Source organism: Pinus tabuliformis, chromosome J (genome assembly GCF_031772625.1).
Source record: "Pinus tabuliformis cultivar Carrire ecotype Pingquan chromosome J, CPIR1, whole genome shotgun sequence".
NCBI classification, from domain to species: domain Eukaryota; kingdom Viridiplantae; phylum Streptophyta; class Pinopsida; order Pinales; family Pinaceae; genus Pinus; species Pinus tabuliformis.
In genome coordinates, this window is record NC_142295.1 from 542,586,214 (window position 1) to 542,730,392 (window position 144,179).

The following is a 144,179-nucleotide window of genomic DNA, read 5'->3' on the forward strand; positions in this document are numbered from 1 at the left end:
AATATGAATTTAACACAAGGTTTGAGACCCATGGGTGATTCTTGTAAATTTGGTTGCACGAATGTGGTTTACATGGCTTGATTAACAAAATTTAGAAGCATAAATTATTGCCACATCTTTTTCAATATCATGACTAATCACTTCTAAACAAAATTCACATGATTGGATAACTCTTAACAAATTGTTTTCCACCATGTATAATTAAATCTCAACACTTCAAAGTTAAATAGATACTACAAATGGATCATCCAAGATATATGTATCTCCATTTTTTTTCATTTTTTTTGTTTCATTAAAATCTTTATTCATCCAATTAAAAGAGCACTACATTGTATATTACAAAAATGTCTACAAACAAGTGCATAAACAATTTCCATTATGTTTAATCTTAAACTTTATATTTTAATGCTATTTCCCTTATCAATAATAAAATTTACATGGTGAATTCCTCTTTCCAAGCTGCTATTCTTTAAGTAGCTTTTCTTCACACATAGTAAAGTTGCATAGTGCTAATGGGCTAAATAAACTCCGCTGTTATGCTTTATGAATTCAATTCTAACAATAATATGATTGTTAGGACTGAATTTCGTTTGCAAAGTTTTAAAATTAATTTTTCACTTAAATTATAAAAATGTATTGATTTTATAAAAGTGTTACTTGTTAAAATTTGGGTACCAAAAGGATAAGTGATTCCCTCACACTTTAATATTTGATTTAGGAAAAAGTGTCTAAATTTATTTGTACTTTTCTCCTAAAGCGATTTTATAAGTGGTAAAGTCAATTTAATTTAAAAGTGATTTTATAAGTGGTAAAGTTACATTCTAATTTAAAAGTGACTTTATAAGTGGCAAAGTTACATTTTAATTTAAAGGTGACTTTGTTAAAGTCAATGAAAAATTAAAAAGTGAAAAAGGGACTATGGGAATAAAAGGTTAAGTGAGTCTTTATTTAAATGGGTGAGTCAAAAAATAGAAAGTGAGAATTAAATGCACATTTATTTTCATCCATAGATCTAAATGAATCTCAGCGATTAAATCTTAAGGTAACCCAAAAGGTCATTTAGAGAGTAAAAAAAGAAGAGGAGAAAAAAATCAATCCATTCTTTCATGAGCATTTGAGAGAAAGAGAAGAGAAAACAAGGAGAAAATTTATTAGCAGTGAGAAAGTGAAGGAGAGCAGCAAGAAGACATTTTAGCAAATCTAGGCAGCAGCATTTATTGGCACACATCCCAAAGCAAAACCGTACAGTAGGATAAAGGCATCGAAATCAAGGAAGAAGGACAACAGCAAAGGCACAAATTTCGAGGCAGATTTGGGCATGATTTTTGAGGCGTCCATATTGTCGAAATTTGCACGGTCCGTACAGTTCGTACAAGTTATGGGCATGTTTTTCGAGGCATGTCATACAATATTTAATGTTGTTTTATTGCTGGAAAATTTATGTTTCGGCTGTTTTCCGATTGGCACGATTTTCGAGGTGGAGTTCAAGCACGGAAATCGAGATAAGTTGTAATTTGTGGTTGCTGGGATTTTCACTGTGTATTTCAGTTTCTGTGTAAAAGCATTTTCATAAATAAATAAGAGCTCTCAAACTGGTTTTCCCCAAGAATTGTAGGGGTTTTTCCAAGGTCACATTGACCAAAAATCACTGTGTTATTTTTTTGTGTGACTGTCATAATTTTGTTGTGTTTTATTTCTGTAATTCAACAGTTGTGAAATCTCTAAATTTTTGTTTTCAGACAATATTGTCATTTCCAGATTTTAGAATTTTTTATCATACTTGGATTTAAAACTAAATGCATGGAGTGATAAGGAAAACTGATAACTGGAGTGGGGGTTGAAATTTATTCATGGTATCAGAGCTTGGTTGGCTGAAAATTGCAATTTGGGACAACAAAGTGAAAATTACAGCAAGCTGATTTTTACACAGAAAACAGAAACCTTTACCACAAATTTGAAAATTTCAGTTTGGTAGGGTAGTGAAACATGTCTTTGGGTTTGAGAGTGGAAGACAGGTTGGATGGGAAGAACAACTACAAGGTATGGAATGAGAGAATCCAGAGCATCTTTGAGGAAGCAGAAGTCTAGGGCATTATGGTAAATACCACACAGAACCCAGTAGTAGTACCAGTTGACCCTGTACAGTTGGTAAAGTTTAACAAAAAGAATGTTAAGGCAAAAAAATTGATTCTGAAAGGAATCAAAGATCATGTCATTCCTCATGTAAAAGGAAAGACTTATGCACATGAAATGTGGACAACCTTGACCAGTGTTTACCAAAGCTCAAATGAAAATAGAAAAATGGTCTTAAAGAAGAAACTGAAGGCCATTAAAATGGCTAAGACTGATAGTGCTACAGCGTACCTCACAAAGATCACTTCAGTGAGAGATGAGTTGGCAGTCGTAGGTGAGATCATTGCACCCACTGAGTTGGTGAGGATTGCTTTGAATGGTCTTCCCAAGACTTGGGAGAATTTTGTGGATGGCATTGTTGCACGGGAAAACCTTCCCGATTGGGAGAGGTTGTGGGATGATTGCATTCAGAATGAGATCAGAAAGAACCATCTTGGGGCAGCCAAACAGGTGGAGGAGGATGACAATGTGGCATTGTTAGCAAGAGGCATCAAGAGGTGGTGTTCGTGTTGTAATATTTGTTCCTTTCTGAATTTGTATCTCAGTTTGTGATGTTTCAGGTGATTCTCCTTGTTCGGTTGGTTCAGAACAAAGAAGCAAGCTTCCAATAGTGGAGGCAAAGGCAAAGGTAAAGGCAAGCAACAAAACAAGGAGAAGGAACATTCCAAAGTCAAATGTTGGAATTGCCAAAAGTTGGGACACCATGTTGTTGTGTGTCCGGAGAAGAAGAATAAGAAAGGGAGAGACAAACCCATGGCAGCTTTTGTAGATATAGAAAGCTTTGATCGGTAGTTTGGGTTCATAGCTTGTGAAGCCACTAGTGTAGGATCACCTGCCATACAGGTTCAGAGGGAGTGTGCATTCCCCACTACTAGCAGAGCATCTTCTAGCATTTGGTATGTTGACAGTGGTGCTTCTCGCCACATGACAGGAGTCAGAGAGTACTTCTCAGAGCTTTCAGAGGATGACACTGATATGCAGATAGTACTTGGTGATGACAGCATAGTTAGAGCAGTCGGTGTGGTGACATTTACATTTGATAGGGGACCCAAACCTCCCTTGAAAGTGTCAGATGTTCTATATGTTCTGAAAAATGAAAAAGAACCTGATATCCGTCTCAACACTTAAGGACAGAGGGTGTGATGTGTTTTTCAGCAAAAGGCAAGTGCTTATATATCCTTGCGGAACTCCAACTTCTTCAACTAGAGTGATTGGTGTACGCCACGCCAAGGTGTACAAGTTCTCATTCCAGCCCCTGATGGCATTGAGTAGCAGCACCCGAGACAGGGCCGACAGTGGATCTAGCAGTTCAGAGTTGTGTGAGATTTGGCACCGCAGGATGGGGCACATGTATCATGGAGCCTTGAGTACATTGCGAGAGATCGCCACTGGTGTGCCAGATTTCAGTTCTGATCACCTTGATGTATGCAAAGGATGTGCTATGTGGAAGTTTGTCAAATCCCCTTTTCCCAACAGTGACAGCAGAGCCATTGAGATCCTTGACTTGATTCCTACCGATGTGAGTGGTTGGATGTCTCATGTATCCTTGAGTAGCTATGAGTACTATGTTTTATTCATTGATGACCACTCCAAGAAGCCCTAGATTTATTTCTTGAAGACCAAGAGTGAGGTCTTCAAGCAGTTTTAAGAGTTCAAATCTCTTGTGGAGACCCAGACAGGTAGGAAGATCAAGGTCCTCAGGCCTGACAATGGAGGGGAGTATACTCTTGGTGTGTTTGTTGATTTTTGTGTTGAGGCAGGCATTAGGAGGGAGTTCACAGTTCCTTACAACCCCCAGCAGAATGGGGTTGCGGAAAGGAAGAACAGATCCATTGTAGGGGCTACCAATGCCATGCTTCATGATCAAGGGATACCTTTATTTTTGTGGGCAGAGGCTTGCAACACTGATGTGTACTTGCAGAACAGGAGTCCACATCTTGCCTTGGGGAATGTGACTCCGAAGGAGGCTTTTTCTAGGAAGAACCCTGATGTTGGACACTTTCGCATCTTTGGATGCCTTACATATTCCTATGTCCCCAAGGAGAACAAGGCCAAGCTAGAGCCCACTGCAGATAAGGGCATCTTTGTGGGTTATAACGAAACCTCGAAAGCTTATCGGATTTATATTCCTACGCAGAGGAAGGTGGTTGTCAGGCGGGACGTGAAGTTCGAGGAGGTCACAGGAGTTAGAGTATCCAGAGTCACCAGACCCTCAAGAGCAGCTGAGTCAGTCACAGGGATCCAGTGGTCGGGGATCAGGAGGTACATCGATTACAATGTCAGGTCCATCAGTGAGCAATGGCTCTCAGAGTCAGGGGGGCGATTCTTCGGGCCGCGTGCAGGGCAGTCCACAGAGAAGTTCACAGGGTAGTCCACTAATGGACAGTTCACACGATACTTCACCATCTATAGGAACAGATTCAGGCATGAGGTCAGTTGGCAAGCCTTCAGGACTTCAGGCTTTTGATGATGATGAGGAAAATTTCACTCCAGTGGGAGAAGTATGCTCAGGGAAGAGGAAGCCCAAGTGGCTTCAAGATACCTTGCGCGAGGCCACATCAGTTACTGGGCCAAAGAGACAGGTTAGAGAGAGTAAACCACCTAAGCGATTTTGTAGTTACATGGCATTGGTAACAAGCATTGTTGACCCGAGCCTTATTGTTATGAAAAGGCAGCCAGCCAGCGCGTCTGGATAGAGGCCATGATGGAGGAGTATTCTTCTATTATGAAGAATGATGTTTGGGAGGTAGTGCCAAGGCCTGAAGGTAAATCAGTTGTTATTTCCAAATGGTTGTACAAGATAAAGCATGCTGCAGATGGCAGCGTCGAGAAGTTCAAGGTTCGATTTGTGGCGAGAGGGTTCTGATGCAGGAGCATTTATCTCAAGAAAAATCATTGTATTTTAGTAGACATAGGGGGTCTTATGTTTTAAGGAAGTTTGTTTCCTGGGTGTTAAATTAATGTAATTATTTAGGTTTTTGAGTGATTTTAATGAGAATAGGAATTCATTAAGTATTGTGATGCATATTTGTAAATGTTCTCGAATGTTGGAGAACATGAGAAATTTAGGATAGTTGAAAGGTTGGGAATCAGTTGTAAATCTTAGATTAGGAATTGGTTTCATGACTTGTGGATTAAAGAGGATCCTTAGGGATAAAGATGAGATTTTAGGATTTTGTTGAGAAATTTATGGATCTAAACCAAGAATTGGTTATAGAATCCTTTTGTATAAATGTAAGCCAAAAAGGCAGAGAAAAAGGGAGTGAAGTTAGATAGTTAGCTAGTTATCTAGTTAGAGATTGTGAGTTAGAGGTTTGATTGTAAGCCTACGGGCAGTTAGGAAAACAAACGCCACTTATACAAAAGATCAAGCCAAGGAGAGAGTTCATGTGTAAATACTTGTTTATTAATACAAACAACTCGATTCTGAATTTAGGTGTGTGTATAGAGTAATTTAGTTATAATCTGTGTGAATTAGAGTAGGTTGTGTAACAGAGGTTGCAGGTGGAGTTCGAGCAAAACACAGAGAAGAAGTGATATGAAGGATTGTGTTGGATCGTTTGAATCCAGTCAAAGGATCACAGTCGAGATTCAGGAGTGACTGTATTAAGAGCATGCGGAGTTGAATCAAGAGGGAGTTGTATTGCAAAGAAACTAAATACTGAAACCCTAAAAAAACCCGAAACCACAGAAACACTAAGAAATGGCATAAAACCGAAATAGAGGGGAGTGTTGGAAATAATACTGAGAGGGGGGGATGAATCAGTATTATCAAGTTCTTTTAATAAATCTTCCTTAGTTATACTTCGAATTATTTTTGCATGTCAGTACCATAAAATTAATGAGCATGAACAAGAAAAAAACAGATAGTCACACCAAAGAACACCAGATATAAGGTGGAAACCCAATGTGGGTGAAAACCACCTGCTGCAATATGTCTCTATCTTCTTTCAAATTAGAAACTCCTTTTACAATGGTTTTGTACTGGTGCAGTCCTTTACTAGTACGCAGGCTGCAACCTGCAGAGAGCTACAACTCTCTCTCGTTTTCCAGTGTCTCCTGGAGGGGAGCTACAACCCCCTACTTCTTTTCTTTCAAGGACCACTTTTCATAAATTTTCAAACTGGATCCATAAGCATCAAGAGATCATCAAGTACAAGTAAATTACCCAGTGAACTGCAGTAACCAGATCAACAATAACAGTAAACTAAACCCAGAACACCTTATCAACAGAAAAAGTCAGCTAACAAAAGGTCTTAAGACAGATCCGCAGTTTTCCTTTATCTGGCCTGCGTGGCTCCGCACTTCTCCTTCTGCTCCCCTGCGTATACCCGCAGAGAGCCTTCTGCTGCCCCGCGTACCCACGCACTGTTTCTTCAATCACGCCGCGTACTGTTACTATAGGCACGCACCCACAGATGCTATCGCGCCGCGTACTGCTACTGTAGCCACGCACCCACAGATGTTATCGCGTTGCGTACCTACGCACCTGAACCTCTGTCGCGGTGCGTGGGTACCCACGCACCGCGCCTTCTTCTGTCTGCGTACCCACGCACTGCTCCTTCTTCTGCTCTGCGTACCCACGCACTTGCACCGTTAATCACTTGCGTACCTCTGATTAGGGCCGAATTGGCAGTCCCCCAGCGTGCCCCAGATAGTCAGATGCCCAGATCTGATCATGCGCCCGAGAGATCACACTTCATAGATTCACTTTCAACTTTACTTTTATATAGATCAAGCTTTTTAAGTCGATAACCCAATATTCAGATCTTAAGATATTCAATTTGCAAAAGATGCCTTAGCCAAGTGATCTCCTTCCCTATTTATAGTTAAGCCCTTATTCACACCATGGGACAAAACCATCAATAACCAATACAAGAGATCCAAACCGGGGCTAAAATAGATCCTATACCACGGGCCAAAACCATAGAATCAAGAACGGCGGGCTAAATACCACGGGCCAAACATAAGAAACCCCACGTGAGCGCGCTTCTCTGCCTTGAAGTGAGTGCACTGGGGGTACGCACCTCATGAACGGGTAACCTGCGGGTATGAACGCACTTCCTGGCCGGCGTACCTGCGGGTACGCACCTTTTGAACTATTCTCCTGCGTACCTCTCAATTTCCAACATTTTGAGAGCCTGATCAGAGCATTGCCCCCTGTATGAGTTGCCATCAAGTACAACACATGAATCATAGAGCCATACCAGAAACATAATGCCAACAGGGAGGACGAAGAACTGAGGTGACGATGCACAAGGGCCATTGGATTTAAGAGATCAACGAACGAGGTTGAAGGCGATGGGAAACCAAGATTAAGTCGTGCAACGTATAGTGAATGAGAAATGAACGACAGAGATTAAACCTAAGAGTTAACGGAGGAGGAGAGCGTTTTCCTTAGGCGGAAATGGTTTTCGCAAGGCCTCAAAACCATACGTGGTTTCCAAAAAACAGACCCGATGAGTTTCACAAACCATATCTTAATTGAGTTGAAATCCGAATGAAATCGGACCATCCATTGAACCCAAGATCGAACGAATATCGCGTGCTAAGCAAGTACAGAGGAATCTTTGAGAAAACAGACCCGATAAGAATTTATATAGCAGGGTTAAGGTTTCGTTGAGATCGAGTGACCAAGACCATCTGTTGGTGGACTGATCGGACGGATATCGCACGGAGAAGGTGTGCGCAAGTTAATTCGTTAAGCGGACCCGATATGGTTATGGACACAAGTTAAAGTTATTTTAGTTCCGGCGAATGAATGAGTTAACATTGTGATACGATGCGACAGCCATTGATCTGATGGAGTGAAATCGACGGTGGAGAGTGAACGCGAAAAGGTGAGCCTTGGAAAATGTGTCAAGGTTGTGGAAACACAGAAAGGTAAAGCTTACATGTGTTTTATGTGTATTTCTATTATACTAGAGTTATAATAGAAATAAAGTAATTAAATGTACTTTGGGTTAAGTTGGGCGTAACCAAAGGCAATTGACCATGGTATGAGGTTTGGTCAATATGTATTGGGTATTAAGATTAACTAAAAGTTTTATGAAGATGTATAACATTCCGCTGGAAGACTTTATTAAAGTTTAAACCTTTGGATAGTCCAAATGAAACGTTTCTGCATAAAACTTAATTAAGAAACCTTAAACCTTATTTGTGAAGGTTTCACCATGGATCAGGTGATTAAGGCTTGGGACCAGTGACAGAGTATTTCATTTGCATAATTTGGGTATTGTGGGCTTAGGCTAGCATCATTTGGTATCAGAGCAAAATTGTGGTTGAAACAATTGATATCAAAACAAAATAAGGAAATTTTGTGTTATGTTTTAAAGATATATATGAAAGAAAGGGAAGATCAGGTTATTTGGATTTGATAAGTATAAGGTATGACATAAGATGAGAGTAAGTGATACTCTTAAGAAGAGGTTGCATAAAGAAAGCACATTGATGTTTGTTTTATTTAGGAAAATGGAGATTCACTCAATGTGAAGAGTGGAGGGAGAATGCTTGTGAAGTCATACAGGTATTGTTTTATCTAACTCTGGTTTGAGTATTGCAGAGTAAAGACAGAGTAAAGATTGATAGAAGCAGACAGTTAAGGAAAGTTGTATATGTTTTAAAGAACAAAGTGAATGAAACACTGGAAAAACAGGGCGCAGTGAACCTAAAGAATCCGACTAAAGGTTGGACATAGAGGACAAGAGTGTTCTCAGAAGGAAGCTGAACAAAAAGCTTTTGAAAGTTGGAAATGATCTTTGATTTAATTATCATTGATATGCAGGTAACAGTAATTAATGAAGCATCTCAAAAAGAAGATCACAGCCTGAAGAGTAGTGATGAAGGAAGCCAGTGAAGGTTTCTGAGAGAGTGGCAGAACCTAGTATTTCATTTGTGTTTGAAATACAAGAGGACAGTTGTGTTCTCAAAAGTGAAGATGAGTTAAAGTCTATAGAATGGGGTGCTCACATGGTTCCAGAGGAGAGAATCAGAGGGATACCAAAAGACTGAGCTCAAAGGGAGAAGCTTAGTGATGTATCATGCAGCAGGGAGAACTTGTTGTTGCAGAGACTTGTGCAGCTCATAGTGAGTGAGTGAAGAACTCATAGAGATGGAGAAGAAGATGACTACCGATAGTCATAGCGGAGGCTCTGAGAAAAGCCACAAAGTGAAGAAGGGGAATGCCGAGGCAAATGGCAAGAGAACAAGTCAAGAGGAAATTGACAAGGAGATTGTCGAGATGAAAGAACAACTCAATGTATTAAGGATTATATTTGAGGAAAACCAAAAACTAGGTTGGGTCTTGAAAAAAAACCAGTGAAGTGGTCTAAATTACAGAGAAGGTTACAACATAGGCAAGTGAAGTCGCTGATGGGAAAACTTAGAGAAGCTGAGTTGGAAATGGAAGTGTCCATTTGTGAACCAGAACAGAGTGAAGTTCTAAGTGAAGATGAAGACTTGAAGACTAAAACTTCAAGTGAAACCAAAAGGCCACATTATTTTAAATTTGATGATTTATGTATGTTTGTGGGTAAAACATGTAAAGAAGGACAATTTGCTAATATTATCATAAAGGAGGGAGAAGACATGCAGAATCTAAATTATGTTCTGAAAGAAGAAGTGGAGAAGGATATCAAGCAATCAAGTGGAGGGCTTGAAGAGGTTGAAGAGCAGACCATCGAAATATTTCTGAGTCATGTAGAAGACTTGGAATCGCATAAAGACTTTAGTAAAACCTTGGTATTTGATGTTGTTACAAGCCCAGAACAATTTCTTATGAAAGGAGTTGAAATTCAGTCTGAAGAGCTGATATATGAAGCAACAGTTAAGACTGTTGAACTCTGTAATTTTCAAATTTGATAATTTGAGTATAAATGCAGGAGTCATAAATAATGATGTACTTATGAAGTGTAACAGCGAACTTGAATCGCTGCAGTATTTGCTGAAAAATTCAAAGTATGACATTGTGATTGTAGAGGAAAGAGTTCACTACAGTGGACAAGAGCAGAAAGACATCATTGGAGCAAATGGTGTGGAGGAGAGACTAGCTGACAGTCTCATAAATTCTTTTGAGAATTTAAATCAGCATACTGAGTTGCTGATAGAGGAGGACAAATCAGAGCAGCATACTGATGTGTTGCCAAAGGAAGAAGAGGCACTAAGGCCTTATGATTTTTATTTTAACAATTGTTTTGTGAGTGCAGGTTTAATTGCAGATGTTGAAGAAACTTTGGCACAGATGAGCAGCCAAGTAAAAATGAAAGAGGAGGATTATGTGGAAAAGTTTAATCCATGGAACAGAGATGTTCAATCGCTGGAAAGTCAGGATTCAATGCAGAAAAAGATAATGATGAAAGAGGGTAAGGATGAAAGGGAGGCAAAAAAAAATAAGAATAAGCAAAAAAATAGTAAAAGTAAGAATTCGACAACTTTAAAGAGAAGAACAACAATTTGAAGAGTTAGTAAATAGCAACAACAAACTGAAACAAAGAGAACGAAGAAGCAGTAAGTGGCAAAGTATGTACCAGCCCAAGGATGTGCTGGAAATGGAGATTGAAGAACTATGGGAGTTGATGATGAAACAATCCATATGGAGGAGATTGACAGCAGCAGGAAACATGATCAATCAGAGTTTGAACCTGATTGACAAGAAGAGGAAGATGAAACAAAAGACAGTATACATACAACAACAGCAAAGGTGTAGAGCTTTTAGACAACTACAAACTAAAGTTTGGAACCCTGGAGGTTTTCTATCAACACATGAAGACACATGATCGGGGGATCATGAATGTTTTCTAACTTGGGAGTCTGATGCAGGAGCATTCAACTCAAGAAAAATCATTGTATTTTAATAGACATAGGGGGTCTTGTGTTTTAATGAAGTTTGTTTCCTAAGTGTTAAATTAATGTAATTATTTAGGCTTTTGAGTGATTTTAATGAGAATAGATATTAATTAAGTATTGTGAGGCATATTTGTAAATGTTCTCGAATGTTGGAGAACATGAGAGATTTAGGATAGTTGAAAGGTTGGGAATCAGTTGTAAATCTTAGATTAGGAGTTGGTTTCATGATTTGTGGATTAAAGAGAATCCTCAGGGATAAAGATGAGATTTTAGGATTTTGTTGAGAAGTTTATGGATCTAAACCAGGAATTGGTTATAGAATCCTTTTGTATAAATGTAAGCCAAAAAGGCAGAGAAAAAGGGAGTGAAGTTAGATAGTTAGATGGTTAGCTAGTTAGAAATTGTGAGTTAGAGGTTTGATTGTAAGCCTACAAGCATTTAGGAAAACAGAGGCCACTTATACAAAAGATCAAGGCAAGGAGAGAGTTCCTTTGTGAATACTTGTTTATTAATACAAACAACTCGATTCTGAGTTTAGGTGTGTGTATGGGGTAATTTAGTTATAATTTGTGTGTGAACTAGAGTAAGTTCTGTGTAATAGAGGTTGCAGGTGGAGTTTGAGCAGAACACAGAGAAGAAGTGATATGAAGGATCGTATTGGATCGTTTGAATCCAGTGGAAGGCTCACAGTCGAGATTCAGGAGTGACTGTATTAAGAGCATGCGGAGTTGAATCAAGAGGCAGTTGTATAGCAGGGCAACTAAATACTGAAACCCTGAAGAAACCTGAAACCACAGAAACACTGAGAAATGGCATAAAACCGAAATAGAGGGAAGGACGAAGAACTGAGGTGACGATGCATAGGGGTCGTTGGATTTAAGAGATCAACAAACGAGGTTGAAGGTGATGGGCGACCAAGATTAAGTCGCGCAACATATAGTGAATGAGAAATGAACGGCAGAGATTAAACCTAAGAGTTAGCGGAGGAGGAGAGCTGTTTCCTTAGGCGGAAGTGGTTTTCGCACGGCCTCAAAACCATACGTGGTTTCCAGAAAACGGACCCGATGAGGTTCACAAACCATATCTTAATTGAGTTGAAATCCGGATGAGATCAGACTGTCCATTGAACCCGAGATCGGACAGATATCGCATGTTAAGCAAGTATGGAAGAATCTTTGAGAAAACGAACCCGATAAGAATTTATACAGCAGGGTTAAGGTTTCATTGAGATCAGGTGATTAGGACCATCCGTTGGTGGTCTGATCGGATGGATATCGCGCGGAGAAGGTGTGCGCAGGTTAATTCATTGAATGGACCCGATATGGTTATGGACACCAGTTAAAGTTATTTGAATTCCGGCGGATGAATGAGTTAATGTTGTGATATGACGCGACGGTCGTTGATCTAATGGAGTGAAATCGACGGCGGAGAGTGAACGCGAAAAGGTGAGCCTCAGAAAATGTGTCAAGGCTGTGGAAACGTGGAAAGGTAAAGCTTACGTGTGTTTTATGTGTATTTCTAGTATACTAGAGTTATAATAGAAATAAAGAAATTAAATGTACTTTAAGTTAAGTTGTGTGTAACCAAAGGCAATTGACCATGGTATGTGGTTTGGTCAATATGTGCTAGGTATAAAGATTAACTAAAAGTTTTATGAGGATGTATAACATTCCGTTGGAAGGCTTTATTAAAGTTTAAACCTTTGGATAGTCCAAATGAAACGTTTCCGCATAAAACTTAATTAAGAAACCTTAAACCTTATTTGTAAAGGTTTCGCCATGAATCAGGTGATTAAGACCTGGGACCAATGACATAGTATTTCATTTGCATAATGTGGGTATTGTCGGCTTAGGTTGGCATCAAGTTCTCACAGGTAGAGGGAGTTGACTATGAGGAGACCTTCGCTCCCTTAGCTTGGTATACATCTATTCGCTCCATTATAAAGATTGCAGTAGAGATGGGTTGGAAGATCTGCCAAATGGATGTGAAGACCGCATTTTTTAATGGCTTCAATCAGGAGGAGGTTTATATTGAGCAGTCGCAGGGCTTTGAGGTGCATGGGAAGGAGTCCCATGTATGCAGATTGAAAAAGGCACTCTATGGCCTAAAGCAAGCTCCTACAGTTTGGTACTCTAGGATTGATACATACTTGCAGCAGTTGGGTTTCACAAAGAGTGACGCTGATCCGAACCTATACTTCATTGTGGTGGGTGAGGAGCCTCTCAATTTGGTGTTGTATGTTGATAAGTTGATCATCACTAGTGCAGAGAGACTCATTGAGGGCTGCAAGAGAGATCTTGCTTTAGAGTTTGAGATGAAGAATATCAACTCAATGCATTATTTTCTAGGATTGGAGGTGTGGCAAGAGGAGGGGCATTTCTTCCTAGGACAAGAGAAGTACATTGTGGATATTCTTAACAGATTTCACATGGAGGACTGGAAGAAGCTTCACGCTTCTGATTCCGAGTTGGTGGATCCTACTCTATACAGACAGCGGATTGGTAAATTGATGTATTTAGTCAACACTCAACCAGATATATGTTTTGCAGTTAACACTATGATTCAGTTCATGTGTGAGCCCAGGAGAGTGCACTGGGTGGCTGCAAAACACATTCTTCGTTACTTGCAAGGAACTGTGGGTTTTGGTCTGGATTATAGATAGGGTGATGGAGTGAGACTGGCAGGGTACACGGATTCAGATTGGGCAGGTTGTGCTTCAGATAGGTAGAATACTTCCAAGTGTTGTTTTGGGTTGGGTTCGACAGTTGTGTCGTGGATCAGAGAGAAACAACAGTCAGTTGCATTGAGCTCAGCTGAGACAATATATGGTTGTTAGTTTGGCTAGTTGTGAGGCCAATGGCTTCGCAAGATGTTGTTTGGTCTTTGGTCAGGCATTGAGACCTTCAGTAATTTACTGTGATAATCAAAGTTGCATAAAACTCACGGAGAATCCAGTTTTTCATGACAGGTCGAAGCATATTGAGATCAAGTATCACTTCATTAGAGACTATGTCCAAAGGGAGTTGTCAAGCGTGAGTACATTTCCATAAATGAGCAGGTAGCAGACATTTTCACCAAAGTCTTACCACAGGGCAAGCATGTCTACTTCAGAGACAAGATGGGAGTGGTGAGGAACATTTTCCTCGGTAAGAGTGAGTGTTAAAATTTGGGGACCAAAGGACAAGTGGTTCTCTAAAGCTTTGATCTTTTGGCATAGGGAAAAGTGTCAAAATTTATTTGTTTTTTTCTCCTAAAATGACTTTATAAGTGGTAAAGTCAATTTAATTTAAAAGTGACTTTATAAGTGGTAAAGTTACATTCTAATTTAAAAGTGATTTTATAAGTGGTAAAGTTACATTCTAATTTAAAAGTGATTTTATTGTCCATGAAGAATTAGAAAGTGAAAAAGTGACTATGGAAATAAAAAGCGAAGTGTATCTTTATTTAAGTGGGTGAGTTGAAAAATAGAAAGTGAAAATTAAATGCATATTTATTCTCATCCCTAGATCTAAATGAATCTCAGTCACTAAATCTTAGAATAACCCAAAAAGTCATTTAGAGAGTAAAAGGAAAAGAGGAGAGAAAGATCAATTCATTATTTCATGAGCATTTGAGAGAAAGAGAAGAGAGAGCAAGGAGAAAATTTCTGAGCAGTGAGGAAGTGAAAGAGAACAGCGATAAGACATTTCAGCAAATCTGGGCAACAGCATTTATTGGCACACATCCCAAGGCAAAATCGTACAACAGGAAAAAAAAGGCACAAAAATCGAAAAAGAGGGACAACGGCGAGAGCATGAATTTCAAGGCAGATTTAGGCATGATTTTCGAGGCAATTGTACTGCTGAAATCGTACGGTCCGTACAATCTGTACAACAAATTTTGGGCACATTTTTCGAGACAAGTTGTACAGCGTTTAATGTTGTTTTATTGCTAAAAATTTTATGTTTTGGTTGTTCGCTGATTGGCATGATTTTCGAGGTGGAGTTCAAGCATGGTAATCAAAAAAAGTTGTAATTTGTGGTTGCTGAAATTTTTATTGTATATTTCAGTTTCTCTATAAAAGCATTTTCAGAAATAAAGAAGAGCTCTCACACTGGTTTTCCCCAAAAGTTGTAGAGAGTTTTTCCAAGGTCACATTGAATAAAAATCACTGTATTATTTTGTGTGTGGCTGCCATAATTTTGGTGTGTCTTATTTCTGCAATTTCAGCAGTTGTGGAATCTCTAAAATTGTGTTTTCAGAAAATATTGTCATTTCCAAATTTTAGAATTTTTTATCATAGTTGAATTTAAAACTAAATAAATAGAGTGATAAGTAAAACTGATAACCGGAATGGGGGGTTGAAACTTCTTCATTCCCTGAAGCGTTCTTATGAAAATTGATTATGGAAAAGAAGTAGCATAGCTTTTGTATTCCCAAAACCTGATAAAGTGTATAATTTTTTAGAAACTTGGATGGCATAACAGCATTACCTTCTTAAATTTCCACTTTTGAGTTCTTGTACCAATACAAGTGAGATCATTTTACAATACAGTATGAGGAAGATCTGTAACATCTATCCCAAACACTGACACGACAAGTGGTTAAAAAATTAATTTAAAAAGATAATGTGAAACATTAATACGTACACCCTCATTTAAATTCAGGATCTTTTAAATATAAATTTAAAAAGATAATGTGAAACATTAATACATACACCCTCATTTAAATTCAGGATATTTTAAATATAGAGACATTTGCATTTCAATTTTTTTTTTATCTCTTAATATATCAAGAAGCACGTGAAGAATATATATATATCTCGTACTTTTTATTTAATCAAATGATTAAAAAAATTAAACAATGATTAAAGCATAAATGGCAATTTAATAAATTAACTCCTATATAATATTAAGATACGTATTAGTGAATGGATGATGCCTTTGCAAGATAAATTTAAGGAGTCGTCTAACGACGCAGAGGAATTGTGCAGACGGACAAAAGTGGCCGGAATTTGGGCAAAAAAATTTCAAAAATATCTTGTAGAGACTGTTTGAATCGTGTTTTTGATGTTGGAAATGGATTCAACGCCATCAAAAACTTCTAAGATGCCTAAAATTTTGAAGTTTAACAACTATAACTTGGATTTATAAAAATCCTTGCCGGAATTTTTCTAAATATGACCGGATTTTCCATAACTTTCCGGGCAATTCCTCCGGCTAGTTAGACTACAGCTAAATTTAGATGTGACATGTTGATTAGTTGGTTAAAGGTTTGTGTTTAGTTTTTATCGGATCTCAGGTTCAAACCTCATGGGAAGGTGTTGAAGGTGGAAGCCACCTATCGAAGACATAAACCATCCCATGACTATCTCATGGGGCATCTAGGCTCGACTAAGTCTTGCATAATCCTGATGATAGCATCACACTAAGTCTACATAATCCAATCTTGGTGATAGCATAATACTAGTGGGCAGATCATTCTTCCCTTCAATATTATCAATGGTCTCAACCTAGACTCAACTTAACTGGAGAGAAAAATAAAAGTAAATAAATTTGATGCAGTGAAACAGATAACCCAGTTTTGTTTTTCCAATTCATTTGAAAAGAAGAAGAGAAATTTCTAAATCTGTCTAACAAATAGCAGTCGTCCCAGTTTTGTTTTTCCAATTCATTTAAAAAAAAAGAGAGAAATTTATAAATCTTTGTCTAACAAATAGCAGTCGTTTATTTTTAATGAGTGGTTTTTTGTTTTTAGGTGTTATGTGAGTGTCAAGCGGTTGGGGAAACGCCCCATGTACACCTGAAATGCATAAAAAATGGCTCCACAATCGTTTCCAATAAAGGGAATGGCTCCAAACATTTCGGCCGATGTCCAACATGTTTCAATGGCCAAAAGATTCTGGATGTTTAAACCACAATGGGGTAACCTCCAATTTAGCTTACACCGATTTGATTCTATTACCCACTTGGTCATGCAACAGCAAATGTACAACTCTATTACATCCATATCTATGTTTTTTTTCAGCATGAAAAAAAGCTATATATTTGCATTATATTCATCAAATAAGACTATACAGCCAATGCTTATATAATGAGATGAGAGGAAAACAAAACCAGCAGCTATGTCAAAGGTGAGGTATAATGCCACAACAATGTGGTAAGAACATACATAGATAACCTGTTCAGCTTCATATGGAACATGTGAAGGAAAAAGTATATAAGAACAACGAAAGTGAGAAAACTGTTCCCTGTGACAAATATATGAGAATTCCTTCACAATGGAAAGCAAAAAGTGGGAGAAAGATACATACCAGATATTCATCATTAGAAAGAAAATTATGTACCCGGTAAGCAAAAGTCCTGGATCTGGTAGGAGATATTGTCCACCGTGATTTGCATCCTCCAAAAACCTTGGGGAGAAGATAGACCCATTTTGGATAAAGCATCTGCCTTTTTGTTTTTTTCCCTGTCAATATGTGTAATTGTGTAGTCCCTCCTGCTACTCCATAAAGCCTCTATTCTGTTCAGCCATCCAGAAAGATTGATATTTTTTATAATGTGTTTTGACTGAACGTGGTCGATGATGACTTTCGAATCTCCATAAATTTGTAGATTCGGAAGGTCAAGAAAGTTACAAAGGGATAAAAGACCAGCGAGGGCCATCGCCTCAGCTCTATTGTTGGACCCTGGTCCACCATTCCAATGTATTTCAAAGGCTTGACCAGCTTCTGGAATAATGTATACTCCACATGCACACGAACCATGTTGTGCAGCTCCGTCAAAATAGGCACGTGGAATTGCCGTGGGCTCCCATGTTGAAAACCTTCTTCCATTGCAAACCGTGGTTTGACCTGGCAAATCGAGTGCGTTGTATAGACAAAGGATGGATTCAACAACAGAAGAAGGAGATTCCATTTTTGAATTGAAAATCATCCCATTACGCCATTTCCAAATGGCCCAAATAGCCAATAAAGGAATGGGCCGCCACTCTTTGTTCATAATACTCCACCCTTTGAAAGCCTCAGGAATGGAAGGGAAAGAGCTGTGGTTGTAACCAAAGTGAGCAGCAAGTTTCCGCCAAATTGTCTGAGCTTGTGGACAAAGGAGAAAAAGGTGTAAGTTGTTCTCAGAGTCAGATCTACAAAGGGGGCATATAGCAGGCCCGCACCAATTTCGCTTTTGTAAGTTATCCCATGTGAGATTCCTGTTATGAAACACCAACCAGGCAAAAATTATGATCTTTAAGGGGCAACCTGTTTTCCAAAAGGATGTAGGGAAGGTGTTCTCAGCGTGTTCTGATTCTGAGATTAGAAGTTGTTGATATATATGTTTGACATATACAGTCGAGGAGCCACCATGTCCCTTCCAAATGAGGAAGTCCTTATCCGCAGAGCGATATATGCCATGAGCCCTCAGCAATGTTATGATAGAATTCCATTGCATTGCCAGATCATCACTGAGGCGCAGATCTGTCGCTGATTTCCAAATTGGAATTGCTCCATCCCATTTTCGGATGGCACTGACCCAGAAAAAAATACCCCTGTTGTGCAACGATCTTAGTAACTGAGAGGATATTTGGATCTTTCCAGCCGCTCCCGCAAATTCATCCCAACCAATAATAATTTTAGAACCGGTCTGAAATTTCCAGATCAGATTTTGTCTGAAGAAAGGCTCCAATTTCCTGAATCCTCTCCAAATTGCAGAGCCGAGATAGGATCCAATGCTGTCTTCCCTAACCCAGTAGGACATATCTTTATTTTCCATGTACTTAGCACGAATGGCCTTGCTCCAAATAGACATACCCATGATTGCTTTCCACATAGTTTTGCATAGCAGAGCCTTTCGAAAAATATTTAGCAAACTCTAACATGGCACTTCTACTCTTTTCTTTTGTTCATTTGGCATTTGGTTTCAAGTTATACTCAGTTTTGCTATCATTATTTAGTAATTTTAACTACCGATGGGGAACACCTATGGTTTGACCGCAGAGAACAGCCACATATTTAAACAGTGGAAACACCACTTCGTGTGACAAAAAGGTTGTAACTAGCCATAGGCTTCTATTTAATAAATCAGAAACAAGAGTCTTTAATGCCTGTTTTTACAAAATGTAGAGAAAGAACTTCGTAAGCCTATTTCTTTTGGAGTACATTAACTTCAGGATTCCCAGTTTCCATCCAATTTTATCATCATAAAATGCATAGTTGCTCGTATTAAACACGGTAACTGAAAAAGTAGAACTACTAAACTTTGGTATAGCATATTGATATCCAGTGTCCTCTCTATTATTTGAAACACATCTAAGCTGGGTTGTTAGCACAATGGCACGTTAAACATGGAACTTATGTTTCAGCTTTGCTAGATTAAAACATTTCGAAAAATTTCAATTGTTTCAGATACACATCGGTAAAAGAATCTACTGATGGTTTCATACAAGAAATCAAAATAGCTAGCATGCAGTTTAAGGAATATGGATAGTTTTCAAGTTTCAACTGTCGAAAGTTATACATCCCCAAGTATAGGCAATGCCAATTGGAATTAACAATACCCTGCCATTACATTTATTGTTGTTGCCACAAAAACCTTCAATCTGCATCAACAATTATAGATAAAATCCAAGGCTAAGTTCAGTTCCGCAGTCATTCACTACTAGCTTGCCGCTGTTCCCGTTCCACTTTCTTCATCATTGTCTTATAGTAGATCTCATAGCAGCATCCTGAAAAATAGTTTCCAACAGAAACATTAATAAGCTGTAGTATCTCACTTTATAATATATATTTTGATTTTACAAAGAACACTACAGCTCAGTTTTTTAAGTAAATTACAAGGCTCAAATAATATACCTCTGAAACATAAATACCATGCTTTCTCACACCAGTGCAGAAAAGAGAACGACGTTGACTAAACAAAAATTTTCTTTGGGGTTTTAAATTTTATGTCTGGATAAAAGGCGTTGATTATAATAGTTATGATTTATCCCTTTATTGACATATAGATTCGATGGATTAGCGCTGGTAATTGATTTTCTGAAATGTTCAATGAAAATGCAACTGTTAGCATTTGGGTGGTCCTCTATGGGAAACAAAAGCAGCTTAAGGGGTGCAGAATCTCCATATTTTAGAGTTTCTTATATCAGAATTCGATGGATTGGTTCTTGTAACTATTTTTACTAAATAAAATAATGAACATTGGGCTCTGGGTAGTTCTCTATAGGACATGAGACGGCCCATTAATAAAAGGGTGTTCCCATTCCTATAATGGGGGAATCCCCCGAATGTCTTGCTGTAGGACCCATGTCTACCAGTGACCAGCCTCAGAAATCACTATACAAAGCATGTAATTCACTTATAATCAGCATATATGTTATTTGCATGTTCTCGTCTATAAAATCACTTGATTTTCCGGTTACTTTGAATCAAATGTTGATAGTACAAAAATCAGGAATTGTACAACATCTAATGTGATGTGCATATGCATAAAGGCCAGTGTACAAATACTAACACACACAGCAGAAAGAGTTAAAAAAAATTGGGCCATACTCAATTATATCCCTTGCGAATGCATTATTAGCAGCAACATCTGTTATAACTTGACCATATTTCTAGTCGATGAGATTAGCTCAAGCAGTTGTCATCAACATTGTTGGGCATTTGGTTAGCCTGTGGCAGCAGGTGCCCAGTTCACATCCCCCTAGGTTAGGAACATTATTCTACACTGATGAGTCCATCAAGGATGCCAGCTATGAATGTGGGGAAGCATCTTTTGCATTGCCCTGCAAGTTTTTCCTTGGAAGAATAAACTTGACCACATTTTCCTTGCCCACCTCCTCAATGCACATCTTCATCCTGCACCACCCATCCTCCTGAGGCTCATGAAAAATGCACCATTCTCAACCTTCCTCAAGTCTTATGGCATTTTAAAACCTTCAACCCCTGGGGAGACTAATATGTTTTTGAAAGAATGATGTTTAATATCCATCTATAACCGTTTGACATACAATGGAAGCCCCAGAATCCATTCAACCAGATGTTAAGTCTTCCTAACTAGGAACTGATATCATGATATAGAACTCATGACCCAATGGATAATAAGTACATCATCAGATTATAATATATTTCCAAGATTCCATTGACCCCATCACTTATTTCTTGGAGACTATATGACAATTACAAAATATAACTTTATGACTAACATTGGGCTAAAATGTTCTACTAGGACGGGCATATTTGGGCTCACAACCTCCAAATATGCAAAGTCCGTTTATTTACAATGCAAGGGTGCAAATAGCAAAATTACATCAAGATATAAACTTCGACATGCATAAAATTAAAACTCTAAGAGAAGATATATAAATATTGAGGTTCTAAATGTTGAAAAGTAGCGAGTGAAGGTCTTTTTTGACTTGCGCCTTAGTTAAAGAAACCACAAGCAGTCTTGTTCTTAGCATGCACAAGTTCCTATATGTTAGGACAAATTCCTAAAAGTTAGGACGAGTGCATGAAGCAGTTTAGCTCATGCAGTTAGTGCAAGGCTCAGTTTGTTGTCTTCTAGTGCGAGTTATAATTGAGAAAAAGACAAGTGAAGACTGAAGAGTCTCAAGTTCTAAATTGAGACTAGATGAGTTACATGGGTTAGTTTTAGCTAATTCAAAAAGCTTGTAAGGAGGACGAAGGCACAGAATTGATTCATTGTTTTGTGAGCATGAGTTTTGTGTGTGAGCTAGCAGAGCTAGGAAGAGCGTGAAGGAGAGGCCTATACACAGTGTTTGGCAAAGAAAATTCTTGCTGGTATGCGCTAGGAAATAGGAGGAATTTCCAGGGCCAGCGCAAGGATTTAGGAGCTATGTACAGGGTTGTTGCAAGCAGGTTCAGCTAAGTGTCAGGCTGTCAGCAGAGAGAACAGCCTTGTTCTCTAAGTGAAACAATTTGCCTTGCAATTAATTCTATTTGCTCAACTTTGTCAATAAAAATTTTACAGCTAGCAGAGGGTTTTCCCAGTTGGGTTCCCTAGAAAAATATTGTGTTTTTGCTATCGTGTGACCACTTATTTCTGTTTTGATTTCACTGCAAATTAAGTAGAGAAAATTCTGTGTCTTGGATTACAAGTTAGTTTCAGATTTGTTCATTCAAGCAGTAGCAGGATTTTCGTGGATTTTCTACATGGTATCAGAGCCAGGAACAGAATAAAGACCAGCATAAGGTGATTCATTCATCACAAGATCAATTCATCATTGGAGAAACACCTGTGGTAGCCGCAGCGTTGAAGAGGAGCAGATCTGGGCTGCTTCGGTGCATAGTTTTTTTATTGTTATTTCTCTGTACAGCAGGCCGAGCATCTCTGTAATATTACAGGTATGGCCGAGCCCTAGGTTGAGGCTGGTCTAAGGTCTCTAAGTGCTGGAACAGCAGTATAAAGGTGGCCGAGTGATAGCGCAGAAAGGAAGGCCTAGTGGAGAAGGTATAGCGCAGTTTTCTGAGGAGTTTTGGGGCCAGAATTGGAGGGCTGACATGGACTGTCATCAAGCCCTAACCAGGGCCTAAATTCATAGGAGTTTATGCACAGGGCCGAGAAGGAGAAGGCAGAAAGAAGTCATCTTTCTGAGGTATGTATGTGTCTTCCATGTTGATGTAATTGCTAAGTGGTGGTGTCCAGATTGGATAGATTTGGTGGGCAGCTTGAGTGCAGGTTGGAGGGCTGTTAGAAGCAATGTTTTACGAAACGGCCGAACCGAAACGGAAACGGCCGTTTCAATGCCCAGTTTATTGACCCAGCCCATGACCCGGTTCGGCTGACCAAGTCAGCTATGACTCGGCCGAGTCAGCCAATGACTCGGCCGAGTCATAGCTGACTCGGTCAACCCGGCCGGGTCCCGTATTGACTCGGCCGAGTCATAGAAAGGACGGCTGGGCAGCGTTTTTAATAAAAAAAAAATCAATTTTTTGCTGATTTTTGGTAAAGTTAGTTAGGGTTTGTGGATTCTAAAGGGTTATTGTGATTTGTTTAATGCTTTTGGGGTCCATTTCCCCCTCCCAAACTCTATTTAAGACAGCCAAATGCTCTCATTTCACTCACAGCAGTCTTATGCATTTGAGTGAGAGTCTTCTTTGAGAGTTAGTGAGCAGTTCTTGAGCTTGTTTTGGAGCAGCAGTGAGGAGTCTTGGAGGAGCATTGTAGCTGGAGTGAGGAGCTTCTTGGGCAGCCATTTGGAGCAGCATTGAGGAGCTGATTTTTGGAGCAAGCTTGAGGAGGCAGTTTGTGCCTGGAGGTATTTTTTTCCACCCTTACAAATCTGTTTTTACTTAGTAAATTTTAGTTGCATATCAAGAAAGCTTAGAGAGTGTTTTTTGTCAAATAAATGAACATTGAATCAATTTTTTTTTTTTTTTCATTTTCAGATTGTTTTCCTAGTCAAAAAATGGCACCTAGAGCAAAAGATCCTGCTTGGGCATATGTTGAAATGGTTGATAATCAGATGTGTTGCAAGTTTTGCCATAGGAAAATTAAGGAAGGTCCTGGGGGGATTAATAGGCTGAAACAACACTTGGCAGGGATTAAAGGCAATATTACTGCATGTCAATCTGATCAAATTGGGGAGATTAGAAAGAATTTGTTGGAAAGCTTTGAAAAATTTAAAGAAGAAAAGACTAGGCAAAAAGAGATACAGGCTGAAATTGGGAGGAAGAGGGAGATACAAAGAATGATGGCTGCCAACCCCCACTATGAGTTTGAGGGTTCTTCCTCTATCCCTCAAACTGATGCATCAAACCCTTTCCGTTATGTTCCTCCCTCTTTTGCTTCTGTTCAAGATAAGGGAAAGGGTAGAATGAAGGGTGATGGGACTATCAAAAGTTTTTTCACTCACTCAGGCTCCTCTCCATCAGATGCACATGGTCCTGAAGTTAGTATTAGTAAAGGTCTTGCTCAGCCCACTTTAGATGACCATTGAAAGAAAGAATTGAGGGAGACTGCTTGTGACTACATAGCTAGATGGTGGTATGATGCTGATATCCCCTTTAATGCTGCTCGTTCACCATATTATGAGCCTATGTTTGAGGCCATACATGCTGCTGGAAAAGGCTTCAAAGGCCCTACTATGCAAGAGCTAAGGGGGTTTCGTTTGCAGAAAGAAATTCAATCAATTAATGAGTATTTGCAAGATTTCAAGGAATCATGGGCAAGAACAGGGTGTACCATCATGTCAGATGGATGGACTGATCAAAGAAACCGTACCATCATAAACTTTCTTGCCTTCTGCCCACAGGGAACCATGTTTTTAAAATCAGTTGATGCATCTGATAAGGTAAAAGATGGCCACTTGTTGTTTCAGCTATTGGATGAGGTTATTGAGGGTGTGGGGGTGGCTAATGTTGTTCAAATCATCACAGACAATGCCTCTAACTATGTTCTTGCTGGTAGACTGTTAGAGGAAAAACATAAGACCATCTTTTGGACCCCATGCGCTGCACATTGCATAGACCTCATGCTTGAGGATATTGGAAAATTAGATTGGGTCAGAAACACTGTAGATAATGCCAAAAGCATAACAAAATTTATCTACAATCATACACTGGTTTTGAGTCTCATGAGGAAACACACTGGAGGCAAGGATATCATTAGGCCTGCCATCACTAGATTTGCTACACATTTTTTGACATTGCAATCTATGCTTTCCCAACATAGAAACTTGCAAAAGATGTTTTCTAGTGATGAATGGAATCAAAGCAGTTGGTCTAACAAACCAGAAGGCAGAGAATTGAAAAGGAAAGTCCATGATGAAACTTTTTGGAGAAAGGCAGCAGAGATTGTGAAGCTTGTTGAGCCACTAGTTAAGGTGTTGCGGTTGGTGGATGGGGAAAGGTTGGCTATGGGCTTCATTTATGAGGCTATGGATCAAGCAAAGGAGCAAATAAAGACAGCATACAAGGATAGAGTGGCAAAGTATGGGCCCATTTGGGCAATCATTGATGAAAGATGGAACAATCAACTCCATCGCCCTATACATGCAGCTGGGTATTTTTTGAACCCACGGTATCATTATAAAGCTAAGGAGTCAGGAGCTTTGAGGGGGGAGGTCAGAGATGGACTGGTTGATTGCATTGAGCGCATGGTCCCATCGGAGTCTGATCAGCTGCTGATACATCAGCAGGTCACATCCTTCAGCAATGCAACAGGTACCTTTGGGAAGAACCTAGCAAAGATTGCAAGAGAAGCAGATGAGCCAGGTAAACAAAAATTTCAATTTTCAATTTCTTAATGGTTTTACTTTTTTTATTAAAGTTTGTTAAATCATTTATAATTTGAAAGTTAGATATAATTTGTAATTTTGTTGAGCTTCAGCCTTCATCTAACTCATAATTCATTACACTCCTATGTTTTTTGCAGCACAATGGTGGGAGGCCTTTGGTGGCCAGTGCCCTGAATTGCAAAGGTTTGCAATTCGTATTTTGAGTCAAACTTGCAGTGCATCTGGGTGTGAGCGCAATTGGTCTGTCTTTGAGAGGATTCACACAAAGAAGAGAAACCGTTTGGAGCAAAAACGGTTGAATGATCTAGTTTTTGTCCAATACAACCTTCGGCTCAGACGGAACCAATTGCTGAACAAAAGACCTGATTCAGATCCCATTGTGTTGGAAGACATTGATCCAACATCAGATTGGGTAGTGGAGAGTCGTCTACCAGAGTTTGATCCTGATGAGGATCTTGATGAAATTGATGTTGGAGATCCACTGCAGCGTGTTCAGTTGAATGCAGATCCCAATCCACCAGCCTCAGTCTCACAGCCAGCTAGTAGGACTCCAGTTGTAGGTGCTTCCTCTGCTCAGCCACGACAGAAGCGCAGCCGCATTTGTACTCTATCTCAGCTTGCATCTGCTGCACAGCCTAGTGGTACTGGCACCACTTCTACAGTTGCAGTTGGAGACGATGATGATGAGGAGGAGCCATGGGCCCCTTGTCTGACTCTGATGATGATGATCCAGAGATTGGTCGAGATGATCTTGGCTCCTCTGGCAGTAGCTACTAGCCTCCTTGGTTATTTGTATTTTGTTTTGACTCTTGAGTCTTTGATCATGTATGACAGACTACAGTTGACTATGTATTTACTATTGCCATTGGGTACACCGTACCATTTTGATATAATGGATTGGTTCATGAGCCTACTTTGATCATATGTTGTCTTCCATGTATATTATAATGTTGTGTGTTTGGAAACTTGAATGAAAATCTTTAAAATTATGTTTAAAATATTTAAAATTATGTTTTTTTATAAAAAAAATAAATATTTAATGTATTTTTTACAACGACCGAGTCATTGAAATCGAGCCGGCCGAGTCATTACCGAGTCCGAGTCCGAGTCCGAGTCGATCCTCGGCAGAGTCCGAGTCCGAGTCCGAGTTGTAAAACATTGGTTAGAAGTTCCCTTATTTGAGCCCTAAGTACAGCTTCTTGTGAAGGACAAAAAGGCCGTTAGTGGGCAAGTGTTGGAGAGCTCTCTAGGGAAGCAAGATGGTATACCAAGGATTGCGAGCAGATCACTGTTTAGAGGAAGCATCAAACTTCGTTCCATGGAAAGGGAGGATCATGATAGTTTTTGAGGATAATGGATGGGAGAATTTGTGAAGCAAGCTATGCCACCACCACAAGATCCCTAACAGTTAACCCAATGTACTAAGAATGATATCAAGGCATCGAGGATTATTCTAAAAGGGGTTAGAGATCATATAGTTCCTCATATCCATGAGAAGAAGACATTTTTTGAGAAGTTTAGAACTATTTTAGAATTATATCAGAGTACTAGTGATACCAAGAAGCTTGCTCTTAAGGATAAGTTGAGGAGCATCTGTATGAGCAAGGATGAGCCCATCGTCACATATTTGTCAAGGTTCACTCGAGTACGAGATGAACTGGGTGGTGTGGGCGTGATTGTGTCTGATCATGACCTTGTGAGTTTGGCCTCACTGGTACTTCACAAGTCTTTGTATGGTTTCTAAGATGTTTTCAATGGTAGAGAAAATTTTCCCAATTGAGAAAGGTTTTGGACTGACTGCATTCCGAAAGAGATCCAGAGAAGGACTAGAGATGGTAGATCAGTTACAACAGTGGACGAAGAGAACCTTGCCCTGGAAGGCAAGGCCAAGGGCAAGAAGGGCCAAGAAGAGGCTGAGTCCAGTCAAAGGAGCAAGAAGAAGAATCTAAGCAAGATCAAGTGCTTCCATTGCCATGAGTTTGGACACTCTACCACTAAGTGTCCTAAGCGAAAGGAGGAGTCTGGTAAGGATAATGTAGCTGCATCAATGGAGGTAGATGCATTTTTTGCCCAATTTGAGAAAGATTTTTCATTGATAGCTTGCATGGCAAGCTCAACAGACAACAATGTATGGTATATTGATTCAAGAGCATCATTCCACATGATCGAGAACAAGAAGAGTTTAAGCCACCTGAAGGAGAAGGACATGCAATTTGAGATCGAACTAGGAGATGATGGCATGTATGTAGCTAGAGGAGTTGGTATTGTCAGCTTTCAAAGGGAGTCAGGGAATCCTCTTCATCTCAGAGATGTCCTCTATGTTCTAGGATTAAAGCAAAATCTTGTATGATGTCATCTTCAGCAGAGGTAAGGCTTACCTCCAACGCTTAGCTTATGGATGTAAGAAGCAAATAGGTGTAAGGAAGAAGAATCTCTACAAGTTCCAGATAGAGACAGGTGCAGCCTTGAGCAGCAAGGCAGGGAGAGCTCAGAGTAGAAAAGTGGTGATTGAGCGAGAGCAAGATAGAGCTCTCAAGACAGAGCCTCAGCCAGTATCTCAGTTTGAGTCTACGTTAGTTGGCAGATGGGCTGACCAACAGGATGATGAGGAGCATAACCCAGGGCGAGTGGAGGCAGCCACTTATTCAGTGCCTCCCAATATAGGAAGAGTTCGAGCCAAGAGGGTAAAGGATTTGTTTAATGGAGATCAAGATAGAGTTGGATCTTCCAGTATCACCTTCAGCTGGAGTAAGCAGCCATGGATATACACAAGGTACATGGCACTTATGACTGAAGTGATAGACTCGCAGAGCATGGTGGGAAAGAACAGGTCTTCAGATCAGAATCCGCAAAAGAAAGCAAGAAGTCTTCTAGTTCAAAGGGAGCAGGTAGTAGTATTGGAGACAAATCCTAGTGGACGAGGTTCTTTCAGAAGCACCTTCCTCGAAAGGAGTGTTGAAAAGTAGCAAGTGAAGGTCTTCTTTGACTTGCACCTTAGTCAAAGAGACCACAAGCAGTGTTGTCCTTAGCATGCACAAGTTCCTATAAATTAGTACAAATTCCTAAAAGTTAGGACAAGTTCCTAAAAATTAGGATGAGTGCATGAAGTAGTTTAACTCATGCGATTAGTGGGAGGCTCAGTTTGTTGTCTTCTAGTGCGAGTTATAATTGGGAAAAAGACAGGTAAAGAGTCTCAAGTTCTAAATTGAGACTAATTGAGTTACATGAGTCAGTTAACTCATCAATCACAAGTTCGATTTCTAAAAATAAAACTTGCCAATTTTAGCTAATTCAAAAAGCTTATAAGGAGGACAAAGACACAGAATTGATTTGTTGTTTTGTGAGCACGAGTTGGTGAGACAAGACAATAGAGAGCACGAGTTTTGTGTGTGAGCTAGCAGAGCTAGGAAGAGCGTGAAGGAGAGGCCTATACACAGTGTTTGGCAAAGAAAATTCTTGCTGGTATGCGCTAGGAAATAGGAGGAATTTCCAGGGCCAGCGCAAGGATTTAGGAGCTAAGGACAGGGTTGTTGCAAGCAGGTTTCAGCTAAGTGTCAGCAGAGAGAACAGCCTTGTTCTCTAAGTGAAACAATTTGCCTTGTAATTAATTCTATTTGCTCAACTTTGTCAATAAAATTTCTACAGCTAGCAGAGGGTTTTCCCAGTTGGGTTCCCTAGAAAAATATTGTGTTTTTGCTATCGTGTGACTGTGTTTATTTCTGTTCTGATTTCGCTGCAAATTAAGTAGAGAAAATTCTGTGTCTTGGGTTACAAGTTAGTTTCAGATTTGTTCACTCAAGCAGAAGCAGAATTTTCGTGGATTTTCTACACTGAATGGCCTTTAGATTCCAAAAATCATCATACTATAATCAAATGAGTACGTAACTCATCTGAAGTCTAGCTCATTTGACCAACTTATGGGGTCCAAGAATCTGAAGTTAGCTTCTTACCGTTGAATGGCTTCAACAGTAGCTGTAATTTGATGTTTCAAATAAGTTGGTGCCATTAGATAGCATATAGATTTCAATTCATTGGCACCATTGAGTAGCCTATACGTTTCAGTCAATGGGCATCATTGAGCAGCATATTCCCCTTCTAGGTTTCAATCTTATAATTCCACAATTCCCGGCTCAGGGCATGCAAGAGAAAGGGGTACACAGGGTTCGGTTTTGCATATATGTTGATGTTGAAAATGTTGTTCAACGTGATGAAAGCTAAGAAACACCCCAATTTCTATTTTCTTTTTGTGAAATTCAATATCTCTAGTCCCATACCAAACATCCTGAAATGAGGATCCCACTTTTAACTTTTAAAGTCAAAAGTTAACTTCAATGAAAGTAAAATGTAAAGGGAAAGCAAATGTCAACATTAAATACAATTCCTAAAAGGAAACTGGTTGTGGAAAACATTACTAGGCCAATTGGACAAACGAGATTGGGATTTTTTAGGGTTTTTTCTTTTTCTTTTTTTGACTTTTAAGGTTGAATGAACCACAAGTGGACAGTGGACGCACAATTTACCTATCAAGATCAGTTGATTCAAACCTTAAACCAGTGAGTTGACCCATTTGAGGCTGAACTAGCTTACCCCAAAAACAGATTAAAACCAGGTGGTTTTGACTACATTGATAACTGTGTTTGTGTGTGAGTGTGTGTGTGCGTGAGAGAGAGAGAAAGAGGCAGAGGACCTGTGCTAGGAGGACCCATGACAACTGCATGAGAGGCTCGCTGACTTGCTTGTACTGGTATAAAGCAATATTTCATATAACTAATCTGCTTTGTCTAATTATCTTGGCATTGATATGTGTCCAGCAATTATTATTGTTTATTTTTATATTTTTTCCATGAAAAATTTGCTCAGGGAAATCCACTGGGCATCTCACATTCTGTGAATGATGCTCAGATTAAACGCTGTCAATGGACAACATGCACACCTAACCCTGATGGACCCACATGAATTCAAACTCGTGATCTCCTTGGCCAACATGCCTTCCACATGACAATTATTATTATAATCATTATTACCCTCTTTATATCCTATTTAAGTATGTCATCTGTCTCCTCTTACCATCAACATAATACATTACATCTAGGAATGAATCTTTCATGTCATTTACCTTGGCAATAGAATTTTACACTAAAATTTAATAATGTGCCAAATATAGTAAATTTGTAATACTGCCATTTTGTCTTTAAGAATTCCCTTTTTTAGCATTCACAGGGTATTTCCCACAATAAGCAAGAAATCGCCACCTAGCAGAGTTCCCATATTTATAAATGTTAACATAATAAGATCTTGATATATCTTGGGTTCATATTTATCGGTAAGTACTCAAGTCTCTCCTAGCGGAGTATCCCATAATAATGAGGGTTATATACATAGTTGCACGGGTACCGCTCCCAGCCCTTGGAGAGGAGGTACCCCACGCTCCGGCGCTCCTGGGAGCTTGGGAGCTGGTACGAAATGCTCCAAAACAGTCGGGAGCTCCTACAGGAACGTTGGAGCTTTACGGGAGCTTTGCGGTCTAGAATGAGGGGTTTCCGGTGTTTGTTTCGCCTGGGAACGTTGATCGGGAACCTGTGGGGGCTCCCATTCATCGAGGAGCATCCCTGTGGGGGCTCCCATTCATCACCATTTCACGCCCAATCATATGCCAAGTGAAGCCATGGAATACACTTTCCCTACTTTCTATAACTTGCCTGCCATGGCTGAAGCTCCCAATGCAGTCTATGTCAATAGTAATCCATCAGTAATCAGCGACGATCCCAGCTATATCAATACCTCATGGAATCGAGTTAACAGAAAAACAATAATACTCATCGTTAGTCATCAACGAGGCTCTAAGCGAACTCTCTCATTATTTCAATATACCAATAACTCAAGCCGCAAAGGAGTTGAAAGTTGGTCTTACAGTGCTAAAGAAAAGATGCAGGGAATTCAGCATCCCACGTTGGCCTCATTGCAAGATGAAAAGTCTGGAAAGCCTCATTCACAATATCCAGGTAACATGCATACTCTAACAACAATGGCTCTGGTAATTTTGTAATAAAAGTTTTAATGTTAAACCCTAAGAATTTGATTGAAATTTTCTGGTAATTTTGTAATAAAAGTATTAATGTTAAACCCTAAGAATTTGATTGAAATTTTAACATGATATTGAAACCAATATTGCTTTTGTAGGAGCTAGGAAAGAACAATGGAGGCCGCAAGGGTTGAGCAACGCACAGTTGAGAAACACTGTGCAAATATTGGAGGAACAGAAGAGACTCATGGAAGAAATGCCTGGCATTGAACTTGCAGAAAGAACCAAACGTCTTCGACAAGCCTGCTTCAAAGCAAGCTACAAGAAAAGAAGGCAGATGGCCATGGAGTCTGCCAACCTTGGTGGGTATGAGGGCAGTACCTCTTCAGCGTCAGCCTCCCTTCCGTTTTAGATTGACAATATTATATATGTATATATATTCAATTATGTACAGTCATGGGCATATTGTATACAGAACATTATAGGATCATTCTAAGACTACAACTATTGTATATAAAATAATGTATAAACATATATGGTTAAAAGAATATTCTCTGAACTGAAATTAGTTTTTCGTTTTGCAATATAGTATTTTTACGAGCTGAGTGAATGTATAAATACTTTTGCATGTGGCGCTGACTTTCCTTCTTCAATTACTCTTATCAAATTTGAACCTAGGTATTAAGCTTTTCTACGAATTTTAATTATATTAAATTTTAATTTTTAATATATTATATTATTTATTATTGTCGCTCCCAACTTGACGTTTCTGGTAAATTTGGACAAAGCTTCTAGCCATACCGGATAATCATTCCCACGTACCCAAAGTACCCACATACCAGAAACCCGTGCAACATAGGTTATATATAACAAGGTTTTCACCAAGCGCTCTTTGCTTTGTATTACACAAACCTCTATTTTAGAAATAACAAGATCTGTTTCTCATGTTTTTTATTCTACCATGATCTGCTTCTTCCTTTGACAACAACTAATTATTTTTCACTTCATATTCTTCACTCCTCCCAAGACTTTTTCACATATTAAGGTGAATGATTTCTTTAAATGTCACTGGTTCTAGGGAGCATTTCAATTTTGCCATGTTCATTTCTTGAGCCTTCTAGATCTTCGTCTTGATTTGTTAATATATGATCCTCTTTTTTTAACATAGATTTTATCCTAGGTTGTTTGGTTCCTTTGGCAATTTTATACCTTAAATAATTTATTTTATTGTTATTCATGCAATTTTTTGATAATTTAATTATATTTCGTCATACAAGAGTTTGATAAGGCAAAACCACACAAGTTGAACACCTTAAGGAAAACGCTCACAGCCACAGATCAAAGATCAATACATCAATATTTTATCTGGTTGAAATGTTGGTTGTGGAGCATGATCATCTTTCTAATTCAGAGGTCTTGTTCCAGCCGCGCTTGGATCTCAATTCCTGACTGGGGGGTGGGGGGCCTTTTCCCCCCACTAGTGTCGCCAAGGTATCTAGGCAGCCCAGGTGGGGGGTGCGACAGCAGATTTTGGAGCACTCCCCCCCCCTCCACCCCCCTCCCCTCACCCTAGCAGGGATTTTGAGGCAGCATCCCCAAAGAGGATTTTTTGGGAAAAATGCCTTGTAGAATATTGTGATTTCATAGTCAATTTGAATCGTTCACTGTTAGGTCATAGATCTGACAATAGAAATTATGTTGGTGCTTTTTTCTCCCTAGAAGCCAACCCTCTTTCTATGAGGTCATTGTATTGCATTTGTGCATTGTGAGAGAGCATTGTAACTAAGAGAGGATATTGTGAGAGAGTGAACAGGAGGTTGTAGTGGATGTGATGTGCTGCAAGTTTCATTTTGATAGATGGAATAAAGGACTCATTTCTCCATGGACATAAGCCATATCAAGTGAACCATGTGTATATGTGTCTCTCTTGTATTGTGTTATGTTTTCTATTTCCACATTCATTTTGATTTCTTTTTATCGCCCCACAAGTCTATTCATAACATAAAACGCTAAATGAGGAAAACAATTCATGGCCATAGCCAACATGACCACCTAAGGCAATTAATTATGCAAAAAGAATAGATTGGATAAACATCTCTCAAAAGTAATAATCATCAAATGACCCTCCATGCTCTTAAAATTGATCATGGGCCACTCGAGCATTAAGCCACAGATCATGTCATTAACCACAAGTAGATGTTTGAACCATCCAATCGCCTTATGTGTAGAGCATGATTGTGACTCGATGAATTAGTAAAGTATAAAAGCACACTAAAGAAACACACTAAATGCACACTTTAACCTAACATTACATTAGACGAAGTTGACCTTAACTAGCTCCTAGTGTCAAATAACTTAACATCCCCCCCCCAAGTAAAAGGGGGGATAGGACCAAAGGATTTAGTATTTACACAGTGACAAGAGGAGAAAGGAGGCATTAAAATCTATCCCCTTCAGTGACAACTTCCTCAACACTTCACATAGACCGAAGCTTTAAACTTTGCTTCTATGAGGGACTTCGTGAAGAAATCAGCAAACTTGATCATTTGTACAACAATGGAGCACTTCAAAGATGTAGTCTTGAAGAAGTAAAAGTACTTGTTGAGTTGATGTTGAACAAGCTCTTTTGCAAGTTAAATGGCACTATGCTATCACACAACAGAGTGGTCAAATGCTACTACTAGAATCCAAACTCTAAAAGGATCTGATGAAGCCTATGAACTTCTCGACTTGCACAAATTGTTGCTAAATACTCTACCTCTACAAAAGAAAGAGAAGGGGCCTTCTGTTTCTTGCAAGCCCAAGTGACATGCCCAAATCCAAAAGATGGAAGACACAGCCTGTAGTAAGCTTCTAATCATCAAGGTCATCAACCTATTTGAAATTTGTAAATCCATCCAACATGGGAGATTCCCCTGCACTGCATTGTATACCAAATTGAACTATAGCCCTAATGTACTAAAGTATCCTCTTTGTTGTTTTTAATGGCTTCTTTGGGGTTCTTTCATGTACCAGGCAATCAGAACAACAGCAAAGGAGCTGTCAGAGTCAGTATGAGTTAAACACAAAAGGGTGCCAACTAACTATAAGTACAAGGTAGTATCCACATTGGGTAAGGTGCAGGTTGCAGAAAGTTTAACCAGAAAGTAAGAGAGATGGAGCTGATTTACAATCGCCCATGGGAAAGCTACTTAGATATTTTCTTCTACGTAATGTAATAGGCAATTCAATTGCATCAACCATTTTGAATTTCAAATCATTTGTGTAATTGTTAACTGGAGCTTTCGGACTATCACACTATCTTCAATTGTCCAATCCAATATAATAATCAAGTTAAATACTACAATCTCTTCCCAAAATGAGAAAACCAAAAACTCCTTCTCCTTGAACAATACTCAAAAACTTTTGTAACCCTAATTCAAAAGAAGCATTTCTCTATACGACTTTGGACTATCAACATGTTACATTTTTCATCTAACAAAATTGTTGTTTCAGCCCTAATGATACTCAGTCTTGAAGGTGTTGCCTATTAGTAAACAATAAATCATGATGCTTAAGTGAGTATTAAAACAACATGCTCTGTAATTCTTTATCAAGGCTTCATTACTATACTTTTCACGCCCCCAGTAACTGAATTCACCATGGGCAATTGAACACCTCAAGTTTCAATTCCTTAAGATATATCTATAGAATCTAGATTATTGCCTAAATATTTGATTACGCCATATAGCATCAAAGTTCTTATTTATTGACCATGGCAAGTCTCTCTGCTGTCTATATCTATGTTTATTGTCGTATAGTTATACATCATAGTATTTTTTTATTTTCCTTTGATGTGCTACCTCGCGGTATTACACATAAATTTTCAATCATATTGACTATTTTTTATCATTTATCCAATTTTTCCTTTCAAAAATTACACATCAGCTTTTGGGCAGCGTTGCCACACAATCTAGCAAGGGTCCTAGGAGGGGTACTTAATGGACAACTACTAGACCAAAAGACAACAATGGGACAAAAAACCACTATCACCCTAGGAAACCGGATTCGTCCTAAACCCCCTGCGAATCCCGAATCCGGCGAATCCGACACGATTCGGTCCGGATTCGTGTCCAAATCACAGGACACGTCGTGTCCGAGGGCGTGTCGCGATTTTAGGACACGTGTCCGGTTTCCAGGACTCGCTAAGCTCAGCGCGGGTATGAAAAGGGCGTGTTTGCTCATTAATATTTTCATTTGGTAAGTGATTTGTGCTGTTGCAGCAAGGAGTAGAGCATTTTGGCAGCTTCATAATCAAGTCTAGGCCCTAGTATTGATATGCTATTCATGGTAATGTTAAATTCTTAAAGTAAAAGTGACATTCTCCTTAATCTTCATTTTCATCCTTTTACTTAAATTTTTAACATTGCCATGAAATGACTCAGGATGTTTGAGAGTGGTTCCGGCCTCATTGGATTTCATATGGAGAAAGTAGAATTTTAGATTTCATTCAAAATCCAGCAGACTTATCAGTTTTTCAGGATTTTAGGATTGGGGGATTGCAATGTTTCCATTGAATTTTGTCATGTATTAGGGTATGGAACTTGTATTTAATCAAGAGCACCAAACCAAGAGCTTCTGAATATGTCGCTCCCGCTCCCGTTTTCGCTCCCGCTCCCCGCTTTCGCTCCCGCTCCCAAGTAACACTGTTCCTGATGATATGGGTCTGGACACCATTGTTGAGTTGGCATTGGCCAACATGGATCTTAATGATCCAGTGCTAGAGCCTGTTAGATTTGATGACTTAGAGGGGTCAGCCTCCATACCAGCAGATGCAAAGGAGACTATGGATACAGGGGAGGAGGAGGATGTAGAGGAGAGCAGTGGGGACCATGATGATGGGGACAGTGATGCTGATTGATGTCTTGAGGCTTGTATACCTGTAGTTGTTTTATATTTTCTATTTCTATTTGCCATTGGCATTGCACCAACACTACCTATGTAACACATTTTGATTTGATGACTTAATGAGAAAACTACAGTTGTCAGTGTGTTTATCTTACTATCTTGTAGTTGTAAGTTGTCTTTCAGTTATGAATTATGAATCATGATTTAAATTTTTAATAGATTTATCATTTATGTGACCAGTACCACTGACATTTATTTGAATTTTGTATTTACTATGCATGCTAATAGCTATAGATGAAGATCTATGTTTGAAATCAATAAATTTGTATCATTAATTAAAATTTGTGTAAGAAATATGATAATATCTAATTTTTAATATCTATATATATATATATATATATATATATATATATATATATTTTAAATATATTATATATATATATATTTTTTAATAAAATAATATATAACGTGTCCTGTTCCGGGGGGTCAGCGTGTCCCGAATCCGACACCACGAATCCCGAATCCTACGTGTCCCGAATCCCCGTGTCAGGTGACTTAGCTATCACCTTAGTCAATGTCCCCTACTCTTTACGGACTTTCACCGATGGGAGGAGTCCCGGTATAATGGAAATCACTAGGATGATAGCATCAATGGCTAGGTATGGCGTAATTTCCAAGACCCATTCGAAGGAGAGGCTCAACATGAGGATCTCTTGCTTCAACGAAGCTTAATGGCTCTCCAAGAAAGACCTAAAATGTAGGAATCAAGATCTAGGAATTCATGATGTTACAATAAGGGTAGGTATACCTAGAGTCAAGATACCCGAAGTGGAAATAGGAACTCTCAATAAGCTCTCTTAAATGAACAATTGCCTCCAAGAATGTGTTTCTAAAATTGAAATACCTAGGTCGGGTCCACACGAGACATAAGGGTTTAGTATTTATCATGAAAGGGAAACCTCCAAGGAGAACCCTAGATCAAGTTAGGCCAAATAAAGGGGTAGAAGATGATCAAGATTTAATAAAAGACAACCCTCAAGAAACCTTTCACTATGACATCCAACATTGGCTTCCAATGTCCGAGCTAAGGGTGGATTTATCTCAAAAAAGAACCGTTGAAATCACGTGAAACTTTGAGGATCTCTAGGAGAGACAACAGCGCAGAAGTTGGTCAGAGCATAATTTCAAGGTCAGCTCCCTAAGAGATTACGCATGATGCCCTAGCAAGGTCTTCCAAGTGAAAGGCCAAAATTTTTGGGAGGAAAAGATAAAGGAAGAGGGTGATCACCAAAATTTTCTTAGACTAGTGCCTTCCCCTTGGGCTATGGAGTCTTTATGATTCGAAATTTGGACTAATTCGTTCCTCAAGGAGGTTGAAAAATGATGCCCTATCACCAATCTTTCAACAATTACCCATCCAAGATCAATGGAGTTTCATGGAAGAAAAGAGATTTCAATCCACTAGGAACATTCTTCTACTTGTTATCAATGAGTAACATGCACAAATTTGCAATCTAACAATCTTCAACAATGATATTCAATAATTAGGGCATAAAAAAAATAACTAGTTACATAATTTCCACACATTAGACATTATTCATAAGCAAATTCACTGGCAAGCTAACAAGAGGTGTATCCAATCCAATGACAAGACAATGGCTCCAAGAAGAAAATCGAACTAGCCTCCAAAGATATTGAAATGCATGAAAGAGTCTCCAATAACCATCCAAGAAGAAATGTGAATTACTCAAGAAGAGTTAATCCAAGAATGTGATGATGATCCAATACAAATGAGGCTCTCTTTTATTTATATCAGCCTTTGAAGTTCAATTTAGCCTAATTGGGCTAATTTAGCCCCTAATAATATTCTAATGTGCAAAATAACAATAACTTTGGTGACAAACCCACCAAATAGTTCAAAAAGCATAAAATAAGCCTTCCTAATGAGGCCAAAATGATAAAATAATGGTGCAAAGGGTCGTTGGAAGGCCAAGATAAGTCTTCCATGTGCCATGATGAAGAGGAGGGCTCTCCAAATGATGACCAAGAGGGTGGCCCCTTGGTTTTCAAGCAAAACATTTGTGGTGCTCCCAAGTGGCTGTGGGGCACAATCAATGGTCTCATGGGTCCCCAACTGGGTCAAGCATGTCGATGCTCCATCAACAAGGGCTAGAATGATGACACATGCCCTCCCATGTCTCTTCGGATGAGACAACACCCCATCTAGGCCCTGGATCAGTTGCCAAGTGTCAAGTACAAGTGTGTCGCCGGCTAGGCAACGTGGTCCAAGTGCATCATCATCTTTGTATGGTTGGGGCATGAACAAGCAATATATGGTGTTGAAGAAGCCCATGGCATGGCAATCAATGCTCTGCTGCAGGGGGGCCCATGGCTCTCTATGTTCACCCTACAAGTGCCATTACGAATCTCTAGAGGGCTAAGACCTCGTATAGGAAGACCAAGTCCAAATGGAGACCCACTTGCAATCTTGTATAAGATCCAATGTGTCTCCACACCTTCTAGTACAACAATTCATTAGCGCAATAGAGTAAATAAGCTTGCAAACCAGGGGCAAAAGTGGACACTTCATAGTGGCATGCCCTTCCAAATGCATTTTATAAGGTATAGGTGTTTCCTTACTCAACAAGAGAGGTTATTAAAGGACCCTATTAGGTGGTTTCAAACTCTAAGGGAGCAACAGGTGCGTGGTACATCCGTCAAATGGCAGGTGTCATGTGAAATGATGGTGGAATGGAGCGGGGCAACAGGGAAGGCTCCAAGCCACATGCCATGGTACAAGGGTAGCTATAATGAGGGAAGCCCACATAGTGGGTGTATAAATGTAGGAGGGAGCAATCGTGGTACATTTGTTACCCTGGCATTTGTTTTTCCACCCTTCTTCGTATGCCTTTTTGCCTTTTATTGATTTTTCTTTCTTTGAACTGCTTGGGACTCCAAGGGATGAGAGCATAATGTGTATGATAAAGCAGTGATTACCCCCTTAAGATTGGGCAGTTCATCGCCCACCAGGGGATGTGGCAATCATGGGTTCCTTAATTATGCAAGTCGCACACATAGAGACCCTAGGAACCAGGGTGATGGCCATAACGATAAGGGGGTAGAGCTCATGTTTGGCTTTAGCCCATGCGCTAAATTCTTATTTCCCAACCATCTTTTGCATTTTGTGGTACATTTACTTTTGTAAGTGGCCAAATTATGCATTTAACTTTCTTTTTAGCTACATCAACCTCTGAGGCATCATTCCAGGCCCTACCCAAAGTGTGGACAAGGGGAGGGGGACGCTAACTCCTTGTGGGCCCAATGGACAAATGTGGACCTGGACGGGAAAAGTGTGAAAAAGGGTTATAATGAGCAGAGGAGAGTGATATATATGGTGTCAAGAAGCGAGACCACACAACCAAAATCAAGGTTTCCCATGTAGTGCCACTCCTAAAGCTAGTAACCAATAGAGGAGATCCCACGGGACTAGGATACAAGATTAACCACCAAGTTGGGACAAAAGAACAAGAGTATACAACCAAGCCCATTCTTTTCATCGAATTCCCCCACCAATCCATGTCCAAATGTGTCCAAGAAAAGCGAGAATAAACACCCAATTACATAATGAAGAGCCATACCTTCGAGGTTGGAAGGCCCACCTTCAAACATACTATCATAATAGATGTGCGAGAGCACATAATGGTTGGCTCAGGTGGTGAAGAATGGCGAACATTGAGCTATCTTGTGGCTACAAGGGGTTGTTGGCTATCGGTTGAAGACAAATCTAGGAGGAAAAATCTCCTATAGGGGTCACCCACTGGTGGTGGGTAACATTTGGCTCCAACTGGAACATGAGCTCTCAGTAGAGTGCATGAACCATGTGTTGGCATTATGATACAAGTGTTGTCCTTGATGGCAACTCACTCACAGGTCAATTCAGTTTTGATAAAAGGCAACTCACAGTGTAACAGAAGAATAGGAAGATGGAACTAAGGTCTACTGATCAGAATGAAGAAGTTGAAGGAAAAGGATGGTGTAAAGCAGTTTAAGATGTATACACAAGTCCCCTTAGTCAAAACAACGTATACACGCTGGTTCACAGAACAAAAGTAGTGTATACGTATACACGCACTTTCACAAGAGGAAAACGCGTACATGTTGGAAAATCAAGGAAATTCAAGAGTAAAGAATACCAAGGGTCAATACCATGGTATTAGCCCACAATATTGAGTAGAGTAACGACTATTTGATCCCATCCAAGAATACCACGGGTCCTAAGTGGTTTTGGTCTAAGGTATTGAGAAAGGCCAAAAACTATATAAGGAGGAGAAGATCAAAAGGCCAAGGTGTGCAAGTGAAAGGGTTTCTCAAGAATACTTCTATCTGAAGTATATTTTATGTTGCAGGGGCTATGTTTGTGATTTGATCTGAAATATTTTGTGCACCTTGAATTCAATGTTGGATCAGGATCATGAGACCTGAAATGACTTATCATTGAATGATCTGATATTGGTTGGGCTAGATCTAATTGCGTACACCTGTTTTATTCTTTAAATGTCATGATCTGGGTTTGTCTAAAGTCTAAAATAGCAGCAAAGTTGTGAGTTAATATTTGCAGATCTATACGCTGGTTCACCTCGGTAAAAGCGCGTATACACGCAGGTTCTACTCTTCCAAGTAGCATATACAAAGGAAAAGCCTATTCTTCAGAAATGACTAATCTATCTGATCAATTCTACTATTTTATTGTTGTCTGTCAATGAAGTCTTCTTAGATCTGAATGTAAAACTGAATGCATAAGGAGTTTGGTGTCTGATTGATTGATTGTCTAAGTGAGAAGGGTTATCTCTGCTACTTCCTGTGTAAAGCTCTGTAAATTGACAGTAAATGTTCAGTATATTGCTGATTGGTTCATACTTGATTTACAAGTTTTATGCTTCAGTAATTTTGAAGGTATACGCAGGTTTGGTTAAAGGAAGTAGCGTATATTTGCAGGTTGGGTTCAGTAAAGTAGTGTATACATTTTGCTGCATGATTTTTAAGGTTACAGCCGGTTCTGAATGATGATGCAAGTTTCTAGGTTCAGCACAATGTTCTGGTGACAACAATCTGACTATTCAGATTAACTGATTATTGGTTGATGCAGTTTGAAAGTTCTGATGGGTCCAATAAGAAAATTTGATGAAACGAAACCCTCATTTGTATTGTTGTGTACCAGGAGCATCCAGTGTGAAAATTTATGAAACGTGGTCCTTGGAGGAAGAGAGAAGGTCATAGCCTTCTGTAGGTCGGCGCCTACATACTAGTAAACACATTGGCTAGTGCAAGAGCTAGGGGGTTGTAGCTACCTTCCAATAGAAGCTGGAAAACAAGAGAAGGTTGTAGCCTTCTATAGGTGGGTGCCTGCGTACTGGTATGAGTCTGCACCAATACAAGATTGTAAACAGATTTTCTTAATATTAAAAGAAAACAGAGACAACAGCAGCAGGTGGTTTTTCTCCCACATTGGGTTTCCACCTTAAATCTTGGTGTTCATGTGTGTTGCTTATGTGTGATGGTTTATTATGTTTTTACTGCACTGTTTAACAAGTTATTGATGCACTGATTAAGGTTCAACACATGATAAATTGACTAAATCATAAGTTCTCTGGGTATACGTTGGTTTCTCTAATCACAGTAGTGTGTACACGCAAGTTCACTTCACAGAAGTAGCGTATATAAATCTGTTTGGGAAATGAAAAATTATTGAACTATAAATATTGATTCACCCCCCCTCTCAGTATTATTTCCAACACCATGTACTCGAATGAGGAGGTCATGAGAACACCAGCAATCTCTTGGGACTATAAAACTATTACTTGCACATCAAAGATTAAGCACGCAGGGCAACATATTTTTATGGCATCCTTTAATCACCCATGCTTTTGTTAGTCCGTAAAATCAACAGGAAATAAAATATAATTCTAAATGCACCAACTCTAGCATGATAACATAATATGATGTTAGTTCTAATACAAAAAACCAATATGCTATGCATCCTACCCTAACATGCATATTACGTCAAGAAAATGCTAAGTGTAATCATAAAGCTAATGCAACCAACATATCATTAGATGAATGTAAGAATACTTGCTTATATGATTACTCATAGAACAAACCCAAAAGCCAACCTACAAACAATCATATCGATGATGATGTCGGAGGGAGATGGGAGAAAATGATATCCATATGGCGTAGAAAAAAGTCCTAGATGAGGGGAAGGATACCAATTTAGAGCCTCGGAGCCTTTCCCGCAAGCATAAAATGGATGATTGAATGACCAAGCTCAATAACTCCCTATCACAATCATTTTTCATAACGCCATGCCTCGTGGTTGCCCCAAGGTCATGATGGGAAGGAAAAGGGGTTGGGGACATGGAAAGACAACAAACGGATTGCTCGATATGATGATGACATTGAAAAGGGGCAACGATTGTGTGTTCGCAACCGTGAGGGTATGACTGGGAAGAAGGGATACATCTAAAGAGTGGCTTTTCCTCAACATCATACTCAGGAGGGGGAAACGGTTCATCAATATCAGTGATGGTCTGAGAAGATAAGAGGCAATGGCCTATGGATAACTCAACTATACCCCTAGGGTCCTGGAGAAGGTAAGGTTGGGCAAGGCCCCTATCAATGTCATCATCAGTATCATAGATGGGGATTTTATTGAAATGACAACCAACTACTTCCAACAAATCTTCTTCCTGCAAGGGAAAACAATGATCCTCCCTTTCAAGGGTATGAAAAGGCATATCGTTATGAGTAGTGCCTTGAAGAAAGGAAACACCAACCTCAACCTCATCTTCCTTGTCGGTATTATAAATAGGGTCACTATCGAAATGATGGTTGTTGATACTCCACTTCCCCTTATTGATGTGGAAGAAGCCACAGATGTCAATCTCAAAAGAAGCAATAATGTCCACATCTTTTCGATCTTCATGGAGTAACCCCTTTTGAATGAGGCCCAACTTTATCAGATTCATCCTTATGGACTCGGGCTTCTATGGAGCTCTCATTCTTACTATAATCATACGCAATTCCCCAATCAGTGGCCCCAAACTCATCCATAGATTCATCACCTGCTTGACTATTATAATCATCCTCAGAATCATTCCATTCTTCTTTATCTATTTCATGTTGGCTACGCTACAAATCTTTTTCTTCCTAGTCCTTCCTTCGAACAATATCATGCAAGGTTTCTACCACATAGTTTTGGAAATAAAGTTCAGGGAGAAGGGTGACCATAGGATTTTCTTTATATTCGCATCTCATCTCATAGAGCCTCTCTCCTTGCTTATATAAATGGGAGGAGAGATCCTTGGCATTATATTTTTCTATAAGATGCTTGCAAGATTCTCCATATTCCATCATCCTTTCTTGCAACACATGGAGGCTCTCGGGGTCCATATCTTCTTCATCATCCTTGAAGGACATGCTTTCCAATTCACGAGTCTCCTTTTCAGCACAATTCTTGATGTCTGCATCAATAACTTGATCTTGATGATTTGGCGAAGAATCTAGACACTCTTTCTCAAGCATATAGCCATATTCAATAACCTCCTCCTCCCGAAGGGCCACGTCCAACATTTGGCATATGTCTTCATCAGTTTGCAAACCTAGTCCTTTATGCAAAAGTGCACAACCAATGTTGAGAGATAAGAAATGTTTTTAGGTTCACATAATTCAAGCCAATCAGTATCTGTGACAATGGATAGGACAAACAATTCCATTTGTGTTAAGTTATGGTATGTTCTATGCTTATAACAGTTTACTTCTTTTTCTTATTATATTCCACCGATTAGCAATCACATGTACATAAAGTAAAGTGCAGATAGAACATTAAACGATCGACAGAAAACAAGCCAAGACAAGAGACACAAGATGTGGCGGCTAGCCAGGGACAATCCCCACAATGTGTGGGGAAACCCTTTGATCAAATCTTCTTTTATCTTCAATAATTCAGCAGAGAGAAATAGTACAATAAATCTAATTCATATCAGCAGTAGCAAACCCTAGATCAGTAGCATCAGCATTAGCGGCTTCATTATCAAACTAGGGCAGACCATATCTCACAAACCAACAGTCGGATTGACTTCATTTTACCACCAAAAGTTTCGGCTTCCACAGGAGGTTCAGATGAACCTACAGCGCAGTTCCAAAGAGGAGATCTTCTAGGCCACGCAAGTCAATCTTTACTTCTGCAGTTGCAGCTTCAGTTTCAGCAGTTTCCGGCTTCAAACTAGGGCAGTCGATATCTTGCAAACCGTTCGTCGGATTGACTTCATTCCACCACCAAAAGTTGCGGCTTTCAAAGGAGATTCAGATGAACCTACAGCACAGTTCCAAAGAGGAGATCTTCTAGGCCACGCAAGTCAATCTTTACTTCTGCAGTTGCAGCTTCAAATTCAACAGCTTCCGGCTTCACATGTGTGAGAGAGAAAGACCCATTTCAGCGCAGTAGAGAAGAGACTCATATCTGCGCAGTAGAGAGAGAGAGATGTGATGAGATGAGTGAGTCTAAATGAGGAAAAGTCCTCTTATATTTATACACAACGTTGGTGGGTGAATAGATGCGATTGTTGGGCTTCTGAGCCTACATGAGTTGTAGGTCGGCTTGATAATAATTCCATAATCAAAATAAATTCATATCTCCATGAATACTTATCGGAATTGGATGATCTTTATATCAATCCTACACCTCTCGACGAGAGGAATCTAATAAAAATATTATTAGCCATGAATAAGATGACCCACATGAAGTTTTGCCCTGGTTGCCAATTTTAGCAATTTGTCACAAGGTTGAGTTATATTTTGCCTTGAAACATACCTTATGAACCTTACAACATGATTGGCTACAGAATGTGGATCCCCATCGAACATTGGCATATTCTTCATGCATTCTGATGTGGGACACTGCAGGGCCCCTGCCATATCTAGGGTGAGAATATATGCGGTCAACAAGTTGTTGGGCTCTTAATGACATGGGAGTCACCAGGGTGAATGAAGTTGCCTTGACAAATGCTTGCCTCACCCTACAAGCATTGAATTCAAATTTTAGTGAAGAACTAGGGCTTCGCTCTTCCAATGGAGTCGCCAAAAGATATATCAACGCTGTTGTAAAGGAACAAGACACACATCTCGTGTCCTCGACAACAGCACCAAAAATGTTGACACACAATCTAGCAGGGGTCCTAGGAGGGGTACCTAAGGGACAACTACTAGACCAAATGACAACAATGTGACAAGGACCCACTATCACCCCAATCAATGTCCCCTGCTCTTTATGGAATTTCACCGATGGTAGGAGTCCGGATATAATGGAAATCACTTGGATGATAGGATCAATGGCTAGGTATGGTGTGATTTCCAAGGCTCATTAGAAAGAGAGGCTTAATATAAGGATATCTTGCTTTAATAAAGCTTAACATCTCTCCAAGAAAGATCAAAAGGTAGAAATCAAGATCTAGGGATTTATGATGTTAAAATAAGGGTAGGTATACCTAGAGTCAAAATACCGGGTGGAAATAAGAACTCTCAATAAGCTCTCTTAAATGAGCAATTGCATCCAAGAATGTGTTGCTAAAATTGAAAGAACTAAAGTCAAGATACCTGAAGTGGAAATAGGAACTCTCAATAAGCTCTCTTAAATGAGCAATTGCCTCCAAGAATGTGTTGCTAAAATTGAAAGACCTAGGTCCACACAAGACCTAAGGCTTTAGTATTTATCTTGAAAGGGAAACCTCCAAGCAAAACCCTAGATCAAGTTAGGACAAAGAAAAGGGTTGAAGATGATCAAGCTTTAATAAGAGACAACCCTCAAGAAACCTTTCACTATGACATCCAAGATTGGCTTCCAGTGTCCGAGCTAGGGATGGCTTCATCTCACAAATGAACTGTTGAAATCACATGAAACTTTGAGGATCTTTAGGACAGACAACAGCGCAGAAGTTGGTCCAAGCGAAATTGCAAGATCAACTCCCTAATATATTTCCAATGATGCCCTAGCAATGTCGTCCAAGTGAAACGCCGAAATTTTTGGGAGGAAAAGATAAAGGAAGAAGGGTGATCACCAAAATTTTCTCAAACTATTGCCTTCCCCTTGGGCTATGGAGTCTTTATGATTCGAAATTTGCACTAATTCGTTCCTCAAGGAGGTTGAAAATGATGCCCTAAAACCAATCATTCAACAATTACCCATCCAAGATCAATGGACTTTCATGGAAGAAAAGAGATTGCAATCCACTAGGAACATCCTTCTACTTGTTATCAATGAGTAACATGCACAAATTTGCAATCTAACAATCTTCAACAATGATATTTAATAATTAAGGCATAAAAATAAGATATAGTTGCATAATTTCCACACATTATTCATAAGCAAAATTCAACAAAATTCACTTAAAAGATAACAAGAGGTATATCCAATCCAATGACAAGACAATGGCTCCAAGCATAAAATTGAACTAGCCTGAAAAGATATCGAAATGCATGAAAGAGTCTCCAATAAACATCCAAGGAGAAAAGTGAATTACTCAAGAAGACCTAATCCAAGAATGTGATGAATGATCCAATACAAATGAGGCTCTCTTTTATTTATATGAGCCTTTAGAAATTCGATTTAGCCTAATTAGGCTAATTGAGCCCCTAATAATATTCTAATGAGCAAAATAACAATAACTTTGGTGACAAGCCCACCAAATAGCTCAAAAAACATAAAATAAGCCTTCCTAATGAGGCCAAAATGATAAAATAATGGTGCAGAGGGCCATTGGAAGGCCAAGATAAGTCCTCCATGTGCCATGATGAAGAGGAGGGCTCTCCAAATGATGACCAAGGGGGTGGCCCGTTGGTTTTCAAGCAAAACATTTGTGGTGCTCCCAAGTGGTTGTGGGGCACAATCAATGGTCTCAAGGGTCTCCAACTGGGTCAAGCATGTTGATGCTCCATCAACAAGGGCTAGAATGGTGACACATGCCCTCCCATGTCTCTCAAGATGAGACAACACCCCATCTAGGTCCTGGATCAGTTGTCAAGAGTTAGGCACAAGTGTGCGGCTAAATAGGCAACGTGGTCCAAGTGCATCATCATCTTTGTATGGTTGGGGCATGAACAAGCAATATATGGTGTTGAAGAAGCCCATGGCATGGCAATCAATGCTCTGCTGCAGGGGGGCCCATGGCTCTCTATGTTCACCCTACAAGTGCCATTACGAATCTCTAGAGGGCTAAGACCTCGTATAGGAAGACCAAGTCCAAATGGAGACCCACTTGCAATCTTGTATAAGATCCAATGTGTCTCCTCACCTTCTAGTACAACAATTCATTAGCGCAATTAAGTAAATAAGCTTGCAAACCAAGGGCAAAAGTGGACACTTCATAGTGGCATGCCCTTCCAAATGGGCTTTAGAAGGTACAGGTGTTTCCTTACTCAACAAGAGAGGTTAATAAAGGACCCTATTAGGTGGTTTCAACCTCTAAGGGAGCAACAGGTCCATGGTACATCCGTCAAATGGCAGGTGTCATGTGAAATGATGGTGGAATGGAGTGGGGCAACAGGGAAGGCTCCAAGCCACATGCCATGGTACAAGGGTAGCTATAATGAGGGAAGCCCACACATTGGGTGTATAAATGTAGGAGGGAGCAATCGTGGTACATTTGTTACCCTGGCGTTTGTTTTTCCACCCTTCTTCATATGCCTTTTTGCCTTTTATTGATTTTTCTTTCTTTGAACTGCTTGGGGCTCCAAGGGATGAGATCATAATGTGTATGATAAAGCAGTGATTACCCCCTTAAGATTGGGCAGTTCATTGCCCACCAGGGGATGGGACAATCATGGGTTCCTTAATTATGCAAGTCGCACACATAGAGACCCTAGGAACCAGGGTGATGGCCATAATGATAAGGGGGTAGAGCTCATGTTTGGCTTTAGCCCATGCGCTAAATTCTTATTTCCCAACCATCTTTTGCATTTTGTGGTACATTTCCTGTTGTAAGTGGTCAAATTATGCTTTTAACTTTCTTTTTAGCTGCATCAACCTCTGAGGCATCGTTCCAGACCCAACCCAGAGTTTGGACAAGGGGAGGGGGACGCTAACTCCTTTTGTACCCAATGGAAAAATGTGGCCCCGGTTGGGAAAAGTGTGAAAAGGGGTTATAATGAGCGAAGGGGAGTGATATATATATGGTTTGTACACTTGTTCCCATGTAGTGCCACTCCTAAAGCTAGTAGCCAATAAAGGAGATCCCACGGGACTAGGATAAAAGACTAACCACCAAGTTGGGACATGGGAACAAGAGTAAAGACCAAGCCCATTCTTTCTGTTGAATTCCCCCCACTAATCCATGTCTAAATGTGTCCAAGGAAAGCAAGCATGAACACCCAATTACATAATGAAGAGTCATACCTTTGGGGTTTGAAGGCCCACCTTCAAACATATGATCGTAACAGATGGGCAAGAGCACATAATAGCTAGCTCAGGTGGCAGAGAATGGTGGCACATTGAGTTATCTTGTGGCTGCAAAGGGTTGTTGGCTATCGGCTGAAGACAAATCTAGGAGAAAAATTCTCCTATAGGGGTCACCCACTGGTAGTGGGTAACATCTAACTCTAATTGGGACATGAACTCTCAGTAGAGTGCACGAACCATGTACTCGAATGGGGAGGTCATGAGAACACCAGCAATCTCTTGGGACCGTAAACTTGTTACCTGCACATCAAAGATTAAGCACACAGGGCAGCATGTTTTTATGGCGTCCTTTGATCGCCCATGCTTTTGTTAGTCCGTAAAATCAACAAGAAATAAAATTTAATTCTAAATGCACCTACTCTAGCATGATAACATAATATGATGTTAGTTCTAATGCAAAAAACCAATATGCAATGCATCCTACTCTAACATGCATATTACATCAAGCAAATGCTAAGTGTAATCATAAAGCCAACGCAACCAACATATCATTAGTTGAATCTGAGAATACTTGCTTATATTATTACTCATAGAACAAACCCAAAAGCCAACATACAAACAATCATATGGATGATGATGCGAGTGGGAGGCGGGAAAAAATGATATCCATATGGTGTAGAAAGAGGTCTTGGATGAGGGGAAGGATACCAATTTAGAGGCTCGAAGACTTTCCTACAAGCATAAATTTGATGATTGAATGACCAAGCTCAAGGACTCCCTATCACGATCATTCTTCATAACATCATGCTTCTTGGTTGCCCCAAGCCTCAAGGTCATGATGGGAAGGAAAAAGGGGGCAAGGACATTGAGAGACAACAAATAGATTGCTCGATATGGTGATGTCATTCAAAAGGGGAAATGATTATGTGCTCGCAACCCTAAGGGTATGACTGGGAAGAAGGGATACATCTAATGAGTGGCTTTTCCTCAACATCATACTCAAGAGGGGAAAAGGGTTCACCAATATTAGTGATGATATGAGAAGAGATGAAGCAATGGCCTATGGATAACTCAATTATACCCCTGGGGTCCTGGAGAAGGTAAGGGGGCGCAATGCCCCTATCAATGTCACCATCTGTATCATAGATGGGGCCTTTGTCGAAATGACAGCCAATTGCTTCCAACAGATATTCTTCGTGCAAGGGAAAACAATGATCCTCCCTTTCAAAGGTATGAATACGCATATCGTTATAAGTGGTGCCTTGAAGAAAGGAAACACCAATCTCAACCTCATCTTCCTTGTCAGAATCATAAATAAGGTCATCGTCATAATGATGGTTGTTGATACTCCACTTCCCCTTATTGATGTGGAAGAAGACACAGACGTCAATCTCAAGAGAAGAAATAGTGTCCACATCCTTCGATTTTCATGGAGTACCCCCTTTTGAATGAGAGGCCCAACTTAATCAGATTCATCCTTATGGACCCAAGCTTCTATGGAGCTCTCATTCTTACTATAATCATATCTAATTCCCCAATTAGCAGCCCAAAACTCATCCATAAATTCATCACTTGCCTGATTATTACAATCATCCTCAGAATCATTCCATTCTTCATTATCTATTTCATGTCAGCTAGGCTGCAAATCCTTTTCTTCCTTGTCCGTCCTTCTAACAATATCATGCAAGGCTTCTACCACATAGTTTTGGAAATAAAGTTCAGGGAGAAGGGTGACAGTAGGATTTTCTTTAAATTCACATCTCATCTCATAGAGCCTCTCTCCTTGCTTATTTAAATGGGAGAAGAGATCCTTGGCATTATATTTTTCTATAAGATGCTTGCAAGATTCTCCATATTCCATCATCCTTTCTTGCAGCACCTGGAGGCTCTCAGGGTCCAGATCTTCTTCATCACCCTCGGTGGACATGCTTTCCAATTCATGAGTCTCCTTTTCAACGCAATTCTTGATGTCTACATCAAGAACATGATCTTGATGATTTGGAGAAGAATCAGGACACTCTTTCTCAAGCATATAGCCATATTCAATAACCTCCTCCTCCTGGACGGCCACGTCCAACATTTGGCATATGTCTTCATCAATTTGCAAACATGGTCCCTTATGCAAAAGGAAGTGCACAGCGAATATTGAGAGATAAGAAATGCTTTTAGGTTCTCATATTTCAAGACAGTCGGTATCCGGGGCAATGGATAGGACAAACAATTCCAGTTAATCACAAGATCGAGTTATTTCACCGTGAAACGTACCTTATGAACCTTACAACATGATTGGTTGCGGGGCTGCAGACTGTGGATCCCCATCGAACATTGGCATATTCTTCATGCATTCTGATGTGGAATATTGTGGGGTCACTGTCATTACACGATTGGTTGTCACATATGCGCATATATGTGGTCAACATGTTGTTGGTTGTGTCACCACATTCGACGAATTTTAAGGTCAAAATTTGAAATTTGCCGAATTTTAAGGAGAGTAATTAATTTGACACAAATTCGCCGAACTCAAAATTAAATTCATTTTGAATTCAAACGTGATTTCATGGCAAATAAATTTGGTGAATTTCGAGTCAGCGGTGATGAAATTTTGCAGTGGCATTGAAATTCGATAAAGTCAGTAATCCCATGATTTTCTGTAATGCATGTGATTCTATTAAGGGGCCCACGGTTTTCATTACACTCGAGGATGCAACTAGGAGTGTAATTTTTCCTTTCCCTTTTGTAGACTCTATTGTCCATGAGTCACGACTCGATGTCGACTCTTGAATTATGCAGGCTTGGATGAAGGTTATAGCATTTAGGAATAGTAGCAAATCACTCCATTGTTATCGCAATTTTGCTTCATCCCTACAAAAACAAATGAAATGAAATTCAAAACTTTCAAAGAGATTGCAACTTTAATGGAAGTCGTATTTGGACTTGCAATTTTCCAAGGATTACACGAACTCGACAATTAGCTTTATGGATTCGTTTAGCACAATAAATAAATTATACATCTTTTCCATAAAGTGATTTGATTTATATCTCCCTTGAAGTACAAAGGATATCACATTTTTTCAAAAAAAATTGTAAAGAAAAACATTTTAGAATATTTGACTTTTTCTCATATATAATAAATTCAAATTCAAATGGATAGTTAAAAATTCAAATACAACAATGAATATTTTTATCCATATTCTTATATATATATATATAAGATGTGATGCAAATAAGAGGAAGCGGTTGGGAAATAATGTAATGGAAATGCAAAGTGTTTTAGCTTCTCTTTAAATTTTTCCTTACTATAAAATATATAATATGTTTTCTATTTTGATTTTGATTTCAATGAGAGGGAATGCTTAGGGAAATAATGTAACGAAAAAGCGAAGTGCTTTTAGCTTCTTTTTTAACTTTTTCCTTAAAGTGAAATATTTAATATATGTTATTTTTTATTTATTCATTTTTAAATTTAAATTTGAATTAGAATTAAAAATGTATCAATTTACAAATATTAGTGATGTTGTTGATGATAATTAATATCCATTAAGATTTGAAAATTGATTTCATAATATTTAGAAAAAAAATTATTATATATTTTTAACATGTCGAATTTAATGTTGAATTTTATTCCAAAAATTTTTGTTGTCGAATTGTTATAGAACTTCAAGGTTGTCGAACTCAAATTCGAATTCAATCCAGGTGACATAGGCTGTTGGGATCTTAATGACATGAGAGTCACCAGGGTGAATGAAATTGCCTTGACAAATGCTTGTGTCACCCTACAAGCATTTACTTTGAATTTCAATCATGAACTAGGGCTTCGTTCTTCTAATGGAGTCACCAAAAGATATATCAATGATGTTGTAAGGGAACAAGGAACATGTCTATTGTCCTCGGAAACAGCGCCAAAAATGTTGCCACACAATCTAGCAAGGGTCCTAGGAGGGGTACCTAAGGGACAACTACTAGAACAAATGACAACAGTGGGACAAAGACCCATTGTCACCTCAGTGAATGTCCCCTGCTCTTTACGGACTTTCACCAATGGGAGGAGTCTCAGTATAATGGAAATCACTAGGATCATAGGATCAATGGGCAGGTATGGTGTGATTTCCAAGGCCCATTAGAAGGAGAGGCTCAATATAAGGATCTCTTGCTTCAATGAAGCTTAATGGCTCTCCAAGAAAGACCTAAAAGGTAGGAATCAAGATCTAGGGATTTATGATGTTACAATAAGGGTAGGTATACATAAAGTCAAGATACCCGGAGTGGAAATAGGAACTCTCAATAAGCTCTCGTAAATGAGCAATTGCCTCCAAGAATGTTTTGCTAAAATTGAAAGACCTAGGTTGGGTCCACACAAGACCTAAGGCTTTAGTATTTATCATGAAAGGGAAACCTCCAAGGAGAACCCTAGATCAAGTTAGGACAAAGAAAAGGGTTGAAGATGATCACGCTTTAATAAGAGACAACCCTCAAGAAACCTTTCACTATGACGTCCAAGATTGGCTTCCAATGTTCGAGCTAGGGCTGGCTTTATCTCACAAATTACTATTGAAATCACGTGAAAATTTGAGGATCTCTAGGAGAGACAACAGCGTAGAAGTTGGTCCAAGCGGAATTGAAAGATCAACTCCCTAAGGAATTTCGCATGATGCCCTAGCATGGTCGTCCAAGTGAAAGGCCAAAATTTTGGGAGGAGGAAGAGATAAAGGAAGAAGGGTGGTCACGAAATTTTCTCAGACTAGTGCCTTCCACTTGGGATATGGAATCTTTATGATTCAAAATTTGGACTAATTTGTTCCTCAAGGAGGTTGAAAAATGATGCCCTAACACCAATCTTTCAACAATAACCCATCCAAGATCAATGGACTTTCATGGAAGAAAAGAGATTACAATCCACTAGGAACATTCTTCTACTTGTTATCAATGAGTAACATGCACAAATTTGCAATCTAACAATCTTCAACAATGATATTCAATAATTAGGTCATAAAGACAATAGCTAGTTGCATAATTTCCACAGGTTAGACATTATTCAAAAGCAAAATTCACTTGCAAGATAACAAGAGGTGTATCCAATCCAATGAGAAGACAATGGCTCCAAGAAGAAAATCGAACTAGCCTCCAAAGATATCAAAATGCATAAAGAGTCTCCAATAACCATCTAAGAAGAAATGTGAATTACTCAAGAGGACCTAATCCAAGAATGTGATGATGATCCAATACAAATGAGGCTCTCTTTTATTTATATCAGCCTTTAGAAGTTCGATTTAGCCTAACTGGGCAAATTGATCCCCTAATAATATTCTAATGTGCAAAATAACAATTGCCTCCAAGAATGTGTTGCTAAAATTGAAGACCTAGGTTGGGTCCACACAAGACCTAAGGCTTTAGTATTTATCATGAAAGGGAAACCTCCAAGGAGAACCCTAGATCAAGTTAGGACAAAGAAAGGGTTGAAGTCTGAAGATGATCAGGCTTTAATAAGAGACAACCCTCAAGAAACCTTTCACTATGACGTCCAAGATTGGCTTCCTATGTTCGAGCTGGGGCTGGCTTTATCTCACAAACGAACTAATGAAATCACGTGAAACTTTGAGGATCTCTAGGAGAGACAACAGCACATAAGTTGGTCCAAACGGAATTGCAAGATCAGCTCCCTAAGAGATTTTGTGTGACGCCCTAGCATGGTCGTCCAAGTGAAAGGCCAAAATTTTGGGAGGAGGAAGAGATAAAGGAAGAAGGGCAGTCACCGAAATTTTCTCAGACTAGTGCCTTCCCCTTGAGCTATGGAGTCTTTATGATTCGAAATTTGGACTAATTCGTTCCTCAAGGAGATTGAAAAATGATGCCCTAACACCAATCTTTCAACAATTACACATCCAAGATCAATGGACTTTCATGGAAGAAAAGAGATTTAAATCCACTAGGAACATTCTTCTACTTGTTATCAATGAGTAACATGCACAAATTTGCAATCTAACAATCTTCAACAATGATATTCAATAATTAGGGCAGAAAGACAATAGCTCGTTGCATAATTTCCACAGGTTAGACATTATTCACAAGCAAAATTCACTTGCAAAATAATAAGAGGTGTATCCAATCCAATGACAAGACAATGGCTCCAAGAAGAAAATCGAACTAGCCTCCAAAGATATTGAAATGCGTAAAGAGTCTCCAATAACCATCCAAGAAGAAATGTGAATTACTCAAGAAGACCTAATCCAAGAATGTGATGATCAAATACAAATGAGGCTCTCTTTTATTTATATCAGCATTTAGAAGTTCGATTTAGCTTAACTGGGCTAATTGAGCCCCTAATAATATTCTAATGTGCAAAATAACAATTGCCTCCAAGAATGTGTTGCTAAAATTGAAAGACCTAGGTTGGGTCCACACAAGACCTAAGGCTTTAGTATTTATCATGAAAGGGAAACCTCCAAGGAGAACCCTAGATCAAGTTAGGACAAAGAAAAGGATTGAAGATGATCAGACTTTAATAAGAGGCAACGCTCAAGAAACCTTTCACTATGACGTCCAAGATTGACTTCCAATGTTCGAGCTAGGGTTGGATTTATCTCACAAACGAACTATTGATATCACATGAAACTTTGAGGATCTCTAGGAGAGACAACAACGCAAAAGTTGGTCCAAGCGGAATTGCAAGATCAACTCCCTAAGAGATTTCGCATGATGCCCTAGCATGGTCGTCCAAGTGAAAGGCCAAAACTTTGGGAGGAGGAAGAGATAAAGGAAGAAGGGTGGTCACCGAAATTTTCTCAGACTAGTGCCTTCCACTTAGGCTATGGAGTCTTTATGATTCGAAATTTGGACTAATTCATTCCTAAAAAATGATGCCCTAACACCAATCTTTCAACAATTACCCATCCAAGGTCAATGGACTTTCATGGAAGAAAAGGGATTTCAATCCACTACGAACATTCTTCTACTTGTTATTAATGAGTAACATGCACAAATTTCCAATCTAACAATCTTCAACAATGATATTCGATAATTAGGGCATAAAGACAATAGCTAGTCGCATAATTTCCACAAGTTAGACATTATTCATAAGCAAAATTCACTTGCAAGATAACAAGAGGTGTATCCAATCCAATGACAAGACAATGGCTCCAAGAAGAAAATTGAACTAGCCTTCAAAGATATCGAATTGCGTAAAGAGACTCCAATAACCATCCAAGAAGAAATGTGAATTACTCAAGAAGACCTAATCCAAGAATGTGATGATGATCCAATACAAATGAGGCTCTCTTTTATTTATATCAGCCTTTAGAAGTTTGATTTAGCCTAACTGTGCTAATTGAGCCCCTAATAATATTCTAATGAGCAAAATAACAATAACTTTGGTGACAAACCCACCAAATAGCTCAAAAATCATAAAATAAGCCTTCCTAATGAGGCCAAAATGATAAAATAATGGTGCAAAGGATCGTTGGAATGCCACGATAAGTCCTCCATGTGCCATGATGAAGAGGAGGGCTCTCCAAATGATAACCAAGGGGGTGGACCTTTGGTTTTCAAGCAAAACATCTATGGTGCTCCCAAGTGGCTGTGGGGCACAATCAATGGTCTCATGGGTCTCCAACTGGGTCAAGCATGTCGATGCTCCATCAACAAGGTCTAGAATGATGACACATGCCCTCCCATGTCTCTCTGAATGAGACAACACCCCATTTGGGCCCTGGATCAGTATCCAATTGTCAGGTACAAGTGTGTGGCCGGCTAGGCAACGTGGTCCAAGTGCATCATCATCTTTGTATGGTTGGGGCATGAACAAGCAATATATGTTGTTGAAGAAGCCCATGGCATGGCAATCAATGCTCTGTAGCGGAGGAGGCCCATGGCTCTCAACACTCACCCTACAAGTCCCATTATGAACCTCTAGAGGGCTCAAACCCCGTATAGGAATACCAAGTCCAAATGGAGACCCACCTACAATCTTGTATAAGATCCAATGCATCTCCTCACCTTCCAGTAAAACAATTCATTAGTGCAATAGAGTAAATAGGCTTGTAAACTAGGGGCAAAAGTGGACACTTCATAGTGGCAGTGTTTCCTTGCTCAACAAGACGAGTTAATAAAGGACCCTATTAAGTGGTTTCAACCTCTAAGTGAGCAACCGGTGCATAGTACATCTGTCAAATGGTAGGTGTCATGTGAAATGATGGTGGAACAGAGCGGGGCAACAGGGAAGGCTCCAAGCCACATGACATGGTACAAGGGTAGCTATAATGATGGAAGCGCACACAGTGGGTGTATAGATGTAGGAGGGGGCAATCATGGTACATAAGTTACCTCGGCCTTTATTTTTTTCACCCTCCTTCATATGCCTTTTTGCCTTTTATTGATTTATCTTCCTTTAATAGCTCGGGGCTCTAAAGGATGAGAGCATGATGTGTATGATAAAGTAGTAATTACCCCCTTAAGGTTGGGTAGTTCATCGCCCACCAGGGGTTGGGACAATCATGGGTTCCTTACTGATGTACGGGGCACACATAGGGGCCCTAAGAACCAGGGTGATGGCCATAATGATAAGGGGGTAGAGCTCATGTTTAGCTTTTTCCCATGCGCTAAATTCTTATGTACCAGCCATCTTTTGCATTTTGTGGTACATTTCATGTTGTAAGTGACCAGATTATGCTTTTAACTTCCTTTTTAGTTGCATCAACCTCCGGGGCGTCGTTCTAGGCCGAACCCAAAGTGTGGAGAAGGGGAGGGGGAGGCTAATTCCTTGTGGACCCGATGGGCAAATGTGGACCCAAATGGGGAAAAAATGGGACAAGGTAACAAGAGTACAGACGAAGCCCATTCTTACCGCCAAATCCCCCCACTAATCCATGTCGAAATGTGTCCAAGAAAACCAAGCATAAACACCCAATTACATAATGAAGGGCCATACCTTCGGGATTGGAAGGCCCACCTTCAAATAGACGATCATAACAGATGGGCAAGAGCACATCATGGTTGGCTCAGGTGGTGGAGAATGGTGGCACATCGAGCTATTTGGTGGCTGCAAGGAGCTGCTAGCTGTTGGTTGAAGACAAATCTAGGAGAAAAATTCTCCTATAGGAGTCACCTACTGGTGGTGGGTAACAGGCAGGCAATAACAAAAACCTCCTCGTAAAAAGAATATACAAGGAGAATAACAATTTTGTTTTTTTTAATGTTATGCATGATAACCGTTTGGAAAATATTATCTTACCCTCGTAACAAGAAAAATAATATACAAATTCGATAAATGACACTTTCAAGTTGAGAATCACCCATTACATTATTTAGAAGAAAATATTTAAGTAGCAACAGAAGCAGTAACTAAACAAACAACTTTTTAGAGCTTCTACTAAAGTTGTCACAGGTGTGCAATTTTTTGCCAAAAATAACTAAGACATCAACTTTTTCAAATCTAACACCAAATTTTGAAAGTCACACATAGCAAGAATTATTCATGCAAACCCCAGTTACTATTCCCAAATATGCATGTTTACATCATTACTTCCACTATGTTACCTTATCTAGGAGCATTCTTTAATCCCAATTATAAGTCGTTCAAAATAAATGCCAACAAAACCCAACATAAACATTGAAATATCAAATCAATGTGGAAAATTTTGATCTTGGAAATAAATTAGCAAGGGTCTGAAAATTGAAAAAGTCGTTAAAGTCGGGATATTTTTGAAAAAATCCGCAAAATTTAAAAAGTACAAAAGTATTCATTTTTTTTATAAATTAGCACCTAAAGTATCCACAACATCAAATAAATGCATTGCCACATAAATATGAAAAGAAAGCTAACATACAAGATGTACAAGAAGTCTAGTGCTACATCACAATAAACAGTGAATCAAGTCTTGAATCCCGAGTCCTGACTAAGTCTCAAGGGTCAAAATATCAACAAAAAATATAATAATGTATATCATCATCATGAGTCATTTACATGTCACAAACTAGTCAATCATTGAGTTCCTCTGCCCCTTTTCCGAGAATAGGGAATGGCTTTGCTTTTCTATGTTTTGCACGAAACTTATAGGAACTCAGCGTTTCGGGCCATACCCGTACCCGAAACTTGACCATCATGTAATCATTTATGAGAGTTAATATAGACTTGGTTTTCCTTCTAAATTGTCATGTATGGGTCTTATTCCCTTTTTACTTGCAAGCTAATGTGTTACTCACTTATATATATATATATATATATATATAGGACGTTTCAGCCAGCGTTTCAGCTGACGTTCCCATTTCTGGGATGTGATGTTTCTAAATGTACCCGTTTCGGAAACTCCAAAACGTTTCGGCGTTTCGGCTGACGTTTCTAAACGTACCCATTTAGGAAACTCCGAAACGTTTCAGCATTTCGTGCAACTTATCCTTTTCTTCTAGCGGAAGAAGGCCTTGCCCCTGGGGCTACAAATGGACTCTGTCGTTCTTGAGAAGCAAAAATAGGAGGTCACCTTTGTCCTCTGTTGTTGCCCATCCTAGATTGTGTCACCTTCTCCTCCTCCTCTACCTCTCTCTCCCGTGCAGCTACTCCACCTCACAAAACTGGTCAATATCCTCCTCTTAGGCAGTGACAAACACCTCTCTCCACAGGCATGAATCACAAGGTTGTGCAAAATGAGTGGAAAATCGGCCTTTTCCTAACTTATACATGGCCCTGCACCTCACTCACGAGTTTTTGTATCGACTCCCAATTTTATTCCGAGTTTTACGATTAAATCCCGAGTATTTCTTTTTTGAAAAAAAAACATGAAAAACACTGCCAATAACATCGGCAAGTTGAAAAAATCGCAAGTTCCCGATGATATTGCAATTTTATCGAGACTTTTTCCACTATGTATCACATACATACACATGTTCAAAAATAATATTAGAAAAAACGTAACAAACTAAAGTAAATAAGACAAACCAAACAACAAATATGTATTAAATACGCACAAACACATCAGACCAAAAAGACTAAACCTACAGTGAATTCGGTACAAAAGATGCTTGCTTTCCACCTCTAAACATGTTCCTAACAAGCTATCTTGTCCCAACAAAACATAAATTTTGAGAATGCACTTCAATCCCACTTTTGCAATGAGATGTTTTGTTTTATATTTTGATTGGAGGCCAAGTACAAAAAAGGATAAAAACAACTATTATCATAATGCAAACAGAATAGGCAAAAGAATAACAAGACCACTGATAGGCAAAGTGCTGTCATGAGATCTTTCACATAGAGGGAACTAGGAGATGTTGGGAAAAAAATCTTATAATTTTAATGAACCAATAAGATGAGATGAGATCCATTAAAATTTACTATCTCCAAATCTCATTTCCAATGCTGACAGACATTGACAAATAGAAGGTTAATAGTTAAGCATGACTTCAAAAGGTATTATCATAACAAAGTTGAGCAAAAGTAAATAAATGGGTGCATACCACTGATAACAACTATTGTGAGAATGTCTCTAGCTCTCTGCATTCGCCGAATACTATTCTTGTGCGACTTGAATTTCTTCAATGCAGGATCTTCCTCCAACAACTATTTATAAACAAGACCCAGAAAATTTTCTTATTAAGCATATATCAGAACAAGCACTTTCAACATGAATTACAAGGCTATCTTTGTACCATTAAGCATATATTGAAAAGAAAACTATAGCCGTTTGGTCCCTTTTTCCTGCATGATCAAAAGGTTTTCTTTGACAAAGAAATAAGTTATTCTAAAGCAATCAGTCTAATCTCAAGCATACTTTCTACTGTACTACTAAAAGAAAAAAACTATATTAAAAACAATTAAAATTTCCATTTCCTCACAAGGCTTACAAAAATGATGATAAGCATAAAATATGTTAGAAACTACCATTATAAGAAGCATGCCGCTAGAAATGTTTGTGCTTGTTATTTATCTCAAGCGATAACAATACTAGTAATCGATGGGACTCCAGAACACTCAATAACTACTTTAGCTGCCAGCTTACCATAAAGAACAACAACAACTAAAAACTTGCTTGTGGATGATTGGAACCACTTCCTTTTACAAAGTCATTATATCAACCTACGTCTAGTATATCCAAAGATGTAAGAAAATATTACAATTTATTTCACCAAACTTCCAACTTACCGCAAAGAACAACAACAACCAAGAACTTGCTTTTAGATGATTGGAACCACTTCCTTTTACAAAGTCATCATATCAACCTACGTCTAGTATATCCAAAGATGTAAGAAAATATTACGATTTATTTCACCAAACTATAAATTGTGGCAAGTGAACTAAAAAATCAAGTCTGAGTTTCACATATTTTCCTTCATAATTGTATTAATAATAAGTTACTTAAAGACCATATAGACATTAGTTTTAGCTTTAGCAACTATTTAAGATATATTTCTTCATATTGGATTGGCACCCTCTCATTCTAAAAGGATGCAATCTATGGAGAGGTGTTTCCAAACCCCCCTACAGGGCGAAGCATGCCCCAGACTACATGATTTCTATCCCCGGCTAAATTCATGGATACTCAAAGATGCCATCCATGCATGAGGTGCATGGACAGTGTTCTCCTAGATGAACCAAGACACACCTTCCATTTAAAGATGCATTCCAGGGAACACTCTTAAGATCATCAAAGGTTTTACAGAATGGCACTCCCTCTCAGAAAGAAAGATCTAAAAACCCAACCCCACTCTAAACTAAATTGATTTCATTTGACCTCAAAAACAGCACAGAATTTTAACAAGGACGCTTATGCAGCTTTTGAAGCAACATTCCTATCGTGCACTATCCATGCATATACAATATATAGTTAGCATACTTTTTCCATTTCAACAATATAAATTATATCATTAGATAATATCACATATAGTACTAATTGTATATACCAATTATATAATATCCGCATATATATAATGTTCTTGTCATATCATTAGATAATAACACACATAATCCTAATTGTGTATGCCAATTATATAATATCTGCATATATTTAATGTTCTTGACTAAGTAATATATAAAATATGCTTTATAGCCCATTGGGCTAGCTCAAGAGGTTGAGTACTTCGAGTTTCATGTAGGAGGTGTTGGGGTTGATTCCTCCAGGCTGGCTGTCTATTGCATGCCTCACTCAATGTTCCTACAATGTCAAGTGTCGTAATCAGTGGTAACAGGTTTACATTGGGCACCATCTGTAAAATGCAGGGAAATAACTGGGGGTTTCCCCACAAGGTTTTCCTTGGAAGAAAAAATGTGTGTGTCTATTGCACCCCTGGAAACCCCGTGAATCCTAATTTGGAAATGACATCCACAAACCCTGACAACCTTGATTGTGGGTGTTGACTTTTAGAAACTAGGCAAGATTTTTTTCATAAATAGGCATATTTTGCCATGAGTGACATCAGTAGCATCGTTTGAGTTACTTTCAAGCTCATACATAGTCATCTAGTTGTTAATTTCCTTAATCCTAGCGCCTAATTAATTACTTCTAGCAAATTATGCAAATCTACTAAATAATAACATGGCTAGAGTTTCAACCAATGTTGCAAAAGTTGGAATTGAGAATAAATCGGCAAGGGTCCAAAAATTGAAAAAGTCATAAAAGTTGGGAGAAAATCAAAAAAATTGGCAAAAACTCGGCAAAATTAAAAAGATAGGTTGAAAAAATCATCTAGTTGAAAAACTCGCAATATGGGGATTTTATCGGGATTTCATAACACTGGTTTTAACATCAACAAAATAATCAGGAGAACCAAATTAAATATCAACCTCACAATCACATGCACACAGACTTTTGCCCTTCAAAATCAATTTTTCATTTAAATAACTCAAAACATACAATGGCTCCCTTCCTAGGACGATGGCCCACCGAGGAAAACATGCAACAAGAACCTGTATCTAATCCAGCTGATCAAATCCTAGATTTGTCCTTCGATCTGTTTGGCTGATCTGGATCTCCCTTGCTGCCCATTGCACCTTCCTCAAACACGGCACACTTGAATGGAAGTCCTTCTCCACCCAAACACTGAGGTTCCGTTCTCTTAATGTCTTGTGCTCACTCAATGTGTCTTCTACATTGGCCTAGCCTTCCTTTTATAACCTTGAGTTGTTTACCAATTCCACAACCATAATCTCCAAAGTGATTGACAGCTGAGATTAGATCTCACCTCACTTGAGATCAACGACTGAGATTCATCTAATTCACCAATGCAAATTAGATTAAGTCAATTTATCTTATAAAAATAAATTCTTTTAATCACTAAAACAATTGCTAAGGTTAAGGGTCTATTAGGCAACTTCTGCACACTTAGATACTTAGGCCTGTGCAGAAGCACTTGAGTCTTGCACGAACTACAAACATCAACATCAATTTGTCATAAAATTTGAATCCCTCAACAGCTTCCTCTTTGTGACTACATTTAACAAATTCTGAAGTCGGGACTGTTCAAATAACATCACAGGAATATAATAATTGTCTATATTGTTAGAAATAACCATTTCCTGGGTTTATAGTAAACAGTTTTCAGTCTAGGCCTTAGGACACTTGTTATGTAATAAAATTGCCCACAAAAGTGGCATATTTAGTTAGAGATGTGTCACTAGGAGTTAGGTAGGTAACACCTAGTTGAATCAGCTAGAAATGTGCCATTAGGTGGCAGTTTTAAAAATTGAGTTTCAATAGGAATCCAGTACCATTTTTAGTGAACCTGTTCTATGAAATTCAGCCATGTAAATTGTTTTTTCATAGTGACTGCGAATAAAGTGTTTCCAATCCATGAAATTTGTCTGCATTCTAGGAAAGTCAAGTTTTCACCCATAAAATCAAAAAATGAATTAAAAAAACCCAATTCTACCCTCTCCAACCCCTAAACCCTAAAATCTAGTTATATAAACCATCCACCCACCCCTGCCCCCCAAAACCAAAAGAAAACGCCCTATTTGCCTCAAACCATGCATGGCAGACAGTAGCCATGCTACTACTGCAGATATCTCTGAGTAGTCCAGGCCAGAAGATGGTCCTGTAGTTCATGCCAAGGGTCACAGTTCCAACCAGTGTTGAAAAAGTCGACATCAGCAAAAATCGACGAGGATCCTGGAAACAAATTTTCGGCTACATCGGTGAAAAATTTGACAAAAATCAGCAAACCGCGACAATCATTAAAAAATGCAAAAGATATTCATTTTTTTCAAATTTTTAAACATATAAAGCAACAACAACATGAAATAAACACATTGGCACATAAATATGAGAAAAGCCCTGATATATATGATGTAGTGGATGTCAAATAAAAGTGATACATCAAAGGCAATACCAAGTCCTACTGATCCATGCTAATTGTCCAATCAAGGACTCGAATGTGGAGAACGAATACAAAATAATATCACATATATAAATGCATCTCATCATCATGAGTTATATGTAGCAAAACAAACAAAACTAGCAGCTAGCTATCTGAGATCAGTGCCCTCTCCCCCTTTTACAGGAAAAGATAATGGGCAATTTTCCAGGCCTGCCCCTAGTAGTAGAAGGCCCTGGCCCTACACCTAACATCGAATGATGACAACTGGTTACGAAACTATGCTCTCCAATATTTGTAGAAGATGGTGTTGATGCTCCCACATTGCCGTCCTCCTCATCCTCCTATTGTTGCTCCTCCCTCAAGTCCTGCCCCCCTTACTACCCCTGTACTAATGGTTCCTCCTCTAACCATGCAAGTGACTCCTCCATGATGGGCACTTCAATCTCCACCCTCCATTTAGACAATACATCAATATTGTCTAAAGAAATGGCATCCACATCCAGTGGTTTCTCTATTTGCTTCACCCGTAGTCAGAGATTGTAATTGACATAGACCAAGTCATCAAGGTGAGAACTCCGACCTGTAAGAGTGTCAAAAAATTTAATGAATCTTGACACTTGAGGATCATAAATTACAACAAATGTAATTGCTTAGTTGAAGTTCAAAGTTATAACTTGTTGCGCTTCTTTGAGTGTATTTTCTCAAATACACTCCAATTGCGCTCACACTCCGAAGCGCTACAAGTCTTACTTGGGATTCTGATGGCCAATTTCTGCAAATTTGGTGCCCTTGCACCATAGCTTTGCCACCAAACATCTACAACAAAATAAATAGAAGTTAAAACATAATTGAACTTTCAGATAAAACATAATTGAATTTTAAAAATCTAGAATTTTAAATTATTAAATTCTAATGAGTCGTGACTTGTCACTTAATGGCATGAAGATGGTTCTTTCACGAATAGCATCATCAAAGCCAAAAAGTCCAACACTGTCCTAATACATCTCTATCTCGCGATTGATTTTGCTGCAAAGCTTGGGATCATGTACCATCCTATGAATATAGATATGGAGCCCTTCCATCACCTCACATTCAAAATCAAAGTTGCATTTGTAGGAAAATGTGAGGTTGAGGAAAATTGTTGTTGCATGAACGGGTCAATGAAGCATCTCTGTCCACCGACTATCAATCACATCCCATAACACCATCTATCTATTAAACCCAGCAGAACCCGTGTCTGCATAATAAGCACGAATGGTCTCTTTGGCCCTATCCATGGTCTCATACAAATAAGCCACTGCAGGCTTATCCCAATCTACCAATCTCAGAACCTTTACTATAGGTTCACTAACTGAGCACACTTCTACTCCTTGCCAAAGTTTGTCAGTGTACACCAATTTTGCAATGGCTCTCCTATCCTTTCTCCTGCTGTATCTACAATCACGCCACTCATCAGAAACAAACATTTGCTTCTACTCAAATTAACATTGAAGCAAAGATTGAATAGTAATGAAGTTGGTGACAAGACGTGTGATTGCAGGACGTCGCAACTACCTGTTTCTGGTGCATCTTCTCATGAGGCTAAGAACAAAAGCATGGTTATATATGAACTTGGGGACGCTCGTAGCCATATCAATCACCTCCTTGATAAAGGAGAGTTTCCCCATATCCTCAAGCCTCAAATCGATACAATGTGTTGCACATGGAGTCCAGAACAATGAACGGTGACTGTCCATAAGCATCGTGCTAGCAACCACATAATTAGTTGCATTATCTATTATGATTTGCACCACATTTTGCACACCAATATCCTAAACGAACCCATCTAACAACTCACATATCAATGTTGCATCTTTTATATTTGTTGATGCATTCACCGATTTAATAAACATGGTACCTTTAGGACAATGTACCAAGAAATTTAGAAGGGTCCTACCCTTCCTATCTATCCAACCATTAGACATCACTTTTCATCCAGAGACCTTCCATGACTATTTCAACTCCACCAATCTAGAGTTGATATCCTTCTTTTCTGCATGAAGGATTGTTAAAATTGGCAACTAGGGCCAAACTCCATGTGGGTCATCTTATTTATGGCAGCTGATATTTTTATTGGATACCTCTCATCGAGAGGTGTAGGATTGATTTAAAGATCATCCGATTCTGACATGTATTCATGGAGATAATGAATTTATTTGTGTTATGTGACAATTCGTCAAGGTCGGCTAGCAACCAAATTACCCCCACTTGTCCTCAACGTTTTATTATAAATAGAAGAGGTCTTCAAGTCATTTTACACTTACTTCACTCATGATCTCTCTCCACTTGTTTTGGGTTTTGGTGGCAAGAGAGGTCAAGATGATGAAGCCCTAGACGCAGATCAAAGAAGGCCTAATTCTTTATCCTAGAGGGAGACCTAGCCACAGTAAAGGAGGCCTATACACAGCTAAGGGAAAAGCTCTTATACGCTGACCTAAAGAGCCCTAATTACAGTCATAAAGGAGACTTATACGCTGCCCAAGTAATGTTGCCCTAGCCACAGTCCTATAAGGAGTAATCTGGCCGCAGAGAAAGGAGGGTCAAGCCATGCCCTAATCTGCTGCCAAAGTAGGACTAATGCTGCCCTAGCCACAGTGCTAAAGAAGGTGATTTGAGCCGCAGTTGAAGAGGCCCTAACCAGCAGCTTGTGAAAGACTAAATCTATAGTCTATTAAGCCCTCATACACAGCTAGTGAGTGACTCCAACTTCGCAGTAATTAGACCCTTATATGCAGCTCAAAGAGACCTTGTTACAATCACCTAGCCGGTGTCATAATGCTACATTGTTGTAGGTGACAGCGTGGCCATTTCAAGACTTGTTTGGGTATGTTCAAGTTGTTCTTGAACTCGGTATGCTAGACAGGAGAATCCGCTCAAAGAAGCTAGGGGCTACTGCTTAAGGGTTGTTTGGATCATTGTTCGAGGGACTATAGCTATAGTCCACTATTGGGCTAGGCCGCAGACCATAGCCAGCGGTTGAAGGTCTCTAGGTGTTGTGTCAAAAAGATAGTAGCCTTATAAGGCACCGTGTGGTTGGGTGGATTGTATGAAGGTTAGCCACTGTATATAGGTGGACTGTGGAGGTGTTTAGGGTGTTGTAGCACACTGAGTTTGTGTCCTAACCAGTAATCAAGTTTTCCAAGATATGCATCAGTCCTTACAACATATACAAGTTGCCAGATGAGCAGCCTTGACATGATCAGTGAAGCAGCAAAGAAAGGAGAGTCTTATGAAAGGAAAGATTCAGTATTTTGGGGTAATTGGTTGAGTTGTTCTAGGCCTATCATCTGTTGCATATCTTCAATCCTCATCATCAGATTTACAACCTCATTGTGTCATCTTCATGGTGAAGATCTCTGATGTCTGATCTCCTATTTTGGCAAGTCAAGTATTGACTTCAAATGTATTTGTACTATCTCTCTCTTTGCTGAACTATTGAAGAATATAAGAAGAATTGATCAAGGGTTTCTCACATTATAGTTTGTCCCTGGTTGGTGCCACATCTTGTGTCCTCTTGTCTTGGCTTGTCTTCTGTTGTTTATATATATGTTCTATCTGCTCTTTACTATCATGCTGATGTGATTGCTAATCTGAATATTGTCATTGGGCTAATATGAAAAATTGAAGTAAATTGCTCTAAGCATAGAACATAACTAAAATTAACATGGTATTGGAGTTGAGGTGAAGACAAAGCCCAAGCAAGAGTGAAAGAGCAACCACTAAAGACAGTTGGACAAGGTCAAAGGCTCAATGGGTTCCTCATCCCACTTTCCGGCTAAAGACAAACTCCGTGAAAAGTCTGACTATCACGAATGGAAGATGTCTCTAGATCTGACATTGGAAGAGCAAGAAGTGTTGGATTACGTGAAGGGTAAAATCCATGAGCCTCGATCAAATGCTCCGGCTGCTACAAAGAATAAGTACGCCAAGCGTGAAGTCAAAAAGAAGATTATCAGAGATTCCATCGACAGGCATCTGGTGGCTTATATCTCTAATCTAAACACCTCCAAGGAGATCTATGACAGATTGGTAAGCATGTTCAAGGTTAGTGATGCAAATCAAATTTTGTTCCTCAAAAATAAGTTGAAGGACATTAAGAAGGGCAAAGACAAGGATATTCACTCCTACTTCTTAAGGATCACTAAGATCAAGAATGATCTTCTATCCATTGGAGAATTCATTCCTGACAGGAAACTAACTACCACTACCCTTGGAGGACTCCCTCCCGAGTGGTATATATTTAGAACCACCATTCTTAATATTGATCGAATTCCAGGGTTTGAAGAATTGATGTCCAAATGCATTCAAGAAGAAACCAGGATGGTGGAGCAAGAAATGCCTTCTAATAGAGGCAACCCTACTACTTTCTCCACTCAAGCCAAAAGGAGAAATAATGCAGGGTCTAAAGGTCATTTCAATGGAAAGCCCGGATCTAAGGGTGGAAGGAAAGGCAGATGCTTTGCTTGCAATAATTTTGGCCACTATGCAAGGGAGTGTCCAAATAGAAGGGACACATCACATGATGATGATCACAATCATTCCAAGGGCAACTTCAATCAAAGGAATGAAAGGTACAATGGCAAAGGAAAAAGGAATGCAAGACATCAAGGAAATGGTTGACCCTCCAAGAAAGCAAGGAACTCTAGGTATGAAGAATCAAATGTTGTTTATGATAAGCAAAAGGAATATTATCTTATATTGGCCCTCTCCTCTACCTCAGCTCCGGACTCTTTGGGAAATTGGCTTATTGATAGTGATGCTTCAAGGCACTTCACCGGATTCAAGGAAGCGCTCTCTAATCTGATAGAGAAGGAAACAAACTTGAAGATTATTCTTGGAGACGATGCCACCTATCCCGTAAAGGGTGTAGGGAATGTTACTCTTCAATTGGATCAGGGTAACTCGATTCATTTACAAGAAGTTATTTATGTACCTGATCTCAAGAAGAACCTGGTGTCCATTTCGGCAATGGAAGACAAAGGTTACAAGGTGGCATTCATCGATGGAAAGGTACATGTTTGAAAAAGGAATTTTAAAGATGCTTTTACTCTTGGGTTCAAGGTTGGCACTTTGTATCAAGTTGCAGGAAGTCCATTGGGGACCATGTCGTGTGACACATCTCTTCAATGGCACCGGAGGTCTGCCCATCTTCATTGTAAGGCCCTACCCAATGTGAGACAGATGGTGACAGGGATGCTTGAATTCAAAGAAGAGCATGAAGGTACATGTCCAAGATGTACCGAAGGAAATCTTACAAGGGGACCATTCCCCTCATATAATAGCAAGACCACGGATGTGAAACAACCCGAGGAGTTTGAGATCCAGGATGAGGAATCTCATGTATGCAGGTTGAAGAAAGCTCTCTATGGCTTGAAGCAAGCACCCCGGGCTTGGTATGAAAGGATTGATAGCTATCTGATGGTGTTGAGATTCACTAGGAGTGAAGCCAATCCAAACCATTGCTTTAAGGTTGTGGATGATAGATCTCTCATACTGGTACTTTATATGGATAACCTCGATATGGCAGATTCAAACCTTCTCATTTGCAAAAGTAAGAGGGAGTTGGATTTCGAATTTGGAATGATGGAATGCAAGCCCGTGACTACCCCGATAAGCTTAACTTTAAGAAGTTATGCGGTAGTGTTGCTGGACCTGATTTGGGAAATGCCTCTGAGTTTCATCTACTCATAGTAGCATTAACGTTCTTGGTGAACTCCCGTCCGAATATATGTTTTGCAGTTAGCATGTTGAGCCAACATATGGCTGAGCCTCTTCACTCACATTGGATTGGTGCCAAGAATCTTCTGAGATATCTTCGGGGCACAATCACTCATGGACTGAGATACACTGCTGGAGTTGTGAGGCTGCATTATTATTCTGATGTTGATTGGGCAAGCAGTGTGGAGGATCGCAAAAGCACTTCTGAGTGTTGGTTCTCCTTGGGTTCTACTTCGATATCCTGGATGAGCAGGAAGCAGAATTTGGTTGTTTTGAGCACCGCTGAGGCCGAATACATAGCTAAGAGTATGGCCTCCTGTGACGTTGTCTAGTTGTGGAAGCTCTTCAATGAGTTGTTTGGACACGTGCTGAATACCATCGTGATGTTCTGTGACAACCAGAGTGGGATTTGATTGTTGAGGAATCCCATGTTCTATGATCGCTCCAAGCATATAGACATCAGGTACCACTTTATCCGAGATATGGTACAGCGAGGAGTAATAAGGCTCCATCACATTGGGACTAATATGCAGGTCGCCAATATTCAGATGAAGCCCCTGGGAAAGATCAAATTCTTGACTTTCCGAGAATGACTAGGAGTCATGGAGAGACCCTCTCCTGAGGGTCCTCTATGATATATTACGCTTTGGGAACTCCAGGGGGCATGGGGTACTTCTTGGAGCGATGAGCAACCATAGGGTGAGTGGTTCAACCTTCCCCTAGTGGTTTGCTATGTAAGCAGGTTGAGTGGTTCATCCTTCTCCTGTTGAGAGAAAATCATAGGGTGAGTGGTTCAGCCTTCCCCTAGTGATTTGTTGTGTACAGGGTGAGTGGTTCAACCTTCCCCTAGGATACCCCATGGCAACATGTAGGCAGGATGAGTGGTTCATCCTTCTCCTGCTGAGTCATCCTACCCATGCAGACTAGGACTCATGGGAAGTGCCTCTCATCTGGCCAATAAGTAGGGAAATGAGGATAGGGACCATAGTACTACCGATGGACGCATTATGTACTACCGTACTCCCTATGCTAGGATGATATTGATCTGGGATCAATTGGAACTAACTTCAGGTCAGTAAGAGTGGTATGAGACGCTCTCTTTATTTGGAACTGATTTCGGATCAATAAGAGTGGTATGAGACACTCTCTATTTGGGACTCACTTCGGGTCAGTAGAGAATGGTATGACACATTCTCGATCACTTCTTCTTCTTCATAGTTCAGCAAAGCAAGGCAGAGCTTAGGAGTGCAGGGCACTGCATTGATGGCAGAGATAGTACAGACTAGCAGATGGAGTTCTCCCTAGTTGAGAGGAAGTGTTAAAATTGGCAACTAGGGCCAAACTCCATGCAAGTCATCTTATTTATGGCAGCTGATATTTTTCTTGGATACCTCTTATCGAGAGGTGTAGGATTGATCTAAAGATCATCCAATTCCGACATGTATTCATGGAGATATGTATTTATTTGTGTTATGTGACAATTCGTCAAGGTCGGCGAGCAACCAAATTACCCCCACTTGTCCTCAACATTTTATTATAAATAGAAGAGGTCTTCAAGTCATTTTACACTCCACTCATGATCTCTCTCCACTTGTTTTGGGTTTTGGTGGCAAGAGAGGTCAAGATGATGAAGCCCTAGACGCAGATCAAAGAAGGCCCTAACTTTCTATCCTAGAAGGAGATCTAGCTGCAGTAAAGGAGGCCTATACACAGCTGAGGGAAAAATTCTTATATGTTGCCCTAAAGAGCCCTAATCACAGTCATAAAGGAGACTTATATGCTACCCAAGTAATGTTGCCCTAGTCGCAGTCCTATAAGGAGTAATTTGGCCGCAGAGAAAGGAGGGTCAAGCCATGCCCTAATCCACCATCAAAGTAGGATTAATGCTGCCCTAGCCGCAGTCCTAAAGAAGGTGATCTAAACTGCAGTTGAAGAGGCCCTAACCAGCAGCTTGTGAAGGACTAAATCTGCAATATATTGAGCCCTCATACACAGCTAGTGAGTGACTCTAACTTCGCAGTAATTAGACCCTTATACGCAGCTCAAAGAGACCTCGTTACAATCACCTAGCTAGTGTCATAATGCTACATTGTTGTAGGTGACAGCATGGCCATTTCAGGACTTGTTTGGGTATGTTCAAGCTGTTCTTGAACTGGGTATGTTGGGCAGGAGAATCCGCTCAAAGGAGAAGCTAGGGGTTGTTGCTTAAGGGTTGTTTGGATCATTGTTTGGAGGGACTATAGTTACAGTGCACTATTGGGTTAGGCAGCAGGCCATAGCCAGCAGTTGAAGGTCTCTAAGTGTTGCATTCAGAAAGATAGCAACCTTATAAGGCAACGTGTGGTTGGGTGGATTGTATGAAGGTTAGCCACTATATATAGGTGGATTGTGGAGGTGTTTAGGGTGTTGTAGCACACTAAGTTTGTGCCCTAACCAGTAATCAGGTTTGCCAAGATATGCGTCAGTCCTGACTCCTTACAACATATACAAGTTTCCAGATGAGCAGCCTTGACATGATCAGTGAAGCAGCAAAGGAAGGAGAGTCTTATGAAAGGAAAGCTTCAATTTTTTGGGGTAATTGGTTGAGTTGTTCTAGGCCTATCACCTGCTGCATATCTTCAGTCCTCGTCATCAGATCTACAACCTCATTATGTCATCTTCATGGTGAAGACCATTGTTGTCTAATCTCCTATTTTGGCAAGTCAAGTATTGACTTCAAATGTATTTGTACTATCTCTCTCTCTACTGAACTATTGAAGAATATAAGAAGAATTGATCAAGGGTTTCCCCACATTGGGGTTTGTCCCTGGCTGGTGCCACATCTTGTGTCCTCTTGTCTTGGCTTGTCTTCTGTTGTTTATATATATGTTTTATCTGCGCTTTACTATCATGTTGATGTGATTGCTAATCTGAATATTGTCATTGGGCTAATATGAAAAATTGAAGTAAATTTCTCTAAGCATAGAACATACCTAAAATTAACAAGTATTGGCCCCTGCAACTCCAAATATGTAGCACTTGTGTACCCTAGGCGCACAACATCAATAGCATCATGCATTGCCTGCCAAAATAGATTGTTTTTGTTGACGTTGAGGGGTAAGTCACTTTAGCAAAGACAACTCCCCATAACTTTGTTTGCTTCTTGCTTCTCCTTTTTTTTATTACTGACTTTATTGAAGGTTGTGTTCCATGTCCGATTCATGGAACAAAAAATGATGACCTCCCAGTAACATCAACAGGTGAAGCTATGGAGCCCCTCCCACTACCCTTAGGCTCAGTCTCAGAAGCAAATAGCCCTGAAGATTTGCCTGCACGTTCCGCCTTGTTTGCAGCTGCTTATTTATTTCCGTGTTTTTCCTCAATTGCTTCATATGCAACTCTTATAAGCTTCGGGCTAGATTTATTGCAAATCCCAACATCATGTACTTGGATTCTATCTATATGGTATTTCAATTGGGATACCCTCTTGTCATCTTGGCCCCACACAATTTGCAACTTAGTATTTACCGATTTGTCGCACCACCAGCTTCCTCATACTACCAAAATGGATCCAAGGGCTTTGGCATATTGGTGGTGGAAGTGTATGTCGTTGATCTGTAGGATCACCTGCAAGAGCACTTGTTGCATCCCGAGTAGCACGGACCCATTTTGGAAGCTGAGGACCTGAAAGAGGACCCTGAGAAGGTGGGGGAGGATTGCCATCCTCGCTATCATCATCTGAAGAAGAAATGTTTTCAGAAGTAGAAGGGATAGAGAGAGGTGGCACATCCGCCGAACTAGGCTCGTAGGTCGATATAATTTCAGCAAACTCTACATCTCCTCTAATGATAACATTTTTGGACTTAAGTAAAAGAAGTCTATATCCTTTGACATCTTCAGAATATCCAACAACAATACATTTTTCACGCTAAGGTTCTAAGGCTTTATATTTCTCATCGGGAATATGGGCCCATGCTTCACTTCCAAAAACACGAAAGTGACTTACATCTGGTTTAATTGAGCTCCATGCTTCTTCTAGAGTGATATTCTTTAAAACCTTAGTAGGAGTGCGATTTACTATGTAATTTGCACAGTTAATTGCTTCTGCCCAAAAATTAAGACTAAGTCCTTTAGATTGAAGCATACAATTAGCCATTTCCTTTAAGGTGTGATTCTTCCTTTCAGCTACACCATTTTGTTGTGGAGTATATGGAACAGTATGTTGCATTTGAATTCCATGCTCAGTGCAAAAGTTGATGAATTTGTTGTTAACATATTCTCCACCATTATCAAATCTTAGCTTAAGAATTTGATGTCCAGATTGTTTCTCAACAAAGGCCTTAAAGCCAAGAACATGTTAAATACTTCACTCTTGAGTTTTAAGAAGTATACATAACCAAGTGCGTCTGGAGAAATCATCAATGGAAGTTAAGAAATACTTGTAGCTAGAGAATGAAACAATTGGAAGTGGACCACATAAATCACTATGCACACGCTGTAAAGGGGCTGAGGCGTGCCAAGAGGCACATTTTTCAAAACTATCCCGATGATGTTTTCCGAGTACACGTCTGGAACAAACACCATCTCTGCAAGGTACCATAGGAAGACCTGTCACCATATTTTCTTTACATAGATTTTGAAGGGAGCGATAGTTTAAGTGACCAAATCGCTCATGCCAAAGTTTGTTCACTTCATCATTATAAGCAACAAATATCGAGGGAAGAATTGATGACCCAAAGTTGTTAAACTTATACAACCTTGTAGAATCATCAACAATGCCAATAGCTAAAATCTGTCTAGGATCTCTTAGGTTCTTAATTACAACATCATGAGGTGAAAATTCAACGATTTTACCTTTCACCTGAATGAGTTATCTGATATACAGATAGAAGGTTGCAGGATAAGGTTGGAACACATAATACATCATTAAATTGACCATTGTCTAGATGAATAGTTCCAGTCCCTACAACACTAAGAGATCTATCATCACCAACATATATATTTTTGGTGTTACAATCATTTAAAGAAGAAAACATGGCTTTGATTTTGGCCATGTGATAGGAAGCTCCAGAATCAATGAGCCACTCATGAGAATGAGAAAAAGAAGATACATTTAGTGCATAACCAGACCGAGATGCTTGACAACCACATGTAGAAAGTGTTATTCCTGAAAATGAAGTTAAAGTTGAAGAATGATCCAAATGGATGTTATGCTTCTTCATTGTTGCTTCCAAGGCTTCCATCTTCTTAAAGCATTTGGATTCTAAGTGGCCATCTCGATTACAAAAGTTGCAATGTCTATCAATCTTCTTCCCTTTGTTTTTATTCGCCTTATCATTTTGTTGAATTGATTTTTCATTTTCAGATTGAAATTGCTTAGGACCCTTGTTTGGTTTAGGACCACTCTTTTTAGGACATTGCTTCTTAGAATTCTTTGAATTTGGTTGTTGTTGGGCGGCTAAGGCTTTCTTAGAAGAGTTTCCAAGATTAAGAAGACCAAGATGTAAGAGTTTTTCTTGTTCTCTTATTAAAGAATCACAAAAGGCATCAAAAGAGGGGGACTTGTAGTCTTGTCCTTGGGAAATGAAGACTTTTCTAGTAGAATGGAAGGTGGAAACAAGCACAGAGTAGGCTGGTCCCAACTTAGTAAGAATGGAATAGATAAGGCTACCATCTTCTTTCTTAACCTTAACACCTTCCAAGAGAAGTCTAAGGGTCTTGAACTTGGACAAAAAATCTTCAATGAAAGAAAAATTATTGGAATCCAACGTAAGCAACTCATTTTCGAGTTGATGGGCTCTAATTTCATTTTTAATCCCAAAAACTTTAGTGAGATGTTTCATTGCTTCATTTGGGGTACCAAGTTCTACGATATGGAATCTAAGGTCTGGAGAAATAGACATCCCTATTAACCCATGTGCTTGATCTTGCCTATTTTCCCATTTGGCTGCCTTATCTTCATCTTTAGGTTTAGTTTCTTGGCCTAAGGCTATTCTGTAAAGACCTTTACTTTTAAGTAAATCCACAATGTAGGATCACCATTGGAAGTAGTTGGTTTTGTCAAGAATAACTTGGCATGGACTTTCCATTTTAACAGAAACTGAAGCTGTAGATGTTGAAACTAAGTGTTCCAATGGAAATATCTTGAAAAATTAGGCTGATTCAAAAAAACGGCTTCCGAATGAAGAAGTTATGGCTTTTTGAAGAAAAGTTGTTGAAGATGCCAACGAAGTGCGTCAATGTGCGGAAGTGAATGATAATGTTATATTTAAAATAACCCCCCCCCCCCCCTTCCAAATTTAATCTAATTAGCTCACTTTAAAAAAAAAAATATGTGACCCACTTTTATAAATAAGTGAAAGTCACTTTTACAATGGTTACTTTCTGAGCTAGTCACTAAATTGTAACTTAAATAAAATATAAAGAGACTTTAGAATTATAAGTGACTCACTTTTTATAATGGGGAGAACACTTTTACATAAAGTAACTTTAAAACATAAGTTACATGTACTTTTTGTAAAAGTAACTCAACAAAAAGAAAGACTTGAACCCAAGACCTCTATTCTCATAAAGTAACTTTCAACTAAGTGAGCTAGTTTAAAAGGTTAGTAATTTTTGGAAAAGAGGAAGGGGTTTTTTTTAAGTCACTGAAGCTTTGGGGTGCGTGCTTGCTTGAAAAAACTCTTTTTGCCTACAAAACAAAAAACCACACAACCCAACCCAGACATGCAAAAAAAAACCAAACCTTATGGCTTGAAATTAGCTTTCACCAAAACCTAAATATTTTCCTCAATGTTTCTGATTTTTTGAGATCACACTTAGTTGCGGCAGAAAAGAGCATACGCATGAGAAAAATACTCCCTTTCTGTTTCTGATTTGCCCAAATCGCATACGTAGAAATGAAAGGTATAGATCCGGTAATAAAAAAAACAGAGAGCTAAATAAACCGAAATAAATAGAGAAATGAATAAGTAGAACTACAAATAAAGACTACATACCTCCAGATCTTAAAAATGACATAGTTAGGGCTACCGGAAACCTTTTCGCGTGAAACGAAAGGGGTTCCTCATTGGAACAGATGCTCCTAACACAATAGAGCAGTCCTCTCGACCTGAAAGCGGTCAAAAACAATAGATCTAGGACACGACAGTCGGATGCAATTGTACTGGCTTCAGATTTGGATCACCAACGGATGCAGCCCTCAAATAGCTCTGATACCATGTAGGAATTTACAAGGTAAGTTCCTCAGATAGAACACCAAAGGACACCACTCACAAACAGATCACAGATCAATACACCAATATTCTTGACATGGTTAAAAACCTCAAAGAGGGAAACAGTCCACGGCTTGAGCCAACGCGGCCACTTCAGACAATTTATTAATAAAAGAAAGAAAAAATTTACATAAGCTTCTCTCATGAATGGTCACCCTACAAATCACCCTCCATGCTCTTTAAATAGAGATCATGAACCAATCGGGTGTTAAGCCACAGATCAAGTGTTGGTAATACCGAGGAGAGAATGAACCGTCGGATCACTTCATGTCTAGAACATATCATGACCGTCAAATTGTAAGTTACAAAAGTACATAGTAAAAAAACACACTTTACCTAACTCTACACTAGACCAAGTTATACTTAAGTATTTCCTATGTATCGGAATATCCTAACACATAGATCCACTCAAACCAGGTTAGAAAAGTAATCAACCTGCTCCCCAAAATCGCAATGCAAAAAAGCGTACTCAAGTCAAAATTTCCATTAACCTTTCAATGGCCAACCCTCTAACACAAGGCAAGCCTTTCTTTTTTTAAACTTTCCCAAGTCTAACAACACTTCCTAAGATTGGCTCTTCGCTTTCCTCTCCCTCCCGCCCCACCTGCTCATGCAAAGGAAAGATTAGGCTTATGAGAGAAATTACAAGTGTCATGAAGTGGGTAAAGAAATTCAAAGTTCATTCCCCTTGCCTTCACATCACTTCCCCTTCCCGAGGCTTCTTAAGCACTGGGACTAGGTGGTCACCTCATTGAACATCAACACTTCCCTTAAATGTGATTCCCCTACCTATTCCTCGATATCTCAACCTGTGGCAGATTATGCATTTCCCAATAATACTAATATATGCAACATCATCCTTAACAATAAGGAGTATCATGATAAGAAAGCATATCAATTGTAATTCATGTGCATGTCATAACCACTGAAGTAATCAACAGTAATTTAAGTATTCAACCATAAGCCATCATCAATAATACCAACGCTACAAAACCATCAATAAGGAATATCAATGTTTAATAACCAACATCAAGGATTATAGATGCTCATTAACCGCATCAAAGAATATCCAAGCAACCACATAGGTCCCCTATGTCTATCATAACCAATGATCAACAAAAGAAAGCAACAAGGAGATGATCAGTCCAAAACACCATCTCCTAAAGACCATCAAGACTAGAAAGGACAAGGTGATCGATACCAATCCTCTAGTTCATAAGCATCAACAATAGTCATCGAGGATATCATCATTCATCCATTAATAGTCATTAAGTCATAATCAAAAATCATCAAGGAGGTGATCAGCCATAATCATCACCAACAACATTCTCACTAACAGATTCATCAAATCCAAAATTTACAAGGTAACCACCACACAATGGGGTTGTTACACAAAGATACCCTAGCATCCACTTGAATCCCGAGGGTGGGTGTTGTTAACCTTGGTTTGAGAAGCATTTGAAAACTCTGTATCATCTCATGCATTGTAGTTTGTTGTTGTAAGTTATATTCAAAATGTTGCTTGTCTGATGGTGCGGTCTTGCTTGGCCACTCTAGGAGGTGATCTCATTTGGCGACCATGGAGACTAGTTCGTTAGCAAAAGTGAGAAACTTCTAGATGAGCCAACAGGGGTAGAAAGCTGCTAGCAACTGTAAAAGGAGACCTTCAATATAGGCTAGCAAAATTGTGAGAAGCAAGCAAGGATAATGGAAACACTCAATGAGAGCTAGTTTGTTCAGATATTGTATCAGATCTACCGAGAACATGATGAAGTTCCCAAAAGAGAGTAGATCTCCCACACTGATACCACTGATATCAGCAATGCACCATGTAGCTTCCCTAAGTAGAGTAAATAGTTCAAATGACAGAACGATATACAAGGTTTGAGGTGCAAATAAATACGAACCAGAATCTTCAATCTTGCCTTATTTATAAAAAAACCAAAATTAGAAGACTAGGATCAAAATTGACCATGCCCTACATAGGCACTAGCAACCATTATTTCAGCATTACATAAAAGAACTAAGTCACCATAATGTATTAATTAACTAGGTGAGTCAATCAATGACAGAAAGTTCATCAATGTTTCTTCTCTAGAGAGTTACTTTGTCATAAAGAACATAGTAACTCGTACCTCTCCTGAAAGCAATGCCATCCTTGATCCTTGCCTCCATTGCCTGTTTCTTTGAAATAGAGATTTTCCGACTCCCTGGTAATCCTCCAACAAAAACAGTATCTGATGCCCCTTCTCCTATAATTTATTTCTGTGTTCTCCAATCTAGAGTTTATAAATCATTATACTTATTTTGTGTATGATCTAGTTATATTTAGCATAAATTTCCTTTTCTTGCCAATTCCCTGTGGATGTTCTCCAGTCTGGAGCTTAGAATCTGTGTTTGCTTACTTGCTGATTTCTAATTCTTTTCACCTAAATTTGTAAGTTTACTCTGATTTTCTTCAATTTCCTTTCTAGTATACAATTAAAGCCCTGTGAAATCTCTCTTCCCCCATGTTTTGATTTTTTTCCACGTGATCCTGGTTCTCCATTCAAGTTGGACTAAATTTGACAGGTGCATGTTCCATTTTTCTCTTCTCCCAATTTCCTTCTAAATTAGCCAATGATTGTATCTAAAGCAAGATATCGGACTCGAGGTGATCAGATTCTTTTCCAAGTAAATTTCTTGATCCATAAATCTATCAAGGCCCTCAGCTATATAAGGCATTCCTTTTCTTTTAATGCTCCATGTATACAATGTACAGAAATGCAATGCTTCCATGGGTCTGATATCAATCAAATTGCTGTTTTCCATCAAGAATTTCATGTTTTCCCTATATGTGTTTCTTCCCTAATTGTCTGCTTTCATTTCAGCTTCGACAATATGACATTAACTTCTCCTACTATTATTCAATCTAAAGGTTTGCTTTGATGATCATCTGATTCTGAAGAGCTCTACAACTCATTCCTTCCCATAGACGAAAATCGGGCATAAATATTTGTAATCCTTACTTCCTAGACCTGGTCTTTTCTAAAGAGTAATCCTCATCCAAGAATTACCACTCACTATTTCACTAAAATCAAGAAAGTTGTATTTCCAAAATATTGTTAATCCCCCTTATCGCACTACTCATCCATTGCCGTACATTTGCAATCAATCAGTATTTTAACACCTAACATATACGTACTCTTTAATTATAAAGTTTGGTTTCATGTCTTAATACTATATACAGGTTTCATTCCCTAGAATTCCTTTCTAAAGTCCTAACTTTTAAACTTAGGCCGAGGACCTTAGCATTCCAAATAAGAATCTTCACTTAGAGATACCTTGGCTGGCTCTACTGGTACCTTGACCTGGCTTAAGCAATTCTTGAAAGACAGGATGATAGCCATCACTTTCCTTTAGTGCCTCTCTTTCTCTTGCTTTGCTGATGATTTTCTTCCCCTTTTGATCCCTTATTCTCAACTAGAAATTGAGGTATAGATTCCTGCCCCAGAACTCTATGAAGGCTTCCTCAATCTCCTCGAGGTAGATAGGGTCTTCCTTGTCCCTACTTTATAACAATAGGTTTTCTTTATGTATTCCTATTTATTCTGCTTTCTGAACTGCTACCATTGTTTTCTAGAGTACGGATTTCCTCCCTGATTTGTTTCAATTATTCAATCTCTCTTCTTGAATTCCTTTGATCCATAAGGTTTTCATATTATTTTATAGCACAGTATCTAGCCGATCTCCCTAAAAAAATTTGGCACAAATTTGCTCTTTACTTTTCTTAAAGGTAAAGTGTCCATATTTGTGTAGCATGTGCATTGAATGAAACTTGCTAATAGTCCAACCTCCCAGAGTGCTCTGAATCCATTATCTTAATTGCTAATGCATCTGATAAGCCCTTTTCTACATCCATTTCCATTCAAATCTTAGTAAATATTTTTTGATGTGGCAAATATTATCTAACGGTAGAAAGTATCTGATATTTATGTTAGTCCTAAAAGAAAGTGATATAATGCAGTTATTGTTAAGGAACGTGCCCCTCTTCTATAGAAAATTGGACAGTTAAAACGATAGAGACTTTATTGCACATCTGTAGTCAAAAGTTATAGACCATTTCTGGGGACAAAGAGAGAGAAGTAAACTATAATAAAAATGCCTCTCCAAACAAGGAAGCGTAGATAAATTTGGCAGTGAAGAAAGAACAGTCAATGTGCTACTGCCAACGTAAAGCTTTCGTATCATATTATTTAGCAGTGCTTTGATGCGATCGTAGGGTTTTTCTACAATGATAAAATAGAATATGTCATCGACGGGATTATCTTTCAGGGAGTGAAGGGGAGGAAAAATAACCCCAATTTAGAAGTGAAGATAAAAGGAATGGCAGGAATCACATACCGCTTTCTCCCGAGCTCCTGGTTCGATGTGGATTCCACGAACTTGTGAATGATCCACGATCGAACCCTGCCGAGGCGTGAAGTGTTGACCTCCGAGAAGATGAACCGCATGTCTGGTTAGGCTCTGCATCTTTAGAATCTCCTCCTGATACTTGTTCAGATAATAATGGCGAGGCTGTCCTCCAGGAACACCGAAATCTGCTACATGGTTGGGTATATATATTTTCGTGATCTCACCAATTGGACATCAACATTATTCCAATTCAACTTAATCGTGGTCTGGAACCTTTTAAACAAAATTCCTAGAGATACAATTTTTAAATGTCAATATCATGGGAAAGTCCATCTTTGTGCTCCATGGGCCTTCACAATTAGACGATTAATGCTCCATATATTTATTTCACATATTAAGTTAGGGTTTCCAATTTCTTAATTCCCATTTTAATTTAATGTTGAGATGATGTTAGTATGGCCACAATCCAATTTTTAATTTAATGTTGAGATGTTGTTAGTAGGTCGACAAGCTAATTTTTTATTAATTAAATTTATAATATAAATAATAAAAATAATGATAAAATTGATTTGTCAAGTTTTACTAGCACCACTGATTAAGGATGGGTTTCGTCAGCGAGGTGACCCATGATCAAATTTCATGAGGGGTGGTTGTGCGTGTGTTAGGGGAGGAGACATGCTAAAAAAGCTAGTCAGTTAAGGGTTGGTGTGGCCCGAGCCGGGTGCGATCCCCAGGTGACTTTAACAGCTTAGATGCCCGTGGGTCACAGTTCCTCAAGCCATAGGTCAAGCCTAGAGAATCACATACAACTTAACAAACAAACAAAAAATAATAATAAAATTGATTTGTTTGAGCATTTTGTTTGTATAATTAAAAAGATTATATAAAATAAAAGTAGGGTAGTATTTGCTTTTATCGTATAGGAATAAAGTTAAATGTAATTAATGAGATATGATTTTATTAAAGGTAGTCTTAATCATCATAAGAGATATTGGTTTTTTAAAATATTATTTAGGCTAAAATTATCTTCTGGCCTTAAATTAAGATCTTAAACTCCATCTAATTGCCTAAGAGCTCGTTTTCTTCGAATGCAATGAAACAAGTTAATGGCCCAAAGTGAAAAGGCATCCAATAGGGGTGAAAGTCTACCCCTTTACAGACCACCAACAAGGTATTTCAGTTAGTGTGATTTTCATTATTCAGGTATTTCAGTTAGTGTGATTTTCATTTGAATAATGGCCATGAATCAACCCACATTCATAGATAATAGCTAATGATAGTTGTCCTCATTGTTTATTGCAACTAAATTATGATAGGTTTTGCCACCATCAAAGAAGAAGAGAGAGAGAAATAAAGATAGAAAACATTGGAGAAAGGTTTGGTAAGTCTTTATAATTTTGAAGAGCTAATAAGTTATAAATATAGTTAATATAATAAATATTTTAAATTATAGAGCCAATGTGGGCATAGATAGGTAGTATAAGAAAAAGTGTTTTTCATCCTCCACCTTCTTAGTATCATAAAGATGACAAATTCTTTCATCCTAAGACGTTTTAGGATTTGTCAACTCCCTATTTCACTCTAGAGCTCATGGGAGTTTGTTCTTGTTTTAGCAATGTTGATTTTTCTTTTTAAGCTAACTATAATAGAAATGAGAATAGCCTACCTATTTTACTTTTTGGATTTATTTTGGTTGTATATCCATTGATTTTGGTTGTTATTTGACTAATTTTGGTTGCATATGGGTCCAAAAAGTAGAACAGATAGACTACTCCATGGGAATATACTTCTAATTGTTTAGATTGGTGATAATGATGTCTTTATATTATATTGTTTTTCTCATATCCTTTATTTCTTCATTGCACTGCAATTTCTTCTTAAATTTGTATGTAATAGTGTATTTAACAGTGTTAGCATTATGTGCCCATGGAAGCTCAAATGGTGATCATCGTGTTATGAAGTATTATGTAAACCATGAGATCCAAGGTTCAAATCCCCTTCGTTCATGCCAACCAAAAAAATTAGTATTAATATTATGTAAAATGATATCATTTTCTCTTTTTCAATGGTTTGGCCAAGAATTAGCATCTTTATGTCCTCCCCTCTTCATTTACAAGTGATTTTGGCTATACTTTGAAGCAACACTATGAAGCCCCTTGCCTTTCATGTTAGTTATCTTATGCTTGTACATTGTATACCTTGTCATAGTCACACTCTCAATGGGTCAAAAGACCAACTTCTAAATATCTACATATTGGTTACAAATATTAAAAGTTATTGAACATTTTAAAGAGCATAGATTTAAAGGTATGAATTATTTACTTAACTATATTTTTTATGTGTCAACTAGGTCTAGCCTATTGGTTGTGAGTAATGATATTTTTTTACCATGGTGAATTAGTAACTCATTGGAGTAATCTAATAGTCATACTCTCATTAGGTTAAAAGACCAATGCTAAGTATCTACATATTGATTTCAAATACTATAAGTTCTTCAACATTTTAAAGAGCGTAGATTTAAAGGTACGAATTATTTACTTAATTATATATTTTATGTGTCAAGTAGGTCTACCCTCGGTGGTTGTGAGTAATGATTTTTTTTAAACCATGATGAATGGGTAACTTATTGGAGTAATTTGGGGGAGGCTTGAGATTAAACCTAGTGTTTGCCCCTATGACACCAAGAGTATATCCAATGGTTAGTAAGTTAGATATACCAAGGATTTATGACTTAGCAAGAGCCAAGACTCCACAAGGGTGGGGAGCCTACTCCTTGAGCCTTATCACAATGGGCCAAATATGTCCCCCCCATGAGATTTGAAACCAAGTGGACGGGATAACATCCCATTTTACCAACCAATCGATCGTCCCATGAGAAGACAATTGTGAATAGTGATTGTTAACCTCCCTACCCAGGTTTAATCATGGGATTAGCATGGTCCCAACAACCTCACTATTCACTTCTTTCCCTTAATGTCACCAATGCCCACAAATTTTACTTTGGAGTTATATCTTTTGTGTATCCTAATGGTTTTGCTCAGTCATTCAATGTCAATGTTATTGAGCAATTGGTTAGTTTCACAATGGCAAGTACCCAATTTGAATCTCCTTAGGCGAGGTGTATTAGTCCACACCATTAAATGTGGGGAAGCACCCCTTAGGTTTAATTTCCTTGGAAAAACTCTATCTTGCGTGACAACATTATGTATATTAAATTATTGTGCACATAAGGAGATAATAATTGTATAGCACTTAAATAAAATGAAGATTTAAAGTCTAAAAATATTTAAAAGAATAAAAAAGACCATTAAGTGCATTTTTTTTATTTAGTTGTGTCAACTAAAAGAGGTATATAACACAACATAATTGTTATGGTAGCCTAGATCCATCTTAATCTCAGTTCGGATCTATTAACCGTCAAGAGGGATCAAATCTCGAGGTGCAAAGCGAACATTGCAACATATTCTTAGTTAAATGAAGTCTTTATAGTGGGTGATTTCAATATTAGGACTACAAGTGAGCAATCTAACATTCTTTGTTGTAAAGAAGATTGTGACCTTGTCTCGCTTACATAAGAGAGTAATCATTAGTGGGAAACAATTTCAGAGGACAAGGGTTGCAATCTCTTTGGTGAACAATTGGTTACTCTATATGGGGCTTCTGATTTAGTCATTTGTAATGGTTTTACTAGATGGGCAAAGTTTGGTAATTTCAATTGCAATACTTATAATGGAGCAAGTGTAGTAGATTATGTAATTTGATCGCATGGTTTGTGTGAGAAAACGGAGGAAGTTTTGATTGGAGAACAACTTTGGGATTTAAAATCGAATCACAAGCCAATTTATTTAAGTTTCTCTTGGACTGGAAAGAAGCAGGTAGGGTCAAAAGCTAAGTGTGTTCGACAAAAATTCCCAAATGACAGAATTCTTTTGACTCCAAAAAATTGCAATGATATGACCGGGGTAAACATGTGACAAAGAGTTACTATGATATGATTCAACTCCCTAAGTGCAATTAAGGAAGTGGAACTGACGAATCAACACTTTACAAACCTCCCTCAAGTGCCACAAGACACCTAGGAGCTAATCCACCACTCGAGGTGCCCAAGCCCTGAGTCAAATTGCTTTTTCACTGGAAAAACCCCAGTCGCTCCCATGACATGGGCATGCATGTGACTGGGACCCTCTAGTCGCTCCCACAATGCCTGCAAGAGAGAGATTGTTGTCCTTTTTAGCCAGTTCTGTGTCAAAGACTGCGAGATTTAAGCCACTTTTCAGGGCTAGTCTCCATACCACTGACCATAACTTGATGAGACCTTCCAAGACAATAGATGACACTAATACAAATCCTTTAATACAAAACTTGATCAAGTACTTGATCTAACCAAGCCTAACCATGACAAACATTTTGTCGAACACATTGTGCACATGTAATATACAGGTCATAACAATAGATTTGAGCATAGGGGTCTCATACTTATCTGAGATTTGTAAGGAAGCATTGATGCCTCATCACATTAGATGCATTATCATCTATTAGGTCATATATTCATTATTCATTCATTTATCAACCAAAACATGAGATACATATATTATCATAATCATAAAACATGCTCATAACCAAGATATAGCCAACATAAATAACAAGGATACAACATGCATAAATACCAAATATGAACCAGTACATTCACACATGAAACACCAAGGAGAAGGAACTCTTATTAATGAATGCATAAGCCAACCAAGTTTGGGACTTCCACATTCCACTCGACCATAGATTAGCTGAGTCAAATCTCTCTTCGGCCAATCACCCCCATGCCATATTTCAAGCATGAACGTGGTACTCAAACCAAAAGAACCAGCTAGGTCTTCCTGAGGCTAAACTACATCACCCTCATCAATAGAATTAGGCTTTACTGTAATCCTCACCGGATCACTAGGCCAAAACAAGCATGGATTCCATCGGATTTCTCCACCTACACCGTGAGGAATTTTCTTGTATCCTATTCTCTAGGCTTTACCACAACCCACAGTCTAATTCAGGGATCACTAGGCCATGAGTGAGACACCACCTTCCAAACTTTACTGTATATCTCGTCATTCACAGATAAGGATTCCTAGGCCTGATCAAGGGCAACTACCTCTAGTCTTTACCGTATATCTCGTCATTCACCGATCGAGGATTCCTATGCCCACCGAGGCGCACAATACCTGGCTTTACCACAACCCATAGCCTGGTTCAAGGGTTACTAGGCCAGTGGCTTTACCGCAATCCATAATCCAGTTCAGGGATCACTAGGCCATGTGTTTTTCCTTTCAGAGATCCATATCACTTAGCTTTGAATCCATCTGGCAATCTAGCTCCACCAAAACATGAGAACCCATCACCTCAAGGTTATCCGGAAATGGAAAGGCAAGGCTAAAGAACACTACCACACTTGGAAAAACCCATGCCAATGACATCAAGAGAACCAAGAACACACATGCATAACCATGCATGCCACATCTTGCAAGGAAATCACACATGCAAATTGATACCTACAAGTGAACCCACTGCAGTTGCTTGATCCTGCTCTTCCTTGCTTGATCTTTGCTTCCTTTTTGCCTTTTTTACTTTTCTTGATCTAATGTTGAAGTGGTCCAAGAAAAATCTAAGTGTCCAAGAGTGCGAGAGAGAAAGAATAGAGATAGAGCTCCAAAACTGAACAAGTATGAGCAAAATCTTGACAACTGATGCTCATAAGCCTTTTTATCAATGTGGCCTCTATTTTCTTCATTTTCCCCCTCACATGCAACCAGTGACCTTTCACCTTCCTTTTCTCCTAATTTCCATTCTTTTCATAAATAATTTTCCAAAAAATGTCATTTTTCCTTTCCAAAGCCTTTGCTAATTTCCTTAGCCATAATAACTGAAATGAACACCCACACTAGGATGATTTTCCCAACATTCAACTTGGAATAAGTGTCCCACGACCTTGGTCTTATTTTTATATTTACATGGATGTTTAACCAAGGTTATTACAAAATCCTCCCCCTTGGGGGAACACCATCATCGGTGTTCAATGACACCTACAAACCAACAAATCATTGAAAACAAAACATATTGCCCATGGAGGTTTATAACACAATTCATTACAGTATTTACAATGACCACTACTTAAACATGACAACATACCGCTAACTGGAGCTTTATAACATAACTCATTACGGTATTTACACTAACAACCACACATACTTATACACATTTGCTTCGACCATCAAATAACCATATTGTCTATGGAGCTTTATAAATCCAGCTCGATACAGTATTTACAATGATATACACATACGCACATATGCACATTTGCTCAACCAACAAATTAAAGGATACGATGCATGCATTCACAACAAGGGAATCCAAAGGCTTACACCTCCACCCTCAAAAGTAATACCAAGATTCACCTCCTTTCCAGGAAGTCCAGAATTCACTCCCACAGTCAAAGTTGCATCCAATGTACAATGCTACAATCCTACACCACTTGTCCGCTCAGTGAACAGTTACCAGCTCATTGTTCCAGGGCACCTCCTAATGTACATATGATTCCATCTGGCAATGCTAATGACCAAAACAAATCCATCCCCAGCCTTCCCTTCTTTGCTACATAGTGCCTCGAGCAATCCGGTCATCCCCATCCGTGTAGTCACTCACCTTCCAAGTTCCCTGACATCCCCTATCATGGGTGATCCATCCCTTGGCAAGGCTTACTCGCATTGGAAGATCAACAACCAAGGCATACACCTACCTCAAAACGATCATACCGGTCATAGCATGCTCATGGCAATCAATGGACACGATTGGCCACCAGTATCCCACAATGGCCTTGCTCCTGAAGTACTTTACCAACACATTGCTACCTGTTTGAATTCCTTTTGCTGCTGCTGCTCATCCTTATAGTCAATTTCAACCACCCAACCGGGAATTTCCGTGCTTCCTGTACCAAGCACATAACTTCCATTAGATTAAAAAGAAAAATACATCATACCTCATTGGTAGCTTGTCAATAAGGTACACTTGCAATCTTGTTTACTTCTCGTTACAACGAGTCAAACCAGCATCTTTGATCAAATCATCATGTATAAACATATCACATATGGTTAGCTCCAGATGCAACCATCATAAATCAAGAATCATGAATCACATACAATGATCATAAACCATAATCATAGATCAAATGTATAATTGAAACTGAAATAAAATACTAATATTTATCCTTTGATCAGTCCTTTGCTTCTACTATTATGCTTGTCCTTTCCGTACGCACACCAGATCAGTTGCCACACCAAGCAATCACCCAGTGCCTTTTCTTCGACCACGTACACATACACAATGTACATCACAACACATACATCCACACATAGCATATGACACCACACAATGCACCCATCTACACCCGATGTACACCACAGCACATACATCCATACTCGATGTACAACACCACACAATACATGTACCTACACTTGGCATACAACACAACACAGTACATGTACTATACAAAGTACAACACAACAAATACACATGTCACGATACCACAACTACACAATGCACATACATAATATTGCGTGCCTGCAACACAATATGTACGACATTCACACAGTACCATATGTACAACGTGTACATAACACCACATGCACATAACACCACATTTACAATCATGCGCACAACACCATATGTACATAGCACCACATGTACAATATGCACACAACACCATATGTACATAACATTGCACATACAAGATGTACATAACATTGCATAAACAACACGTACACTCACTACATACACACAATGCACACAACATCACAAATACAACATATACAACCTATGCACAACAATAGTACCACGCATCCAAAGACCACATTGTCTCTACTAGGCAACCTTGTTTTAAGTGTCTTTCCACCATCCATTCTTATCCCAACATGCCGCAGATCACACTACTTTCATTCCGCTAATGTACCCCTCAACATTAGCTACCATAACATCAACATAATATAATCACATAATATGAATTCATATCCACATGATACTGGCCTCTTAGATTTGTCAGGGCCAATCTTCCCAATTTATTCCTCGTAAGACCAAGAACCCCTTCATGTCATTCACCTGCATAATCAATCATTCCTCCACAAGAATGATCCCTGACAACCCGGTCAGACATATATATATATATATAAACATTAGCATAATACAATCATGATCCATGATGACCCCGTCAAACATGACATACATACATCCATACATGTATACATATATAGACATTAGCACAATCATGATCACAACATAGTTACCAGATAACATAAGGTTAAAGTTTAAGAGAACTCCCTTTATCCATCCACAACATTGAGAACTACAGTTCCTAACATAGGCAAGGCATCTGACACCTTAAATCCACTTACTCTACGTTTCATGTTACCTTTCTCATGACTGTCTTGCCACCATCCATTACACCATTGGACCCAATCAATCCAACCGACTGTCATACTCTTACCTCCAGCTGCCCTTATACATGCACCAGGTTTCATTTGAGTCATACATAACTTGTTGGATTTCATTCAACTCTACTCGAGCTCCATCAACTTTCCTCTTTCCCAAACCAATTCCCAACACTCTTAAAACATAAAAGGAAAGACTAAGAAACAAACTAAGAGAAAACCATGAAAACCAATAACAATACGACACCACAAACAAAGTGGCATGATCATGCACTAGACGCATTCAAGACCACAGATCAAGTACAACAAATTACAAAATACCAAAAGCACAAGACTAACAACAAGCACCATGACTCAACCCCATGGATTTCCAATGCCTCCAGGGGAAATTCAACATAAGCCTTCTTCAATATTTCATGGCAGTCTCTTTTTCCATGCAATCCCCTGCATCATACTGCCATACACACATAATTGTCAATGTATAAACAAATATAACAATATACTAGCTATCTTACCTTGTTGTGCCAAGCATGTTGCCTTGTAGTTGAACACATATGTGCCATCTCTCAAGGGACTCTAATTCCCTTGACAGATCTAGCTATAACTAGACACCAATTGTTATACCTGTCAAATACATGTCCATGAATATAGCACATGTCCACATAATTTTAGACAAGATTAGGATTAAGAGGACTTCATGTATTCAAAGCATTTATTCGTTTGGAATTGCGGTTTCCAAACATAGCCAAAGGAATTCTCACCCAATTCCTTTCTTTTACCTTTCCCTTGTTGCAATCGATTCTTACTATGTACTGTCACATCACCCATTTGTTAGTTATATAAACAGATCAACTATTGCCTTGTCACATTAATACCAAGCATGTCACTCTGCAATTGCTCACACATGTCGATCACATGTTCCAAAGCTCAAGGCAACATATTTATTAATCTAAAAGTAGCCTTTACCAAGTCTAACAACCATGTCATAATCAAGAATCAACTCACATTCATGAGTCATAATACATAATACTACAATTATAACCTACTTACACTCAAGTACATATCAATTTTCTCAACAGGTATGTATTAGTACAACCATCTTAAAACAAGATCATTTCTTCAAGAAATCTTATAGACACATACTCATGTCATGCAATTAATCAAATGATTCAAACAACAAATAAAAGTCATAATCAAACATTCAAGCACTGAGTAGACAACATAAGTAAACTCATACCTTAATGTATCTTAGGGGAGGTTATCTCGTCTACACAATAAATCTAGATTAGCATGTTATAACTTCACAACATATCAATTCAAACATAAATAAGGTCATGATGTCCATAACAATAACTAGCTAACATGTTCACATCATAAACTCATAAGCAATTGTGACTCATGAATAACAATCACATATGCACAATCAGTCTAGATTAGTACAACACCATATCACAAATATGTCGGCTCATACCTGGATATTGTAACATAACCATCTGCGTAGGCCAATCCAAGTTAACACAATACATATAACAACAAAATATTAAATGAAATAACCTTAATCATCAAGATAACTAACATATAACAACAACAATTTAACATATATCATACTCATCATCAATTTAACTAACATAAACCAACAACAAGTTACTACCATGCATGATTATCCAACACATGTACATATGATCACACTGATTAACTAACATTCTATCATGTATGTAACCATAGCATCAATAGAATGAAAGGCATACACATAATCGTCATGCATATAACAATCCATTAACTAACATACCTGCATGTCAAACATACAATACCTATATGAAAATCTGCTCTTACACCGAAGTCTAGTGCCACAACCTCACTCTGATGATCTGCATCTCCTGCTCTATCTTAGTCAACACATTAGCATCATAACATTCCAATAGCATCATGATGACCTAATTGCAGACAATGACCTCATGATGCATGTCTCACCTACTATACATGCATAACCATAACCATGACAATGCATGCATAACAACACAAACGCATATATAACTGACATGCATTCATGACAAACACATCCCAACAATAACATCATCAACTCCTACATGGCAACACAACTGTGAGAATGATCACCACCATGCACACATAACAGGTACATACACCATAAGCATAAGGACATATATGCAACCGACATGTATGCAAGATAAACACATTTTGCCCATCCAGTCCAAGTGTTGAACCATGCTTTGATATCACTCTGTAACACCGTCCTCCCACAATTACCCAAGCTAACCAATCCACTAGGGTAAACATGTGACGAAAAGTTACTATGATATAATTCAACTCCCTAAGTGCAGTTAATGAAATGGAATCGGTGAACCAACACTTTACAGACCTCCCTTAGGTGCCATAGGACCCCCAGGAGCTAATCCACCACTCCAGGCGCCCAAGCTCTAAGTCAAATTTATTTTTCACTGAAAAACCCCCAATCGCTCCCATGATATGTGCATGCATGCGATTGGGACACTCTAGTCGCTCCCATGATGCCTGCAAGGGAAAGACTACAGTCTTTTTCAACCAATTATGTGCCAGAGACTGCAAGATATAAGCCACTTTTTCAGGGCTAGTCCCCATACCACTACCCAGAAGTTGATGAGACATTCCAAGACAATAAATGACACCAAGACAAATGCTCTAACATAAAAATTGATCAATGATTTGACCTAACCAAGCCTTACCATGACAGACATTTTGTCGAACACATTGTGCACATGTAATCTACATGTCATAACAACAAACCTGAGCATAGGGGTCTCATATTTATATGAGATTCGTAAGGAAGCATTGACACCTTATCACATTAGTTGCATTATCATCTATTAGGTGACATATTCATTGTTCATTCATTTATCAACCAAAACATGATGAGAGCCATACATTATCATTGCCATAAAACATGCTCATAACCAACATATAGCCAACAAAAATAACAAGGATACAACAACCATAAATACCACATATGAACCAATACATTTACACATGAAATACAAAGGAGAAGGAACTTGTATACATGAATGCATAAGCCAACCAGGTTTAGGAATTCCACGTTCCACCCGACCATAGATTGCTTGAGCCAAATCTCTCTTCAGCCAATCACCCTCATGCCATATTCCAAGCATGAATGTGGGATTCAAACCAAAAGAACCAATCGGGGCTTCCCGAGGCTAAACCACATCACCCTCATCGATACAATCAAGCTTTACAATAATCCTCTCCGGATCACTAGGCCAAAACAAGCATGGATGCCACCAAATTTCTCCACCTGCACCGTGAGGAATTTTTCTGTCTCCTAGTCTCTAGGATTTACCGCAACCCACAGTCTGATTCAAGGGTCACTAGGCCATGATCGAGACACCACCCTCTAGGCTTTACCGTATATCCCACCATTCACCAGCAAGGATTCCTAGGCCTGATCAAGGGCAACCACCTTTAGGATTTACAGTGTATCTCGCCATTCACTGGTCGAGGATTCCTTGGCCCACTGAGGTGCACAGTACCTGGCTTTACCGCAACCCACAGTCTGGTTCAGGGGTTACTAGGCCAGTGGCTTTACCGTAATCCACAGTCTGGTTCAGGGATCACTAGGCCATGTGTTTTTCCTTTCAAAGATCCACCTCACTTAGCTTCGAATCCATCCGACACTCCAACTCCACCATAACATGAGAACCCATCACCTCAAGGCTCTCTAGAAATGGCAAGGTAAGGCTAAAGAACACTGCCACACCTGGAAAAACCCATGCCAATGACATTAAGAGAACCAAGGACACACATGCATAATCATGCATGCCACATCTAGTAAGGAAATCACACATGCAAATTGATACCTGCAAGTGAACACATTGTAGTTGCTTGATCCTGCTCTTCCTTGCTTGATCTTTGCTTCCTTTTTTCCTTATTTGCCTTTCTTGATCCAATGCTGAAGTGCTCCAAAAAAACTCTAAGTGTCTAGGAGTGAGAGAGAGAAAGCTCCAAAACTGAACTGACAAAAGTTTGAGTAAAATATTGCCAACTGATCCTCATAAGCCATTTTATCAATATGACCTCTATTTTCTTCATCTTCCATTGTTTTCCTCCTCACATGCAACCTGTGACCTTTCACCTTCCTTTTCTCCTAATTTCTCTTGTTTTCATAAATAATTTGCCCAAAAACGCAATTTTTCTTTCCCAAAACCTTTGCCAATTTCCTTAGCCATAATAACAAAATGAACACCCACACTAGGACGTTTTTGCCCAACATTCAACTTTGAATAAGTGTCCCATAACCTTGGTATTATTTTTATATTTACATGGATTGGTTGTTGCACATATGTTATACTTTGTAGGCAGCACTCTGGAAGAAGTTGTGGATTACAAATATCTCGGAATTGACTTCAACAAAAATATAAGTTGGGATAGTTGTAGAAAGAAAAGAACTTTGGTGGGTTGGAAAGCATTTTATGTTTTTCAAAATAAGTGTAGAGAGGCAGAGTTATGCGCTGGAAAACCACCCAAACTCTTTTTGGGATTTTAATGATTATGGTGATTCTCTACGGTTGTGAATTGTGGGCCAACAGTACATTTGACATGCAGTGGAAACAAATTGAGAAAATTCAAAAGCGCTTGATTACAAACAAATTCCAAATAAAAAATGTAGTTCCTTATGCTATATTGTTAAGTGAAACATGGGTTGCTCCTATTGAAGTAATTGCTATGGTGATAGTCATGAGGTATTTAAAAAAAAAATAACCAAATGTAAGAGGGCAAATGGCCTAAGGTTATTTTTAATGACATATTGTGCAAAAGAAAGAAGACATTGGATGCATAAAAATAACAAATGGTTTAGTAAATGGGGTATTTGCTTGAACAGGTGCCCCACAAACAATAAAGAAATAAAAACTTTTGTTATGGATAAGTTCCACAAGCATACTTGGGCTAAGGAACTAAAGAGAAAGAAAATGTACTATATTTAAGAGTTTAATACCACTCATAACCATCAACAAAAAGCGTACATAGGGGCCAATATTTCTTGGAGAGCCAAAATTCTTATTGCACAGTTAAGAACTAATTCTCATCAAATCTGTGGTGAAACAGAGCGCTGGAAAAGGCCAAAAGAAGTGTGGGAAGAAAGAATATGTATTTTTTACTCTTCAGAAAAGTCGAAATAGAAAAGCATTTCATTTTAGAATGTGAGACCTTCAAAACCAGTAGGGAAAGTTATGTAGATATTCTGGCAGCTAGCTCTTAGGATAATTTATTCAGCGAGGGGTTTGTCGAGACGCTGAGAGTGTTTATTGTGAGGCTTCATGGGAAAAGGGTTGAATACAAGAATCAGATGGCGAAGCAATATGTCCCATAGGCTATCTTTAGCCTCATGGACATTAAAATAATTTATTTCTTTCTCTTTTTTTGAGTGAAAAAATTTGAGGAAACGTTTGCACCTCGAGAGATTTGATCCCTCTCGGAGCTTGATAGATCTGGAATTAAGATGGATCTAGGATGGTTTAGTTATTAATAAATAATATAATTATTAATTTTATATTTTTATATTTAATTTTATTTTTTATGTAATTTCACTAAGTCAAAATGTTTAATTAATAATTATAATTAACCAACCTAGATCCATCTTAACTCTCGATCTACCAAGTGCCAAGAGGGATCAAATATCTTGAGATGTAAACCTCTTCTAGGTTGATTTAATCTCTTTAAATAAGCTATATTCCACATGAATACCATGGGCTAATACCGTAGGTTCTCAATACCATGGGTCATTTTTATTTGTATTATTATTTTATGGTTATTTTTATTTTTATTTTATTTTGACAGAGTGAAAACATTTACATTACATTACATTACATTAATATTTTTATTTATGTTTATGTAATTTGACTTAGTGAAAATGTTAAACATTACATAACAACATCTCTACCATACATGTCACGCCCCTACACCTGCGGTAGTCTTCCAACCGCTTGTTGCAAGGTGCGGCACCACCGAACGCGTTCTTTTCACCAATACTAACATTCGTGGACTACGCCTACTTTCACATTAACATACTTAGCTTCTGTTTCGCAACTAAGTAAAAGCAATTACCCTTTATACTTAATGAAGCCCATACTCATTCATTATCATCATGCAATTAAACCGAGAACAACAATTGCAACAAGTATAAAGGGGAGGGGCAATTCCCCTAATGTGAGTCTGCCCGACAATATATTATATCAGTTTTTCAATAATACAATCATCAAGTATACTTGGCAAAACTCCAAGTCTATACTTAGAATATTTTACAATCAAGGCATAGAACAACCTTTTACAATCATGTGCACCCTTGCACAAAGAGAAGTGCTCACCCGAGCCACTTATCCTCTCTACCAAGTCCTGCACATACAACCCGAACCTCGACACGCTTGCCTACACTTCAACCGGCATAAGAAAACCAAAACTGCACTTGGGTAGAGCGCATGAGCTATGCGCAGCTCCTTCTTTCCCTTGCGCAGATTCTACCCCTTCCTCATGCGCAGAAGTGAATGAGAGTTCGATGATGAACAAATGAGTCTCAAACTCCACTAATATTTATGAAACCTTGCGTAGGTTTCAAGGGGTGTGCAGCCCCATGGTCGACCCCCAAAGTTGCCAACGCACGCCCACAAGTTAACATTCACAAGTCGGCTTGCATTCCTTTTCAACATCGCATATCTATATATATATATATACACGTTAGCTCAACACTTAGTCGCATAAGTATTTTTTCTAACGTCGCATATATCGTCGCATTTCCTCCGCACAAGTGTCGCACCCGTCGCACATTTCCTCCGCTCTCGTGCACGACTCGCCGGTGCCCGTCGCACTTATCTCCCGAAGGCCTTACATCCTCCTCCACCTGAAATCGTTGTCATCCTCGACAACGTATCATCCCGGTAGCCATCCACTAAGATCATCACTCAACTGTGATGTGAACTCCTCTTCGCAAGGCAAACATCCTTGCAACATATGTAGAGACCCTTCTCCATTATGTCTCGGCTTAATGACCAACTGCCACCAAGCTCACCATACCAAGGTATGTACCTCCACGGTATGCTCTCCATAAGATGTCATCTTGATCCATATGTCATCATGTGAACCTCTGTCATGATACTTCAGCATAATGCCAACACATCTCTGTACACTACGCGTCCCCATGTCTGAACTAGTTGGGTAGCTAATCCAACCATCACGCTCAATCCATGAGAGTGAACATCCTCATGCCATCATTAGCTGTTCCTCAAACATCTGCCACATCCTTGACTCCTCAAGAATCCATCTCCATAATCCATGCTCAGGTCCATGGAAACTCCATCCATCCCATCTGCAACATGTCATGATGCTTGATGCCAAGCCATCCCTGCACCATCAGTCATACCTGCTCAAACATGTTTAAGGACTCACTGCCATGAGCAACTAACAATGAGCCCCATCTTCTTCATCCATCTAAGAAGATGTAGAGGGAGTAGAGCCTGAAGGCTCTCCCTCACTAATCAACTCGATCCACCTATCAGGATCCTCAATCTCCATCCTTTGTAGATAAGCAACCCGGTCTTCCTTCTGGACATCCGGCCTCACATATACCTCCTCATCATCATCATCATCCTCCACCAGCTCTAGCCTTCTTGTCAAATCCAAGATGCTATCTGAAAGTGTCTTGATGACCAATGACTGCTCTGCAAGCTTTGTCTCAACATTAGACAACCGCTTGTTCACCTTCTCCTTATCCTCCATTTGCATCACTCCTAATTTACAATCAGGTCTTGTCACACCAATGGTTGGCACACCAATGGGTACATCTTCCCTTCCATCATAAATGTAGAGATTCTTCAAATGTGGAACGATCATAGCATCAAATTGTTTCATGAATTCCATCCCCAATACAGCTTCATAGTCATCAATCCGCACTATAGTGAAGTCCACCTTCCCGGTCCATTAACCAAGTGTAGTGTCCACCCTTTCAGCTATACCAAGAATCTCAATAGGAGGAGAATTCACTGTCTTCATTTGTGCCTTTGCCGGTACAAACTTCAGCCCAATTCTTCTCACAGTATCTTCGCCCATGAAGTTGTGAGAAGCCCCACTATCCACCATAGTGAGCACATCAGCACCTCCAACCTTGATTCGAACATACTCTAACTTGTTCCTTTCAGGATCCCTTCTAGATGCCACCTCCGTAGTAGCAGAAGCACCAAGTATCTGCATCATCCCTACAGAAGCATCTTCATTCTTTCCATCAGACTGTGCAATAGCGGCCACCTTCGGTTTAGAGGGACAATTCTTCACCATGTGTGGTCCTACACATATCCAACAATTCAAAGGTTTCTTCGTCTTCGAACCATCATCCGATTTCGAACCATCATCCTTCTTCTTATCTTTCGGCTTGTCGGACTTCTTTTTCTCATTAGAAGTCTCATCATAATGATCCACCAACCTATCAACCGCAACAAAAGCCTCCTCAAGTGTCCTAATCTTCTGCCTCTTCACCTCATTGCATGCCCAAGGCTTCAACCCAATAATGAAGTTGAATACCTTATCTCTCTCCGCCATGTCGGGAAGTTCCAGAGCTGCACTTGCAAACTCTCGCTAGTATGCTTATAGGCTTCCGGTTTGCTTTATGTACTTAATCTTCGTCTTTGCTTCCCATGTTTCATCCTGAGGACTGAAATGGGTCTGCAAAGCCTTCTTCATGTCATCCCACGAAGTGATGTCATCAGCACTGCCATTGACAATCTGATCCACCCTCCTTCGCCACCACATCTTAGCATCCTTTGTTAAGAACTGAGCAGCCACCTTGACTTGTGTCTCACCATCAGGTAGACTCAACCGTTCCAAGTACTACTCCATGTCCCATAGAAAGTTGCCAAGAGTCTTTGCATTCCTTGTGCCATCATAAGATTCCGGTTCCTTAACCTTCACATGAGGCACTCCTCCACCTGAGTTATGCCTCACGGCCTTCTTCAACACCGCGATCTCATCCTTGGCTTCATCAAGAGATTTGTTCACCTTGTCAAGAGATTCCTTCAAGTTCACGATCTCTGCAAGACCCTGATCCCTTGCTTCTTCAACCTCCTTGACCCTTATCTCGAGTTTTGTACACATAAGATCAATGTACTCATGCTGCGTTCGGAGCTCATCAAGTTCTTCCCTTAGCTTCGAGCTAGCCTCTTGCTCCTTAGTGAGCAAGTCCTCCCTCGTTTCCTAAGAAGACTCCATGGCTTCCATCCTCTGCAGTATTCTTTCCATAAGTGATAAAGTCCCGGCTTCATGGCTAGACCCAACTTGAGACCCGGCTGCCATCTCTAACAGCTTCTTCTTCCTTTGCGATCTAGTCTCCACCATCCAACAGCTTCACCGAACCGAAGCTCTGATAAGCTCTTCACCGAGCTTTGATACCAACTGTCACGCCCCTACACCTGCGGTAGTCTTCCAACCGCTTGTAGCAAGGTGCGGCACCACCGAACGCGTTCTTTTCACCAATACTAACATTCGTGGACTACACCTACTTTCACATTAACATACTTAGCTTGTGTTTCGCAACTAAGTAAAAGCAATTATCCTTTATACTTAATGAAGCCCATACTCATTCATTATCATCATGCAATTAAACCGAGAACAACAATTGCAACAAGTATAAAGGGGAGGGGCAACTCCCTGTAATATGAGTCTGCCCGACAATATATTATATCAGTTTTTCAATAATACAATCATCAAGTATACTTGGTAAAACTCCAAGTCTATACTTAGAATATTTTACAATCAAGGCATAGAACAACCTTTTACAATCATGTGCACCCTTGCACAAAGAGAAGTGCTCACCCGAGCCACTTATCCTCTCTACCAAGTCCTGCACATACAACCCGAACCTCGGCATGCTTGCCTACACTTCAACCGGCATAAGAAAACCAAAACTGCACTTGGGTAGAGCGCATGAGCTATGCGCAGCTCCTTCTCTCCCTTGCACAGATTCTACCCCTTCCTCATGCGCAGAAGTGAATGAGAGTTCGATGATGAACAAATGAGTCTCAAACTCCACTAATATATATGAAATCTTGCGTAGGTTTCAAGGGGTGTGCAGCCCCATGGCCGACCCCCAAAGTTGCCAACGCACGCCCACAAGTTAACATTCACAAGTCGGCTTGCATTCCTTTTCAACATCGCATATATATATATATGTGTGTGTGTGTGTGTGTGTGTGTGTGTTAGCTCAACACTTAGTCGCATAAGTGTTTTTTCTAACGTCGCATTTCCTCCGCGCGCCCGCTCTCGTGCACGACTCACCGGTGCCTGTCGCACTTATCTCCTGAAGGCCTTACAATACAGGCTTGGAAAGCGCTCAATTATATATATATATATATATATATATATATATATATATATATATATATTCTTTATCTTTACGTAATTTTGCTTAGCAAAAATGTTTAGATAACATGGACATTACAACCTCTTTCATAATGGATAATGTCTATCTACACAAAAATAAAATAAAATAAAATAAAATATATATATATATATATATATATATTTTGATGAGCCAAGGTATTACAACAAAGTCTATTTACAAGTTAATAATATACATGGTAAAGTGGGGGTGAATATTCATTGTTAAAAATCTTATTATATTGTAAGTATTAAGTTTTTAAGTGGTTATTAATGAAATCTAAAAATTGTCACAAATTTATTATTTTAATTTATATGATAAAATGAATCTTAATTTATAACTATTATTTATATCTTAGATGTTTTAATGTTATCGAGGGTTTAGATATATATCAAAAGTAATTAGAATAATTTTGCATTTACATTTAATTAAAAAATATTATAAAATTAAATTTAAATAAAATATTTAAAAAATATTTTGATTGTGAAATGAGAAATGGTTTTTGAGCATGTGGTATTGATGAGCCATAGTATTGGCACATGGTATTGTAACAAAGCCTATTTACAAGTTAATAATATCTATGGTAAAGTGAGCATGAATATCCATAATTAAAAATATTGTTATATTGTAAGTATTAAAGTTTTTATGTGCTTAATAATTAAATTAAATATGATTATATAATCATTATTTTAATTTATAAGGTAAAATGGATCTTAACTTATAGTTACTACTTATATGTTATATATTTAATGTCATATGTATATTGTGATTTTTGTTATATATTTAATGTTATATGTAAATTATGATTTTCTTTTATAGAAAAAGTTATTCGTAATTTTATTAATAAAAACAAAATTACAATATAACAAATTGAATTTTATTACTTTTAACTTTTTATGAGCAGTACAACATCTCCGATATTACTCTGATAAAAACAAAATTATAATATAACAGATTGAATTTTATTATTTTTATTACTTTTAACTTTTTATGAGCAGTACAACATCTCCAATATTACTTCGAATCTTTTTATTATTATTTAATTTAGGTGACATGTAAATATTTACAAATCCTTTACTTCTTGTAAATTGAACATATTAATATGAATTCAGCATAAGAGAGCATATATTTCCACAATTATTCATATTGATAGATTTTCGGAAGAAACTCTATGGAGGATGTTTAATGTTGTCCAATGTTTGGGTGGACAATCCATCCATCAGGAGGGACTTCCAGAATTGAATGATTACAAACAAACTAGAGTTGTGAATCCTTCACTAGAATGATGCATCATAGTCGTTAAAGAATAATACTAAAATACTAATGAAAGTAGTTGTTAAAGAAGAACAATAATATTAAATTATATAAATAGTTGTTAAGTGAAAGGGTCAATCAATAGATTAAATAAATTAAAATATATAAATAACTATGAAGAGGAAGAGTCAAGTCAACAAATTTGAATAAATAAATGATTAATTTAAATTAAATTGAAAGAGAATTAAAATAGATAAATCCTATGGGTTTTGTTTTGAGAGAAAATTAAGGAGGATAATGGAAATGATAGAAGTATATGGTCAAACAATTTACTAAAAAAAAGAAAATGAGATTAAAATTAGAAAATATCCATAAAATTGAAAGGATAAACAATCAAAAAGGAAAATAAGAGTGAAATTAGAAAATATCCATAAAATTGAAAGGATAAACAATCTTAGAAATACATTGGATTAGAAAACAAAATGTAAAAATTTCATTTAAAAGAATTTATTATACCAAAAAATATTAAATATGAGGATGCAAAAAAGGGTTATCTAATGAGTCACATGGTGGATAACCAATTGCTAAGAATCGCTTAGTTTATAGACATCCTCTCGTTTTAAGTTTTTTGGGCGTCTCTATTTCAAGGGCCTCTCTAACGATTCTGGAATTGTAAAAAGGAATAGAGACCAGGATTTTGGTTTGATCAAAGCATATTAGATGTTTTGAGTTAAGGGTGTTCAGTTATGGCCGACTTTGATAGCTTGTGATGATTGGTATCAACAATATGATCTTTAATACAAGCTTTGAAGGGATGTCTAGTCGACATGTAAAATGTTTACATACTTACATTACATATACACATAACCCCTATATTGTGTTGTAAGGCGCCTATCGACACAATGATTCAAACAATTACTAGCACAACCATATAAATTAAATGACATTGATAGGCATCAAGATACTTCATAATACATCCCACGTCGCCAAGATTTAAAAAAAAAAATCATAAAAATTTAAATAAATCATAATTATTTTTTCTCTGTAAGACTAGGCTATTTATATTACAAAAAATTCAAAAATTACAGCAAAAATTACACCAGGGCCGTGGCCCTGCATCTCCAGAGAGATTTTTCCCCATAATAGACCTTTCAGGGCAGCATCATTACAAAATTGGGACATCTGAATCGACATAGCCAGCATTTGAATCGACACAATAAACATGTAAACCGCCACGATGGACATATGAACCGACACGATGGACACATAAACCGACACGATGGACACATAAACTGACACGGTGGACATATAATCCGGCATGGTTGACACATAGACAAACCGACAGAGAGAGCAGTAAATCGACAAAGAGCATGAAAGACAAACAGAGAGTTGCTTTCCTGGCAGCGAAAGACAGAGTGACGGAAGTGCTAATCCTCATCGGTTGTATGAGGCTCATCCTTCGCTGGTCCTTTGAGTTTCTGTGATTCCTCCATGTCCGAGCGCAGCGACCTCTGAACCGGCTCACTGGGGCCAGCATCCGCAGCTTGAGTGGCTTGGGGAGAGTCTGCTCTGGTTGGCCGCCGCATATCAACCGTGGGAACTTGCATGTCAACCACTGGCACATTCAGGTTGTCCAAAGGCCCCCTGAGATTGCTGCAGTGTTCCACCATGACTGAGATAATGAGAGTGTTGTTCTCCAGAGTGCAGGGGATCCGGTAGCGAACAACCGGATGTTCCACATGACCACAGTCCGGAATTTCTCCCCACCCACGCACATTGCCACGGCCTACAAGTCTGTTCGAGCCTCTGTTATGCTCAGAAGTGATTTCCACCGAGGAGGAAGGCGAATTGACTGGTCGCTGAGTAGCAGAGCGACCCCTGGAACCGCCATGACGACTGCTCATTCTGGGCCTCTCTCTTTGCATCTTCGAATTACCCTTCAGACAAGAATTCCTCTGAGTAATTTTGCACTGAGCCAGAGAATGTTCCGTCTCTGCCAGCGTCTGCTCGGATCGCTTGCAGGAATGAAGACAGGCGACATGGGGTGCGAAAATATTGAGCGCCATTTGCCTCGATCGCTGCTGCACATTGAATGTCGTCTGAACCAGCAGTAAAACCCAAATAACTATACCTCCCATCGTATTTAATTCACCTGCGTTCTGGTATGTCGTGGCTCGTACGGGCTTACACCTGCCCATGTGACGAGCCACACCTGACACCTGCCCTTCACGCTGCATAGTCACCCGCATCCGGGAAAATAAATCATAATTATTATTATTATTATTATTATTAATTAATATATGAGTTAAACATATATAAATTTAAAAAACCATGTAAAAGAAAAACATAATATAAACATAGTATCTCACATATGTTGACATGACATTTTTTAAAAATTAAACTGAAAAACAAAAAAGGCATAACTACCTTTGAGATAAATCTCAACCCTCCTTCTTCTTCCTTTTTTTGTAAATAAGTCTTTTTTTGTTAAACTAATACGAGATTACATAATATCAAAATCCTTTTATTTGGTTTGCTAGATTGGAAAGCAAACCAATGGAAAAAGTTAATGTCTTTTGTCCCAAATGGCCATATACTAACAGGATACACACAAAAATGTCTATTGAACACGACTTCATTATGCAAGAAATGATGCCACAATATTCGTAAATTCCAAGTGAAGTATAAAAAACATAAGTTAACTAAAACCATCAAGAGGACGTGGAAATGTCAATAGTGCCTAGAATGGTTGGATTGAGTAGAGGTGCACGATTTGGATTATTCCAAAGTTGCTTCTCAATGCAAGTGAGTTCTCCGTGTTCTTCCACCCCCAACAAGTTTATAAAATCAACCCTTTATCATTGACTACTAATATTTTATGGATATTTCGTGGAGGTTAAATCTCCACCATCCACCTAATAATTATTGATAATTAGATTAAAATTATAGAAGCCCTATTTTGAAATGAAATAAACATGCCTAATGAAATAAACATAAAGTTTGGATAGGTGTGTGTGTGTAATTTGCTTTCCTTTCAAGTCATTGTTTATATATAATAATGATTTAAAAGTAAATAGAACCAATATAAATCCATCTCAACAACTATCTCAAAGCTATATGTCAATGAGTTAAAAGCACATAGAATCAATATAGATCCATCTTAACAATGATCTAACAAGTTTTTAGAATGATCAAATTCTTGGAATTGTAAAATTTTCCTCAATTTTTTGCATTGTAGAAAAGAATTGTACTATTTTTTATTCTATTTTTTTTCTTCGATCAAAGCACTTATTTTAGATTATTGATGATAAAACAAGTACATACCAATGGTCATCAGCTTGTCCTGCCTCACTCCACCTAGATTTGTTGGCAAGGGGAGATGGAATATACAACATAAGATTTCTTAATTTGCACCTTAATTCCTGGAGGGATTCTCAGTCATACAAGCCAAAAACTCACAAAATTAAGACACACCCTATCACATTCATTTTAGGGTGGTGGACGCCATGGATGCATTTCTACATGAGCTGGATGCTCCCTTTGAATTTGTTGGTCATGCTGGTGAAATTCAATGTGCTCCAGTCAATATTCAATCTCATGCAGATGACCATGAATTCCGCGATGGCTTCGATGGACGTGTGCTAATTGCTCTAGAATTTCCTCTTGGGAATGTCATTCTAGTAGGAAACATTATCATTGCAGTCTTCGTACCTGTTGTTAGTTCCAGTCTTCGTAGCCTGTTACCAGGGATCAACATGAACTCTTACTATGTCTGGTTTTGTTAGATGTTTTGCACATGATGTTCAGCACAAAACATGTCACAAGTGTGTCCATCAGAAGAAGCTCAGAAAAACATTTCGAACGGTATATCACGCTTCCATAACCGGTTTCTAGATTAGAAGATATGATCAAAATGAATGAGTGATTCTTGGTTATGCATGTTTTGAGGTCAGTTGTTGCGCACAATGACAAGTTTAGTAAAAAATCAGTTTTTGAAAGAATGGTAAGGAATTTTTCAAAAGTGAAAGAGGTTTTTGTTCATCACATATCAAATAACAAAAATGTCCTTCAGTTTATGCACAGGTGCTACTATGTGGGATATATACAATGATATTTGGAGCCTACTTTAAAACAAAGCAAATTTTTCATATTTTTTTATTTATTGTTTTAGTCATTTTAGTGCAGGGCCATTTTACAACAGATGGAAAGTAATTTTTCAAAACCCAAGGAGGTTTTTGTTAAGAACGAGCCATATAACAAAAACCTCTTTCAATTTATTCATAGGTGTCATGGATTGAAATGCGACTAGATCTTTATAATTCATTTTCACAGATTTAAATTTTTAATGATTTTATGTTTTAAAGATGCTTTTGTGGAACATATTGCGAGCTACTGGAAACGAATTTCCCAAATTTGAGAGAGGTTTTTCTCCAGCATGACCTTATATACAAAAACCTCTTTCAGTTTTGTAACAGGTGCTATGGTTTAGGAGATACGAGTTCATCTTCAACACCTATTTTCAAAAATTCGGCCCAAGTTTAATGTAACTAATTCTATTTTGAAGAAAATGGTTGAGCTCAATCCCTTAGTACAAGGATGAGAAAATGTATATATTTTATGAATTTCATAGTGTAGGGGTTGGATTTTGGTAGAAGGTTGGACTCTTGAGGAAGAAAAGAACTTCATTGTACGCTCATATTTCATTTTGGCTAAGGAATTGAGACTAGGATTTGCGGCACTCTTTGGGATTCATGTGGAAATTTGTCTTGGTACAATGCTTCTCTTTTTAATTGTGAATTTGTTTTTGTGATTGCATGCCATTATCTATCTTGTTTCTTCTTAACTAAACAAACAAGAGTGTAAGTAGAATCCATTGAAATTGCAGTGCTCTACTTGAGGTTTGCTTTAGTTTCTTGATGTTTTCAGCTGTCTGGAGAGGATCCATGACTTTCCTTTCCCTCTTCAGCTCCTCACCTGTCTAATCCTTGCATCTCATTCAATTTAAAGTGCCAAAAACAATTGCCTACCTTGCCCCATTGAGATCTCTCCAGGACTGAGCCTCAATCCCCGCACCCAAAATCTACCTTTCCATCTGAGCCAACAAAAACATCATTTTATTCAATCAAACTTTTTCACACATATACCTAGCCTAAGATCAATATTTCTATCAGTCATCTCAAGCCCTCATCGATCATAATTTGTTGAGATTGACTCGGAGAGAGCCCTCTCCTGACCTGGTAGGGCTAGCTACCAGGTTAAGCGTGGTTTGATGTTGGCCCTGGATCCTACCTTCCTCAGCCTAAGGTAAATCTAGGCACTAACATAGTGGCGACCATACTGGGGAAGAGATTGTTTGTTTGTTAGTGTTCTTCATTTTATAAACTACAGACAGAGTCTGAAGATTAGCCAGGTAGCCTTCGAAACGCTTTTGCTTTGCATTAGCGCAAGTAGATAAACGTTACTTCAGTCAATCTCCGGTCTAGTTTATAAACTGAACATCTAACTTGCAAATTGCCCCAGTACAATTTTGTAATCAAGTTCAGATCTGATTGTTGATGGTGGACAACAGTCAGACACATATGAAGGCTGAAATCATCTACCTGGCGACTCCACTGTTCGAAGTCTCGAGTTTCAAAGTATTGATGGTGGCTCCATTGGCTAAATGAAAGACTCAGATGTTGCTTCTATTTGTTCAAGGTATTCATGTATCGATTTTTCTAATCTTCCTGGTTTTCCTAATCAATTACCAAAGGATGCATAAATTTTGAGTAATGGCCCTAAATTCAATGGGGAAGATCTGACTTTGACTCTAGAACATATAGAAAATTTTAAAACATTTGTGGAAATTCTTAGAGTTAAAAAGGAAGATGTCTTCATCAGATTGTTCTTTGATTCATTTCAAGGCAAATGTAGAAAATGGATTGAAGGTTTTCCTATCAGATCTATTAAGTCCTTTGCAGATTTTTGGCATATCTTTCTTGAAACATGGATGGAGAAAGAGGAAGAATTCAAAATAGAGGTGCCCTCTATTCAAGGTTTTAGAGAATGGGAAGATATGTGCACGGATGATGAGGTAGATGAGAACTTTGCTTCATCTCTTTCTTCTTATCTGAAATCCTGTCGATGCAGCCATGAAGTTAAGCTCAATTTTTTGCAAGAGTTTGCCATCAAAATTGAAGGAGATCTAATTGAATTGGAGACCCAAATACAGTCCCAGGATCTGGACTGTCGAGTCCCATTCTTTGGGGACCTTTTTCAGTAGAAGGAACAAAAGGTAAGGTTGCCCATGGATATTTGCATTGATAGTTTGCAGCTGGAAGCATGCATTGAGGAGTTGGGGCAGCAAACAAAGTCTGGTTTTTTTGATGCTATTGTCGCATATATGGAGTATTTTTTCAGTTTGAATGATAGATCAAATTGTCTTTTACATTACCAGACTCGTTATGTGCATGTATGGATGTCAACATTTACATTTGTGTCCTGGTTGAAGCACTTTCAAGCAGCATCCTTGTCACAGTTACTTGATTGGTTGATATGGCATTACAACATTACTTGATCTATCAATTTTGCAGCAAAGTGGGTTAGATTTGTACATAAATAAGTTGCCCGAGGCAACATTTTAGTTTTCGGTATTTGTTTATGTACAAGTTGCATTATGTATATGTTTTTGGATTGGTATGAGTTGTTTTGGGTTTGCAATTGTTTGACTCCATGCCCAATGGAAGAGGCACTGTCTGCTTTCCAGAGATCTGTAGTTTTTGGCACCTCCAAGGAGTTTCCCTCCCCAATGGAACCAATGTTAGTTCCAGTCTTTGCAGCCTGTCACCAGGGATCAACATGAGCTCTTACTATGTCTAGTTTTGTTAGATGTTTTGCACATGATGTTCAGCACAAAACATGTCACAAGTGTGTCCATCAGAAGAAGCTCAGAAAAATATTTCCAACGGTATATCATGCTTCCATAACTAGTTTCTAGATTAGAAGATATGATCGAAATGAATGAGTGATTCTTGGTTATGCATGTTTTGAGGACAGTTGCTGCGCACAATGACAAGTTTAGTAAAAAATCAGTTTTTGAAAGAATGGTAAGGAATTTTTCAAAAATGAAAGAGGTTTTTTTTCATCACATATCAAATAACAAAACCCTCCTTCAGTTTATGCACAAGTGCTACTCTGTGGGATATATACAGTGATATTTGGATCCTACTTTAAAACAAAGCAAAATTTTCATATTTTTTTATTGTTTTATTCATTTTAGTGCGGGGCCATTTTACAACAAATGAAAAGTAAATTTTCAAAACCCAAGGAGGTTTTTGTTAAGAACGAGCCATATAACAAAAACCTCTTTCAGTTTATTCACAGTGTCATGGATTGGGATATGCGACTAGATCTTTACAGTTCATTTCCACAGATTTAAATTTTTAATGATTTTCTGTTCTAGAGATGATTTTGTGGAACATATTGCGAGCTACTGGAAACGAATTTCCCAAATTTGAGAGAGGTTTTTCTCCAACATGACCTTATCTACAAAAACCTCTTTCAGTTTTGTAACAGGTGCTATGGTTTAGGAGATACAAGTTCATCTTCAACACCTATTTTCAAAAATTTGGCCCAAGTTTAATGTAACTAATTCTATTTTGAAGAAAATGGTTGAGCTCAATCCCTTAGTACAAGGATGAGAAAATGTATATATTTTATGAATTTCATAGTGTAGGGGTTGGATTTTGGTAGAAGTTTGGACTCTTGAGGAAGAAAAGAACTTCATTGTACACTCATATTTCATTTTGGCTAAGGAATTGAGACCAGGATTTGCAGCACTCTTTGGGATTCATGTGGAAATTTGTCTTGGTACAACGCTTCTCTTTGTAATTGTGAACTTGTTTATGTGATTGCATGCCATTATCTATCTTGTTTCTTCTTAACTAAACAAACAAGAGTGTAAGTAGAATCCATTGAAATTGCAGTGCTCTACTTGAGGTTTGATTTAGTTTCTTGATGTTTTCAGCTGTCTGGAGAGGATCCATGACTTTCCTTGCCCTCTTCAGCTCCTCACCTGTCTAATCCTTCCATCTCATTCAATTTAAAGTGCCAAAAATAATTGCCTACCTTGCCCCATTGAGATCTCTCCAAGACTGAGCCTCAATCCCCGCACCCAAAATCTACCTTTCCATCTGAGCCAACAAAAACATCATTTTATTCAATCAAACTTTTTCACACATATACCTAGCCTAAGATTAGTATTTCTATTAGTCATCTCAAGCCCTCATCGATCATAACTTGCTGAGATTGACTCGGAGAGAGCCCTCTCCCGACCTAGTAGGGCTAGCTACCAGGTTAAGCGTGGTTTGATGTTGGCCCTGGATCCTACCTTCCTCGGCCTAAGGTAAATCTAGGCTCTAACACCTGTGGTCCCGGAGGATGTCTAGGTTGACCTGGATCCTCCTCAGTCGTTCAATAATGGAGTCTAAAGAGGTGGCCTGGACTACTCAGCTGGGAGGCATCACAGAAATTTGAGCTCCTCCTCCTCTCTATCCAAGATGGATAAATGTGTCTCATTGGAGGAAGAGGCACCACCACCTTTATTCGATACATTTGCGCTGGCCACCTCCTCGTCGGGGTTTTCCTCATTGTCTTTGCATACCTGCAGGTATAACAACGCCACACTCCCACAGGAACTAGCACTCACCACTTCCTTGCTTAGTCCCTTCCACCCACCACCAAAATACACACCTTCCTGGAATCAGGCGATGGGTATTGCCCGGCCAATTCTAGGTAGCCCCCGACCACCCAACACTATAGAGATATTAAACTCCTCACATACATCTATTCGCAACAACCATATAATATAATGACTACAGTTCAACAATGAAGGACCCTCAAGCTGCTAGAGGTCTTCATCCTTAACACTCCCACCCTCATAACACGCACAAGCTCTATTCCTCTTCCCCCTGAGACCCCAATTCATAGTAGCCCCTAGACCATGTGAGACTATTATCACAGGGGCGAGATACAAGTGCTCGCCAATTGAAGCATGAAGGCATAAAGTTATCCTCACAAGGGGCATAGAAATTAGGTAGATTACACCAGTTACCTCCCCACCACAGTAATACCTATAACAACTCACATAGAGCGCAAACTTCCTGATCGAACGACTGACTAGCTTGGCCCAACCAAGCCACCATTCCCCTTAATTGATAACCCAAAAACTAGCAACAAAGCATAAATTGAAAACAACCCACAAACACCAAACCAAGTGATAGAGCGTTACTTGAACTTGTCGGATGGTGAATTTCCACAGATGCAGCATGCGGGCAACCAATAAGTGAAGACACCACAGACTAAAGAAGATGTAGACAACTACCCGCATAAATTTCTCTGCTTGTGGCTCCCCTGAATCCCAAACAAATTCTTGGACACAAAACCAAACACATAGGTTGATTGCAACCACTGACATCTTACCACCCTGGCCTTTCGACTTTCACCAGAGAATTGGCTAGTGAACATAATTATCACCCTTCCACTCCCCGTTCGTTCTCATCGCCCGCCACATACACACTAAGGTCTTCCTCCTTTAGAGTGAGCAATAAAACCTCCCTCTCTCCTAAGACTTCCATTGACGAGTCGAGAGCCCCCCATCTTATCGCATTAAATTGTGCATGGTGAACAACTAGCTAAGGGTGGGGATCCCAAGGCCCTCTCTATTGCACGTCGATAACTACCATCAAGGGAAGAATTGTACTATAATAATAATCAACTTTTAAGGTCATGACCAAGTCAAACACCAAATTAGTGTATGATACCCCTTTGTTTATGGTACAACGAACCTACCTCCACGTAGTGATTTGACTACTAAAGTCTATGGAAGTGTATACACTCTACTCCTATAGATTTTAACGTATGACCTCTTATAGGGAAAGTGTTGGGTAGCGGAGGTCTCGTGTAAGTGTTTTGGGGCAGAAAGTCCAAGAAGTAAGGTTTAGATATTGTAAAAATTCTGCAATATGTAGAGCGTGAAGTATAATAGATTTAATCAAAGGGTAGTCCGCCCGAAAGTATTAAAAAGTAATGTAAATAGAGTCAGCCCGTGCAGGGATCGCGGGTCAGGAAAGGGTATAAATAGAGTGCGGTTCTATGAGGGAAAGGCAATTCTTTTGGAAAATAAGATGTAATGGGTTCTTAAAGAAGATAGTCTGAAAGCGTCTGTAAGTCCAAGTCGAGGGTTAGGTAGTAGGTAGAGGCTCTGCAGCTGTGTGTGCAGAGGCCTGGAAAGTCCACAGCTGTGTGCGCGGACCCCTGCAGCTGAGTGCGCAGGGCAGATCTGGATGTATTGGTGAAGAATAATAATAAAGATAAGTTTGCTTTTGTAATTCTGTATTATCGCACATTTGTCTTTATGATTTACCTTTCTATATCTGGTTAATGCAAATGTGATGAATGTATGTGAATCTGGGTTCATTTTGTGCGCAAATAAATTATGTTGGTTAAATGTTTGCTTCAAGACCCTGTTGAATAGTTCTGAATCATAATTGCTTCCTTCAAGTAAAATAGCACATGAATAAGAAAATTATAATCACCCCAGATCAACGTCAAGGCCAAGCAGCGCGGAGTTATAGACTAGTGTGCGAACCCCCCAATACACATCTAGACATCCTTAGGGTGTGGAAACCTAGTTCTAGCACCCTCCCCTGCTACCTCAGGTGAGACCTCAGCCCGCGCTCTTCGGGTTGTTATCGAAAGGGCCAGTAGCTGCGGGATTTGTTTGGGTAAATAACTCTTCCGAACCTGGGTCAGGCCTAAACAAGCCAACAAATGGTTCCATTGCTGGGACCGGGATCTGCCTAAAGGGTGTTTAGGTGTGGAACGCGGGGACCCAATAGAGAAAGAAAGTTGAAAATTCGAGAGGACCAGGGATAATAATATATTAAGAGTAGCAATGGCGAATGCAATTCAGTTACCTGTATTTAAGGGAGCCGGAGGCGAAGACCCAGAACAATTTTGGTTTGTGCTAACATTAGTATGGAACGTGCAGCAAGTCGTGGATGATAACATCAAGAAAGCCATCTTAGTCAGCGCACTGCAGGACCAGGCGCTAACATGGTACATGAAGTATTCAAGCACCAACCCAATGGCGGGGATAACAGATATCCATACTGAATTGAAAAAGGAGTTTAGCTGGCCCAAGACAAAAGCACAGTCAGTCGTAGGATTCAAAGAGATCACGATGATGCCTGGTGAGACTCCGTGGGATCTGGATCAGAGGTTGAAAAGCACCATTCGCGAGGCCAACATGACCCTGACGGATGCACAACACTGCGCTTGGTTCGTCGCATTGTTAACGCCATATCTAAAGACGAATTTGTCACAACAAAAGATCTCAACCCAAGCAGAAGTGTTGGAAGCAGCAATGTGGCTGCACGAAACCCCGGTACAGGACCCAGGGTTGGGAGTTTAGCAAATCCAAGCGCAGGTCCAAAATTTGTGTTTGGAGATACAAAAGTTAAAACATGACCAGACGCCATGTTCAGAAATCCGAGAGGAAGTATGGTGCATCAAGTGTAGAGGCCAGGGACACGATAAGGATCATTGTCCAGTGTCGGTGAATTTTGTGGTCACAGGGGGACCGACACCATTGTGACCAGAGGCACAAATAGGGCAGAGCGTGGTTGCCCTGCTCTGGTGTGCAATTTGTCAAGTAGGAGGAAAGCACAACATGGATAATTGTCATCTATTGCCAAAATACAACCAGACCCCGCAGCAGCTCTTTTGCAACTTTTGTAGATCAGTGGGTCACGAGGAAAGGGATTGTCGTAGTTATCGAATGTTGATGGACTAGGCATCTGCCTACAGAATGCAAACTGAGGGGCGAGGTTAGGATCCAGCCGCAGCGATTTGGCACAATGGGTTCCTAGGATGGGGTCAAGGACGGGGCAGAATGGGACTAGGAAGGGGTTGCGAGCAGCTAATCTGTTACAACTGTGGAGGACCGGGACATTATGCACGAGATTGTACCAATCCAACCCGAATATCATGTCTGTATTATGAGCAATTTGATCACAAGCTGCTAGATTACCCCATGCTGATAGCACAGATTTGCGAAAAGAAGGCAACGCCTCCTACAACAATGCAAAACGTGCAGATGATGAGATCCAAACCCCACGACTACGAACCCACGGTCAACAGGATATTGTGACACGGCATGGCTATAGGAAAGTTCGATGGGAAGACTAATATGGAAGCTAGGGAAAGCTTCATGGACGTCTTTACTCAAGGTAGTAGAGATCCGCCTAAGCCAACTCGGGATCCCTCGATGATGACTACCTTCTTAGAGACATGCCTAAAACTACTTCGCGACAACTAGGCAGTTAGAGGGTTACAGGAAGTGATTAATAGATGCACAGGGTGGGGTGAACCTCGCGCAGTCTAGAAAATAGGAAGACATGCATCACGGATGGGTCGGGAAATGCGGCTAACGACGCAAATTGGTGACTATGAGATGGATTAGGTCATTCTGGACTTGGGTTCTGATGCAAACGTATTGCCTAAATAGACTTGGGAGCGCATGGGTAAGCCTACACTACAATGGTCTCCTATCTAATTGTGGTTGGCCAACCAGCAGAAGATCTTGCCCATGGGAAGGCTGCAAGGGGTTACAATAGACATTGATGGTGTAAGTACCCAAACAGATTTTGAAGTTATTGAAATCATGGACGAACATAGTCCGTATCCTGCGTTGCTAGGGATAGACTGGGCCATTGATATGAATGGGGTTATTAACCTCAAATAGAGGAAGATGATATTCGAGAAGAAGTCGCTCTGGGTCATTGTTCTGCTGGACCCAACAGACGGACCGCGCTACATAGAACCGGTGCATAGTGAAGAGAGGGGCGATGTATTAGATAGTATCTACAAACTTGCTGCAACAGAGGAGTGGAGATTCTCACGGGGTTACGCCAGTGATTCAGATGAGGAGGACGAACGATGGCGCAATAGGGTGAATGAGGCAACCACATTGCATTGTAATATGATGACGAAATCCCTATATTGCGTTAAAGTTCAGGACCGCGAACTGCCGACGTATGACGGGCTGACAGTAGTAGAGGACTTCTTGGATAAGTTCGAAAGCATGGTACCAGAGTACCAACGGTTTGATGCACTAAAATGGGCATTGCGTGTGACACCGACACAATGGTGGGATACCCATGTAGGAACCTTTGAAGATTGTCGAAGCTGTGTTGGAAATACTGAGTGGGGGTGAATCAATATTTCTTATTATTTTTTTAGTTGTTCTAGTGATTGCCAAAAGCATATATAGATATGTATATGTATACACTGAACACAGAGATCAACAGCTGGAATTAATGCTTTTATTCAAACTCAACATAGTGCAATGCAATAAATACAATATAAGTATAAATTTGATTATGAATAGTTGCCAAGCTCCAACTTGGACTTCAGTGAGGCTCCAACCTCCAGAGCACCAACTCTACTTTGCAGTGGTTCTACACTTAGGAGCACCTACCCCAATGACTTCAGTCCTGTTCAGTTCTGAGGCTCTAACCTCTTGGGCTCCAACCCAATCTTGGTATACACTAGTATGCTGTTGTGCTCTATTCAGCTGATGTTCAGCCACTCCTACTCTCCTAACTCTGCTGCCTCTACAGCCTCCGTTGCTTTTTCTGCCTCTTTTGCCTCTGCTGCTTCTACTACCTCACCCTCTATTTCTTCACCACAACAACAACACCAACAGTTCTCTATTTTTACTGTTTTATACATTCCCATGCCTTTGTCCATTCGTTCCGCTTACACTGTCTCTTAGGCTTCCTCCTCAGTCACTGTCGTTTCCTCTGACTCGCTTGATCTTTCATCTTCCCTCCTTGGTCGCTGTGGCTTCCTTTGTGCTGGCTTTCCATTCAATTTTTATTTTTTTTAAATGATAATAGGCATCCACCGAGACTGTTTCGTTTAATGGACATGCCACGTCCTATCGCAATCGCAATCGGCTTGATTCTAGCCTTCTGAACTATCAGAACCATTATCATATGCATTTTGGCCCTTCAAACCGCGCGCAAGGCAAATATGTAAATACACAGGAAATATGAGCAAAAACAGGCGAAAAGGCTAAAGGGCGGACTTCAAGAGTTATTTTACTCGCATCTATTCTGTATCGGGTCCGCTACATATATCACAATCGGCAATCAAGGTTTCCGGGGTCCTTTATACATCGAGCCCATGGCATCGCCGATGGCCGATGGCCGATCCTCCTGCTGGACGCGATATTATATAAACTGTTTTTGATAAGTCCATCGGATCCATACCTCTATCGCAATCGGTGGATTTAACATCCCTTCGAGACTAGTGACACAACGGATTTGATATAGCATTCAACCATAACACATTGTTGGATCCGGTCCACATACGATTACCTGTCACATCAGTCAAAAACACGTGAAGTTAAACCTGGCTGTTCATTCATCAGGCGATCCGACAACGTTCGCTCCTCTTGATGTCGTAACTTAGCCACTTGTTAACACGCGATAAAGTGGTTTTCCGCCGCGTCCCGTCATCCACGTGTTGTGCAATGAATGGTATCGCACGCCATGGTATGTTTACCACCCACCTATGAAGCGGTGCGGGGAATACTGCTTACCGCCATCCCCACTCGCTATCTCCCGTGCATCTTAATCACCCGCAATCATTAGATCCGCCCGTCGTGCTGTATCTGTCGTCCATCTACGCAATTCGATAATGTATTTGCCGAGGATTCATAGTTTTGGCCACCGATAGTGTTATGGGCTCCCGATAGTGTATTTCGCTTGCTATATATAATTATGCTTTGATACCATATACACTATAATCCTCCCAATGGATCTGTTTCCTCTGTTAGTTCCTTTGGCTCTGTTCTGGCTGCTCCTCTTGGTTCCTCTTGGCTCCATTTGCTGTTTGCTCCTCTTCTTTGGCTCTGTCTACTCCTTGAATATTTCCATATTGACATCAATGACAATCTGTGTCCAACAATCTCCCCCTTTGATATTGATGGAAATATTCTTCTGCTCTCTCCCCCTTTGACATCAATGGCAAAGGAATGCATACGGACTCCCCCTATCAACTTGCTCCCCCTGTCCTACTACATCTTTATGAATGAACTTGAGTGATGATAAAGAAATAACCCCCATTTTTTGACGTAGATGTTCAAAAGCTTCTCGAGGAAGAGGTTTTGTGAAAATATCAGCGATCTGCTCCTTAGTATTGATTATTCCAGGACAATGTTTTGTTCAGCTACTTTCTCATGGAGGAAATGATACTTGATTGGTATGTGTTTGGTTCTTGAGTGCATCACTGGATTTTTGCTGAGACTGATAGCACTTGTGTTGTCACAATAAATGGTAATTGGTTGATCTGTACATATGTCAAGATCTTTTAGAGCTTCCTTCATCCATAGTATCTGAGCACAACAGTCTGCTGCAAAAATATACTCGGCTTCGACAGTGGATAATGATATGGATCACTGTTTTTTACTGAGCCAGGATACCAAATAGTCTCCTAGGAAGAATGCATTTCCACTAGTACTTTTTCGATCATCTATACTTCCAGCCCAATCAGCGTCGGTGTATGCAGTTACAGTCAGTGTTGAGTTATTTGGGTACCAAAGACCGAAGTCAGAAGTTCCCTTCAAATATCTGAGAATTCTTTTTACAACTAATAAATGGGATTGTTTGGGAGCAGATTGAAATATTCCCACCATTCCTACTGCTTGCATTATGTCTGGTCATGTAGCTATTAAGTATAGAAGGGCTCCAATCATTGACCTGTAATGAGTTGCATCTACTAGAGGGGAGTCATCATCTTTGCTCAGTTTGCAGTTTGTGGTCATAGGTGTGCTCAAAAGTGCACAATCCTCCATTCCATATTTTTTGAGCATGTCTTTTAGATATTTGGTTTGAGATAAACACAATCCTGCTCTGGTTTGAGATATTTGAAGTCCAAGGAAGTGGGACAACTCCCCTATCATTGACATCTCAAACTCTTTTGACATGTTTTGAGAAAATTCATGGCTCATTTCATCATTATTACTAGAAAAAATCAGATCGTCGACATAAACAAGAGCAACTAGTAACTTACCTTGATCTATCTTTATGTATAGATTGCTTCTAGCGACTCCCTTTTTGAAGCCTTGTTGTTGTAGATAGCGATCCAGTCTTGCATACCAAGCTCTAGGAGCTTGTTTCAACCCATATACATCCTTTTTAAACTTACAAACTAAGTCTTTTACTGCTGTTAGATCGAAACCTTCTAGCTGCTCCATGTAGACTTCCTCCTTGAGTTCCCCATTTAAAAATGCTGATTTCACGTCCATTTGATAGATTTTGAATCCTTTTGAACAAGCAAATGCCAAGAACATCTTGATAGCTTCCATACGGGCCACTGGTGCAAATGTCTCTTCAAAGTCAGTTCCTTCAATTTGTGAATAGCCTTTGCAGACAAGTCTTGCCTTATTTCTGATAACCTGTCCTTCCTCATTCATTTTATTTTTGAACACCCATTTAGTTCCTATTATGTTTTTGTCCTTTGGACAAGGTACCAGCTCCCATGTCTTGTTCTTCTCACTTTGGGACAATTCTTCTTCCATGGCTTTTACCCAATGAGGATCCTTACTTGCTTCTGCAAATGCTTCTGGTTCTATCATAGATAGGAGGGCAATGACTTTTCTCTTGGGTGTGATTGATATCCTTCTTCGGGTCTGCACACCTTCATCTCTATCGCCAATGACCTGCTCTTCTGGATGATGTCTTTGGACATGCTTCATCTTTGAATGGGTATTAGGTGGTTCTATTTCTTCTTCTTCTTTTTCTTCTTCCTCATATATTACTTCTTATTTAGGTTCTTCTTCTTCAATGAGAGAGTCATCTTCATGTTCTTCAATTTCCCTTTCTAGAAGATCTTCATCAATCTTTACATCAATGCTTTCCACTATTTTCTTCAGTCAATAATTGTAGCACTTGTAAGCCTTGCTCCGTGTAGAGTATCCAAGAAATATCCCTTCATCAACCCAAGAATCAAACTTTCTGGGTGAGCCATCATTTATTTTTATGAAGCACTTGCTTCCAAAGATTTTGAAGTACTTCACCGAAGCAGGTCTTCCTTTCCATAGCTCATAAGGAGTTTTTTCACAATTTGGTCTTAATTGAGTTCGATTCAGTGTATAGACAGCTGTTCCCACTGCTTCTCTCCAGAATTTAGGTTGTAAGTCTGCTGTTAATAACATAATTCTTGCCATTTCTTGGACTGTTCGATTTCTTCTTTCAACTACCCCATTTTGCTGAGGTGTTCTGGCAGCCGAGAATTCCCTTTTAATCCATGAATATTACAGAACTCACTAAACTCGTTTGATGTGAATTCTCCTCCTCTGTCTGTTCTGAGGCACTTAATTTTTGAATCTTTTTCATTTTCTACAAGGGCTTTTAGATACTTAAAACACTCAAAAGTTTCAGATTTATATTTTATGAAATATATCCACATCATTCTAGTATAATCATCAACAAATAACACAAAGTACCTTTCTCCTTGGAGTGCTTGATTTCTTGTTGGCCCACACACATCAGCATGGATGATCTCCAAGGGATTCGATGTATAGAGCTCCTTTGTCTTGTGGCCGGTTCTAGTCTGCTTTCCATGATGACATGGACCACACACTGGTTGATTTGGTTTGGACAGCCTTAGGATGTCTCGTATAGCTTTGATCTTGCTGATATTGATCAGATTTTTGAAGCTTGTATGTCCAAGTCGCTTGTGCCACAACCAACTCTCATATGTCTGACTCAAGTAGCATTTATTTTCTTGAATCTTGTTCAGAATGTAAATGTTGTCTGGTGTTCTCACCCCTTTTTCCAGAAGTTTCCCTGAGGTAGAGTTCCTTATTTCACAGTCTTTGGTGCTGAAAACGACCTTATGTGCTTGATCACAGATTTGGCTGACACTCAGGAGGTTGTGTTTGAGCCCGTCAACTAGCAGAGCATCTTGAGCTTTTCCTTTTCCATTGATCAAAGTAACTGTTCCTTTTCCTGCAATTCTACCTGATCCGCTTCCAAAGGACACATTCCCTTCCTTTTTACTTAATGAGACAAACATCCTTCTGTCTCTTGTCATGTGTCTGGAGCACCCACTATCTACAAACCACTGGTTTTCATTATTATGAGCATATAGAGCCAGTCCGCATTTGTCCATGATGGAGTTCTCGCTACTCGTCTTTCTTCCTTTGAGTGGGCAGTCTTGTTCATAGTGTCCATTATTGTAGCAGAAAGAGCAAATCAGATCAAATTTGGTCAAGGGATCAAATGAATTGAATGTTTTGATTTGTCCCTGCCTTTTGGGGGCATATGAGTTGATTATTCGGTCCTTTAGCTTTGTCTTTTCACTTCTGCGAACCATACAATGTCTGGCTTGATGACTGAAGTTTTTACAGTGAAAGCAGTGTCCAAGAAAGATGGTTTTGTACTTGTTGAAGCAACCACGGTTTGAGTCGATTTCCTTCCTGGGAATTACTCCTCCCTCGTTCTTTGGATTTGCGGTGGGCCCTTGGTGGAGTACAGGTTTGTATTTGTTGTAGTGTCCATGATTCGATTCCACATTCTTCTTTGGAGTAATTCTCTCTTCATTCTTGGGATCTGGGATGCACTTTTGATAACATACTTTTTCATCTTTTGGATTGTAGGAAAGTGTATCGACATAGCTTTTCACATTATTCTTAGTGCTTGAGGATTCTCCTTTGAAACCTATTCCAGACTTGTCATGTTGAGGTTTTTGATTTTTCAGAATAGTCTCAAGTATTTGAGAGCTTTTATAGCCCTTTTTAATGTGCTCCAACTCCTTTCTCAGGGACACTATTTTAGCCTCACGTTTTTCACAAGTCTCTTCTTTTCCTTTAAGCTTTGCTTCCAAGAGATCTTCTCTCCTTCTTATTTCCTCGTTTTCCACTTTGAGAGAAATGATTTTGTTCCGTAATTTCTCATTTTCTTCAATGGCGCTTATTAACAATTCATCTACATTTCCTTCCAGCCCTGAGTCATCATCATCTGCGAATGCCATGAATAATGCTTCTTGGCTTTCATCATGATCACTTTCCTCATCTGATTTCTTTTTGATGACCATAACCTCATCCTGATCAGACTCATCTTGCTTGGAGAAGAAGGTTTTCTTATTGAACCCTTTCTTTTTATGTGCCATTCTTTTAGAATTTCCTTCACCATCACTGTCATGTTTATGAGAACTTTTTGCTGCATAATGACCTATTTTACCACATTTAAAACAGATAAGAGGATACTTGCCTTTAAGCTTAGATCCTCTCTTCAGCTTTCGTACAAATTGAGCCAATTCAGATTCCACATCTGACTCATCACTACAGTCATTCCTTTCTTTCCCCTTCTTTGACTTTGAGGCCTTGAATGCTGCATCTTTGGAGCTTGGGCCACCTTTCCTCATTTCATAGGCAGTGAGAATTCCATGGAGTTCATCCATTTTGAGGGTATCTAGATCCTTTTCTTCTTCTATAACGCTTATTTTGGAGTCAAATCTATCTGGAAGAGACCTTAATACCTTTTGAACAATGGTACTTTCTTCCACTTTTTCGTCCAATCCTTTCAGGGAATTTACCACTTCAGCTACTCGGAGGAGGTATGCTGCAATATCTTCTTCATCTTCCATCCTCAAACTTTCAAATTGTCTTCTGTGAGTTTGAAGTTTTACCTTTTTGATTTTTGAGTCTCCATCGTACAAGCCAACTAGATTCTCCCACATTTGTTTGGCAGAGGTACAATGCATGATTTTTGTAAACTCGCAATCAGTGATTCCACTAGTGATGGAGTTCATGGCCTTTGCATTTGCGATGTAGGCTTTCCTCTCGTCTTGGTTTGTTGGAAGAGTGGAAGTAGTTTTGTATTCATTTTGAACAAAATGCCAGACTTCAGGTCCAAGGACATTAAGTAGCAGGTCATTCTTTTCTTCCAGAAACCAAAGTTAGTGCCATTGAACAAAGGAGGTCTTCCTGATGCTTCGTGATTTCTCATCATGGCTGCGGATCCTTCTTCAAGTTGTTAGGCTAGTATGAAGAAGCCTGCTCTGATACCAATTGTTGGAAATACTGAGAGGCATGGGGGGATGAATCAATATTTCTTATTATTTTTTTAATTGTTCTAGTGATTGCCAAAAGCATATATAGATATGTATATGTATACACAGAACACAGAGATCAACAATTGGAATTAATGCTTTTATTCAAACTCAAGACAGTGCAATGAAATAAATACAATATAAGTATAAATCTGATTGTGAATAGTTGCCAAGCTCCAACTTGGACTTCAGTGAGGCTCCAACCTCTAGAGCACCAACTCTGCTTTACAGTGGTTCTGCACTTAGGAGCACCTACCTCCAATGACTTTAGTCCTGTTCAGTTCTGAGGCTCCAACCTCTTGGGCTCCAACCCAATCTTGGTATACACTAGTATGCTGCTGCACTCTATTCAGTTGATGTTCACTCACTCCTACTCTCCTGCCTCTGCTGCTTCTGCTGCCTCTATAGCCTCCACTGCTTTTTCTGCCTCTTTTGCCTCTGCTGCTTCTACTACCTCACCCTCTGGTTCTTCACCACAACAACAACACCAACAGTTCTCTGTTTTTACTGTTTTATACATTCCCATGCCTTTGTCCATTCGTTTCCGCTTACACTGTCTCTTAGGCTTCCTCCTCAGTCGCTGTCGTTTCCTTTGACTCGCTTGATCTTTCAGCTTCCCTCCTTGGTCACTGTGGCTTCCTTTGTGCTGGCTTTCCATTCAACTTCTTGGTTTTACGGTCACTGTGTGTTAAAAATTGTAACACAGGCCCTTTTTTTTTTTTTAATGATAATAGGCATCCACCGAGACTGTTTCGTTTAATGGACATGCCACATCCTATCACAATCGCAATCAGCTTGATTCTAGCCTTCTGAGCTATTGGAACCATTATCATATGCATTTTGGCCCATTCAAACCGCACGTAAGGCAAATATGTAAATACACAGGAAATATGAGCAAAAACAAGCGAAAAGGCTAAAGGGAGGACTTCAAGAGTTATTTTACTCGCATCTATTCCGTATCAGGTCCACTACATATATCACAATCGAAAATCAAGGTTTCCGGGGTCCTTTATACATCGAGCCCATGGCATCGCCGATGGCCGATCCTCCTGCTGGACGTGATATTATATAAACTGTTTTTGATAAGTCCATCGGATCCATACCTCTATCGCAATCGGCGGATTTAACATCCCTTCGAGACTAGCGACACAGCGGATGCGATATAGCATTCAACCATAACACATTGCCGCATCAGGTCCGTGTACGATTACCTGTCACATCAGTAAAAAACACGTGAAGTTAAACCTGGTCGTCCGATCATTCATCAGGGGATCCGATGACGTTCGCTCCTCCTGATGCCGTAACTTAACCACTTGTTAACACGCGATAAAGCAATTTTCCGCCGCGTCCCGTCATCCATGTGTCATGTAATGAATGGTATCGCATGCCATGGTACGTTTACCACCCACCTCCGAAAGCGATACGGGAATACTGCTTATCGCTGTCCCCGCTCGCTGTCTCCCGTGCATCTTCATCACCCGCAACCGTTGGATCTGCTCGTCGTGCTGTATATGTTTTCCATCTGCGCAATCTGATAGTGTATTTGCCGGGGATTCATAGTTTTGGCCGCCGATAGTGTTATGGGCTCTCGATAGTGTATTTCGCTTGCTACATATGCTATGGTGTATTCCACCTGCTATATATATATATATATATAATTATGATTTGATACCATATACACTATAATCCTCCCGATGGATCTGTTTGCTCTGTTCCTGCTGCTCCTCTTGGCTCCTCTTGGCTTCGTTTGCTCCTCTTGGCTCCAATGGTTGTTTGCTCCTCTTCTTTGGCTCTGTCTACTCCTTGAATATTGCCATATTGACATCAATGACAATCTGTGTCCAACAAGCTGCAGGTGCATGATGCAGATAAGATTTGGGAAGCCCGAGTTATGAATAATGGTGAAATACAATGGACGAGATGATCCACGCATGCACCTGACCAATTGGACTCGAGCTTATGGTGCAGAGCCTCAACCAGAATGGGTGCACTTATTTTATCATACCCTGGATGTCATTCTAAGAAACTAGTATACAGAAACAGGCTTTGGCATGGCATTGGTGAATGGGATATCCTGCGCGAAGGGTTTTTGTCGATGTTTCTCTTTGAAGACCAATGGATGGATATTGTGGATGACGCATTACAGCTAGTAAAGGTTGCCATATTCAAAACATCGCCGGAACCAGAAGAAGTTGGGCCATCAGACTGGTCACGACAGTTGAACCAGGCCTTAGCATGTTACAATATACAAGCAGAAGATGATGAGGATGACCCGCGTAACATCAATATACCAGAATCTGAAGGGAATCGTGAGGTGCGCGACCCTGCAATAGAAGATCTAGACATCATGGCGCCGTTGAAAGCAAGGCAAGTAAATATTGAAACAAAGGAAGAGCCGAAGTATGCCACGCTTGGGGACTACTGGGATGACGCCACGGTGGAAAAAGTCATCGAACTACTCTGTGAATACCACGATTTATTTCCTACAAAAATGATGGAGTTAAAAGGGATTCTAGGAGACCCAGGGATGATGAAGATAACTTTGAAGCTAGATGCGAAGCCAGTGAAGCAGCGACCCTATCGATTGAATCCAAAATATAAAGAAAAAGTCTGCAAGGAATTGGATAAGATGTTGGCAGCAGGAATTATCGAACCGGGTGAGGAGTCTGATTGGGTAAGCCCTATGGTCGTATAGGAGAAGAAACAAAAAGGGGAGATTCACATTTGTGTGGATCTACGAAAGCTCAATGATTCTTGTGTTAATGATACGTTCCCAACACCCTTTACAGTTGAGGTACTAGAAAATGTGGGCAGGCAGGAAGCATACTCCTTCACAGACAGGTTCTCTGGGTACCATCAGATCAAGATCGCGCCCGAAGATCAGAGCAAGACAACGTTCGCTACCGAATGGGGTTGTTTTTAGTATACAGTAATGCCCTTTGGACTGAAGAATGCACCCGTGATATTTTCCTGTATTGTGGTAGCCGCATTGAAGGAGTTTATCCACAAGTTCTTAAAAGTCTACTTAGATGACTACACCGTCTTTGACCTGGTCAAGAAGCATTTCGCGAGCTTACGATTAATGCTGGATACCTGCCTATGACACCAGATTGCGCTCAACTTAAAGAAGTGTACTTTTCTTGTCCCTTTTGGGAACTTTTTGGGCCATGTGGTTTGTAAGCAAGGACTGACGGTGGATCCAACAAAAATCACTGTCATATTGTATCTGCAAGCGCCGCGCAGTGTAAAGCAGCTATGTGCTATGTTAGGACACATGTGCTACTATCGGAAGTTCATCAAAAGCTACGCCCAAATTACGGCTCCGATGGAGCAATTGCTGAAAAAGGATGCTACTTATTGCTGGAATGAGGAATGCAATAGAAACCTAGAGACGCTTAAGGAGAAAATGGCTTCCGCTCCTATATTGGTCTTTCCGAAATGGGACGTCAGTTTCATGTGCATGTGGATGCGTCTTGTATCGCACTGGGAGCAGTACTCACTCAACCAGGAGCGGAGGGACTGGACCATCCGATTGCATTCAGAAGTCGCAGGTTGTCCAAGGTAGAGAAAAATTACTCCACTATTGAGCGAGAGGGATTAGCGATGGTATACACACTCTAGAAGTTTTGTCACTATCTGCTCGAAGGACATTTTAAGATGTACACGAATCACTCTGTGCTCAAGTACCTAGTGAATAAGCCTGTGTTGGGGGGGCAAATTTGTTGATGGTTGATGCTGTTTCAAGAATATGATTTTGATTGTTGTAAAGGAGACATCTGAATGTAGGTCTGGATCATCTATCTCGAATTGAGACCGTTGAAGAACCAACAAATCTAGAGGAAGGACTTCCGAACGCTCAATTATATGTTGTGCGTATTGCAGATGGACACTTTGATGATATAATCGACTTTTTAACTACGGGCACTGTGCCATAGGGGTATTCTGTCCAGCAAAAGAAGGAATTGGTGATATGCGCAACAGATTTTACCGTAATTGCAGGACACCTCTACAAGATGGGTAACGATGAAATATTATGCAGATACGTACCCGAATTTGAGCGCGGACAGATCTTGGCTGAAGCACATGGAGGGGTTGCTGGCGGACATTATGTGGGCCGCACCATAGCCTAGAAGATTCTTTGCACTAGATTATGGTGGCCCACTCTACATCAAGATTCGAAGGCATAATGTCGGGCTTGTGATGTATGTCAACAGATGGGCAAGCCGTTGCGAAGGGACAAAATGCCACTTCAGCCACAGATGACACTACAACCATTTGATAAATGGGCGATTGACTTCGTCGGGCCTATCAAACCACGAGGAAAGACGGGCGCGTGCTATATCATCACTGCGATTGAATATTTGACCCGATGGGCCAAGTCACAGCTAGTTAAAGATTGCACGGTGGCGACATCGGTAAAATTCTTGTTTGAGAACATACTGACTAGGTTCGACTGTCCCAAAATTCTCATGAGCAATAGGGGAACACATTTTTTGAATGAAATGATCAGCGCACTCACTGAGGAATTCCAGATCGCAGAGTACGCCCTACCATCCACAAGCAAATGGGACCGTTGAGGCCTTCAACAAAATTTTGGAAACTGCGTTAACGAAAGTTTGCAATGCGCGACGAAATGACTGGGATTTGCGAATTCCTACTGTCCTATGGGCATACAGAACCACATGCAAGACACTGATAGGCCAAACACCGTTTCAGTTAGTTTATGGCCAGGAGGCCGTTATGCCTATGGAATATATTGTGCCTAGTCTGCGGGTTGCAGCAATCACAGGTATGGCAGACCGTGGGGCATTAGAAGAGAGGCTCGCACAGCTAGAAGAATTGGAGGAGGAACGGTTTCTAGCTGGATTCCATCAACAAGTACAGAAATAGCACGAGAAAGCGTGGCATGATCACCATATCAAGGTGTGCCCCTTCAAGGAGAATGATCTAGTCTTGTTGTATGACAGTAAGTTCGAAAAATTTCCAGGAAAACTCCGCATGCACTGGTTGGGACTCTATGTTGTCAAAGAAGTTACCGATGGAGGCGCGGTTTAGCTGGCTAAACTCAATGGAGACCCATTTCCAGGAAGAGTGAACGACAGTTGCCTAAAGCTCTACATGGGTGGGCCGACCGCCTGACTAGCCAAGGAGAAGATAGTCTCACCACTCCAACCAGTTGAAAGAGAGCGCGGGACGACAAAGTAGCCTGGGGTACAAATGCATGAGTACCATGGTGCACGAGCATTTGACCAAACACAAGGGTCACAGTGGTGTGAGGAGGCTCATGTGGATGCGCTGATCGTAATGATGATTGTTGGTATCACTATTCATGACAAGATGTCGTCAACATGGCAAAACAGAGTAGGCGGAAAGACATTAAGGGATACAGTACGAGCCTGATATGGACCAAACGGCCACCGATTCCACATGGGACGTTTACATGTGCGGAAACGAGCGACAATCACTGCATTTGAATTTCGCATGGCTTATAAATTACCAAGGGAAGTCCACTCGGTGGCCTATAGTTCGAAAACACCGATGGAGCTGTTCATTATCCATGCACAACGCATGCGCCCGAAGGTAGTAATCTTGCCGATGGCGAGGCAGGACTCTCTGAGGAGTAGGGAGGTGACGACTGCAACATCACCAGTAGGAGATGTATCAGAAAAGAGGGAACACAGAACAGAATTGGCTCGAAGGCCGTCGCCTCGTCCGGGGGCAGGCCGGTGCACTACAACAGAACAACGAAAGGCTGGACAAACGGGGACCACGGGTAGATATGCACTTAATAAGTTGTCTTTGATGTCCCTCGAAGTTTGGGATCTTGTGAACAGTAGCTAGGGTCTTGCAAAATTGCAACACACGCTGCAACGGACGATGTGAAGGGAGGATACGAAGGTCAGAAATTGTTGCGCTGGTACTAGGCGGTCTTGTAGGGGGCTCCCTCGCTCGCGCTAAAATCCTCAGAGGGGGTGTTCTGTGTTAATCGAGCAGAGCAGAATGAGTGTCATCGGTTGCGAGATGTGGTAGAAACACTGAAGCAGGAGACAGATGAAGCGTTGCAGGAGACAAGGAAGGAGTACCAGGACGACGACCGTCACTCACAGGGCGGCAAACCGTGAAGCTAAGGCAGAGCATCTAGTTGCGCCGATGAGTGACTCAAGACGAGTCACCATGATTGTGTTGGGGGATTGTTGGGTAGCAGAGGTCCCGCGTAAGGGTTTTGGGGCAGAAAGCCCAAGAAGTAAGATTTAGATATTGTAAAAATTCTGCAATATGTGGAGTGCGAAGTATAATAGATTGAGTTAAAGGGTAGTCTGCCCGAAAATAATAAAAATTAATGTAAATAGAGTTGGCCCGCGCAGGGATCGCGGGCTAGGAAAGGGTATAAATAGAGCGCGACTCTTTGGGGGAAAGGCAGCTCTTTTGGAAAATAAGATGTAATAGGTTCTTAAAGAAGATAGTCTGAAAGCATCTATAAGTCCAAGTTGAGGGTTAGGTAGTAGGTAGAGGCTTTGCAGCTGTGTGCACAGAGGCCTGGAAAGTCCGTAGCTGTGTGCACGGACCCCTGCAACTGAGTACGCCGGGTAGATCTGGATGTATTGGTGAAGAATAATAATAAAGATAAGTTTGCTTCTGTAATTCTGTATTATCGCGCATCTGTCTTTATGATTTACCTTTCTATATCTTGTTAATGCAAATGTGATGAATGTATGCGAATCTGGGTTCATTTTGTGCGCAAATAGATTATGTTGGTTAAATGCTTGCTTAAAGACCCTGTTGAATAGTTCCGAATCATAATGGCTTCCTTCAAGTAAAATAACGCACGAATAAGAAAATTATAATCACCCTGGATCAGCGCGAAGGCCAAGCAGCGCAAAGTCCAAGCAACGTGGAGTTATAGACTAGTGCGCGAACCCTCCAATACACATCTAGACATCCCTAGGGTGCGGAAACATAGTTCCAGCACCCTCCCCTGCTACCTCGGGTGAGGCCTCAGCCCGCGCTCCGCGGGTTGTTACCGAAAGAGCTGGTAGCTACAGGATTTGTTCGGCTAAATAACTCTTCCGAACTTGGGTCAGGCCCAAACAAGCCAACAGAAAGACATGTTCTTAACGAGTAGGCCTGCTTAAGTTGTGCTACCAAATATTTGATCACTCCCAACATTTGAAAAATGTAAAATAACACTAATAAACCAAAATAAGATATAGTGGAAATCCATAATGTAAAAGTGAAATAAAGAAAAAAATGATCATGGAAATCTTAAAAATAAAATAAATATTATAAAATAAACTAATGTGTATGAATCTTATTTTCGATCTTTTTATTATTAAAAAGTTTACGCATCAGTGTTTTTTTAATCCCTCTCAATGATTTATAGATCCATGGTTATGATAATTATTTACAACAAGAGTAGTAAGGTGAGTCTATTTCTTTTTTAAACGAAACAAATAACATTTATATTAAGACAATTAAATATATGGCGAGAACCATTTACATGTTTTAGAGATATCCAAGGCTTGCAAATTTGAGATTGAGCATAGAGGCTCAATCCAAACCTTCAAGCAAGTTCCCATGACACAAAAATTTCAGTCCCTTTCCAAGTAAAACTTTTCCAAAAAACCCCCAATATCTAGACACATTTACATTCCATTTTTCACTAAGTTCATTTTAATCTAGTCTTACTCTTTTTATTCTTGGTGAAAAACTTTTTCGTTTCTTCCCAACTTGAACCCAACCCGCACTTTCTACAAATTCCAGCATGTCATTCTTCGACAAGTGCATAATAATATTCTTGAGATTTTCCTTGTATGTCTAATTTTCCTAAGAAGTTTCCTTTTCAACATTATTCCTTGTGGTTTCCATAGGATATCTATTTCCACAAGGAATTGTTGCTTTTCCACTAATGTTGCATCCAGGGAATCCTTAGTTGCAACCAGAGGATCCATAATGGCCTACAACTTTTCATGCTTGGGTTTTGTTACGTGGATGTGATTTATTTGGCTATAATTGCTTCCTTCTTGCCTTTTGGTTCTTTCTTGTCCTAAGGTTCTTCTTCTATGTATATCATATAATGATCACCTTGTGGTCCTTCCCACCATTTGGGCCTTCAAGGTTTTCTCATGTCTTTGCTACTCTGAGAAAAAATGGGATTGTTTTTAATTACATGCCACGTTTCATAACATGTTCTACATTGAAATGAAATATTGTCATAGTCGAGATTTTGGACCCAAATATAGTTTGGAGTCATCAAATTAATCTTCGCAAGAAAACCCTTGTTGATGTCCATCTCCACACAAATGCGAGCATAAGTGGTCTTATAATTTTTTTTATGTATCGAAACAATGATGATACAAATTTCCCAACACATTCCCAATGGAGGGAAGTGATGTGGGATTCCAGAAATGCAAGGGAAGGTTCAAAATCATTACCTAAACTGGGGCTATAAACATTGATTGTTACCAGATCAAAAGTGGGAGTCCGGAGCTGCATGAAGAGTCCAACACTACCCAAATCACAACCCAACTTCATAGGTTGCCTTCTTGTCCTCTGTATTATCGAAAACCACAATGATGAAACCTTGAGCCATAGGGTAAATGTTTAGTTCATCCGTCAAAAGGGGCTTCCAAGTGTCATAGATCATTTGTGTAGATCAACCAACCATGACCAATACCTATTAAACCTACAAATCAAGCCATTCTCCAAAAAATATTCCTCACAATAGAAAGCTTCCTGATCCATAGGAACGTTGAGGGAAGGAATTTTATGAATAAGGCCAAAGCCAAATTTCAACATAGAGTTGTATGAAACTGAAGAAGAGTTAGTTTGGCTGGTAGCCATACCTGCAAAAGAAACTGTCTTTTTCATTGAATCACAAGGATTCATCATTGAACAATCAGCAGAAGAGATTTGCGAAAAATCCATGCAAACAAAGAAAAGAATGGACGAATAGGGAAAAACGCTAGTCGTCATAAGGGTTTCGAGAGTTCCTTCTGTTATACAATGTACATATGTAAGGTGCATCTATAACTTAGTGTAAATGAGATGTTTAACATAACCTAAAGCTAATAAACAAACAATATATATATATATATATATAAATTAAATTAGAGAAAATAAACTATAAACAATTTTAAAAAGGAAAACATAAATAATAAAATAAAAATTAACACGAAAGAGTACAGATTATATTAATTTCACGCGTGGCTGCAACAAAAACTCGGGAGATTTACAATTCCATTACATCGTTGGGCTTCATAAGTTCCATATGTTGCCTATCTATCCAAGCCCAATTATCCAACAAAATATCAAAACAAGATTTTATTCCTATTATTCTACTAGTATACACTCGACAGAACTGCGATAGTGGAAAGATACATAAGAAACCTGACATATTAACACAAACTAGTCCTCAGGAATGATAGGTTGGTTAATGTATAGGCCCAGTCTTTCTTCTTTTGCAAAGAATTCTGCTTGGAAAACTGAATTAGGAGGTCTTCGAGCACGCTTCTGAGTGCCTCGGCTTCATTTTCCATTTGTCCATTTTGATTTCTATTTGCCATTATCCACTCCACTCCTGATTCCAATTGGCTGCTTCCCTATTCTGGTGGAGTAGAATCTGCAATTCATCTATGTCAACTCGTAATTTTGCATGTTCACATGAACATGTTTCACAGGTAGGAGGAGAAAAGGTGGTCAGGGGAGGTCATTTGACCCAATCACGCACGCCACTTCTAGCCACCCTACCCAAGTGAGGACGACGACCACCCCAAGATCATGTTGCCATTACAACTAGCCTGATGAGGACCCCTTTGAACTGGTGACTGGTTGCTTGCAGAGGCACCAAATTCCTCATTGAATTCGTTGTCAAGTGTTTCCTTGAGTTCTTTTCCAACCGAGCCAACATCACATAATGTAGGGACTCTCAAGAGTGGGGATAAGAGCTACCCCCAACTGCTACTACCATCTAGGGGCTACTTAGGCCCTTCAACAAAAACCAACCACTATCAATTTGTGAGACAAAGATGAACACCATCACTGCGAATAAGATCATATTGTAACTCCTTGTTAAATAGACTGAGCCATACCATTGCCGCATGCGACACAAAGGAGTGGTCTGTGTGCCCCTAGGATCCCATAATGAATCCATTATTTCTCTGCTAGTTGAAATGACCCTCACTTCAATCCTCCTTGCCTTCAAGTGGGTGAGCCATCTAATTCGAACTGGGAGGAGTAAATGTGGCTCACTCGCAGAGGAAATTTGCATGAATTAAGCTTGAGCATAACGATAGTAAATCATCATCTGAGGATGAACATGAGAGATCCCATACTTATTGGATCCTTCACGCTGAATGGCCTCACATGTGTAGATATAAGAGTGCCTCGTGTTAGGGGAGAAGGGAGATGGGTCGTCAGATGATGCTAGGTGGAGCTAGCAAGAGGGAGAGCCCAAGGGAGGAGGGGAGGGAGGAGGATGAGAGGAGGGGATGAGGGAGGAAGGGGAGATCTGAGGGGAGGGTAAGGTTCAATGGGCATGATGTTTAGGGCATCAGGAGAGGGAGATAGGAGAAAAGAGACACACATTGTAAAATTAGGGGATGGGTAGGAAACCATCATTTCCATTGACCACTGCATATCCTTCATTTAGTTGGCATGCCTTATTGGCTTATGTGTCCACCTCCATACTTAGTCCTCTTAGATATGAAAAAATTAGGGATTAGCAAAAAGAGGGAGCATTCCAAGGGCACATTGGAGCATTTGATTGAGCTTATTGTTATGGGCTGGAGAGTTGGAGCGCATGTGCTTTATGACTAAGAAAGAGTCTCCCATAATTGTCACTTCCTTAATTCCCCTTTGGTGAGCTAAAAGAAGTCCAAGATATAGACAATAGGCTTCAACTTGGTTGTTGGATTTATTTCCCAAGCATGTAACACCCTCCTCCCACATCTATCCAAGTAACTGGGCAACGAGGGTAAAAATGTGACGAGAGGATACTATGATATGATTCAACCTCCTAGGTGACCTTAAGGAAGTGTAATTGATAGAAAAAACATCAAACATACCTCCCACATCAACAAAAACACTGTCGGGAGCCATCCCAACCACTCAGGTATCATGCCCTTAGGTGCCATTGAGTTTTTAAGCTATTAAACCTCTGGACACTCCCATGCTATGGGCATGCCAACATCCAGAGAGCTCTAGACGCTCCCACATGCATGCGTCCAAGGACTATTTCCATCAAACCGATGCCAGAGTTCGAGGGATTTAAGGCACTTTTCAAGCCCAAAATTTCGGCCACTGCCCAGAACTTGTTGTAACTTCCAGAATCCATTAAACTCATGATGACAAGAGTAATAAACCAAAAACTAACTCCTGGCCTAGGCCTGACCATCCCCAACCAAGACTGACATTTTGTCAAACACTTGGCATCAATGCAATCTATAGGTGTAAACAACAAATTTAAGCATAGGGCTCTCATCCTTATCTGAGAATCATTAAGAATAATTGTTCCCTTATATTGTTTGTTGCATTATCATATATTAGGTCATAGATACATTGTTTGTTCATTTACAAATAGAAACATGAGGAGAGCCATACATCATCATTGTCAGAATACATGCTCATAACTAGTAGCATAATAACATAAATACCATGAATACATCAGCCATAAAATCCACATATAAACCAATACATTTACACATGAAAAACCAAGGGAATGAATTTCTCATTAATGAATGTAAAAACCAACTGACGATGGGACTACCACGTTCTACCCAACTATATATTGGCTGAGCCAAATCTCTCTTCAGCCAATCACCCCCGTGCCATATTCCAAGCATGAATGTGGGACTCATAACCAACCAAAAAGAACCAAACAAGCATGGATGCTACTGGAGTTCTTCACCTACACCATGAGGAATTTTAGTGCCTCCTAGTCTCTTAGTCTTTACTGTAATCCATAGTCTAATCTAGGGATCACTAGGCCCTACACTGAGACACAATCTCCAAGCTTTACCGTACATCCCATCCCAGGACTACTAGGCCCAACGAAGAGTAATCCACCTCTTAAATTTATCGTATATCCCACCATTCACTAGCAAGGATTGCTAGGCCCATCGAGGCACACAATCTTAGGTTTACCGCAACCGACAGTCTGACTTAGGGGTTACTAGGCCAATGTATTTACCGTGATCCACAGTTTGGTTCAAGGACCACTAGGCCATGTGTTTGTCATTTTGGAGATCCACCTCACTCAGCTTTGAATCCATCCAACAATCCAGCTCAACCGAAGTATGAGAACCCATCTCATCAAGGCTACCCAGAAATGGCAAGTCTAGGTTGAAAACACTGTCACTCCTCGCAAAACCCATGCCATAACAACAAAAGAACCACATGCAATACCATTCATGCCAAATCTAGCAAGGAAACACACATTCAATTCGATACCTGCAAAGAATACTTCCATAGTTGCTTGATCTTGCTCTTCCTTGCTAGCTCCTTCCATCCTCTTACCTTCTTTTCCTTTCTTGCTCCAATACCAAAGTGCTCCAATGAAACTCTAAGTGTCCAAGAGAGAGAGAGAGTAATGAGAGAGCTCCAAAACTAAAATGACCAAGCTTGCCAACTGATCCTCAGAAGCCTTTTTATCAATTAGGCCTCTATTTTCTTCATTTTCCATTATTTTCCTTCATTTTCCTCCTCACATGCAACCTGTGACCTTTCACCTTCTGTCTCTCCTAATTTCCATTATTTTCGTAATAAAATGTCAATTAATGCCACTTTACCTTTCCAAATGCCTTATCCATTGCCTTTGCCAATTTCCTTAGCCATAATAAACCAAATGAACACCCACTAGGATGTTTTTCCCAATATTCAGCTTGGAATGCATGTCCCATTACCATGGTCTTATATTTTTATATTTACATGGATTTTTAACCAAAGCTGTTACAAAGCCCTAGGCATATTGGACGACAAGTATTTCTTCGGGATTAATGAGAATCCCCCCACCCCTCATGTTACCTCGACATTGATATATATTAACCTAGATCATTAAACCATTAATAAGTTTGTGACTTGTTTATTGTCGGCCCCTTTCAATATTCAATATATCTAAAGTTAAGTAGATCAACTATAATTTAATTAGATCTACTAAAATTTTCTACTAATATAAGGTATCACAAGTATATAAATTTTAAAGTTATTATTAATTGTTAATGAAGTTGGTTATTTTTTGGCAAACTTTATTCACTAACAATGAATTTAAATGGGTAATATTAATATTTCAATTTTAATTTTAGTTTTCACAAAACCTTTATTATGATTAATTTTATAAATTTATTTCCAATCCATAACAAATCTTCAAATATAATTTTTATTAAATTAAAATATGCAGCTTTACATTTTGATAGGTTTATGGAGAGCTTTGAGTTGATTGTGATTTTTTAAATTCCTTTACAAAGTTATTGCATGGTTTTATCACATTGAATTCAGCCTAGTTGGCATGTCAAGCTATGGTTGTTCACTCATAAGGTGGGTGGGATCATGATGGATTTGTCATTGCCCAAAAGTATTCTCTCTCTCATAAGAAATTTGACTAGTCTAGATAGTAAGAATGGCACCCAAGACCCCCCATAAATTTGTTCCTACAATGTATCATAAGTTAATGACTCTCTCCATATTGATTTTTTTTATTCTAAATATGATAATTTATGCAATTAGTTTTGTGTAGGATTTGTCCTAGGTCACTTTATTGGGAAGGTGTCTTCTAAGAAAATAATTTGAGGGTGGCTTAAGGAAAGCATGGGAGCTACAAGGATAGCACTACATCGACACTTAAGCTTTAGCTAGGGTTTGTTTTTGTTCCAATTCAACAACTCAACTGATGTGATGAAGAACTTGAGAAGAGGACCCTATGTTTGTAAGAATTCCCTGGTTGCGTTCTCTGCTCACTCTAATGACTTCTCTACTAATAATGTCATGTAGTTATATTTCCCTAACTAGATGATTATCCTAGCCTTCAATATAAATCTAGCCAATGTTAGAATACATATCTACACCCTTAGGGGGATTTATTTATCATGAACCAAAGAAATTCTTCAACTATAGGTGTGAGAGTTATATTTGCATCAAAGTTAACTTGTCAAAAAACCTCAAGGAGTTCACACTCATAAAAGCGATGAATAACATTCATAGGGAGTTGATCCATTGCATTAAACTACCTAATACATTTTGTTAAAGTCAAATTCTAAATCATAATATGATTGATTATCCACTAATGTCTTGGGTCAACTCTCAAACTTCTCAACCCATGCAAACCCCTCATAGACCAATACCTACCACATGGATGGTTAAGGATGGACTTTAATGGTTAGAAAGAACAAAAAAATTGGGTAAAAAATTCCCATGCTTCAAATGCTCCAACCATGAATACTCCTAGTAAGTCATAGGATCCATTATATAGCAAAGTCTCTGTTCAATCACTAGAACAAGGGAGTGATAATCATATAGCTTCCTCTCCGCATTCACTTTTACATTCTTGAGTTAAAGAATATACAGTTGAAGTTGATGGCTAACCTAAGCAACAAAGGAATTTACTTTTGGGATTGACAAATTCCATAACAACATGCTAAAATGGACAGCACTTTGGTGCTCCCTATGACTTCAACAATGATGAGGTTAAGATGCACATTTCCCCACTTTTTTAATGAAATGACCTTGTGGAATGTTTGGGGCTTACGTGATCAAACATAAAACATACGGTTTGTTGAATCTTAGTTTTGATTGTCAGGGTGGATATTATGTTCTTGTTATGATTAAAATTTGCAGGGTTCATGCTAAGCATTTTTTTTTGGTAAAATTATTTTTTATTCATGCATTAAGATGGAACATTATTGCACGTGTTGGTTTCCCCTGGGTTTTTTACTTGGGAAACCAAACCAATAGTAAGACCAAAGTTTTTTCCCATAAAAGTTGGATCTCTGTCACTTACAATAATATTTGGGATTCCATGTATCTTTCAGACAATTTCCATGGATTCTTTTCTCATTGTGCTTGCTTTAAAGGGATTAGAAAGAGAGAAAATATGTGCATGCTTTGTTAGTCGATCTAACACTACCATAATGACATTATTTCCTTCAAGTTTAGGTAAACCTATAATAAAATCCATTGAAACTTCTTCCTGTTGGGTGCAACCCAACTTGGTTCAAACTTGGTCCAAGTTTTGGGTCAAAGACTCCGCAATTTGACTAAGTTGGGTTGCGCCCAACACTTCCCAATGCTGGTTTGGTACGAATAATGGTTGTAGAAACCCTGATATCTTGATTGTCTCTATCTTATTTTGTTGGCATACCATACATTTATCCACAAATTTTTTGCCCATCTGCTTTAATACCTTCTAAAAAAAAATCTTAATCCTATGGTATATTTTCAAGAACCTTGAATGACCTCCTATAGGAGAAGTGTGTAATTCCAAAAATACCATTTGTTTGATTTAAGAATTTACACAAGTACATGAGATCTTGATTCCACAACAAATCACTCTTCCAAGTAGTTTTTTTTATATTGCATCAGAGTCCTCTTGTAGTTGTTGAATGATCTTGCATACCTTCTCATATTTCTTCCTAATTTAGGTGGATATTGATGGCCACCCACCTCTTCCACTGACTCAATGATTCTTTATCTTCTTGGAAATTTTTCTATGTTTTTTAGATTAAACTTTTGGGGTTGTTTTGAGGCCCTAAACAATGTTTTTTGGCCATCTGTGGGGCAAGGGGTTGTAAGGGAATTCCTTGGCCATAGCCAAAACTTGTAATCTTCGAATAGTTCCTTCCAATTGGCTATTGTGCACTACAAATGGACATTGTATGCAAAAGTCGTGGCCCCAAAAAGTTGATGTACCAACTAACCACCCCAGGGCTAGCAATCATTTTGGCACTTCATCTTCTAAGGTTAAGATTTTGGACCTATAGGATCCTTTCTTTATGCTAAAAGGCCCTTTAGTTGACCTCTTGTACGATATTTTTGCAAATGTGTGTAGCCTCAATCTCTCTCCATTTGGAGACAACTACCACCATTCTAGCCATTTTGTGTTCTACAATATTTTGTTATCATATTTATCGATAGAAGTCGGGTTTTCACCATATTACTATACTATTTGTTATATTTATGTGTGTGTGTGTGTATTCCATTCCCTTTTATGCCTTTCATTATGTTCCTTGTACTACCTGAATTTGTGGTGACAAAGCATTCTACTTCTTATTGTTTCTTAATGATGTTCTAAACGAGGTCAAGGTACAAAGAGCTGAGCTATTTTCACTTGGGAACAATCACTCTTGCCTACCCAAGTAGCATCCCATGGTGGAAGAAAAGAGATATGACATAGCAAGGGATCCTATTAAGTTGTTTGTCGAGGAAGACTAGTGCAACAAAGGAATGAGATGATGGACAACTTCACCTAGATACTTCAACGACTACTAACAATAGCCAAGGAACCTTTAACAAGCAACAATTTTAGAGGTGTGACACACTTCAAGGTACAAGTTAACTTTGATATCCCTTTTATCGAAGGCTAAGTAGATGTAGATTCTTTGGAGAAATGATTAATTCTATTAGAGAACTATTACTTTGTACCAAAAAAAAGGACAATGAGAAGACCATCTTCATTCTCTTGAAATACCTTCCCCATGTTCTAGATAGGTGGGAAAGTTACAAGAGAGACAATGAAGAGGAGTCTGAGATACTCAATGTAGGACCCACCTAGGTCACTTTAATCGATTCCCTCAAGGAGGAATTCTACCCTATAGGGAACTATGATGACCAATATACAATATGGACAAATTTCTGACGAGAGAGAGACCAAATGGTGCCAAATACACCAATATTTTCCATACTTTATGCTCAAAGTTGAGTATATGAGACTTTAAACAACACCTAGTTTTGAGGTATTGTAGTGGACTACATAGATACATCTATGTCAACATGGATATACTAGACCTCCTCACCGAGAGACACTTATTGATATGCTATAAAAATTGAGCAAAAATTGAAGTAGAGGAATAAGCGAGAGTTTAGGTTTGAAAATCCACCACAACAGAAGCCTGGAGAAGGTGGCCCTAAATCATAGAATAAGGGATAAATCAAGGAGAGGCAACCTCAAGACAACCAACCTGTAACACTCTCCTCCCACATCTACCCAAGTAACTTCCCAACAAGGGTAAACATGTGACGATAAGTTACTATGATATGATTCGACTCCCTATGTGTCAATTAAGGAAGTGGAATCAACAAAACACATCACACGGACCTTCCACATCACCAACATAATTCCAAGGAGCCATCCCAATCACTCAGGTAACCAGCCCCTGAGACCAACTGAAGTTTTAGTCCATCAAGCCTTGGACGCTCCCTTGACATTGACCACGGTGCATCTAGGAGGCTCCAGAAGCTCCCATAGCAAGGGCAATAGAGCTTCCAAGGGCTTTTTCCCTAGTGTTGTGCCCGCGACTCTGGGATTTGTGCCAATTTTTTAAGCCCAGAGCCCAGGTCATTTCCTAAAACTCAATGACACCTTTAGAAATGAAATTTCACAGCAGAACAAAGATATATTTGCAAAAAGCATCAACAAGGACTAGACTAGACCCCTACTAGCCATGATAGGCATTTCATCAACACATGTCACAAACATGAAAACTACAAATCTTAATAACATAACTGAGCATAAGGGTCTCATACTTATTTGAGAATCCTTAAGAAGCATTGATGCCTCAATGCATTAGCTAAAATTTCATCTACTAGGCATTAGATACATTGTTCATTCATTTACAAGTAAAAACGTGATGTGATCCATACATAGCCACTGTCATAATACATATTCATAACCAACATAATAACAACAGAAATATCAAGTAAACAACAACCATATAATCCACATATGAACCAACATAGTACTCATGAAATAATAAGGAGAAATAATCTCATATTAATGATGCAACAACCAACCAGGTTTGGGACTTCCAACGTACCACTCGACCATAAACATGGTTGATTCAAATCTCTCTTTAGCTAGTCACCCCCGTGCCATATTCCAAGCATGAATGTGGGATCTCATGGAACGATCAATCAAAACCAAACTAGGGCTTCCAAAGGCCAAACCATTTCAACCCATCAAACAATGATTCCACCTCATGGTCGGACATCACAAACCATCACCATATTGGTCTCTACCCAAGCCTTCCAGGGCTCTGGAGTGTTTGTTCCAACCTAGGCTTCTAGGACTAATAACTCAACCCACAACTTTCGTCGGCCTCCAGAGAATTTGTCCAACCAAGGCTCCAGGACTAGTAACTCAACCCACCAAGGGCTCCAAAGCATTTGTCCAACCAAGGCTCCAGAACCAGTAACTCAATCCAAGCTGTTACAGGGCTCCAGGGACTATTAACTCAACCCAAGCTAAAGGAAACATGAGAACCAACCAGAAAATAAAAGGAAATGAACCCACAACACCATGGATATATAGGAAATGGAAAGGCTAGGCAAATCCACTGTCAATCCAGGCAATCCTTCATGCTAATGATAGATCATAACCAAGAAACCACATGCATATACCAGGCATGCCAAAGATAGTGAGGAAAACATACATGCAACTTGGTACCTACAAGCAAAATCCCTTGTAGCTTCTTATCCTGATGTCCTCTTATGCTTTCCTCCTCTTCCTTTGCCTTCTTGCTCCAAGCATCCAACCTTGATCAATTTTTTTCTTCAAAGTTCAACAGAGAAAGTGAGGGAGACAATACATTTACAATAGAAGTCAATCACTTTGACTTTTGATATCGACATGAGATCATTGGAAGACATATTGCTTCAACTGATTCTCTAAGGTGACTCTTTCACCTATCATAGTGCTGCATCTCATCTATTTACTGCACATTACTGTGTGACACCTTGCTATACTGTCACATGCGTTGAACCTTGATGACTGAACTACTCTCATCTTCATGCTACTCATCATGCTACATCTTCCATGGTCTTATTCATCATCAAGCTGCCCATGCTCGTGATCTCATTCATCGTTATGCTGCCCATGCTCATATCATCATGCATCATTATGTTTCCCATGATCTCATACATCATGCTGCCCATACTCATATCATCATGCAACATTATGCTGCCCATGCTCATATCATCATGCTGCTTATTATGCTGCCCATGATCTCATACCTCATGCTGCCTTCCTTCGGAGACAAATGCTCCAGCTGTTTCGACAGTTCTTGGTAGTTCCAGCTTTTCCACCAGTTCCGACATTTCCAGATTTTCTGGCTTTTCCGGCTTTTCCAGTATTTCCGGCTTTTCCAGCATTTCCGAATTTTCAAGCAGTTCCAACTTTTCCGGCGTTTCCGGATTTTTCGGCAGCTTTGGCTTTTCCAGCAGTTCCAGCTTTTCCGGATTTTCTGGCTTTTCCAGCTTTTACGACAGTTTCGAATTTTCGGCTTTTCAGGATTTTCCTTAGGATCTCTCCTCCTACTAAAAGCCAAAGACAGGTAGAGAGAGGAAGAGATCTAAGTGTGTAGAAATGACTTGAAGTCCTCTTCTATTTATACTAAAATGTAGAGGTTGAATAGACATGACTATTGGGCTTCTGAGCCTACATAAGTTGCTGGCCGACTTAACAATTTGTTCATAACATAAATAAATTCATAGCTTCATAAATACTTATTGGAATCGAATGATATTTAGATCAATCCTACACCTCTCAATGAGAGGGACCCAATAAAAATATCAGCTGCCATAAATAATATGACCCACTTGGATTTCGGCCCTAGTTTCTAATTTTAACACTCCCTCTCAACTAGGGAGAACTCCATCAGCTGATCCATATGTCCAACTGTACTATCTCTGCCATCATTGCCTTGCATTGCTTTGTTCATCTCTGCTCAACTCTATTGGCTCTGCTCTACTCAGCTCAGCTCTGCTCAAGTATTCTCAACTCTGCTAGCTCTGCTCTACTTTGCTCAGCTCTGTTGGCGCTGTTGGCTCTACTCTGCTCTACTCAGCTCTGCTGGCTCTGCTATGCTCTACTCAGCTCTGCTAACTCTGCTGGCTCTGGTCAGCTCTGCTTAGCTTTGCTGGCTCTGCTCCACTCTGCTCTGATCTACTGGCTCTGCTCTGCTCAGCTCAGCTCTGATGGCTCTGCTCAGCTCTGCTGGCTCTGCTCTTCTCAACTTAGCTCTGCTGAACCATGAAGAAGAAGAATTGATTGAGAATGTGTCATACCATTCTCCACTGACCCGAAGTTAGTCTTAGAGTGTGTACCACTGGTCCCAGACCAGTCCTCAACCGACATGAAGTGAGTGTCATAGTAGGTACAACTCCTACCACTGGTCCCAGACCAGTACTCTACTGACTCAAAGTCAGTCTCAGAGTATGTACCACTGGTCCCAGACCAGTCCTCAACTGACCCGAAGTCAGTGTCATAGTGGGTACAACTCCTACCACTGGTCCCAGACCAGTATCATTGATCCCAGATCAATGAAGGTCATCCTAGCATAGGGAGTACAATAGATACAATGATGCATCCATTGGTACTACTATGGTCCCTATCCTCATGTCTTTTCTCATTGATAAGATGAGAGGTACTTTCCATGAGTCCTAGACTACATGGGTAGGATGTCTTGACAGGAGAACTCAATCAATCCTGTCCCCACAGGAGAACTAATCATCCTACTACACAATCGCCATGGAGAACACATCATCCAGGCCTCACAGGAGAACTAATCATCCTGCTACACAATCGTCATGGAGAACACATCATCTAGGCCACATAGGAGAACTAATCATCCTGCTACACATTCGTCATGAAGAGCACATCATCCAGACCTCACAGGAGAATTAATCATCCTACTACATAATTGTCATGGAGAGCACATCATCCAGACCTCACAGGAGAATTAATCATCCTGCTACACAATCGTCATGGAGAACACATCATTCAAACCTCACAGGACAATTAATCATCCTGCTACACAAGCTTCATGGAGAACACATCATCTAGACCTCATAGGGGAATTAATCATCCTGCTACACAGGAGAGCGAATCATCCTGTCCCACAAGAGAGCGAATCATCTTGTCCCACAAGAGAGCGAATTATCTTGTTCACAAGAGAGCAAATCATCCTATCCACAGGAGAGTGAATCATCCTGTCCCACAAGAGAGCGAATCATCTTGTCCCATAAGAGAGCGAATCATCTTGTCCACAGGAGAGCGAATTATCCCATCCATAGGAGAGCGAATCATCCTGTCCCAGTGTGCACCACCAAGGGAGGGTGAGTCACCCTGTGGTCATATGTTGCTCCAGTAAGAATCGCAAGCCCCCAGAGGTCCTAGAACTCAATGTAAGCAACATGCAGGACCCTTTTACAAGGGTCTCTTGATGACTCCAAGTCTTTCGGGAAAATAAAAAATTTGATCTTTCCCCGGGGCTCTGACAAAGTGTAGCGACCTGTACATCATCTCAGTGTGATGGAGCCTCCTTGCTCATCGACTTACCATATCCCAGATAAGGCAGTATCTAATGTCTATTTGCTGGAGCAATCATTGAATACGAGATTCCTCAATAAGCGAATCCCACCTCTGGTTATCACAGAGAATCACAGTGGTATTCATCATGTGTACTCATTGAAGAGTTTCCACAACCAGGCAACTTCATACGAGGTCATACTCGTAGTTATGTATCTGGTCTCGGCGGTACTTATAACAACCGATTTCTGCTTCCTGCTCATTCATCATATCGAAGCAAAATCCAAAGAGAACCAACACTGAGAAGTGCTCTAGTGATCCTCGACACTACCTGCCCAGTCAGCATTTGAATAATCATGCAGTTTTCATATTTCTGGTAGTGTATCTCAATCCATGAGAGATTGTGCCCTAAAGATATCTCAGAGGATTCTTGGTACCAATCCAGTGAGGCTCAACCAAATATGAGCTCACCATGCTAACTCCAAAACATATGTCCGGAGTTCACCAAGAACATCAACGTGATTGAGTTTATGAAACTCAGAGGCATTTCCCAAATCTGGTCCAACATCACTACCATATAACTTCTGAAAGTTAATATCCTCGAGGTAGTCACAGTCTTGCATTTTATCATTCCACATTCGGAATCCAGCTCCCTCTTACTTCTGCAAATGAGAGGGTCTGCACCTATCAGAAATAGGTCGTTCGTATGAGGTGCCAGTATGAGAGGTCTATCATCCACAACCTTCAGGTAATGGTTTGGATTGGTTTCACTCCTAGTGAATCTCAACTTCATCAAACAGCTATCAATCCTCCCATACTACGCTCGGGGTGTTTTGTTTCAAGACATAGACGGCTTTCTTCCACCTGTATACATGAGATTCCCGTTCATGAATCTCAAACTCCACGGGTTGTTCCAAACCTGTGGACCTACTACATGAGGGGAATGGTCCCCTTGTAATATTTTCCTTCAGTACATCTTGGACATGTACCTTCATGCTCTTTTTGAATTCAGGCATCCTGGTCACCATCTGACTCATAGACCTCCGGTGCTGAGTCAATGGACATGGTCCCCAGTGGACTTGATAGAACCCTGAACTC

At 39.5% G+C, this 144,179-nt stretch overlaps 1 protein-coding gene across 1 annotated transcript; it reads right to left on the reverse strand.

Annotated features, from left to right (window-relative positions):
- Window positions 1-19,287: 19,287 nt before the first annotated feature.
- Window positions 19,288-81,499, reverse strand: LOC149228157 (succinate dehydrogenase subunit 7B, mitochondrial-like). The gene is made up of 3 exons (XM_089378062.1): window positions 81,251-81,499; window positions 60,003-60,105; window positions 19,288-19,674 (listed from the first exon to the last, which is right to left on the reverse strand). Exons 1-3 carry the CDS (start codon window positions 81,377-81,379, stop codon window positions 19,598-19,600), a joined length of 309 nt encoding a protein of 102 aa, XP_089234188.1. The 5' UTR covers window positions 81,380-81,499; the 3' UTR covers window positions 19,288-19,597.
- Between the last annotated feature and the right edge of the window lie 62,680 nt (window positions 81,500-144,179).

What these genes read in the sequence shown, in the direction of transcription:
- LOC149228157 (XM_089378062.1), bottom strand. Translation starts at nt 81,379, where the DNA reads ATGCAGAGCCTAACCAGACATGCGGTTCATCTTCTCGGAGGTCAACAC. An exon ending in CAGGAGCTCGGGAGAAAGCG is followed by an intron (nt 60,106 to 81,250) that starts GTATGTGATTCC and finishes GTTTATAAATAG; the next exon opens with TTGTTGGAGGAAGATCCTGC. An exon ending in CACAATAGTTGTTATCAGTG is followed by an intron (nt 19,675 to 60,002) that starts GTATGCACCCAT and finishes ACTATTTTTCAG; the next exon opens with GATGCTGCTATGAGATCTAC.